This window comes from Blennius ocellaris (genome assembly GCF_963422515.1).
Source record: "Blennius ocellaris genome assembly, chromosome: 5".
Classification (NCBI taxonomy): domain Eukaryota; kingdom Metazoa; phylum Chordata; class Actinopteri; order Blenniiformes; family Blenniidae; genus Blennius; species Blennius ocellaris.
Genome location: NC_137654.1, coordinates 29,570,087 through 29,683,621, shown reverse-complemented (window position 1 = coordinate 29,683,621; position 113,535 = coordinate 29,570,087). Strand labels below are relative to the sequence as shown.

The following is a 113,535-nucleotide window of genomic DNA, read 5'->3' as shown; positions in this document are numbered from 1 at the left end:
CGTACCACGACACCAGACGTCTGCAACCTTTATGACCAGAAGAACCACTTTCAATATTTTTCCACCAAAATAAAATGCATCTGGACTGGAGGGCAAAAAAACATTAAAAAAAAATAAAGCTATACATACAAAAACAGTTGGTATTCATGAAATGTCACAGCTTCAGTGTTGATGTATTATCAGGTCCATCTTTTGCAGCCACATTTTCTTTCCATGGATTATATCCTGCTTTAGCCATTTTATGCATCTTTATTCCTATTTTTTTCTTAAAATTTTTCATTTTCCTGAAAAAAAAAAGCTCTATTTTATTTTCCCATAAATAGTTTTTTGGTATTTTCAGCAATTTTATTTACTTTTAGCAATTCCAACTATTCTGTTGTAGCCGTTTCTATGAGCACATGCCACAAATAAATTCAAAATGAAAACCTTTTAATTTGCATTACATATTCTGAAAGCTTCCATACTTGAGTGTAAACACTGGAGCGAGCAGATTCCCGTTTCAAGTCAGAAATCCCAACATTGAAATAAACCATTCAAACACTAAAACGTACCGCGTCTCTATTTAGTCAAACATTTCTGTGAGATCAGAAGTAAAGCAGCGCGACACCCCATGAATAGAAATGACTTAACGGCTCACCTCGTACATTTAAAAATATTTTAATCAGATAAAACAATTCCAATTATCTCTTAAAAACACACGGAGGCACTTATCTCTGAAGTGTATTTTAAATGACAACCGAATGTTGACTTCATTGAGAAATGTGCTGAAAAAAAAACCAATTTTTTTTTTTCTTATTAAAATACTCTTACACGTTTTGGTTTTTAAAGTTTGATTGAATTATTTGCCCAGTATAAATGTAAAGTTTCTTCGTGTGGACAAACAGTGAAACTTACTGTAACCAGCAGAGGCTAAAAGTAGAAAAAAAAAACCAAACAAACAAACCGCGAAGCATACATTCATAAAAACAAAGATTTTCTTACTTTAAAAAAAACAAACCCATTTCAAGTCACACAGGGTCTTCACATGTGACTGAGCTGCTGGTGTTCACATCTGAAACGTCAACAGACCTCAGTGAAAGTCGCCGGATTGCATCCGGGAGCGATTTGCGTACTGAAGAGCAGCAGCAAGCGATTCTAGCAGGTTATAAAATCCATACAAATATTGCATCAGCCTCCTTTTTGCAGCAAAGCTTAAATTCAAAGCGCGGACCCGGGAGGCATTGCTCCAAATTAAAACGCGATTAAAATAAAAGTAGAAGTGGCCCGTCGACGGCGGCGGGGGGGTTTATTCTATTCCTTGGAGGGACTCGTTTGTCTCCATGTTGGAAAACACGAAGTAGAGGAAGACGGCCAGGACCAGGAAGACGAGGAGCTGCAGCCACGTGGGCACCAGGCCGGACGACTGGGCCGCCGGAGGAGGAGGAGGAGCGGCGGCGGCGGCTCGGGTGGCGTTGGCCGGCGTGGACTGGAGGTACGAGCTGCGGTAGGACGCCGGCGTGTCGTACATGTGAGGACTGGAGGGGAAGCACAGCGAGACGTCAGTCTTGACCCGGGGACCCGTCCACCACTGCGTCTCGGGGGACGAGTCTTCGGTTTTCATGTTTAACAGAAGATTCAATGTTTTGAAAATGACGTTTACATGTTGTCTCTGTCTTTCTGTGTCTGTCTGTCCTTCTTTGTGTATCTGTCTTTCTGTGTGTCTCTGTCTGTCTTTCTGTGTGGGTGTGTCTCTCTGTCTTTCTTTGTGTGTCTGTCTTTCTTTGTGTCTCTTTCTGTCTGTGTCTGTCTCTCTGACTTGTCTTTGTGTGTGTCTCTGTCTGTCTTTCTTTGTGTGTGTCTCTGTCTTTCTGTGTCTCTCTCTGTCTTTCTGTGTCTCTCTCTGTCTGTCTTTCTTTGTGTGTCTCTGTCTTTCTGTGTCTCTTTCTGTCTGTGTCTGTCTCTCTGACTTGTCTTTGTGTGTGTCTCTGTCTTTCTGTGTCTCTTTCTGTCTGTGTCTGTCTCTCTGACTTGTCTTTGTGTGTGTCTCTGTCTGTCTTTCTTTGTGTGTCTCTGTCTTTCTGTGTCTCTTTCTGTCCGTCTCTCTCTCAGACTTATCTTTCTGTGTGTGTCTCTGTCTTTCTGTCCGTGTCTGTCTCTCTGACTTGTCTTTCTGTGCGTGTCTCTGTCCCTCCCTCTCGGTCTCTCTCTTTGTCTTATGATCTGTTAAAAGCTACACATTTATATTTTGCAAAAAAACACATTTCTGTTTTTTTGAGCATCAGTAATGAAACATGTTGCAGGTTTGACCAGGGAACGAGACACTCACTCGTCGACGACGTCCCGTCCTCCTCGGTATTCCGGCCGGGACCTCAGCTGAGACGAGGAGTACGAGGCCGAGTAGGACGCCCTGCCGGGACAAAACGTGACGGTTCACACACGCCGGCTTTTCTACTTCCTGTGGCCGCGGTTGGCGAGGCTGTAACTTACTCCGGCTCGTATTCCGGCTCGTATTCCTTCTCCGACCAGCCGGGTCTCGACCTCACGTTGGTCATCCTGGAGAGACGACACACACACACACACACACACACACACACACCGTCCATCACATGTCGGGTTTATGAAGGACGGGAGGACAGAAATAGTCTGTGGTGAAGGAACCGACCTGTCTCCTCCGCCGACTTCCCCTCTGACCTGCACACAGACAGTTTAAAAGAAAATATCTGAATCTGAACTATAGATAAACTCAAGAATACGAATTTTAAAAAGCCTGCGTGGGATTTCTGGGAAACGGTTTCTCCGAGCCTCCAGTGTATTTGCTGCAGCTCAGATATAATCCTTATATCATCCTCGAGAGGTTCTTACCGGCGTCCTGTAGACGTACGTCACCTCCTCCTCTGAAAGCAAACGCAGACACCCCAACTGTCAAATACTGAATTTGCAAAATAAAAAATCGTCTTCAAGCTAGAAATTCAATACATTTATTACATCGTTTTTTTGGTTCTAGTTGTTGCTATTCAGTAAAAATCTGATCAAAATAGACAAAAAAAACCTAAAGTTCAGCCGAATTCAGTCTCAATTAAAGCTTTTTAGAAATACAATATGCACATGTTTATAACATGTTGTAAGGACATTTAAAAAAAGAAATAAACAATCTCATTGAAATATAAGGATTAGAACAAGAAAGTGATTTGCTCTGAACACACACTGACTGTATTCCATTCATTGTCTCGGGTTACACTTCTGTAGCTTTTGTTGTTTGTTTAAAAGTCTTTCAGGAGAGACACGGAAATAAATATTTTCTTCTACAATTTAGATCAAATCATCAGCTACTTTTATAAAATTCAGTTTTCTGTTTGCTCATGTTTCTGAGCTCAAAGTGTCTCCTCTTAATAATAATAATACATTCTATTTGTATGGCGCTTTTCAAGATAATCATAGACACAGTCTATAGTCTGCACAAATATGTGTCTTGTTTACAAATCTTCCAGTTCAGTCAGTGTGGATCATAGTTGACATTCAAAGGTCATGAAGTGCTGTTTAGTGTTGATTTGACCTCAATGATTGTGGGCCGAGGATCAAACCCTGAGGAGCGCCGAGCCAGTTTTCTGTATTTTAACAGTTATTTTTTGAAGAAAATTCACCACTGTTAAATTTTGGTTCATCAAAAGTAAAACAAATATGATTGAAGTTATGTTCCGTCGAATATTTTGGTAAACTGTCTTTGATTAGGAAGACACTTCTGAGTGACGCTTTTTGTTTTTTTCTTGTAATGTATTTATGTCGGTGGGTTTGTTACATCGAGTACTCAGACCAGAATAAGAGACTAAAACATGAATAATAATAATTAATCAGTGCAGATGTACCTTCTTCTCTGTAGAAGGTCTTGTCAGGAGATGCTTTTCCTCTCTTCCCTTTGGCCATGGCCTCGTTTATCTTCTTCTCATACAGACTTCTCGTGGAATCTGACACACACACACACACACACACACACACACACACACACACACACACACACACACACACACACACACACACACACACACTAATGATGAATAACAGAAATCCCAGGCGCTCTCCGTGTGTGTGTGTGTGTGTGTGTGTGTGTGTGTGTGTGTGTGTGTGTGTGTGTGTGTGTGTGTGTGTCCAGGCCTGATTCAAACGTTCAAACGGCCACTGTGATTCAGTGGAGTGCGCGCGGCCACTCACCGACCACCGGGCCGTGTTTGATCCCGAACTCGTCGAGCAGCTCGCTGATCTCCTGCGCAGATTTCCCGCTCAGTGACATTGTGGGCTCGGTTCGGGATCTCGGAGCGGATAGTTTTTATTGTTTTCTGTTTTGTTTCTTCAGATTTCAGTTAATCTCGCTCCAGAAGAAGCCAGAAAAAGAAAACAGCTCTGACTCCTCCCACTGACTCAAATGCGCTCGTTTTGTTAGAGTGGGTGAGCAGGAGGCTTCGGTTTCCAATGGATAGACGGTAAGCTCCGCCTCGTTGAGTTGAACCAGGTGTTAGAAACAAGCGCATTTTAACTCAAACCGTAGGAATGACGTTGAGGCTTTTCTTCTTCGTTTGCTCCTCTGTTAAATGGTTATTCGCTTCACGTTTGAGCAGCGCCACCATCAGGTTGATTGGTGCACTGCAAACATTTAACATTACTCGTTGAAATGCCTCAATTTTGCCACTCTATATTAAAAAAGCTGAAAAGTAAAGATCTGAACCTTTCAAGTTTCCCGTGGCATGAATATGGAACAAAGTTTACTTTAAAACACTTAATGAATAATGTCCTTCTGCTGAAGTTTTGATTTTTGAACAGTTATTTCTGTGACAAAGACATTGACATTTTTTCCCCCCTGTGTAAATATACTCCCAGGGAGAACAGGACATTTTTATATTTTGAGATGATATAACTAATTTAAACAAATCTTGTAAAGAGGTAAAAAATGGCATAAAAAGCCACCATTCATACTTACAGGTCTATTACATGGTGATGCCCTATTTATCATTAATGCAAAGCTTTCTAAAAAGAGATGGATATTTATTAAGCAGATAACTTCACAGTAAAAACAAAACACTTCAACACATTTGAATGATGAGGATTTTACACAGCATGTAACTATTGCTAAGAAACATATGAAATATTTTTTTTCACTCTCATCTTAAACAAATCAACACGTTTTTAATGATCAAAGCTCGAGCCGCCGCCCTAGAAAATGGAAACCCGGTGAAGCCAGTCGGCTTCGTCCGTGGCCAGCCAGAACATCAGCAGTCCCGCCGCCAACACCAGACTCATCTTTAACATCAGCCTCATCACGCCGAGACACTGCGGCGGCACAGAGGAGCACAGTGAGGTGAAGCACAAGATAAACAAGCAGCTAATATTCAGGAAGAGCGTCAATGGGTACACACCCTGTGTTGTCCTGCACGTGTGTGTGTGCTCCTGACGTTCGGCTCGCCGTCCTGCAGCTGAGCGGTGAGAGGATCACAGTCGGGTTTCTGATGCTGCGTGTTGCCGAGCTGCACCAGTTCCTGTGTGGTTGAAAAAAACAAAAAAGAGCTTTGAAACTTGTGTGTGTGTGCGTGGTATATTTTAGTGCGTGTGTATGTGTGTTCATTTTTACAACAGATGTGTCTGCAGAGCTCTGGTCGTCCTCTCTGTCTGTGGAGCTGCTCAGTGAGTCTACGTCACTGCCGAAAAAAAACCCCAAAACAACCATTAATAATGTGTCTGTTGCTTTAATGAAAGCTAAATGAAGAACTGCTTACCTGTCGGTTTCATAGTGAATGATTTGAGACAGTGACTCCACAGAAAACTGAACTTTTGTCCGCCTCCCTAAGAACACACGCAGATAAAAACTGATCAGCTGGAGCACGTTGACAAATAGCGAAGCTCTTGCGACTTTGTTTGCACCCACCTTCTCTTCCAGTTTCCTCATCGCTGTCGTCATAATAGTCGTAGAAGGCCTTGATTCTCTCCTGCTCTTGTTCCCAGCTCCTCTCCTCTTCGCTTTCATTGTTTCCCCGCTCGCCGACCCCTGAGGTCTCCACTCCAGTGTCGAAGAAGAAGCTGTCATCCAGGGATCCCTGGGAGGACGGGCTTTTGATTTCCTCTCGCGTCACCATTGAGTAGCTGTTGTCGTCGTCGTCGTCGTCGTCGTCTGTGTGACGTCGGTTCACACCTGAAGTGTGTGTTTCGGTCTGGTGTGTATCCTCTGCGGTCAACACAAACTCAGACAGAAGTCCGTCTTGTTTCAAATCGTGTAAATCCCAGCTGAGGAAATCTGCTGGGTTATGGTCGTCTGACATGTAGAACATTGTGCGGCTCCCGTCGTGAAGCCGAGAGTCCTCCGGCTGACTCCTGCCTTCGGGATCCTGATGACCCCAGTTCCCCAACGTCTCCTCACTCCTCCTCCTCCTCCTCACGCTGACGTCATCGTCGTAATCGCTGGAGCTGTAGGAGTCGCTCTCGCTCGTCTCGTCTCCGTCGTCCTCTACAAACTCAACAGCAACCGATTCCTCCTGGATTCCTGCTGCGTTCAGGCTCACCGGCCCGGCAGCAGGATGCACGTCCTCAGTGTCCTCCCGGTTCTCGGTGCTGAGGGACCACGTCACGTCCCTCACATCTCTGTCCAGACACGAGCCACCGTCAGACGGAGCCGCCGGGGCATCGGCCTTGCCGTCACTGTCTTGATCCCTCGCTCCGTCATCGGCGTATTCACAAGAGGAAAAGTCCGAGGGGTAATCTGCAAAGCTCTCCCCTGCCTCCTGATGCTCCTCCCCCGAGAACTCCTTCATTTTCTCCTCGCCTTCTTCACCGTCTCCCTCAGCAATGACATCCTGCAGAGATAAGCAGTGGGCTCCTCGCTCGGCGTGGCCCTCCGGTCCGATCGTCACGCCTTCACTCGCAGGTTCAGGTGAAAACTCTTGCTTATCGGTGTCGCTCTCCTGCTCATCCTCTGCACTGCCGTCACTTCTCACCGCCGTCTCACTCCCGTCCTCTGGGGCTCGTCCAAAATAGGACAGCTCCTCGTCGCTCTCCACTTCACCCGGCTCCTTGTTACTAACTTGAGGGTCTCCAGCGCTCTGCGAGGCGAGAGGTTGTCCTTCTGCAACGACCCCGTCCTCGTTCTCACAGACCTCATCAGCGCAGCGGACTGATACCAACAACTCCCCCGGTTCCTCCACATCCTCCTCTTCTTCATCGCCTCCAGAGGAAGCGCCTTCCTCGTCGGACTCTCCCTCTGCGCTTGTGTAATCCTCCCTGAGACTGACCCCACCGCTTTGGAAATCCTCCTCACGGATCTCGTCGTCGACGTAAACCTTTTCGACCGCGTACGTCTCATCTCCAGCTCCGTCACCAAACAACCCTGCAGCTTCACCAGTGGCTTCCTGGAGCGGAGCTCCGTCTCCTCTTGGCGCTCGACATTGTGCCTCGTCTTCCTCACAGTTTCCATCGAAATTCAAATTCTCAAAGTCCAAATCTTCACCGGCGAATGACGGACCAGAGGTCTCTGTTGCAACAACAATATCTGAATATTACTCTCGTGTGAGAAAAAAAACCCAAAATTGTGTTTAAAAAAACAAAAGCAAAATATGCTTCTTACCTGCGAATGCATCAGTCAGGAGTTCAGTGAAACTTTCCATCCCTGCAGACAAGCCGTCGAGTTCCACTGGAAGTTATCTGAAGATTAATGCCGCTGATGATCTCCAGTCTGAAGAAGGAAGCGAGCAAGAAGCAACGCTCATCTGTTGCTGCACCAAGTGGTTTCCTGTCAACAGACCCAGTCAAAGTTTACACATCGCAGCGACAACATCCACTCAAATCTGCAACAAGAGGCATCTCTAAACGGGGGGAACCTACCTCCCAAAGAAAGACAAACTTGATTACTCCCAAGTCTCCAAACTGTGAATTCACGACAAAGTCTTGTTTGGTTTCTTCTGCTGCTGCACTGACGCACCATCACAACCTCCTCGGATCGTGCTGTGGTGTGGTTTTGGTTTCAGCTGCACCTCCTCTCTGCAGAAACACGTCATCTACGTCTGTGCGTAGAACTCAGGAGAGTGCCATTGAATTTGATTTCTACTGTGTGCAAAATAACACAACAGTTCCACGTGAGTAAATTCTCTTTTTAAGAGGGAGATATACCTGCAGAACAAAAGGTCAAAGGTGGTGACTCTCTGTTGCTCGCCCAGCAGCCTGATCTTATAGCAGCTTCACTAGAAAATAGTCCAAGGTGTCCAGATCCACTTCAGTTCAATTCAACTTTATTTATATAGCACCACATACAACACAGTCATTTCTCGCTTTTAACAGAGAGAAACCCAACAGGTTTGGTTCATTAAATAGAAAAGTCTCAAACCTAAACTTAAAAGTAGATTTAAAACATCACAGTATCTAAAAAAAAACTGGCAGCCAAGTCTTGTTGTTGGCTGCAGCGGCCTACAGCTCGTGGCGCAGGAGGTAGCGATGGTTGGGCTTCATGTCGACCTCCACAGGAAAGTGGTCGCTCACTTCAAGAGCCTGAAGGAAGCATCAAGAGGACAGAATCAAATGAGGTCTGGGATTTTTAAATCCGAGCGTATCGTGACCTGAAGAGTACCTCGGCTTCAGTGAGACGGAGCTCCTCTTTGAAGTTGAACGGCTGGGCGGAGCCGGGTTCGATGCCGGCAATGATCTCCCGTCCGTGCACGATGATCCTGTTTCGGAGCAAAACGGTGAGGCGTGAACCGCTGGCGGGAGCGACGGCAACGCTCACATTTTCCTTTTCGGTGTGCCTCCCCGACCTGTCGTAAGCGCAGCGCGTGCTCTCCCGCACCGTGGTGTCCTCGTCGTCTCCGATGAGCCAGCGGAATCGGGGGTCGCTCCGCAGGCGCACGGCCCTCAGGCCCTTGATGGTGACGTAGCTGCAGGCGGCGTTCAGGTCCCCCAAGATCATCACGTTCTGATGTACGAGTGGAATCAAGCAAAAACGAGGAAGTTCAGTTGCATGAAATCGTTCAGAGGGTACGGCTGAGAAAAAAAGGGGAACCGAGAAGGATTCATTGGAAATGATGAGAGTGTGGTTTCGCCAACCTCCGTCTTCCAGTTCTTATAAATCCATTTGAAGACGGTGTAGAGTTCGTCGATCTCCTTCATGGCTCGTTTGGGGCTGGTGTGCTGTCCAATCAGGATCAAGTCCTTCACCACTGCAAACACACACGCCTTTAATAATCATTTCTATAGAACATGCAGAGACCAGAGGAAATATTTCTCTGTACATCAGCCATGAGCAACTAATCATTCCCAAAGTGGCCACATGTATATCACCACTACAACTGAGTGCTGAGATCTAAGTTGACTTGTCAGGAGGAAGTAGTGCTGACAGGTGTATTTACTTCCTGATCAATATTTCCAGTTAAAGCGGCTCCTAACATTTTTCAAGCTTCTTCTGCCGGTGTGAAGAGTTCCCTGTGGATATTTTAGTGGAGTTTTAGTTAGAAAGTCTTCCTTTGGGCTTTGAGCACGGATATTGGACGACTCGGTATCGGACCGATCGGACCGAGTGTTTTTCCTGAATGGACGGCTCACACATTTTTGTTTCTTTGGGAACTTTTAGTCGAGATGCTGCCGCCGAATTTTAAACTCTCACGTGTGGTGGAGGAGTGGAAGCGGACGATGAAGGGCTCTCTGGAGAAAACGTCCGTGTCATTGGTTCCCTCCCCTCCGAGTTTCGGGTACTGATATTGATCTTTGACCTTCAGCTTGTTGTTCCTGAGGAGAGAGCAGCGGGTGTGAGGATGTGAAACACATTTAAAGGGGTCATATTATGCAGCTTTTCAACACTTTCACATGGTCTTGTTGGTCCAAAAATGTTGTTTTCAAAGTTTATTGATTTTCCTTGATTTTCCCTCCATTAGAATATTGGATCCTAGGAGCTGCATTCAGAATCTGCTGTGTCTGTGTGAGCTGGACTGGCTCCGCCCACACACACGCCCATCTATGGGAAGAGGAGGAAGTACTTCCTCTCGTGGCGCCATGTGCCAGAGCAGAGCTGCCTGATTGTGGGAGGAGTCAAAGGGGGAGGAGCCTACCTTAATTATGATTGGCTAAACCCCCGATGACACTATATAGGGTTTGATTTCTGATTGGCTGGTTGGAGCAACACACTTTTTAAGACAGGACACACTTTCTACACTTCTGGGGCGTCATTTCAGGTATGAAGACGAGTAGTGCTGCTTGAGAAAGTGAATTGAGCATAATATGAGCCCTTTAAAGAGAAGAGTTGACGTACAGCAGGAGCTACCTGTAAATGTAGACGTACTGCTCCTTGTAGCTTGTCCTCCCCAGCCTTTCACTTTCCACATAAGAATAGGAGTTGGACTTATCGAGTCTGCGAATGACAGTGGGAATGAGAACGAAGCCAGAGGAACATGTGTGTTCTGTTCAGAGAACAAGCAGCCGGTACCTGTTGAGATCTTTGACCAAAGCTTGGATCACTTCTCCTTTTGAGTCTCGGACCTCCTGGATTAGACACAAGTCACATCGGGAGAAAATCTTTGGAAGGAATAAAGCGGGGGGGGGGGGGGGGGGGGTGGGGGGGTGACAAACATAAGCGTTTCAGTTTGAGCAGGACTTTCTCTCTGGTTGTGTTGGAACGCCCTCACTGAATACCTTCAGTAAAATCCCCATGACCTTCCTGTTGTTTGCCTTCGATTCACCAAAACTCTGCACGTTGAAGGCGCAGACTTTCAGGGACGACGTCACGACGGCCGTCGCGCACAGGCCGACGACGACGACGACCAGCAGCAGCACCGCCGTCCTCATGTTGTGGAGAAATGTTTGCTCTGCGAGCGAAGGAGAGAGAGTTTGGCAAGATCCCATTTGTCACGTTGCGAAACGTGTGAGAGAAACTCCGGGTCCTCTTACCTTCAGCGAGTCGGTGACGGGGACTGACCTCCGGCCAGCGCAGGTCCATCTCTTCACAGCTCGGCGGGTATTTTGGGGAACATGCAGGTAAACGTGGGTGAAAGACAGAGGCTGCAGATGTGTGTGTGTGTGTGTGTGTGTGAATGGAGCATGGAGAATGGAGCTCTATCTGGAACAGTTAAAACCACTGAATACAAAGAACAATGACTCAGAGAGTTCGGCTCTCGCCGCCACTGTTGTCTCTAAGTTTGAGTGAAATCGGACAAAGGACGCTACCACATTAGTGTAGAACGTCCACGCCTTCCTAAACTAACGGCTTCGGCCTTTTTGTGAACTTTTTCTTTTTTTTTGATCCCTCTGACAGTTCTTGATGTTGCTGGTGAAACGACCTCCAGCTTCATTTGAACTGATCCTGTTTGTTTTAAAAGCTTCGTTAAGACTGACTTTGGTTATTTTATTTCTGTTTCTGTTTTTTGGGGGAAAAAATCATAAATACTTTGCTATTATTTTGAGAGGTTAATTGAAATATTACAACCTATCTCCCTAAAGGAGTTCAGTCTCATTAATAGTAAAAAAAATACTCAGAATTTTCACTTTTTTTAACCTTAAACTTGACCTTTTTTACCATATGTTCCATTTCTACTGCTATTAAATGAATTATTCTAATTTGCATGTTACATTTAAAGTTATACTTGTTATTGTTTACACTACTTCTATTATGCTGTTATACTACAACTATGTCTACTTCCACTACCAGTAGTAATGTATGTATTAATTGTATTTCTTTGCAAAGCGCTATGAAATACCTTGTATCTGAATGGTGCTCTCTATATAAATTTACCTTGTGTATTAATACTTCTACTACCACTATTATTGCTGCTATTACTACAACTAATACTATTCTATTTCCTCTACTGATGCCATTACTACTGCTACAAATAATACTACCACCACCACTACTACAATCTATAATAATATTAATAATGATTCCAAGAAGAAGAAAATCCACTGTCTTATCTGGCTGAATTGTGTTGATTTTTTGAGACTGATCTGTTTTTTCTTATTGTTTCATGGTAATAAAAAAACAACGAAACAAAAAGAAGCTTCTTGCTGAATTAGAACTGACCATTCAGAACTTATGTCAGTGATTTTATCCACTACAGGAGTGAATATTAATCAAAATCCTGACATGTTTTGGGACTTACTGGGGTAGCAACTGAACAGACATTAAATATATCTCCCTGCATCTCTTCACCTCCGACACAAAATTCAGACAAACACGTCAGTCCATTCATGTCACTTTAATATCTCAAAGTTGTGCCGCTGACTGAATGAGCCACTTACAGTATGAAAAACACTTTTTTTTAATTCTTCTAATACGACTTGTTCTGTTAACATTCAGACTCAATTTCATTTTACTCACGCACACCTCCATATGCAAATACAACCCTTCTCACACAACACTTTTAGTTCCACATTAAAAAAAAAAAAAGAATACAAAAATACTAATAATCTACTTTGTACAAAAACACATTTTAAACAAAAGCAACAACTACAAGTAAATATTCGTCATATGGGTTTGAAACAGCCGGGGTGTCTAGAAGAGGCCACTTCCACCAGGTAGCCTTCGACACGAGTCCAGACGTCTGCGTACAAGTCCTCAGCTTGCTCCCTGAAAGGGGGATGACACAGGCACAACATGGCAACCCCAGCTACAGCCAGGAGCAGGAAGGAGAGGAGATACACACTCCACCAGGAGCCACACGGTGTCTGGAGAGAGAGAGAGAGGAGGAGGAGGAGAAGAAGAAGAAGTGTGTGAGAGTCACACTGTGGTGTTTCTGGTGCAGCAGCTCTGACAGACACACTGCAGCAAAGCATCAGTAGAGGTCACAACCACACACGCACACGCACACACACACACACGCACACACACACACACACACACACACACACACACACACACACACACACACACACACACACACACACACACACACACACACACACACACACACACACACAGACTCACTCTTGTCCTGCGGCGGTGGCTGAGCTTCCGGAGTTCCTCTCTGCACTGCGACAGCCGGACCTGGCTGGAGTGACACTCCTGCTTCATCACATCCAGCTCCGTCTGCAGCTCCTCACACTACACACACACACACACACACACACACATACACACACATGCACACGCACACACACACACACACGCACACACACGCACACACACGCACTCACATTTAGAGTACAGTTGCGATTGAGTGCTTCTCCCACAAAAAGTACCTTCATCATGACCTTAAATATTTTACCCTCCTCAACCATTATAGAGTATTTATTGAAATTCCAGCCCTGCGATACTTTAAAACAGTGTATAATACCTGATGTTCCCATTAGACATGATAGAATATGTCGAAGCGCTTTAAAATGACTGGAAATCGCACATATTTTTCAATTTCTCGTTTCAAACATCTGGAGACGTGCCGTTGAGCAGCGCTGTCCTCCTGCATCTCGCACCTGGAAATGACTGAATAAAGGCGTGCGTATGAATCCGAGGACTCGCGTGTACGACGCTCTGCTCGAGCCGGGTTTGTTTATGATGTTTAGGGTTCGAGTGGAAGGAAAGGATACTGCAGAAGGGTTGATGTCACCTCTGCTTGTAAGATGCATGTGAGGTACTGTTAAAAAAAAACTCTCCAGGTCACCTCTGTCTGCTGGAGCTGCAGCTTCTCCTCGGACTGACGGAGCTGCTCCTCCAGCCGAGTGTCTCTCCTCACACTCAGTCGAGGCTCAACTTTCTCTTCCAGCAGAAAGTCCTGCTGGTCCCGGATCTCATCGCCGCCATCTAACGAAAGAGGCATTTCAATGACGTGCAGCTCTCAGCATCTTAAGAGACGTAACGTAAATAAAAGACCTCTGAGTTGCTGGATTTCTTCTCTCAGAGTCTGGTTGTCCTCCTCCAGCAGACACATGTTGTACTGCAGCTCTCGCTTGTCTTGTCTCAGTGACGACAGCTCCTCCTGCAGCTCGTCCTCTCTGGCGCTGGACAGCTGCACGAGACACACTCCCAGGTTTTGACACGAGCTCCTCGGAGTTAATGTGTGCAGGCGGCCGCGGGAGCCCGTACCTCCACTTGGCTGCGCAGCTGCTGTTGCAGCTGCTGGTGGTTGAGGTGTTGGTCCTGCTCGAGTCGGCCCGAGCTCAGCTTGAGCTCCTCGTAACGACTCCGCCACCTCTGGGCCTCGGCCTTCTCTCTCTCTACGGCTTTCTGTGGGTGAACATGAACCTCTGATACAACAAACCGAGATGCCATCCATACCAGACTTCACGAAACTGAATGTGAATGAGCATTTTTATACCAGATTTTTCTCAACAGATTTGTTTTCAAAATGGCTCTTATGTTAAAAAATGTTTTTTTTAAAAGGGTAACACATCAAAAACCACAAAAAAAAGAGAATTTCAAAATGATAAGAAAGTGAAAATGGCTAAAATTACTACAGAAGGGGGGTAAAAAAGATGGAACAGCTTAAAAAGGTGAAATTTAAAAAAAACTTTTCCCACAAATGCTTAAACTAGTTAAATCCAAAAGGACTGAAAAAACTCAAAAATGTAATAAGATGTCCATCAATGCAATGAAAGAAACAGTTCATGTATATCCAGCAAAATGCAACTTTATGTGCTTTGTTACTTTAATTTTAATAGTGAAACATGTTTTGTGGCTTTGGATGAATTTTTATTATTGGAAATTCTTTGTTTTTGTCCTAAAGGTTGCAGATCTCTTGTTCATGGAGTTGCAGGGGGATTAAGGCCTTGATCAGGGACTTAACATGATGATCTGTGGTGTTCATTTAAAAAAAAAAAAAAAAAAAAAAAAGTATGTGTGTGTTGTTTGCGGTTTTGGAACTGCAATGAGAAGTGTGACCTGCAGAGTGTCGGCCCGGCTGAGGGCCTCGGCTTTCTCCCATGTGGCCCTCTGCAGAGCCTCCAGCGCCTTCTCTTCAAACACCAGCCTCTGCTTCTCCGTCTGCAGCGCCAGCTTCTTCATCCCCTCCGGAGGGAACGTCTGCAGGGACACGACACTGCTGGGTTTTTTTTTTTCTTCTTTTTTTTTAAAAATTAGTCAGAAGACGCTCTTTCTGCTGCTCACCTGCAGGCAGACGTGCAGCTGCGCCTCCAGAGCCTTGATCTTCCCCCTCAGCAGATCTTCGCTGAAGCGAGACTGTGTGGGTTAGAGAGCAAACGCAATGAGTCTGGCGCTGAAATGGAAAAATGAATGGCTGCGGCCTCGGACGACAGCGTCGGCATGAGCTGCACTCGCTGAGAGCATGTGTGCAAAATGAGAAATTATTACAGGCATTAAAATCACATTTAATAAGATTTAATGTGCAGTGCAGTATATATGTGTATATATATATATATAAAAACACCTCAAATGCCTAAAACACCAGTTTTTGAAGTGATGGCAGTGGCTGAGTGAGAGCTGATGAGGATATATATTGCATGTATAGCAGACACTGAGAGTCACGTCCTGCCTGTGAGAACGACATCTTGCATGTGCAGCTTCAGATGAGGGCGGAAGCAGGAAGCTTCCAACCGCAGGCGGCTGTCGGCCTTCCTGAAGCTGCAGCTGCAGATACAGTGTGTAACTGCAGGTACAACGACCCTGACAATCTGAACCCCAGAGCAGCAGCCCAAAGCCAGAGACGTTAGTTTAGGCGTGATCGGACGGCGAGACCGTAACCACGCGGCGAGTCTTAGTCTTACGGTCCAGACGGCGTCGGAGGAGTTCATGAGGTGTGACGTGCTCTGCTGCAGCGCCGCGAGCTTCTGCTTCGCCGAGTCCTCTCTCCACAGGGCCTCCTGAGAGACGCAGCACAACAACAAGCGAACACAGTCAACAAAACCCTCGACATTTCAATTTCCGCTGAGCGGCAAAATGTGTATCAGCGAGGCCTCAAGCAGCAGCCCCAATGTGGAAAACCACATGGGATCGTTAATCGTCCAAATTTGCGATAATGCAAGTGATGGAAAACGGTAAAATATAGAGTAACGCCATTAGAGTGGACTTCAGGTGTGCGGATGTAACAGCTGGAGTAGATATTTATTAGTAAACTTCAAATCTGAATAAAGATTGTATCAATGAAAATAAAGTCCAGACGGCCATGAATGAATAAAAAAAACAAATTTTTTATATGAATGACAATCCTGGGATCTCTGAATGATCATAAAATAGATTATTATAAGATATGCATATGAAGAAACTAGAAATACCTGAAGTATTGTGATTTTAGCTGCAAGTCAAAAAGTCTCATAACAGCAGATGAATGAGTGTTGCACAGTCAGTAGTTATTACCCATAGTGCACTTCTTCACACCAAACATCTTCTGAATATCTTAGTGACCAGACTGTGCTCATTTTCTTCAGTGAAGCACAATCAAGTGTCGTGACATAATCAAACGTAATGAAGTTGTGTAACAACGCCGGGGCCGAGCGGTCGGTTACATAACAGGACTAAATCTTTGCTTTTCTAACTGAACTGTCATTCTTAACCAAATCGTTAACTTCAGTTAAACAGTGAAACTCTGCAAGAACCAAACGGTTTGATTTTTTTTACCTCCAGGTAGTCGGCTAATCTCTCAATGTCCTGTCGTGAGAGAAAACAAAGAAGATTAGAAACATTTGAACGTTAAAAACACCAAAGTTTGAGAGGAAATAGAAAAGAAGAGCATGAACACCTCAGATCAAACCTGGAATCTGATCTGACCTGGAAGATGCAGCGGCTTGATACTTACTGATTCTCTGACCAGGACAAATCCGGGCCTGTGGGGAGGAGAAATGATCTTATTAGAGGAAAAGATCGACACTGATCACTGCTGCCTTCAGAGTCAAACCATTTCACCTGGTCGCTTTGTGTTTCCTCTCAGCCTTTCCAGCGGCGCCATGAAGGACGAGGCTGGACTGTGAAGGGGTGTGATTTGTTTTTGGTGGTATTTCTAACAGCATCAACACCGTCTGGCCTCTTTTCTTCCCTGTTCGTGTGTCTGATTGGTGCGTTCATCTTAGAAATATGAATAAACCTGACCCCTGTCCATTATAATGAAATGTGTGTGATTCCGGCCCGTCTGAAGCGGACCGCAGATGAACTCACTCTGTCCGCATGCCGCTGTTCTCCAGGGTCTTCTTCTCAACGCGGACCTGACTCTGCACCCGCGGATTCTGGAAAATGGCTTCCGTTTGGATGCTGACCTTTTGACCTGCGCGACAGAAAATGGAGGAGCTCTTTAAGTGTCCCCGTTCGCCGACGCACGGCAGTGTTTCCTCGGGATTCCTCCTCGCCTCTCTGTTTCCTCGGCCGGCCTTTCACTCGCTGCAGGTTCGACTCCGGCACGTCTCCCTCTGAGGCAGATGCTTGTTTCTTTTCCCGCGATCCTGCCGGGATCGGCTCCGGCGTCTCCTCCTCCGACCGCGACGGCTCCTGAGCAGAGGACGTCCGGATGACTGAAAAGTCTCAACACAACTTCACGCGGTGTTCATTTCGATGTCTCTCACCTGTTTGCTGGTGCCGGGAGCTTCGTCGGCTCCGCCGCCGTTCGGCGTCAGAATCATGGTGGGACGTCCGTTAGCAGCCGGCCTCTTCGCCGCATCTGCCTGCGGCGTCTCCGAACGCCGCTGTCTCATCGCGTCCGGCGGCGGTTTTCTCCCCGACGAGGCGTTTGCGGACTCCGTGGCGCCGGGCCGTGGGCTCAGCGACCTCCTCCTCAGGAACTCCTCCTGCCTCCTCTCCCTCAGCTTGTTCTTTATCTCCCTGGTGTCCAAGTCCCTGGTGGGGCTGCGGCAGGACGTCACGTTGTTTCGGCCTCGCAGGCGCTCGCGTTTCTCTGCCCTGACGTCGGACAGTTGCTCAAAGTGTCTGGCCGGGGAGAGTTGTGGTGCGCCGACGGAGAGGGCGTCCATGGCAGCGCCTCTGCCTGCTGTGCTGCGTCATGCCTGCCACGGGAGAGCGTCGGGAAAATGACTCCACAAACATATTTAGAATGGAAACTGTGGTGTTTCTTGGTTTTTTGGGGGGTTTTTTTTGTCTTCTTTCTGTGATTAATGACTCAAATCCTATCTGAGTGCTTAAAGGCCGAAACACAGAACCAACCGGTGATGTGCATCTTCACATTGTGCTCCAAACACAAGGTTTCAAGAGGTGCCCCCCATCTCCACCCCCCACTCCCCCCCAACCCTTCCAGATTGATTAGTACTGCAAATACACAAGCGGAGCATCCTAACTGTCACGACCATAACTCTGTGTTTCGTGACAAACATGGCTCAGCTCAGCTGTCAGACTCAGATCAGACTCAGATCAGTCTCTGGCGGCGGCCGGCGGAGGCAGTGGGTGTCATAACCTGCAAGATATCGGGGTCACAAACACACCGGCGATAATCAGGGACGAGAGTCCAAACTCACCCGGGGGGTCATGTTGGTGCAGCGGGGAGGAAAAACTCGTGGCCAAACCGTCTGTTCCCTCGCTTTTCTCGGCCAGCCTTCGGTCTGTTCGACATGTGTGTCTCTCTCTCGCTCTCTCTCTCTCTCCGTTGAGCAGAAATTTTACAGGAAGTGCAGAGAAACACAACGTCATATGTTCCTCTATCTCAGCAGCCACACACAGCAAACTGATGCCCAGCACGGGTGGGCCCCGAGATTACAGACTGTGTGTGTGTGTGTGTGTGTCTGTCTTTGAGACGACTGCAGGTTTGTTTCTGTGTGTGCTTTTTTTTTTTTCCGTTGTCTTTTTCACTTTTTTTTGTTACTTCAGATTTTAAACTTGATTATTTAACTCTTTGTGCTTTGTAACAAACTAACTACACTGAGGTCTCATTTATTACTCATAACACCATATGGTCAATAACAGGGATTAGGAATTTAGAATCTAACGGTTTATAACATAACTTGACTCCAAAAGTGACTCAAATGAAAACAAAAACATTGTTTGTTTGTTTTTTATATTGAATCCAGCAACACCCTCATCCTTTGTTTCAAAGAACTTGGAGGGAAAAAAACCTGCTGATTAAGTTCACAATAATCTCTTTGAACAGTTTTAGTCTGGCTTCCATCTTCATCACAGCACAAAAGCAGCCGTCATCAAAATTACACATGAGGAAGAACTAAAAGCCGCTTCACCTTGTTTATTCTAACTCTGACACACTTCGTTCAACATCGATCTCAATGTTTGATGTTTCATGAGTAAACCTGAGAGGTATTTTGGGTTAGGGTTTTGAGTTTTTCATTGTCTTAATATGGTCTTTGAATTTCAGGTCTGAATTCCTAATTCCGCCAAGATTTCTGAAGTCAAGATGAGCGTTGACCTTTAACCTTTCCCTTTTGGGCACAAGACAATCAGTTGTACAGTAAAAAAAAAAGAAGTTTGTTTTCTATTCATATGTTTTTATAGAATAAAATAAATATTTTGTACATGATATTACTATCTTGTATTGTCTGGTTATTGTAGTTTTATATGTTTAGGAAATGTTTCGCGGTGAAATCCGTACTCGTTGTGTCCTTGCTTGCAGCGCCATCTGCTGGCTTGTTCTTAAATTAACAGTCACGCTGGCAGTAATCTCGCGATATTTCAGAAGGACTTCTCGTGTGTCGGCCGTCCTCGCGGCTCTCTCAGAAGGGCACCAAGAGACAGAAGTACCAACAACCCCGCACTTCTCCCTTCAAACATGCTCTCCAGGCTCGTCTTGGTCTCAGGTCTGTATCTAAAGAGTTTTAATTGTCGTGATACGACTATGTCGTGCTGTTATTAACTGACCAGCGGCTGAGAGGAGAGTTTAATGTGCGCGTGAAGCTGAAGGGTAAAAGGAAGGCCGCGTTGAATGAGACATGCTAATGCTAACCGGCTAAAGGTACATACAGGTTATTGCGTGCACAATTGCGTTAACAACTTCGTATAAATCCTTGCAACTGTCATATTTTCTGACATTTACATGTCACTACCGTTGGGTTGCAGTGGCCCGAGTTGAAGCTACCATGGCTAACCGGAGCTATGCACGCCTGCAAATGTCACCTTATTGACAGCTAGCACAGCAGCTTTCTCCTCTTCAAGGTCTGAGTTTAGGGCACAATATATCAGTAGTTTCTTTATTAATGCATATACCTTCTCTTCCTGAAAGACGGCGAAAGTGTTGCCTCACACGTAAAGTAAAGTAAAGACAGCTTTGCTCCAGAGTTTATAGCCAGCTGCAGATTTTGTTGAAGTTGTTTCAACATGTGATTAGCTGATGTACATTTAATTAAAACTTCAGTCAGTTTGATAGTAAAGTCTTGAAATCTGCTCGAACTCTCAGTTCATGAAGGTTACATACGTTAGCAACAATATCAAATTATAAAATGAATACATTTATTCTTAAATGTATGATAATATTGATATTTGGTATCAACTGTTGGACCACACGCTGACATTTTAGGCCTCCAGTTTATGTATTTAGTTGAATATCATCTAATTTAACAGAAACACCTTTACAGAGCTGTGTTAGAATTTGAAGATGGTATTGAGATTATCCTGACAGTTTAAAAACCCCTGAACAATGTGGATCATACTGTTTTTATCTGTGTTCAGGAGAGAATACCATCTTTATTAATGCATATACCTCACGTCCCATCAAGGAAATACAACCATTAAAGTTTAAATTGAAAGGTCATTGTGGCAGTCTTCTACAGGTCAAGATGAAATTGGCCTGAATGTGACCTCTAAATTCAAATGTATTTAACACCCCTGCTTTGACTGTAATATAATGACAATACTTGACATCCTTGCTATTTTAGATAAATATTGGAAATTATTTTAAATCTAATACCGTTATATGAAGCCTTTCCATTGAAGCTGTGTTGGAAGTTGAAGATGGCAAAGAGATCACAAAAATTGGTATAATCATAGTTTAAAGACGTACCCAGATCCTAAACTTCCTACTGTGTACTTGAAGTAGAGGAGAGACTAAAATGTCTCCAGTTAATACTCGAGTTAATACCACACAGCAGAAGCAATTGATCACATTGAAAAGCAACACGACAAGGTTAAAGGAGTACACAATGCCTATTCAGATAAAAAAAAGCTCTTTCAACAGTTTAATCAGAAAACAACTTGTAGATCCTGCTCAAACGCCCTTGAATATTTAGCTATAATTAGAAAATTTCACTTTACCTGTGTTGTGAGATTTACCTGTGTGATTGAGTATGATGCAGACAAATCAGCAACACCTGGAAGCACACGAAAATAACATTTGTTCTCTTGTTTTTCCAGCCAATGCCTTGAAAGGCAGCGGCCCCATCGGAGCTGGGTATGTGTGTTCGGCATGATTACACACTCGGCCAACATGGATGTCAGTGGTGATGTTTTGTTTGTTTTGTTTTTTTTTAAAACTCGGGTCTCTTATCATAACTGTGTCCCACAGGGTCGTCCACGCGTCCCACTCCCTGCACACGTCCTCTCAGAGCCTGGCCCCCGTGCCCCCTCTGCCTGAGAAGGGGGGCAAAGTCCGCCATGGCATCTTCCCAGAGGAGATTTTCCAGCTCCTGTATCCCAAGACTGGAGTCACAGGTCGGTAGTTTAACAGTAGCTACTTTTTTTGTTTTGTTTTTTGTTTTGTATGATGGTCAACTGAGTCAAACGATGTCTCTGTGACTTCAGGCCCCGTTTACATGACATTTCAAGAGAAAAACGCATCAGTTTTTTTTTTCGTCTCAGAAAAGATTCACATTTACGTGGCAACGTTCTGACCATGATGTCCGCTCTGAAAACAAAATAGCGAGCAAACCTGACGCCTGTGCTACGACGCTGGATTTTCTCTTATCGAGAGACCTTCAAGGATTAACCCTGGGTTTCTTTGTACTGCGACGCTCGCTCACTTCTCACCGTGGTAACTTAGGCTCTGGAGCAGGTTCCCTTCTCCACAACATCACAATGAGTGCAAGGGCTCTGCCTTCCGCCCAATCAGATCTCGCGGAAAATGACCCGCCCATTGTTAAATGATGGTGATTGGTGCGCGGGTTCAGCGCTGAGCAGCAGCGGAGAGGGGAAATTAATTTAGAACACTTTTTGACATAATAAAATAAATCCTGGTCACTGAGGCTTTGAAGGATGTTTTTGTTCTTGACTTGTTCAAAATCTGTTTTGCTCCACGAGGGTTGATCTGTCGTAACGAGGTTAATGATGTCACCTGACAGAACTGCAGAAACTTATGGATTTATGGAACGCAGAATGTCGTGGTGGTGATGAATTAATATTCCACCTCAAAACAACTGGGGGGAAATCATAAACTAAAAGAGAGGAAGTTCTGCGCGAGAGGACGAGCTGAGCTGAGCATTTTTCTCTTCTTCTTACAGCACTTTGGGGCAGTGGCTGCTGTTTGTAAATGTGCTCTATAAATAAATTTGACCTTGACCTTGACACGTTTCTGCTGTAATAAACAGTGATCACGGTGCTGTTCGTTTATATTGCCCGATGAATTATTATCTTATAATCTCACTTAGTTATAACAAGTCATGATTCGCTTTGGACGTGTCAACAATGTTGCTTCTATACCGGTGGATGTGTTTTAATTCTTCATAACCTCAGAGAATAACGGCTCCTTCAGTAACCTGTAAACCACTCTGCAGCATTTCTCCCATGTATGATTGGTCAGATGCTGCAAACTCCGCCCCTTTCATGTGAACGCGCACACTTAGGTCTGGGTTGAACCAGCGAGTTCATAACCTGCTTCGTAGTAACGGAAGTTTCGTGTTTTCACTTGAAATCGTTGCCGTGTAAAACGGCCTCTAAGCAAGACGCTTTGCTCTGTTTTATTAAAAACATTCACACAAAAAACAAAACTGTTGTTGCGATTTATGAAAAAGGAATCTTCTCCCTTTCTCTCTCAACAGGACCCTACATGCTGGGCACTGGCCTCGCCGTCTACCTGCTCTCCAAGGAGCTCTACGTCATCAACCACGAGACCTTCGCTGCCGTCGCCATGGGGACCATCTGCATCTACGGCGTCAAGAAATTTGGCCCGAGTGTTGCAGCCTTCGCTGACAAGCTGAACGAAGTGAGCTGGAAAGCGTTAAGACGTGCCGTGGAGAGACCACTGCTTCAAGTGAAACAACGCTGTGAATCACTGACGACTTTAACCCCCTCGCTGTTTTCCAGGACAAGGTGGCCAAGGCTCAGGAGGTGAAGGACTTGGCCGTCAACAGCCTGGCTCAGGCCATCGAGGACGAGAAGAAGGAGCAGTGGAGAGTGGACGGAAGGTCGATGCTTTTTGACGCCAAGAGGGTAAGAAGCACTGAGGTCTGAGCACATGTATAAAGACAGGAACTGCCTGAAAAGGAGACGTCGTCTTTATATTCTGGGCCTGAAGACAAACTGATGTCTTTCGTTGTTTGTCTTCAAAATGCAGCGGATAGTCGAAGATTGATCTGTGTTGATTCACGGGTTTCAGGCTCCAAAATCATTCTTTATTTTTTTCATGTACTGGTAATGAGTAGAAAGTCACAACTGGCTGATCAAAGAAGTTTGCATTTAGAAGAGTGACCAAATAAATTGTAGTTCAAAAGGCGGCCAGCAGAGTTTGACATTTGTCCTTATATTTATGTGCGAAGACGTTTTAGTGCAATTTGTTTTTTCTCTCTATGCACTATATATGTGTATTTTCTCTACACCAGAGAATTTATCTTCGTTTTAGTTTTTTTGTTCGGTGATAGTTGGATCACGTCGTTAGCGGAGCCGGACATTTGTGTCTTGTTGCAGAATTAAGCTTGAGCAAATAAGTGGCCTTCCTGCTGAGGATGGAGCGATTCAACACGATTCATGATGCTCTGGCCATGATTTTTTTTTTTTTTCACTATTAAAAAAAAAAAAAAAAAAAAATTTCCAGACAAATTGTGATGGAAATCTTTATGTTTCTGTTAAATCCAATACTCCATTCCCCCCACCCCCCCAAATTTAACTTGGAGCGAAGCTGTATTTTCTTTGTGAACGATCAATTTAAAATATGGCGAAGTAAAACCAAAAGGCTGAACCTAAACTGCGTCCTCTGGGGCGATACGACAACTCTGGGTTTCCTCTTATCGAAGCCACTTCAAAGACGAACCCTGGGTTTTACTTTGAACCTTTAGACGGCTCTGCATGGGGTCTTTCCACGTATGTGGTCGGCCAGAAGCTGCAAACTCCGCCCCTTTCCGCCCTGATCCTGAAGGCTGAAACTCTGGGTTTAAAATTGTCAGAGTTGCGTCCGGCGCAGCGACTCTTATTGTGAAAAGCCGACTCCTGAACAGTGCCTTTTCGTCACGTTGCTCCCCAGAACAACGTGACCAACCTGCTGGAGATCAACTACAGGGAGAGGCTACACATGGCGACCAGCGAGGTGAAGCGGCGCCTGGACTACCAGCTCGCTCTGCAGGACCTCCACCGCCGCATGGAGCAGGAGCACATGGTGAACTGGGTGGAGAAGAGCGTCGTGGGCAGCATCACCCCCCAGCAGGTGGGCTCGGCTCCTTGTTTCCTGCTGCGGCCGGTTTGTGCGAGTCCATGTTTACCAGGATGAGGCTGGACAAACGTAAGGCAGTAAACGTTGAGTACACTGTTGACTCTAATGGTCGGGCGGTTTATAACTTCCTGCGGGTGTTTGAAGCCGGGCCGGGACCAGAGCAGCCATTCCTCCAGTCTTTTCTGGAGACGACCACCTCCGACGCCTCGAATCCTTCTTCCCACCGACGCTCACGACTGGAGTTGTTGAATCTCCTGTTTTAAAGCTTTCAGTTTAATCCGGGCGACGGCGTCTCACAGCTGCACGCGCTTTTATAAACAGACCGTCGTCGCCGTGACGTTGCCAGGAAGCGCTCAAGCTGCAACTGACTGATAATCTGCAGAGGAGGAGCGCGGTGGTTTAAATCTGATTCTTTCATCGGAGAAAATATTGAACTCAAAGGAATCAGCAGATTGAAACCGTTTCAGACCCAAAAATCTTAATTTAACTCAGAATACGTGACCCAGATAAGCAAGGAAGTTCAATGGTCTCGGTCATTAATGCATGGAAAAGTTTCTAAATAGGATTTTAGGTGAAGATTTGAGACCGAGGACGCGTTTTGACTTTGAGGAAAAACTCCAAACTGTCATGATGTGATGGGAGTTTATGAAAAACACTGCAAAAGAAAGTAAGATCCACTATCCTGGAACGCTGTTACTCCCTCCCTTCGCATTAAAAGTGCTTCCTTATGCTCATGCACCTGTAAACAAATACAGCGGCCCCCGTAGCGCCATGACTCGCTGTCCGGATTCTACTTTTATTTGTCCGTATCGGTAGTTTAAAAGTTGAGACTCTCCTCTGGTGGCATCTGATTAGTCATCAGTCCATACGGATGTCAAGTTTTCTCCATCTTCTTCACATTTATAGTATCGTTCTCTGCATTTGTGCAGTTTCATTACCAAAAACCAGCAACGGCGCCCTCCGGTGGCCCGTCATACTAACTACAGTGTTGTCGGTTTGTGCCGCTGAAGAGTAAACATACTCTTTCTTTTTCTTTTCTTTTAATGGATTAGGTGTTGACTTTAGTTTTCGCTGATCATTTATACTTTGAAAAACTGAAGGGGAAAAAAATAGGTTTATTTGATGATGGTTTGTTTTTCTGAGGTTGTTAAATATTGTCCAGTTGTTGATCAGTGACTCACAGGCTAGCTGCTGTAAAACGTCTGTCCCCGTCCTCCAGCAGCCAGCGCCACAGTGCTGATGTTAGTTTTTTGTTTTCGTGTTTCAGGAGAAGGAGAGCATCGCCAAGTGCATCACAGACCTGAAGGCGTTGGCCAAGACGGCCCAGGCCACAGCCTGAAGTGGCCCCGGCGGCGGAGGAAGCTCCTCCAGGACCCCCGACTCCACGTCCCCCGGACGAGACGCCACCTTTTTTTCTTTGCAGAATAAACTATCCCCTCGTTCACGTCTCTGTCAATAGTTTGGGTGTGTACAGTCTTTACACGTCATCCGACGGTGAAATAAATGATTCTCTTACTCAACGTCGCCTCTTTGTTTTCATTTTAGAGCGTTTTATTTATTTTACGGCCATTTGATTTCCATGACGCGCCGCGCCGGAGTCTTGTCGGGAGTGTTTTCTGTCAGACCTTTGGTCCGCCTGAACCTTTGGACTCATAATGAGGCTCAGACTCGCCGTCCTCGCCACCTCCTTGGATGACGAGTCGCTCCGGCCCCGTTTTCTTCTTTTGTTTTTCCACCCGGCGCACCCGTCAGGCTGCTGCACTTTGATCCTGCTGCTCTCAGTCGGGAGTGGATCAGTGTCCTGTGGCGAAGCTTCGTCCACGAATTTAAAGGACCGGAGGCGATGATTCCTGAGAGGAGCGGACAGGTAGGAGCTGAAATATTACAACAATAAGAGGCTGAAACGGTTTTCCCTGCCAGGTGGTGGAAGGTAAGTATTCGCTTTTGCCAAAAGTGAGTTTGCTTTTAAAGTGTCTGCTTGGTTTTAATATAAACGCTCGGCGTTAAACACAGGATGTAAACTTAACGGCGATCTCGCTGCTATTGAGGAAATGTGTCCAGTCGATGAATTTGCTCAGTTTTTCACATTTTTAAGAAGAATAAAACCATTTGAACGCCATTTATTTAACAGCATCTGTCACTGATTAACTGTATTTGCCCTTAATGCTTTATCATTGTTCGCCTTGAAGTGAAACTTGACCTCATGCTGGATTTTCCGTCATTCAGAATTGAATGATTCCGTAAATGTGTGTGTGTGTGTGTGGGGGGGGGTGCTCAACGTCTGATCGGTGCCATTAATTCACAGCTTACCTACTGAAAGAAAGTGATTATTCTTGTTTTTAGTTATAAACACACAATCTACATTAAGTTTACATATCTTTTAAACATTTCCAATACCTAAACACTTCAATAAAAATCCTGTGCACATTGTAATATTTAATATTTAAAAATTGGTTACTATATACTTTCAACAATAAATGGGGGGGGGGGGGGAAAGGTAAAAACTTCACATTTGTGTGCATTTTAATCATCAAAAAGTTGTTAAACTAGATGGTATCCAGCATTATTCGTGCTGCATTAACAGAATATTTCTATTTTCAGGCGGGACGCCGTTCAGAGAAATATCAAATCACTGCTCTGGTTTCATTAATTGAATGTTTTCATGGTCGGTTCGACAGGATTTAAACCAAATCCTCGCCTCCGGTGGTGTCTTCCAGGTGTGAGCAGCTCCGGGTTTGTGTTTCTCCCTGACGGCGGCCCTCGTCCACCATGTTTGTGAACTCGGGGGCGTTCACCTACTCCCCGGGGTGAGTGAGACCTCCTGGGGTCGGGGGTCGGGGGTCGGGTGTGGCTCCCGACCCGAGTGCGTCGCCCCGCCCTGATAAAACACAAGATTGTGTGACGGTTTTATGACGGGAGTGTCAGCGTCACCCTGTGGCTCTGGTTTCAGAGGTTTCTCCCCTGAGGACTTCCCCCAGAACCGCCGGGCCGCCCAGCAGGACGAGCTGAAGGCGTCGCCGCTGCAGAGGAACGGCATCTTCAGGCCCAGTCAGAGAGTCATCTACAGTACGTCACCCAGGAGAGAGCCTCCTGAAAAATATGACGAGTCTGATGACGCCGTAAAGGATCTTAGTAAATCAGTGATTCCCAGCCTCCACTAAAACTGCTGGATTCAAGCGTTGATGTTGAAAGTGCAGGCAGAGGAAGAGAAGGGTGAATCTGTTGAAGAGAAACGGAGAGAGGAGTGCAGAATGTTCAGCGTTAGTGGCGGAAAACTGAAATTAACTCGTGACACATCGTGTGTAATTAGGTTCCTTCAATTTAATTATTTTTTTGGGGTGCAGGCGGTGGGGGGCGGGGGATTTTTCCAAAGATATTTATTTTTTCTTTTCTTTTCTTTTCATTATTTTTCCTTTTCTTTCTTTTTCTTTTTCTTTTCTTTTCTTTCTTTTTCTTAATTGGTCTTTTCTTTTCTTTGTTTTTCTTTATTTTCTTTTTATTTTATTTTATTTGTTTTTCTTAATTGGTCTTTTCTTTTCTTTTCTTTTCTTTATTTTTCTTTTCTTTCTTTTCTTTTTTGTTTTGTTTCTTTCTTTTTCTTAATTTTTTTTCTTAATTTTTCTTTTCTTTCTTTTTTCTTTTCTTTTTCTTTTTGTTTCTTTCGTTTCATTTTTTTCTTTTCTTTTTCTTTCTTTTTCTTAATTTTTCTTTTCTTTTCTTTATTTTTCTTTATTTTTCTTTTCTTTTCTTTCTTTTTCTTTCTTTTTCTTTTCTTTCTTTTCATTTTCTTTATTTTCTTTTTCTTTTCATTTCTTTCGTTTCTTTTCGTTGTTTTTCTTTATTTTTCTTCTGCATCCTATTTTGCTCTGGTTTTCCTAAATACGTGATAAAGCCGTCTTGTCTGTCTTCGTCCTCAGTGCAGAGGAAGGAATACTCCGAGACGCTGAACAGACCAGCAGAGACCTTTCATGTTCGAGTCGAGGTAAAAGACTTGGACCAGAGTTGATCCCCCCCCCCCCTCATCCCCCCACTCTCATCCTCTCATCTCCGGCTCTGTCCTCGCAGCACCTCTTCACCGGCCAGCTGGACGGACAGGACATGAGGACGCTGGACGACTGCGTGGCCAAGCTGAAGGTCCTGGACTCCAAAGGTCGCCTGTGGCCTCAGGACATGATCCTGGAGGTCCAGGGAGGATTTCTTCTGCTCAGCGACATCGAGACCAGGGTGGGAACCCTCATCCTTCTCATCCCATCATCTGTGACCCGACCTCATCCGTCTCTGACGACCTTGGTCTCTCGTGTCCCGTCTCTCATATCGTTCGTCTCGTGTCTCTCAGCTCATATTACTTATCTCAATACCACATGTTTCTCATCTCATGTTATATTTCTCATCTCATGTCTCTCGTCTCTCGTATCTCTTGTCCCATATCCAATATATGTTATATGATGCATATCTCGTGTCATATTCCTCATCCCCATCTATAATATCTCATTTTGTATTTGTCATCTCATATCGCTCATGGCACAGCTCTCATTTGTCATTTCATATTTCTCATGCCAACTCTCATATGTCATCTCATGCCTCTCATGGCATGCCACTCATATCTCATCTCGTGTTTCACATTTCTCATATCGGTAGTCTCATATCGACTATTTGTCATGTGATCCCCGTCTACTCATATGTCTCCTCTCTCATACCTCACATCTCTCATGTCAAAGTTCTCATGTCATCTCTCATATCGCTAATCTCATATCTAATATAGCTCATATGCTATATCTCTCATCTCAGGTCTCATATTTATCATGTCATATCTCTCTAATCTCTTATTTCTCATCTCATACCTCTCATTGCACATCACTTATATCTCATCTCATGTTTCATATTTCTCATCTCACATCTCGAGTCTCATATCTGCTATCTCACCCTCTACTCATGTCTCCTCTCTTGTATATTCTATCATGTCATAGTTCTCATGTCATATCGCTCATCTCCCGTATCTCTAATCTCATATTTACTATATTTCATATGATATAGCTCACATATCTTTCATCTCATGTCTCATATTTCTCATGCCATACCTCTCGTACCTCTCATACCATAATATCTACCTAATATCTCATCTTGTACCTCTAATCTCATCTCCTAATATCTGATATGTCTCCTCACCAAGGGCGAGCTGGAGGCACTGCCGTTGAGCTCCATCATCCAGACCAAAGCTGTGCTGGACAGCTGCGCCTACAACTCTCTGCTGACGGTGACGGTGCAGCAGCGCAGCAACGTGCAGGTCTTCATGTTCCAGTGTGAGGAGACCGGGGTGAGTCACACACACTCTACACACACTCTACACACACACTCTACACAGTCTATACACACTCTATACACACACTCTACACACACTCTACCCACACTCTACACACACTCTACACACTCTCTACACCAACTCTACACACACGCTACACACTCTACACACTCTACACACACTCTACACACACTCTATACACACTCTATACACACACTACACACACTCTACACACACACTTCCCACTCTATACACACACTCTACACAAACTCTACACACACTCTACACACTCTACACACACTCTACACACACACTCTACACACTCTATACACACTCTATACACACACTCTACACACACTCTACACACACACTTCCCACTCTATACACACACTCTACACAAACTCTAAACACACACTCTACACAGACACTCTACACACACTAAACACTCTATACACACACTCCAGACACACTATACACACACACTCTACACACACAAACTCTATACACAAACTCTATACACAAACTCTACACACACACTCTACACACACGCTACACACACTCTACACACACACTCTACACACTCTATACACACACTCTACACACACTCTACACACACACTTCCCACTCTATACACACACTCTACACAAACTCTAAACACACACTCTACACACACTAAACACTCTATACACACACTCCAGACACACTATACACACACACTCTATACACACTCTACACACACTCTACACACAATCTACACACACACATACACTCTACACACACACTCTACACACACTCTACACACACACATACACTCTACACACACTCTACTCACACTCTACACACACACTCTACACACACACTCTACACACACACTCTGCACACACTCTTCAGTCTGGCGTCACCACTAAATATCTGCTCCTCTCCAACAGGCAGAGCTTGTGAAGAGCGATCTGGACAAGTTGATCAGCAAAGGAGCAAGTCATGTTGAGCCTCGCAGGGAGTCGCCTGACATCAGGTCCACTGTGGGAAGAAAGCGAGGAAAGCAGAGGTTGCAGGGATGGTGCGGTGGCTTCACGACAATCTGTGCGTTTGTGTTTTCAGGAAGAACCTGGAGGACATCATTCGCCAGCAGAGCTTCAGATCTCAGCCGGAGAGGATCCTGCCTCTGGCCGACGAGCCGCAGTGGAGCAGCAGGGAGCCGGGTAGGAGCGGCATCATCCACACCTGGACATTTTCACGAAAACGATAAACTTTTTTTTTTTTTTTTAAATCACAAGATTCATGTTTTGTGGGTTTTTTTTTCATTCAGAATATGCGTCGATTCCTCGGAGCTACACCCCTCAGGACGATCCCGTGATGTATCCGGAGCGCCGCGGCAGCCCAGACGTGTTCGCTGCTCCGGGCAGAGCGGACTCAGAGCGGAACACGGTCCGTCCTGTTATGTAACTCGCCGTGTCGGGGTGAAGTCCGGGGAAAGGGAACGAGGAAAGATAAGGGCTGCGAAACAAGTCAGCCGGCAGGAATGTGCTTGTCAGATTGTGAGGTTGACGTCGTTCAACCGATTCGCACTTCAGTCGGGGAGGGAGAGGAGGTTCCTGGTACTCCAGAGTTTTTCCATCCTGATGGAGTCATGCTCACTCTGAACTCTAAACTCTGAACTCTGAACTCTGAACTCTGAACTCTGAACTCTAAACTCTAAACTCTAAACTCTAAACTCTAAACTCTGAACTCTGAACTCTGAACTCTGAACTCTGAACTCTGAACTCTGAACTCTGAACTCTAAACTCTAAACTCTAAACTCTGAACTCTGAACTCTGAACTCTGAACTCTGAACTCTGAACTCTGAACTCTGAACTCTGAACTCTAAACTCTAAACTCTAAACTCTAAACTCTAAACTCTAAACTCTAAACTCTAAACTCTGAACTCTGAACTCTGAACTCTGAACTCTGAACTCTGAACTCTGAACTCTGAACTCTGAACTCTGAACTCTGAACTCTGAACTCTGAACTCTGAACTCTGAACTCTGAACTCTAAACTCTAAACTCTAAACTCTAAACTCTAAACTCTAAACTCTAAACTCTAAACTCTAAACTCTAAACTCTAAACTCTAAACTCTAAACTCTAAACTCTAAACTCTAAACTCTAAACTCTAAACTCTAAACTCTAAACTCTCAGCTCTCAGCTCTCAGCTCTCAGCTCTCAGCTCTCAGCTCTCAGCTCTCAGCTCTCAGCTCTCAACTCTAGATTTTATCTCCCCCATCTTCTCTCCTCAGGACATTTTAAACCATGTCATAGATGATATTGAGATCTTCATGGCCAAAGTGGCGGCCGCGGGAAACCCGCCGGCTTCTGAAAGTGGAAAGAGCAAGAAGAAAAAGAAGAAGAAGAGATCAAACAAGAGCGGTGATTTCAATTTAAACTCTCACATCCACTCGTGCAACACTCGTCCATGATGTAATGATTGTCAGTGACATAATCGTTTACAGATTTAAAAAAACCCCGACAGTTATCACATTTTTTTATATATAGAAATTAGACTATCAGAATTTTATTGTGTCAGTGGGTCAATTATCATGTTCTAATATTGGCAGGTATGTTATTGGCTGTTGCGAATAAATGAATGGTTTATTTTGTGGTTGTGGAAATGACAAAGAAAAGGAATAGGCTGAAAACCACTGGAAGTATTTCTACTTATCCTGTTCATTCTATTGAGTAAACCTAGAATGTGAGAAAAGTACAAAGAAAAACCCAAAATGACAAAATAATATTAATTAAAATTAGTATTAATAATTCATTATATTCCCTTTCAATCATCATCAGTATGAACTGCAACTCTTAATTACGTTGTTAATTTGCTTAAAATTATATACTTAATTTAATAGATAAAAATACAAGTTGTTATTATAATAATAAAAAATAAAAACAACAACAATACTATTATTATTAACAATAATCACAACAACAACAATAAATTAATATATTACTATTGAGTTATATTTTTGGTGTTATTTTTGTTTGTTTTATTTTTGTTGTTGTTTGTGTATACTGTACATAGAATACTTAAAATATATTTGTAGATTTGTATATCTTTAGAATGGTATTAAGGGACAGACATAATAAGAGTAAATCTTCTTTTCTGCTGCTTTTGTTCAAAATGAAAACTGGAAGTTTATTTTTTCCATTTTTACTTTTGAATGAATTTTTTTTTTTATTATTCTGTTTGGTTTTTTTTTTACAGATTTTTGATAATTTTTTTAATTACCAGTGTAACAGAGATTTATAACTTCCAGAACAAAAACATCTATATTGTATATTCGCTCTCACTTTACTAAAAAAATCAACATTCCTCTTAAAAATCTATTTTTCTTCTCTGAACTTAAAAAACCCTTGAATACAGACAGGAAAGCTTTTTTTTCTGAACGTGATTTATTATTTTTAAATACACAATGTCTGAAAACATGAAAGTGCCAGACCGTATGGTCTCAAAATAACATTATGAATTAATCTGATTGCTCTTTTCTGTAGTTGAATTATCGTGTCTGTAATCATTTCAGCCCACTATAATGTATAACGCTTATTACGTTCTCGGTCGTTACTGCAGGAACTCGTATTGATTAGTTTTCCATCCACAGCTTCCAGTCTGCCACAGTGGGAGGAGTACGCCGCCTGTCTCCAGAAAATCAAATATGGATTTAATCTGCTGGTAAACTCCTCGTCGTGGTGGCGTGAGTGATTCCACCTCACGTTGTCAGGAACTCACGTTGCAATGTTGCAGGGTCACCTGGAGGGGTCGCTGTCCAGCCCCAGTGCTCCCGACTATGTCCACATCTTCTTCACCAGTATAGAACAGGTGAGGGTTTTTTTTTTTTTTTTTAAGTGTTTTTGGTCCATTTCAAAGCTACTTGTACGCGGGAGTCAGTTTCAGTCTACAGAACTTCCAGCTCCACGGCGGGAGACCCTGGTTCTGAGAGAACGTCCGCTTTCCTCTCCAGATCGTCGTCCATTACCCGGCAGACATCCCCCCCTCCGTGGTGACGCCGCTGCTGACCGACTTGGCCGTGGAGCTGCTCGATCGGGTCGTGGGCCCGGAGGAGAACCAGCTCTGGAGGTCTTTGGGAGACTGCTGGAACGTTCCCCGGTAGGGTCTTTCTTTTTTTAACACCCCTTCTGACACTGAGACGACACATTGACCCCTGACCCCTGACGGTCAGAGAGGATGCTGTACTCAGGGGAAAAAATGGGGAAAGAGGGCAGGTTTTTCTTGATTTATCAGTTTTAATGGAATTTATTTTTTCCTACAAACCTGGCAACCCAAAGAGTTTTTGTCATTAGTGTGAATGCAAGGCGTTCACACTCTTAAGATTCTGTTTCTGTTTATTCTGTACGTTTTTCGAATCGCTAAAACTCTGGCAATCTTCACCCGTTCGTCACCATTCAAATATCAAATCGTGCAGCTTTTTTGGCACTTTCCAGCTATGTTCCGGCTTTTTGAAATCTTGTCAACTTTTTAAAATATTTCAACTTTTGTGCCACTTTTTTCCAATGTTAACGGATGGAGAAATTTTTAACTAGCTATAACTTCTTCAAATCTTAACCGATTTCAACCATTCGACTTTTAAACAGTTTCAACTTTTAGTAACTTGTGCAACTTTTTGAAACTTTTTCAACTTTTTGAAACTTTTACAACTGACACTTTTTCAGCTGTTTGACACTTTTTCAACTTTTTGAAACTAGTTCAACTGTTTGACACTTTTTCAACTGTTTGTCACTTTTTCAACTTTTTGAAACAAGTTCAACTTTTTGAAGCTTGTTCAACTTTTTGAAACTAGTTCAACTGTTTGACACTTTTCCAACTGTTTGACACTTTTTCAACTTTTTGAAACAAGTTCAACTTTTTGAAACTTGTTAAACTTTTTGAAGCTTGTTCAACTTTTTGAAACTAGTTCAACTGTTTGACACTTTTCCAACTGTTTGACACTTTTTCAACTTTTTGAAACAAGTTCAACTTTTTGAAACTTGTTAAACTTTTTGAAACTAGTTCAACTTTTTGAAACTTTTGAAACTTGTTAAACTTTTTGAAACTTGTTCAACTTTTTGAAACTTTTTCAACTTTTTCAACTGTTTGACACTTTTTCAACTTTTTGAAACTTTTTTCCAATGTTAACGGATGGAGAAATTTTTAACTAGCTATAACTTCTTCAAATCTTAACCGATTTCAACCATTCGACTTTTAAACTGTTCAACTGTTTCAACTTTTTGAAACTTTTACAACTGACACTTTTTCAGCTGTTTGACACTTTTTCAACTGTTTGTCACTTTTTCAACTGTTTGACACTTTTTCAACTGTTTGACACTTTTTCAACTTTTTGAAACAAGTTCAACTTTTTGAAACTTGTTCAACTTTTTGAAACTAGTTCAACTGTTTGACACTTTTTCAACTTTTTGAAACAAGTTCAACTTTTTGAAACTTGTTCAACTTTTTGAAACTTGTTCAACTTTTTGAAACTTGTTCAACTTTTTGAAACTAGTTCAACTTTTTGAAACTTTTTCAACTTTTTCAACTTTTTGAAACTTGTTCAACTTTTTGAAACTTTTGAAACTTTTTCAACTGTTTGACACTTTTTCAACTGTCACTTTTTCCAACTGTTTGAAACTTTTTCAACTGTCACTTTTTCCAACTGTTTGACACTTTTTCAACTGTTTGTCACTTTTTCCAACTGTTTGACACTTTTTCAACTTTTTGAAACTTGTTCAACTTTTTGAAACTAGTTCAACTGTTTGACACTTTTTCAACTGTTTGTCACTTTTTCCAACTGTTTGACACTTTTTCAACTTTTTGAAACAAGTTCAACTTTTTGAAACTTGTTCAACTTTTTGAAACTAGTTCAACTTTTTGAAACTTTTGAAACTTTTGAAACTTTTTGAAACTTTTGAAACTTTTTCAACTGTTTGACACTTTTAAACTGTTTCAACTTATTGAAACTTTTTCCACTTTTTCCACTTTTTCAAAGCATTCCCATCTACCTGCCGCAGACAGGCAGCAAAAAGCATTACAGTTTGCATTAACGCTATCATGCATTTGCCTTGGGAAATGCAGATCATCTAGTTAATGCTTGATACCTGATCCAGTCTATTTCCACACACCCTCTGGGCGTCGGTCTGTCTGACGACTGCCCCGTTCCTCCTCACAGGTCCCAGTGGCCCGATGCCAACGTCCCGCCTTACATCCCACAGTTCTACGACGGCTGGCAGCCGCCCGCCCCCACATACGCTCCCCCGTCTTCCCCCGGCGGCGCCTTCCCGGGTGACGGCCGCGCGGTCGGAGGGACGCAGTGGCGGCCGGACGAGGTGCGGAGACCGAGGGTAGAATGTCGCGCTCGCTTTGACCGAATGAAATCAACAACAGAGCATCACATCACGTTGTTTTCTCTCTCTCTCTCTCTCCCTCAGCCTGTTCAGAACGGCTCCTGGGATTCACCGACACCGTAAGTGTTTCTGCCCCACGATGAATTTACCTTCTCGACAACCACTCAGGTCTGCGTAGCTGTGTGTGTGTGTGTGTGTGTGTGTGTGTGTGTGTGTGTGTGTGTGTGTGTGTGTGTGTGTGTGTGTGTGTGTGTGTGTGTGTGTGTGTGTGTGTGTGTGTGTGTGTGTGTGTGTGTAAATGTAGTGTTTGTCAATTCAGTTGCTTTTCAAAATATAAGAAAAATATTAAGATACTTTACCATTTAATTGTGTGTGTGTGTGTGTGTGTGTGTGTGTGTGTGTGTGTGTGTGTGTGTCTCCCAGCGAGCCTTATAGCGAGCCTCCCCTCTACATGCGTGCCATGTACGACTTCGTGGCAAGGAACAGCCGTGAGCTGAGCATCATGACGGGAGAGGAGGTGAAGGTGAGACAAAACACACACACACACACACACACACACACACACACACACGCACACACACACGCACACGCACACGCACACGCACACACGCACACGCACACGCACACGCACACACACAGGTTGTTTTTATGTTTTGTTTCTGGTGCAGGTGGTTCAGAAGTCCAAGCAGTGGTGGCTGGTTCAGAACTCCCGCGGGGAGCAAGGCAACGTTCCCCAGAACGTCCTGGAGCCGACGAGGGGCGGCGGACCGCCAGAGGATTTCCCCGTGAGTTCCGCGGCCTCCTCCCCCTCCTCCTCCTCCTCCTCCTGTTTCTCTTGTGATGAAGTCGTTCTGTCTCGTCCTCACAGCGGCAGCCTGGCAGTGGTGTCACCCTGGACATGAAGTCGTCTCCTGCAGAGGTGAAGGCCTGGCTTCGACACCGAGGCTTCTCCAACATGTGAGTGACGCTCGCCATCATCACCTGTTTGTTTTTGTTTTTGGAATTGATTCAGAGTTGCACAAATATCAGTGGAAGTCCAACACTTCCTCTTCCAAAATGAAGATCTATATGCAGGATTTGAGGGGTTTTAGGCGTCACATTTCTCTAGCGTCATTCAGACGCAAGGTACTTTACAAGGAAATACGATGAATAATCTTAATCACCAATGTCTGTGTGAGCTGGACTGGCTCCGCCCCCACACACACGCCCATCTATGGGAAGAGGAGGAAGTACTTCCTCTCATGGTGCCATGTGCCAGAGCAGAGCTGCCTTATTGTGGGAGGAGTTAAAGGGGAGGCGCCTACCTTGATTGTGAATGAGGACAATTATTACTGCTGGAGACCCTTTAGGAAGTGAGTTTTACATATTATGACCTCTTTAAGAGTTAAAAAAAAAACATTAAAATAAGGCAATTAAGAAAGACAACGAATTAGAATAAAGTAAATACTTTAAGACAAATGTAATCAAATAAAGATCTGAGTAAAAGTTCATGTTTTACTCAGGCGCTTGGTTTTCTGTGTTGAGCAGCACGGTGTCCAGCCTGGGAGTCCTGAACGGGAGCCTCCTCCTCGGAATGAACAAAAATGAAATAAAGACCGTGTGCCCGGAGGAAGGAGGAAGAGTCTTCTTCCAGCTTCAGGCTGTTAAATCGACCATCGCAGTAAGTTAAGAAGGTCACGTCACGTCCACACGCAAACTGCAGCACGTCAGTAAACCCTGATTCCGTCTGTTTCCTGCAGCTGGCCAGCGAACCGTCAGGCATGTACAACAGCCGCTACTGAAGCTCGTCCTTCATCTGTGGGATCGACATGTGAAACTCTCCGTTTTGTCTGAATGATACTTTTTAGAGCATAAATTTACTACAATTCCTGATTGTTTCAGGAAACAAAACCCTGCAATTTGGTTGTGTAATCTATCATCAGCAGTCAGACGCTCCAATTTTGCTCTTGAAGTGAATCTATATTTTTGCTTGACAACGAAAGTCTTTGTGCCTGTGATTCAACACATATCCAAAATGATGTCATGAAATACGACTTTTACCTTTTGTGCTCCATTAACTTAAATCCTTTTCTTTTAATTCATGTTTCTGTGCTGCGATTTACTGTAAAGAGAAATACTTGAATAAATCCACAAAATGAACGAGACAAAGTCAAGAGTACAAGATTTACTTTATTTGGTCCAAGAGGGTTTGTTTGTTGTTTTTTGTAATAAACAGTTGAGTAGAACGAGTGTCCACATCTTAACAGTATTTGTTCAAATGATTATTTTTCCCTCCTGCATCAACTTTGTGACTTGCATTATTTGGAATCAGACTCATTCATGTTGAATAAATAACAAACACTGAATAACAAAACTCAGTGGATTCATAACATTTTAAGAACATTTCTTCAAAGGTCACATCTGCTCTTACAAGATATTTAATGCCACATTTTTCAAAACACACAAAAAAGCAGTTGTGTTAGAAATGAAACGTGCTTCTCGACAGTTTCTCAGCCTCCGTGGAAAACAAATTCATTTAAATCTCATTTTTGTGACAAACCAGACCTGTGGCTCAATAAACTTTTCCCATGAGAATATGGCTTCTCACCTGTGTGACTTTTCATGCGATCTGGCATATAGCTTTGTGTCTTGACAACAGTTCCCAACATGCATCGCAAGAATACGGCTTTTCACCCGTGTATGTTCTTAAGTGACGCAAGGAAACACACTTCTGTCGGAAACTTTTCCCACACGTGTCACAAGAATACGGCTTCTCCCCTGTGTGAATGATCATGTGGTGCAAAAATTAATGGTCTCAAAGAAACGTTTCCCACGCGCTGAACAATGAAATCCGTCCATCTCACCTGTGTGAGTTCTCATGTGGCCCAACAAGTGACTGCTCTGACTGAAACGTTTCCCACACGTGTCACAAGGATACGGCCTCTCACCCGTGTGAATTCTCATGTGACGCAACAATTTACTTGGTGCGGTGAAATTTTTACCGCAGATTTTACAAAGGTTTTTCTTCTTCTCAGTGACGGGTCTTAACCTTTCACTTAATTTACATTTCTTACAGACAATTTCACCAGATGTTTCCTCACAGAGAAGCTTTTCACCTTCAGCCTGGTTCTCCGACTCTGGAACCTCGTCCTCATGGTCACCAAGAACTATGCTGAATTCTTTCAGTTCTACATTTCTAGTTGGTTCCGAGTCCACATGTTTTTTCACATGGTGGACTTCTGGTTCTTCTTTGATCTGTGGAGGTTCTGGTGGTTCTTCTTTGATCTGTGGAGGTTCTGGTTCTTGAGGTTCTCCACAGTAGTTTGTTTCCTGTTTAAAGAGCTGCTCCTCCCGACAGTCATGATGCTGTCGGAGCTCTGGAGGGACAAAACAGGAGCAGATTACAGGTTAGTTACATTACTTCTGCACTTCCAGCTTTAAAAACAAAACAAAATAAAACTTCGATTCAAGCAGTGAAGCCTGAGATGGAATGATAATGAAACGTTCTGCTTTTAAATGTTCTCAGGAAATGACTTCGGCCCCCATTTACAACAACAACGAATACGAGTGTATCTGCAAAACTTTCTTCACTGTTGGGGGAGTCCGTTTTCGTGGCACCAGTGTGAGGATCCACTGCGTAATCCGGCTCCCAAGGCGGAAAGTTTATTTCACAGCCGCTATTTCCATCCTGCAGACACTGCCGGAGGCCAGAGAGGCTGTTACTGCGTGTGAGCAACTCTCCCCCTCCCTTCCCCTTCCATCCACTTGTAAACAAACATGGCGACCCGCAGGGGCATGACTCACGGTCAGCATTCTAGTTCTATCGTCAGTAGTTTTATAGTCGGGACTCACCCCTGATAGCATCCGATGTGTCATCAGTCCATACGGATGTCAGGTTCTCTCCATTTTCTTCACGTTTATAGCGTATTGTTCTCTGCACACACGTCTCTGTAGTTTCATTACTAAATCAAGCAACAGCACTCCCCCAGTGGCCCGGCACACTAACTACATCAGTCTCCATGTCGCCGCTGCAGTGTCTAGGTGTTGTCACGTGAAAGGAGGTGAACTGAAATGTGTTTACTAAAGAGTAATGCTGTGCTGTTGCTGTGATGATAATTCCACACCAGAGGGGGCGCTGTGGGGTTGAGTGGCAGCAGAGAGGAGAGAAGAAGACCGAGTGTGTTTGGAGTCACCAGTCTGGTGAATAAAGGTGATTAAAGATTCTAAAAACACAAGAGACACAAATCCTGCTGCAGTCTGCGGTGGATGAACCAAACAGTCCCAACGATGGAGCTCCTCCACCCGTCACATTCATGTGTTCATTCACACGTTTACGCACCAGTTGGACGGTGAATCTCCTCCTCGCACTGGACGACAGTTTGTTCAAACAGGGTGAATATTTCCAGGGCAGCAGCAGCGAGTCGCTGGCTGGTCCAGTCTCTCACAGAGTGGAGGGAATCGTCACGTTCACCATCAGCAACAGTCTCCTCCACCCGACCCTCCTCCTCTTTAATGGCTGGAGCTTCACGTTCCTCCTGCTGCAGACTGGAGCTCGTCTTCTGCTGACCAGCGTGTCGCTGTGGACCCTCTGGAGGGAAACCAGACAAAAGTCACTGGTGTGATGGAGGGGAATGTTTTACACTGATGGATGGATGAGACGGGACAGGCTGCAGGTAAAATACAAACATTCAGAGACAAAGAGTGTGACAGTCGCCGTGTGGTTTAAAAAAAAATAAAAGGAGAAAAACGTGTGGCTGCATCAAAAGCTTCTCTGAGTTCTGAAACGTCAGTGGGAAGTTTCCAGTGTGACCTGGTTCAGGAATATTTATTTTCACAGCAACACTTGAACGCAGCATTATTCTTCCAGCTTTACCTTCATGTCTATTATAAACACGGACCGTAAATGCTGCACTGTTAGCTCAGACTGAGCATCAATAAACCACTTCCTCCATCCACAAACAGCACAAACACCGTTTCCTTCGCTTCTGAGACAGATCGTCTGTTTTAATGCTGAAAGTTTCTGCTTTAATTCACTCCTGTTGTTTCACCTCGAAGCACAACTGCAGCCTCTTGTCTGTCTAAGAGCTTCAAAACAAAAGTCCCGATCCTCCACGAGTCACGTTCATGTGTTCATTCTCACTTTTCCATACCTGCTCTGTGGAACCTGATTCCAGGTTTTCCGCTGATTTGTAGAACTTTCTGCTGGCGGACAACCTCCTCCTGGAACTGGACGATAGTTTGTTGAAACAAGGTGAATATTTCTCCCGCAGCGGCGGCGAGTCGCTCGTTGATAAAGTCTCTCAAAGCCTGAACTGAACTCATTGTTGCTGCAGGAGGTTCAATATTCCCTCTGGGAGACTCGACAACACAACGTAGAATCATTCGAGATTGTTTTTTTCCTTCTTCTTCTTCTTCTTCTTCTTGTTACTCGGCATCTTTTTCTTCTTCGTTGTTTTTTTTAACCGCGATTTGACCGCAACCATTACATGGAGCATTATCGCCCCCTATCGATCAGGAGTGTGACCAGAGCATAACACCTAAATCCTATTTATTAACCCTGTTTGTATGAGGAATGTGACCAGAGGTGTCGAACGGTGGACAACACTGTTATTTATCAATTCTTCTCCTCCTTCCTTTATCAATTCAGCTGCCAGAACTGCCGTTTCTTCATTATAACTTTGACAATTAAATAAAACCTGGACAACTGTCTCTTCAGTTCAACATTGTTCACATAACCCTGTCTCGTGTTTCCCTATTAACTGTACTGTTTGCATTTGTGTGCCCTAACATAATTCTATTACAGCCTGTCTGTTCTTTCCGAGACTTTCCTAATGTGTGCACGAGTTTGGGACATTCAGCTTTCTGGTTGAATTCCAGGAAGACACTGAAGTCAAAGTCAAAGTCAGCTTTATTGTCAAGTGTGCTAATATGAATGACATACAGCATAGATGAAATTTCAGTCCTCTCGGACCCACAGTGCAAAAAGACATGTAACAATAATATTAAAAATAACAATTAAAAAATTTACAAATATATACACCATATAATCATATAAACAGTAAAGTGACAAAGTATTGTATAAAATAGAATTAATGCATGATAAGCAGGAGATGTCGTTGTCGAGCTTTAATTGATGCTCAAGGGCACAAGAGAAGTTATTGAGACTGGCGTGGAATGTTGTGAGACGGAGTCAAAGATGAGGAGTCGGGGTTCCAACGCACACAGGAGCTTTATTTAGGATTGCAAAGGAAACAAGTGAGTTGATGGCGAGTAAGGTCGCTATTCTGAACACAACTCCAACCTCTCTCTCTCTCTCTCTCTCTGTCTCAGTCTTCATCAGTTCATATAGTAACAACAACCACCACAGTACATCATGCAAACCAGAGATGCTCCAATCAGGCTTTCTGCTGCCAATCACCGATACCGATCACATGGATTGGCTGTAAATTTTTACATTTAGCTATGATGAGTGCCACTGGCGAGATGATTTTGAAAAAAAAAAAAAAAAGGAACAATGAAATAACCTTAATTTAGACAAAAGGATGTTTTTACTTTTTCAAGAGAAAAAATACCAAAACTTTGTAAAGAACAAGTGAAAAACACTGAAGATTACCTGCTATCCGTGACACAATCTTTAACGTATTGAAAATATTAAGGCTCTCAAGAGGCTGGATAGTACAAAAGAATCTAGTAAATAAAAGGCGAGCTCCAGCTGGACTTCCTGAATGAGATCTAATGTAGAGTCTTTCATGACTCCGTCTCTTTGTGAGTTTTATAATGGCGCTGCAATGAACTACGTCTAGTAAATCGTGCCTCACATGTTTCGCAAGAATACGGCTTCTCACCCGTGTGAGCTTTAATGTGACATTGCAAGGCAGACAGGTCACTGAAAGTTTTCACACAATTTCCACAAGAATATGGCCTCTCACCTGTGTGAGTTCTCATGTGGCGAAACAAAGTACCGTGCTGTCTGAAACTTTTCCCACACGTTGCACAAGAATAAGGCTTCTCACCTGTGTGGGTTCTCATGTGAACCAACAAAACATTTTGTTTGGAGAAACTTTTCCCAGATGTGTCACAAAAATACGGCCTCTCACCCGTGTGAGTTCTCATGTGGCGCAACAAATTATTGTTCTGAGTGAAACTTTTCCCACACGTTGCACAAGAAAAAGGCTTCTCACCTGTGTGGGTTCTCATGTGAACCAACAAAATATTTTGTTTGGAGAAACTTTTCCCACATGTGTCACAAGAATACGGCTTCTCACCCGTGTGAGTTCTCATGTGGCGTGACAAATTATTGTTCCGACTGAAACTTTTCCCACAAGTGTCACAAGAATATGGCCTCTCACCTGTGTGAGTTGTCATGTGATACAACAAATGACTGTTCCAACTGAAACTTTTCCCACACATGGCACAAGAATAAGGCTTCTCATCTGTGTGGGTTCTCATGTGAACCAACAAAAGACTTTGTTTGGAGAAACTTTTCCCACAAATTGCACAAGAATAAGGCTTCTCACCTGTGTGGGTTCTCATGTGAACCAACAAAATATTTTGTTTGGAGAAACTTTTCCCACATGTGTCACAAGAATATGGCCTCTCATCCGTGTGAGTTCTCATGTGGCGCAAATAACTATTGTTCCAACTGAAACTTTTCCCACACGTTGCACAAGAATAAGGCTTCTCACCTGTGTGGGTTCTCATGTGAACCAACAAAATATTTTGTTTGGAGAAACTTTTCCCACACGTGTCACAAGAATACGGCTTCTCACCCATGTGAGTTCTCATGTGGCGCAACAAATTACTGTTCCGACTGAAACTTTTCCCACACGTTGCACAAGAATACGGCTTCTCACCTGTGTGAGACCTCATGTGACACAATAAAGTACTATGTGCGTTGAAACCTTTACCACAGATTTCACAAAGGATTTTCTTCTTCTCAGTGACGGGTCTTAACTTCTGACTTAATTTACGTTTCTTACAGACAATTTCACCAGATGTTTCCTCACAAAGAAGCTTTTCACCTTCAGCCTGGTTCTCCGACTCTGGAACCTCGTCCTCATGGTCACCAAGAACTATGCTGAATTCTTTCAGTTCTACATTTCTAGTTGGTTCCGAGTCCAGATGTTTAGTCACATGGTGGAGTTCTGGTTCTTCTTTGATCTGTGGAGGTTCTGGTGGTTCTTCTTTGATCTGTGGTTCTGGTTCTCCTGGTTCTTCTTTGATCTGTGGAGGTTCCGGTTCTCCTGGTTCTTCTTTGATCTGTGGAGGTTCTGGTTCTTGAGGTTCTCCACAGTAGTTAGTTTCCTGTTTAAAGAGCTGCTCCTCCCCACAGTCATGATGCTGTCGGAGCTCTGGAGGGACAAAATAGTAGCAGATTACAGGTTAGTTACATTACTTCTACACTTCCAGCTTTAAAAACAAACAAAATAAAACTTACATTCAAGCAGTGAAATTAAACTTTAATTCAAATGTTCTAAGAGAGTGAAGAGTCGTTACATGACGGCTTGATGAGCTTCTTCAGCTGCTGGATTAACAAGAACTTTTCCTCGCTGGTATTTCCACTGATCTTCTCTCACACTGGAACAATATTCTGTTAACTGTTTACCAGGCGGCCTGAGATGGAGTGATAATGAAACATTCTGCTTGTCCTCCACCCGTCACATTCATGTGTTCATTCACACGTTTACGCACCAGTTGGACGGTGAATCTCCTCCTCGCACTGGACGACAGTTTGTTCAAACAGGGTGAATATTTCCAGGGCAGCAGCAGCGAGTCGCTGGCTGGTCCAGTCTCTCACAGAGTGGAGGGAATCGTCACGTTCACCATCAGCAACAGTCTCCTCCACCCGACCCTCCTCCTCTTTAATGGGTGGAGCTTCACGTTCCTCCTGCTGCAGACTGGAGCTCGTCTTCTGCTGACCAGCGTGTCGCTGTGGACCCTCTGGAGGGAAACCAGACAAAAGTCACTGGTGTGATGGAGGGGAATGTTTTACACTGATGGATGGATGAGACGGGACAGGCTGCAGGTAAAATACAAACATTCAGAGACAAAGAGTGTGACGGTCGCCGTGTGGTTTAAAAAATAAAAGGAGAAAAACGTGTGGCTGCATCAAAAGCTTCTCTGAGTTCTGAAACGTCAGTGGGAAGTTTCCAGTGTGACCTGGTTCAGGCTTATTTATTTTCCCAGTAACACCTGAACGCAGCATTATTCTTCCAGCTTTACATTCATGTCTATTATAAACACGGACCGTAAAAGCTGCACAAACCGCATGTTAGCTCAGACTGAGCATCAATGAACCACTTCCTCCATCCACAAACAGCACAAACACCGTTTCCTTCGCTTCTGAGACAGATCCTCTGTTTTAATGCTGAAAGTTTCTGCTTTAATTCACTCCTGTTGTTTCACCTCGAAGCACAACTGCAGCCTCTTGTCTGTCGAAGAGCTTCAAAACAAAAGTCCCGATCCTCCACGAGTCACGTTCATGTGTTCATTCTCACTTTTCCATACCTGCTCTGTGGAACCTGATTCCAGGTTTTCCACTGATTTGTAGAACTTTCTGCTGGCGGACAACCTCCTCCTGGAACTGGACGATAGTTTGTTGAAACAAGGCGAATATTTCTCCCGCAGCGGCGGCGAGTCGCTCGTTGATAAAGTCTCTCAAAGCCTGAACTGAACTCATTGCTGCTGCAGGAGGTTCAATATTTCCTCTGGGAGACTCGACAACACAACGTAGAATCATACGAGATTGTTTTCATCTTCTTCTTCTTCTTCTTCTTCTTCTTCTTGTTACTCGGCATCTTTTTCTTCTTCGTTGTTTTTTTTAACCGCGATTTTCCCGCAACCATTACATGGAGCATTATCGCCCCCTATCGATCAGGAGTGTGACCAGAGTGTAACACCTAAATCCTATTTATTAACCCTGTTTGTATGAGGAATGTGACCAGAGGTGTCGAACGGTGGACAACACTGTTATTTATCAATTCTTCTCCTCCTTCCTTTATCAATTCAGCTGCCAGAACTGCCCTTTCTTCATTATAACTTTGATAATTAAATAAAACATGGACAACTGTCTCTTCAGTTCAACATTGTTCACATAACCCTGCCTCGTGTTTCCCTATTAACTGTACTGTTTACATTTGTGTGCACCAACATGATTCTATTACAGCCTGTCTGTTCTTTCCGAGACTTTCCTAATGTGTGAAGTGGTGATTTCACAGTGTTCATTAAATTAAATAAAAACCCACTCTCCATCTGCCCTGCCACTCTTCCATGATCTTAATCCATATTCCAGATTTCCCCTCGTTTTTTCTCCCCCAAGTGTCATCTCTATTTTCTAGATTCTGCATGTTCCACAACTGTGTCTGACTGTGGAAACAACGGACCTGAGAGTTTTATTACGTTTAATTATTTATTAAACAAAGACATTCTCACCACATGATCATCTCATGCAGGACGGCCGTGCCTCACCAATTTGCGGCTGAGAAAGAGGATGGAACTACACAAACATAGATTTATGAATCAGAGAGGAGGACTCTCCTTTCCTCCTTAAAACAAACAGTATTCAGCTTCATACTGACACCTGCTGGACACAACGAGAACTGCAGGCTCGGAGTCTCAAGTGATATAAAATATCTTTTAGAATGGACTGTCCTGTGATTTTCACAACTATTAATATCAAGATAATAATCTTTGACACTTAAACATGTGATCAAATGTTTTGAATGAGAGACAATGACTGAAATTTCTGATTGGTTGTACATTTTCCAAAAAGAAGCCGGTAATCATTACCAACCGATCACTGTCAGCTCATCCACAAAATCAATTATTAATGATTTTCCACGACTTGTCTGTTTCTGACTGCCTCATTAAAATTGTCTTCCCTGTTTACAGCTCATTAAACACACGGCAGGTAGAATAACTTGGATTTGAGGAATAGAAGAAACGTAATGTGTCATGTGACGTCCTGGTGTGCAACAATAAACATGTTTAGATGAACACCAGAGCATCTTTATTGTATGTTTTAGTCGATTGTTTGAAATAAAACCTTTAGTTTGAGGAATGGATGACATGTTTTGATGTGATCAGTTTCCAGACACATTACACATGTCACAAACAGTTTGGGACATTCAGCTTTCTGGTTAAATTCCAGGACGATACTGAAAAGCATGATTAGCAGGAGATGTTGTTGTCGAGCTTTAATTGATGCTCAAGGGCACAAGAGCAGTTATTGAGACTGATGTGGAATTTTGTGAGACGGAGTCAAAAGATGAGGAGTCGGGGTTCCAACACACACAGGAGCTTTATTTAGGATTGCAAAGGAAATTATAAAGTAAGACAATAAAGTACTGTGCCAACTGAAATGTTTAGGTTTCACAAGACTACGGCTTCTCACCTGTGTGACTTCTCGTGTGACGCGAGAAAGAACCCTTCAGTTGGAAACTTTTCCCACACGTGTCACAAGAATATGGCCTCTCACTTGTGTGAGTTCTCATGTGGATCAACAAAGTACCGTTCCGACTGAAACTTTTCCCACACGTGTTACAAGAATATGGCTTCTCACCTGTGTGAGTTTTCATGTGATGCGAGAAAGAACCCTTCAATTGGAAACTTTTCCCACACGTGTCACAAGAATATGGCCTCTCACTTGTGTGAGTTCTCATGTGGATCAACAAAGTACCGTTCCGACTGAAACTTTTCCCACACGTGTCACAAGAATAAGGCTTCTCACCTGTGTGAGTTTTCATGTGACGCAACATATGACTGTTCCGACTGAATTTCTTCCCACACGTATCACAAGAATACGGCCTCTCACCCGTGTGAGTTTTCATGTGAAGCGAGAAAATACACTTCAGTTGGAAACTTTTCCCACACGTGTCACAAGAATATGGCTTCTCACCTGTGTGAGTTTTCATGTGACGCAACATATGACTGTTCCGACTGAATTTTTTCCCACACGTATCACAAGAATACGGCTTCTCACCTGTGTGAGTTCTCATGTGGATCAACAAATGACTGTTCCGATTGAATTTTTTCCCACACGTGTCACAAGAATACGGCTTCTCACCTGTGTGAGACCTCATGTGACACAATAAAGTATTATCTGCGTTGAAACCTTTACCACAGATTTTACAAAGGATTTTCTTCTTCTCAGTGACGGGTCTTAACTTCTGACTTAATTTACGTTTCTTACAGACAATTTCACCAGATGTTTCCTCACAAAGAAGCTTTTCACCTTCAGCCTGGTTCTCCAACTCAGGAACCTTGTCCACACGGGCACCAAGAACTATGCTGAATTCTTTCAGTTCTACATTTCTAGTTGGTTCCGAGTCCACATGTTTTGTCACATGATGGACTTCAGAGTCATGAGAGAGGAGCTGCTCAGTGTCCGGTTCTTCTTCTGGTTCATTCAGGGAACTTTGCTCCTCAATAGAAGGAACCCTGAAGGAACCACCTTCAACCCTCAGTAGAAGCTGCTCTCCCTCCTGGCTGCTACTGGGTTCCTGCTGCTCCTCAATCTGAGGAGGTTCTGGTTCTTCTTTGATCTGTGGAGGTTCTGGTGGTTCTCCTGGTTCTTCTTTGATCTGTGGAGGAGGTTGTGGTTCTCCTGGTTCTTCTTTGATCTGTGGAGTTTCTGGTTCTACTGGTTCTTCTTTGATCTGTGGAGGTTCTGGTTCTTGAGGTTCTCCACAGTAGTTTGTTTCCTGTTTAAAGAGCTGCTCCTCCCCACAGTCATGATGCTGTCGGAGCTCTGGAGGGACAAAATAGTAGCAGATTACAGGTTAGTTACATTACTTCTACACTTCCAGCTTTAAAAACAAAACAAAATAAAACTTATATTCAAGCAGTGAAATTAAACTTTTATTCAAATGTTCTAAGATAGAGAAGAGTCGTTACATGACGGCTTGATGAGCTTCTTCAGCTGCTGGATTAACAAGAACTTTTTCTCGCTGGCATTTCCACTGATCTTCTCTCATACTGGAACAATATTCTGTTAACTGTTTACCAGGCGGTCTGAGATGGAGTGATAATGAAACATTCTGCTTTTAAATGTTCTCAGGAAACGACTATTCAAAAAACATCAAAAACTTTATTGGGTCCATGTGGCAAAAAAAGTAGAACTAGTTCCATCAACTCTCTTTGACCCTCCAACAGGTGGTCAGAACTATAAATTACATAATATTTTCTCCTTGCAAACACGTCTTGATTCACCAAAGCGAACATAAAATGTCATTAAAAAAAAAAAAACTCATCCGCCATAACGGTGGAGAGCTCCACCAGTCACATTCATGTGTTCATTCAGACCTTTACACACCTGTTTTATGGAACTTGATTCCAGGTTTTCCGCTGATTTGCAGAAGTTTGCGTTGATGATCAATCTCCTCCTCGTACTGGACGATAGTTTGTTGAAATAAGGTGAATATTTCTCCCGCAGCGGCGGCGAGTCGCTCGTTGATAAAGTCTCTCAAAGCCTGAACTGAACTCATTGTTGCTGCAGGAGGTTCAATATTCCCTCTGGGAGACTCGACAACAGGTGGAGTCCTGCGAGATTCAAATGGCCTTCAAAGCTTCTTCTTCTCTCGCTTTTATGGAGGGAAACAAACAACATTCGGCGTCATGCTGACACCTACTGGACAAAGCGGGAACTGCAGGTTACGAGCCTCAATTGAAATAGAAGATCTTTTAGAATGGATTGTCCTGTGATTTGAACAGTTATCAATTTTATCGTCATAATCTTTGACACAAACATGTGATTAAACATTTTGATAGAGAGAAAATGCCTGGAATTACTGATTTTTTGTACATTTTCCAGAAAGAAGCCAGGAATATTTTAGGCAATTGTTACCAACCGATCACTGTCAGCTCATCCACAAAACAGCTATTCGTGATTTTACACGTCTTGTGTGTTTCTGACTGCCTCATTAAAATTGTCTTCCCTGCTAACAGCTCATTAAAGAGACGGCAGGTAGAATAACTTGGATTTGAGGAATAGAAGAAATGTAATGTGTCATGTGACGTCCTGGTGTGCAACAATAAACATGTTTAGATGAACACCAGAGCATCTTTATTGTATGTTTTAGTCGATTGTTTGAAATAAAACCTTTAGTTTGAGGAATGGATGACATGTTTTGATGGATGTGATCAGTTTCCAGACACATTACACATGTCACAGAGTTTGGGACATTCAGCTTTCTGGTTAAATTCCAGGACGATACTGAAAAGCATGATTAGCAGGAGATGTTGTTGTCGAGCTTTAATTGATGCTCAAGGGCACAAGAGCAGTTATTGAGACTGATGTGGAATTTTGTGAGACAGAGTCAAAGATGAGGAGTCGGGGTTCCAACGCACACAGGAGCTTTATTTAGGATTGCAAAGGAAATGATAAAGTAAGACAATAAAGTACTGTGCCAACTGAAATATTGAGGTTTCACAAGACTATGGCTTCTCACCTGTGTGAGTTCTCGTGTGACGTAACAAATTACTGTTATGAGTGAATTTTTTCCCACATGTGTCACAAGAATACGGCCTCTCACCCGTGTGAGTTCTCGTGTGAAGCAAGAAAACACACTTCAGTTGGAAACTTTTCCCACACGTGTCACAAGAATACGACCTCTTACCTGTGTGAGTTGTCATGTGGATCAACAAATGACTGTTCCGACTGAAACTTTTCCCACACGTGTCACAAGAATACGGCTTCTCACCTGTGTGAGACCTCATGTGACGCAATAAAGTACTGTGCGTTGAAACCTTTACCACAGATTTCACAAAGGATTTTCTTCTTCTCAGTGACGGGTCTTAACTTCTGACTTAATTTACGTTTCTTACAGACAATTTCACCAGATGCTTCCTCACAAAGAAGCTTTTCACCTTCAGCCTGGTTCTCCGACTCTGGAACTTCGTCCTCATGGTCACCAAGAACTATGCTGAATTCTTTCAGTTCTACATTTCTAGTTGGTTCCGAGTCCAGATGTTCAGTCACATGGTAGAGTTCTGGTTCTTCTTTGATCTGTGGAGGTTCTGGTGGTGGTTCTTTGATCTGTGGAGGTTCCGGTTCTCCTGGTTCTTCTTTGATCTGTGGTTCTGGTTCTACTGGTTCTTCTTTGATCTGTGGAGGTTCTGGTTCTTGAGGTTCTCCACAGTAGTTAGTTTCCTGTTTAAAGAGCTGCTCCTCCCCACAGTCATGATGCTGTCGGAGCTCTGGAAGGACAAAATAGTAGCAGATTACAGGTTAGTTACATTACTTCTACACTTCCAGCTTTAAAAACAAAACAAAATAAAACGTATATTCAAGCAGTGAAATTAAACTTTTATTCAAATGTTCTAAGATAGTGAAGAGTCATGACGGCTTGATGAGCTTCTTCAGCTGCTGGATTAACAAGAACTTTTTCTCGCTGGTATTTCCACTGATCTTCTCTCATACTGGAACAATATTCTGTTAACTGTTTACCAGGCGGCCTGAGATGGAGTGATAATGAAACATTCTGCTTGTCCTCCACCCGTCACATTCATGTGTTCATTCACACGTTTACGCACCAGTTGGACGGTGAATCTCCTCCTCGCACTGGACGACAGTTTGTTCAAACAGGGTGAATATTTCCAGGGCAGCAGCAGCGAGTCGCTGGCTGGTCCAGTCTCTCACAGAGTGGAGGGAATCGTCACGTTCACCATCAGCAACAGTCTCCTCCACCCGACCCTCCTCCTCTTTAATGGCTGGAGCTTCACTTTCCTCCTGCTGCAGACTGGAGCTCGTCTTCTGCTGACCAGCGTGTCGCTGTGGACCCTCTGGAGGGAAACCAGACAAAAGTCAAGGTGTGATGGAGGGGAATGTTTTACACTGATGGATGGATGAGACGAGACAGGCTGCAGGTAAAATACAAACATTCAGAGACAACGAGTGTGACAGTCGCCGTGTGGTTTAAAAAAAAAATAAAAGGAGAAAAACGTGTGGCTGCATCAAAAGCTTCTCTGAGTTCTGAAACGTCAGTGGGAAGTTTCCAGTGTGACCTGGTGCAGGAATATTTATTTTCACAGCAACACTTGAACGCAGCATTATTATTCCAGCTTTACCTTCACGTCTATTATAAACATGGACCGTAAATGCTGCACTAACCACATGTTAGCTCAGACTGAGCATCAATAAACCATTTCCTCCATTCACAAACAGCACAAACACCGTTTCCTTCGTTTCTGAGACAGATCCTCTGTTTTAATGCTGAAAGTTTCTGCTTTTATTCACTCCTGTTGTTTCACCTCGAAGCACAACTGCAGCCTCTTGTCTGTCTAAGAGCTTCAAAACAAAAGTCCCGATCATGTGTTCATTCTCACTTTTACATACCTGCTCTGTGGAACCTGATTCCAGGTTTTCCGCTGATTTGTAGAACGTTGTGCTGGCGGACAACCTCCTCCTCGTACTGGACGATAGTTTGTTGAAACAAGGTGAATATTTCTCCCGCAGCGGCGGCGAGTCGCTCGTTGATAAAGTCTCTCAAAGCCTGAACTGAACTCATTGTTGCTGCAGGAGGTTCAATATTCCCTCTGGGAGACTCGACAACAGGTGGAGTCCTGCAAAATTCAGATCATAGATATGAACGCCTACTAAAACGTGTGCGAGAGACATGCACGAGCCCAGTTCTCCTCGTGCACGCTCTGTTTACAAGTCACAAGTCGGCATCGCTCACACAAGCCGTAATAACTACTGACGATGCAAATTACAAAACAAACTAATCAACCCTGGAAAGTTACAATATAGACGTAGGTAACTTTTACTGGAAGTGATTTGAAATGGATTTCTCCAAATAGAATGCCAAACTTCACCTGTCGAGTAGAAACTTGGCGACTGAAGCATCAGTGGGAAGCCCAACCTGGGCTTTCAGCGCACGCCATCGTGTGAAAGAATCTCCCAAAAACACTCTGGTCTTGTTTCTCTCTTCCGAAGCCTTTCTCTTCTTCTCATACACTTCGAAGACACTTTTTCTCTTGCGACCCTCTGCCATGTTCAAAGTACCCGGTGAGAACTGCGAGCTAGCTGAAGGCTCACCAAAAACACCGGAAATCGCGCATGCGCAGAAAATGAAAACTAATAGATCCACGCTACCTCGGGACGAGCACGTACGACGGCCTTACGTAATATATCGCCAGAATGATTGACAATTGGGAGGACCAATAGTCTTGATGATCCACCCGAAAAAAGAACATCCTCCTGTACACCTTTAAGATCTGATTCGAACAGCTTCTTCTTCTCACGCTTTTTTGGAGAATAAAACTGCTTCATACTGACACCTGCTGGACACAATGGGAACTGCAGGTTTATCAGGCTCACCAGAAATACATTAAGATATTTTAGAAAGGACCGTCCTGTGATTGTAACTAACAATTTAATGGTCACAATCTTTGACACAAACGTGTGATAAAATGCTTTGAATGGGAGAAAATGCCTGGAATTTGGTTTTAAATTTCCCAGAAGTATGGCAGGAATAATTTTAGCAATTGTTACCAACTGATCAGTCATTGGCTTTCAACATTATTTTTCATGTCTTAGTTGTGTTCACGAGTTTGATTTATTACTACCAATTGTGCGCGTTTACGGAAGCCTGCTTTAAGCAATTTAGCCGGGAATACTCTGAAATACTTCACACTATAGACTCAAACTCATTTTGGCGAGTTTGACAAGCTTTTTTCCTGTCTTTTTGCAGCTTTCAGGTCCATCCAAGAGGACTCAAGTCACAACTTAAAACTCAAACCAAAAGTGGATTCATAAAAACAGTAAAACGTGACAATTTTCATGACTTTGTAAACCAAAACCTTTAATCACAGTATAAACAAACAAAGAAAAAGAAGAAAAGTTGAGGAATAAGGAACACGGGGCCCGGGAAGGCCCAGTGCTCGACGTCCAGCAGGTGTGGAATGGCGCCTCAAAGGTCACCGCTTAACACGGGATGGTCCTCGTCCTCGCTGAACGGTCGGCGCCGCGGCGGGGAGGGGAGACGGCCTACTTGGACCTCTGCCTCATCTTTCTCCTTTTGCGCTTCAGCCTGGGACACAAACACAAAGTCGGTCAGCAGGAAAACACAAAGGCAAAACGTTTGTGAGGCATTTCCGGGAGATTGTTGAATATCTTAACTTTTACCATTGGATATGTATTTGGTGTTAATTCACTTAAAAATGTAAAACTCAGTACGAGGTTCAAATGCACTGTGTGATTTGACCACACCGGCCTTCAGGTACCTTGATGTCAGGTTGAACGAAAAACAACCAACGTGTCTTACATTTTCAGTCAAAATGCATAAAAACAGCAAGTTTTGGCTTTGGGAACTAGACTTACTAGAGAATGTGTGATCAACACATCAAGTTGTTAAGAAAGAAAAGGTGATGAGGACATTTAATGCAGGATTCTATTAAAACTGATCACATTATGACGACTATACGGAAAAACGTGTGGGAAAAACATTTACCTGCGCATGCGCTTCTTTCTCCACTACGGAAAAAAGGACAACATTGATTAAAGCATAAATATTACCGTGAAATGACTTGAATTGACTTGCACGACACAACATTTGCAAATCTATTCGTCCGATCAGCTCCGTCATGTAAAGCCGTGAAGCTAACAAATGTTAGCGTCACTCGAAAGGGAATTTATCCAATTTAAAAAACATGAAATACAGACCTTGGCCCTCATATCGACGAAGGAAGCCTGCAAAGACAAATGTGGTGTTACAGATTGTTCGGATTAATGTCAAAAGGCGAGGATTGGGTTGGATTTCGGTACGGGAAGTCTGTACTCACCGACTGCGAGGAAATCGTTTACACCAAGGACGTCACATTTACGCGACGGCACATTTATCTGGTTGCGTGACGTCATTCAAAAAGCGACGCTCCGTTCAGCATAGGCAATGTAGTTTCACCGTTGGTATCGCGTTTTTGTCATTATTTAGAATTTCTCACTACTGTGAAATGCGGCACGGTAGATCGTCCGCGCATGTTAAAGGCGTTTATTGTTTAAGAATACCCCAAGGAAAATGAGGAATTACTCAAAGTGTAAGTGACACTTGTGTCAAAGGTACGACAATGGCACCAACGTGGAGAATGAAAATATTTTAATAAATCTAATGTGGAATTTAAACAATATATCAATGAACCCGCAGGAGAAATAATTTGATAGGGATTTTGGAAACCAGTGTTGTGATAAACTTTTCCTCCAAGATCTGATATGTATTACAAATAGCATTTTATTTCTTACTTTTTATATTTGCAATGACCGAGAGGAAAGTAGTGCACTGACACTTTAGTATTTTTCTTCCAAAAACCTTTTTTGGGGTCAATATAAGGACGCAAATAATCATTCAAACTAAGAGTTGATCACTTAGATTTAACAAAAACAAAATATAAATTAAGTTACCAACGCCTACAATTCTACTTTACTAGAGTTTGCTTGAATCCATACGTCAAAGGAGTAAAACAATGTTTTGTTTTTTTCCTTCTACTTTTTTTCCTTCTACTCCACGAAGTAGCTTGTTCATGTGGAATTTTTTCCCTGTAAACATGCCTTGAGATAACTGTTGTATATTGTGCTATATAAATAACATTTGATCATTTCTTATACCCGATTCATCCAGATCACAGTTGAATCTATTTAAGCATTACTTGTTGAAATCGCCAAAAAAGAAAAAAAAACGGGGTGCAAAGTTCACCAGTGCATTAAAGGGTAAACATGGAGACACAATCATCCCGGCGGTGAACTTAAGTCACCCGTTAACCTCACGAGCACATCCATGTAGTCTGATCACCGCTCGCTCCATCATTTCATAGTGAGGTGGGGTGTGCAAACCACCGGAGCACGTTTCAACCATCATCTGAACCAGAAACAAACCAACACGGATGATGTCAGGTGGTTTTTTAATGTTTCCAAAAATAGTCTCTGAAACTGGGGTTTGTTTTACAAAAGCATCCATATATTTTACCAGGTATGGAGATCTTATGTAAACACAGACTGTCAGACTCAGCGTGGCATCGCAAGACTTGATGCTGAACCCTTGGCAGGAAACCTTCCACAACCGAGAACAAAGTTGTTGTTTTTTTCTTTTTTAAACTTGTTAAATTACTCAAGCAGTAGGTCCTAAAATGTCCGTTTTAGAAATCGTTAGTCGAGTAATCTACAACAGTTGCCTAGTAGCACACACACAATGAACTAGTGCACAAACCTAAACAGGAGCGGAAGAAATGTGGTAATTAAGGTGAATTCAACAGTAATAAGACTCGTGCTTTTTCCACCTGCTTTATGACACCCGGGGCTCAAATGAGATGTTCCACACTGTCAGAAGGCGTCGGGTTATCTAAACGCCACGCGGTTACACAGACACAGTATTGTGCGTTCGTCGCCCCGGGCCGCTCTGTCAAACTCATTTTATTTTCCACATCTGCCACTACAGCCAATGAATGGGAGGCTGTGGCGGCCATACAAAACAAAAAAAAAGAAGAAATGGCCTCTTTTGTGATGGAATTGTGACCAGTTAGGAATCCAGGGTTGCCTCAAGGAGAGAACAATTTACTAGGTGTGTGTGTGTGTTAAAGGTGGAGTTGTGGAATTTAGGAGCAGCATCATCCCAGACTGACATCAGTTAGATTCAGAGGTATTCACAGCGGTTTTGACCACAAGTGCCTCAGGACAGCCGGGACAGAAGAAAAGATTTGCGACGTCTGTTCTTTGGGTCGTCAGTTGTCGGCCACAATTTATTGGAGGAAAGAAGAATCTATTCTGCAGCTTCGGTCTCCGCCGCCTGTCCCGTGGCGTTCTCCACCGTCTTTGAGGCCTTTTGAGGGAGGAGAGACGGAGGTCAGCGTGCGTGTTGAGAACAATTGTTTTTTTATTTTTTTTATTTTGCTCACAAAGTTTTAAATTACCTGAAAGAAAATCCTGCATTTAATTATACATTATTAATGAAACTCACCACAAACAGACAAAAGTTGAACTATTCCTCATTCAGCTATTCACTTTATGGTTCCTACACATTTTTCTGGCTGCAACTCATGAGCAACCACCAGTTGCCATGGTAACCAGAAGACGTGAATCACTGGCTGCTTTTATTTCTTGTTGATTTTAGAGCAAAAGAAAATAATTGTTCCAATAGATAGGAAAATGAAACACAAGCATATTGTTGTGTCGCCTGTTTGAAAAAGATTTAGGAGGAAGTACACACTTTAATTTTTGTTTACATCACAGCTACTTCCTCAATAACCGCACAAGAGAACAAATTAATCAAACACTTGATGAAATATTGGCAAATACAGATTTCTAAACAGACCATTGAAAGATTGTTTAAAAAAAAAAAATGTAACCAATAAAATCTGTTAAAAATGTGACTCTTACAATGAATCCTCTCCAAAATAATGTTCCTCACATGAAGCATTAGGCGCACATGAAGCGCTTCATGTGGGATGATCGCGAGTGAAAAGCATCACTTATAGTCCCTCCTTCCTCCTTTCCTAGCGTCAGTGTTTCCTCGGCTGAAGGAGGTTCAAAAGGAAGCATTGAGCCTCCTTTTCTTAGCTTATTGAGAATTCAAACGTTACTCATCACTTAACCACTTCTGGGATTAAGGAGAAGTGGGTAGGAAAGGAGATAGGAGGGATGATCCGGACGCACCGTAACACTCAGTCTTGAGCTGAACCTCCCCTTTCGCTGTCGTAACTCACCTTCTTTTTCTTCTTCTTCTGGGTCTTGCGGCTGGCGGAGCTCTGAAGCAAAGCCTTCAGGGAAAAAATAAAAAACAATGACTTCCAGAAATGCAAAGTCGGCTAAAAGCAGTTATAGAGTTGACAGAACGAGTCCAGTCCCTCCACCGTACCTTCAGGTCTGCGTCCTCCACCTCGTGCTCAGACTTGTACAGTTCGGGCTCGAAAAGGCTGTTTGTGATTCGCAGAGGTCCGTTGGCCATGAGCAGCACGGTGAACTTGAACTGGGCCACGAATTCACCTGGACGAGGAGAGGGGGCGACGTCAGCGACACGAATCGCAAGAAGAGGGTCGGCGGAGGGGGGGGGGGTTAAATGTGGATGAATGAAAGGCCGGGCTTCACGCCCCTCTCACCTTCCTTCTCGTGCAGCACGCTGAACGGCTGCAGCAGCTCATGTTTGGCACATTCCACCACACCCAGCCTGGCCTTGGCTTCATCCTCAAAAGCTCTGAAGAGACGAGGAAGGAGAAAAACAAGTTCCCAATCTTAACTTGAATTTTTACCATAAACTTTAGGTGCACGACCAGATTAAAGAGCGGAGGGACCCTCGGACGATGAGAAAATGAGAAGCTACCTCAGAGTGAAGGGCATGGCGTCGAAGCGCCTCTCCACCTCGCTGAAGAACGCCCGGGACGTCTTCATCTTCAGGCCGTACACCTTGCTGGGCTCCCGCTTGTAAACCGTGGTCCTCTGACCGCCGTCCTTGGCCTGAGTCACACACCGAACACACAGAACCGTCAACCTGCGGGATTCTTCTTCTTCTTTTTTTTCCCCTCCCCCTCCCGCAAAAAGAAAAAAAGGAGCAGGATCGTGTCGACGCGTCTCACCTTCCCCTCCCCGGTGCTGATCAGCACATCCACGGCGTACACCTCGTGCACTTCGAACTCCGCCTTCTCGTGGTCTTTTCTGTAAAAAAAAAAAACAATAATATGATGACGGGGGAGGGTCATAAGAGGGGGGGGAGGAGCACAGCGGTGAGCGATGGGATGATGCCAACTCACTTCTGCTGGTCCGTTGGGTTTTGGATGATGGTTTTCTCCCCGTCGATCACGTGCTGCTTGAGCTGATGGGACAGCATGCCTGCGCACACGGAAGCAGTAAAATGAAGCGGAGCGAGTCAGAAACGACACTACGGGTCGGCGGCGGGACAAACGCACCCTCGATCGGAGAGCACTTGAACGACTTTGCGATCTTGTTCCAGGCGTCCGTGACCTGCGAGTTCTGGCAGGAGGAGAGACGCACACGTGAGCGGATGCGACGCCATCCAGCTGCTGGAGGAGGCGGCGGCGGCTTACCTGGTTTCCGGGCTTCACGAGCCGGAGAGCCGCTTCGGCACAGAGGTGAGCCGCCTTGATGACGTCGGCCTTCCGTCCGGTCAGCGGGTTTTCCTGCAGAGACGGACGAGACAGTTGAAGACGGACAAAGGACGCGTGAGGCTGTATCATCAGCCAACTGACCCCTGTTGTTATAATTAAAATGATCTGAACAAGCTCCAGATGTACCAAAATAATTTAATGCATCCTAAATGCTGTATTAAGTTGCAGCGTTTGGAATTGAATTAATGAGGAATTGTTCAAAAATTCTCAGAGGCTTTCTAACTTTCCTGTTAAGAGTCATAAATGGGATGCTTGAATTTTAAACACAAAGGTCAAGTCCGGGGATGAAAAGCTGCACGGAAAAGTTTTCCCATTATAAAAGCATTTCTCTTAGTGACCGTCTTTTCCTCCCACGACTAAGAACCCAGCTACGCTTCAGGCGAGAATTCTCCGGGACGCTGTGGGTGTGACTGGAGCCAAACAGCATTTATAGACACGACAAAAGTTGAAACGGAAGCTTCAACCTTCAGGATTTCAACGCTGTGAAGTACGAACCCGACCCTGCCTGGATTCACTGCGATCACTTCAACTTTCAGTGCCCGATAAAAGTTTCTGGCGAAGGTTAAAGCAGCCCATGTGATTACCGCGACGCGAAGACATACCTTGGTCACTCCAACAACGAAGCTGTGAGCCACATTTGAGATGAAGCCGTCGACATGCACGCCCAGATCGCTGCAGAGGAGAGAAACCATGAGGCAAACGGAGCTTTCACGGATTTAAAACCACATCCTCTTAGGCCACGTTCGCACTGTGGAGGTTTAGATCCGATCGGGCAGAATTGGGACGCCCGTCTCATCGCAGATGATTGAAGGGGCACATCAGAAAGTGGACTGGATTTGATTTGGGGCACTTCCACCACACAGTGCGAACGTTTCAGAGGCCAGACAGGAGGAGCAGCAGCTCACATTTTGACGAGGTCGCCGTCCTTCAGGACCACGTCGGGGTCGCTCTTCAAAGGAGAGTAATGGCAGACGCAGTTGTTCACTGACACACAAGTAGGGAAAGCGATACCTGTGAGAGAAAGAGAGCGAGTGAGAGAGAGGTAGGAGGTGGTGCTGAGTCAGCGACGGCGACTGATGAAACGTGTGGAGAAAGAAAGCGAGGACTCACCTTTCTTCATGTCTTTTTCCTTCTTGAAGATTTTCCCAGTTTCGGCCGCGATGAAGGCGTCTCCCTTTTGACAGAGGCTGAGCGCCGATGTTCCGACTGCGGCCGCTGCCACCACCGTCTTTAGGGCCTCTGGGGGGGGCGAGATAGGAAGCCCCAGGGAGGGCAATACCACAGGTCAGGGGCAAAAAAAAAACTATCAAAATCAACTGTGGCGAGTTGTTTATCGAAGGCTTCAAAATTGCAGAATTATATATACTACACTAATAATACTTATTATTTTAATTCATGGATTAACGAAGACTGGGCTGAGATGAGGAGCCGTCATATATAGGCTCCACGTCTCTTTAAATAAAAAGATAAAAATATATACAATAGATCTGTAAAAAGTAAGCATTAGACGATCAACAGAGCTGAATTAGACAGTCCAACTGTTTTGAACACGCTTCTTGTAATTCCTGCAACTTCAGTGATTATATTTATTCATCTTTAAAGGCAAACACATTGTTTATAGGTGGAAATTACAACAGATTATCTGCATTTTAAGTTTTATGCAAGGCTACATATTCCAACATAAGGCCTGTAGATTGTAAGTAATTGAAATGATAATGACGAGCTATGAATTGTATTTGAGGCAACATGTAAAGTGTTTATAAGATGCTGATATGCACGTGTGGCCTTTCCTAGCATCTAATAATCGAAATACTCACAGTTGAGCTTTATGAGAGGTAGTTTATGGTAATAGATGTCGACATATAGGTGGTATATAAACATACTATTATTAGGTTATATCAGATGTCACCTAACTTCGTTGAGCAGGTTCCCTCGTACTACTACAATCATGACCTTAACTCACACCACGATCGGGCGTCTTTTCTTCACGTAAACGTGCGCGATCGTTTTATTTGCGCAGGTGTTCAGAGGCTGCAGGTGAACGTTTAATAAAACCCTCCTCAGATTAACACGGACACGCGTTGCCTTTCACTCCCACACTTTGTCATTGTTATCTGTTAGCGCTCCGCTGCTAACGCCTGCTAGTTAGCCTGCTAGCTCACCGGGGCTAACCGTCACAGCGACGTGGCCATTCACGCGCAGCAACCACCACGAGGAGGGTTTCTACCGGAGTATTTGCGACGTCCGCGTTGTGTCGGCGTCAAATTTAGGGCCTCCTTTGCGCCGGGAGCCGGCTCCGGTGGCCCCGCTGCGGCACATGGCACGGCAGCTGCCCGGGGAGGACTAGCCGCTGCTGCTAGCTGTACGCCACACGGCTCCCGCACACTTCCACCGAGACGAGGCGCGTTTTAAGACTCACGGTTCGCGATCTCCGCGCCCATCTTGTACTTCGTGACCACAAGGTCGTCGGCGATGGTCTGCTCCTGCGTCTCGTCATCTCCGGACATGTTGGCAGTGTGTCGGCGAACTCTATGTAACTTTTTTTTTTTTACCCCGGCGGGTGTCAGTCAGTCACAGGATGAACCACGCTGCTCTGAGAACCACCGGCCCACCCGACTCTGCCCGACTCCGCCCGAGTACCGCCGACTCCGCCCGAGTCCGGCCGGCACGCGCCGAGCGGCATCGACCGAAGACACGCGCCAAGATAGTTCACTCCTCTGCCGTCTGTGCTCCCAATGGTGTGGGGCTAGTTATTTCCAGAAAAAAAAAAAATGGCAGAAAAATAATAAAAAAAATTAAACAGCCTCATAGTATCGTAATCCATCATCAGTGTTGTAATCAAGACCATCTTTTTTCTCACTCAACATTTGTCTCTCTCGAATTTGAGGTGCAACAACCCTAAAGCATTAGTTTTTATTCTCACTAAGTCGTTCGTTTATTCTTTATTCCGGTTCATGAAATTCATTTTACTCTGTCAGCTTAAGCTTTAAAACGTTTCCAATACATTGATCATAAATATAATTCTCATTCTGGTCCAGGATAAACACTCAGTGATGATTGTATCTCAAAATGCCTCTTGTCTTCCCATCGTTTATGAAAATTAAGTTTTTATTGAATGTCAAAATGATTAACAAGCGGAAATAATCTGAAAACTTTGCAACTTTTAATACAAGCTGAAAACGTTGTGGTTTTTGGTCACATCGCACGAGCTTTGCGTCCGTTACGTTATCGGACTCAAAGTTGAGTTTAAACGAAACCGGAAGTGCGCTGAGGTCTTCCTCTCACATGTTTTTTCATCTTTGATCTGCTCGTCTCCAAATCGCGCGCGATCGATCGTCCATGGTGCGTTACGTCACTCGACGTTTCTTTTATAGTAAACCAGTAAAAAAAAAGAAAAGAAAAAGACAATTCACACCAAAACATCACCGTTCCTCAACATACACCGATTTTTTATTGTTTAAATTCAAAAACAAAATTCAAAATAATTGTAAAATAAAACTGCTCTACACAGATTACACATTTGATTGGATATTTCTGAAATAATGAGACAAATGTAAGTAATATTCATTGTTAACAGAAACCGTACATAAAACAAATGGTACATAACTATTTTTACTCCACAGCCTTAACAATGAAACATTCACATTATGCCAAACATGCTTTATCAACACACTATATTGCATGACGGACCTAAAATAACCTTCAGTGTATCGCAGTTCATCGCATCACAGTTTGTTGATATATATTCATTTACCATATAAAACAACTGAACAAAAACCAATGATGATCTTATTTAATTTTGTTCTCTTAGAAGCTCTTCATTAAAAAAAATATATAAAAGGTGAGAAATCTTAAAAGTTTCCAAGAGAAAGTGCCTCTTCATGGCAGTCTTTCTCCCAATCCACATTATTAGGTGTGTACAGCATCTGGTTTGAGAAAGAGCCTGCTGTGCCAGTAGTCCGGGTTGTCAAACGATGTGCTGCTGCCAAGCTCCCCCACGCCAGCGCACACCTTGATGTATTCCCTGATCCCCGAACACCTGCCACCGCTCGTCTCCTCGGCACCGGCCCTCCCCTTCGCCGGGAGGTTCTGATACTCTGCGAGCTCCCACCCGCTGGGTTCTGCTCCAAATCTGGCCATCTCCTCGTACTCCTCCATCTTCTCTCCCGCAGCTGTTGGCACATCTGGCCCGGGTATGACCGCGCTGCTCGGATCCCCCCGGTGAGCGGCTTGTTTGTTTGTGTTGTGGCGCTTTTGGTTTTCTTCCTCCTCCTCCTCCTCCGTGAGCTCCTTCTCATCCACCGCTCCTGTCTGGCCCGTTTCTTCTGTCCGCGCCACACTCTTTCCAGATGTTGGACTCCCACGTCTCTCCGCTGCCGGTTTGTCCCCCTCTGTGGAGTCGGATCGCCTGATGTCCATGTATTCATACCTGCCAATCCCCCGGGACGCCTCCCCGCAGTCGTCCACAGCTTTCATCTCTCTGGTAAAGTCTCTGGTGGGCGGAAGTCTTTCCGTGGAGCCTCTTTGCTCTGCCGCGGTTCCGTCAGAGGCCTCATGTGCCGATAGAGGATCTTCCCCCTGTGACGAGGCACTGCTGCTGGAGCAGGGCGGAGCTCCGCTCTCCGTGTTCATGATTTGATACTCCTGCGTGGGAATAATCACCTTGAGAAACAGATTATTCTTGAGTCTCGAGCTCCTTCGAGCAGAATGAGAGATTCTGGAGGCTGTGGGGAGAAGATTAGAGAGTTAGTTCAACAGAAGTCGTCAGGAGGCTCGGAGGAGTACCGCCTCACTGACGTACCTCTCTCAGGTGTACCGGGAGACCCCGGCAGGACGTAGCCATAGTGATCCACCTCCTCCTCCTCCTCCTCGGCCTCCGTCGTCCACACCTTGTACGAGGACGGACTCGAGGCCGTGGAAAGCTTTCTGTGTCGGCCGACGGGAGCGCGGTGGCCGCTCCTCTCCGAGCCGAACCTGGCCCGATGGAGGCTGCCGGTTCGTAGACCATCCCCGTCCAGCTCTGCCTCCCTGCCACCCACCCTGACCTCTGACCTCTCCGGCAGCGTACGCACCGAGCTCAGGCGAGACCTGTGAAACCACAGCTGAGACGAAGAAACAAAATGACGCTTTAAATGGGTCATCTCCTGCAGCTTTTCAACACTTTCACGTTGGTCTTGTTGGTCTAAAAGCATCTTAGTCACAGTTTATTGCACCAAATCCCAAATGAAACCTGGTTTCATTGGACTCTTTTAAAAAGTTGCTTAGTGGCTTGGAGACAGACGCATCTGTATGCAGATGTTTTAAATAACAGACTAAATTCTAATTTGTGGGCAATTTTTTGAAATGTGCATGTTTTTTAAAATGTATTTTTCTTATATGTTTTATGACTTTTATATGCCTGTTTTATTAGAAAATTTAATGCACTGCTGTATGTATTGGCCAGGACACTCTTGAAAAAGACACATTTAATCTCAACAAGGTTTTTATGGTAAAATAATAAAAAATAGAATTAGAATATTGGATCAGAGGAGCTGCATGCAGAATCTGCTGTGTCTGTGTGAGCTGGACTGGCTCCGCCCACACACGCCCATCTATGGGAAGAGGAAGGAAGTATTTCCTCTTGTGGCGCCATGTGCCAGAGAAGAGCTGCCTGATTGTGGGAGGAGTCAAAGGGGGGGGGGGGGGGGGGGCTACCTTGATTGTGATTGGCTAAACCCCCAATTACACTATATAGGGTTTGATTTCTGATTGGCTGGTTGGAGCAACACACTTTTTAAAACCTGGAACAAACCGGGGAGAGAGAGGACAGACTTTCTTCACTTCTGGGGTGTCGTTCCTGGTATGGAGATGATTAGTACGGCTGGAAAACTATTAGAAAGTGAATTTTGCATAATATGAGCTCTTTAACCATCCAAATAAATCGTCATGAAGTGTTTTCCTACATGAGATAATGAGGTACTTGCAGCAGTGGTTTGTAATATTGATTTCAGGGCAGCTATTGGCAAAATGTCCCAGTAATCCTGATTAAAGTGAAGCTCTTAAGCTAGACCACTCAGGGATGAGCTTTATAGGGGGTCAGTGTGTATCTGCATGTATTTCTTTGTGTTACCTGTCGTAAGCTGTCTGCAGGGCTCGGGGTCATCGGCAGGTATCCGACCGGTCCGCCCTGAGATGAACCGCTCTGTAAACAAGAAAGCAAACACCCTCTGCACCTACGGATCCATTTATCCATCTATCAAGCGCAGAACATATTTCCTTACTCTGTAGGAGTTAATGCGCGAACGAGACAAACTCCAGGACGGAGAGTGCTGCAGCGGCGGCGTCGCCAAGCCAGCCTCCAGCTCGTCCTCGTCTTGGTCTTCCAACTCCGCATCCAGGAGTCCTCGCTCCGATTCCCGACGGTGGATTTCACCTGGGGTGGCCTCTCCTCCGTCCACCTGCAGAACGACAGGAAGGTTCTCATGTCTTCGCTCAGAGTCGACGACGACGGCGATGTGGCGGGCTCACGTTGATGACGAGATATCTGGGCGGGTCTCGAGCCATGCGAGTGAAGTCGCTGGCCAGCTCTTTGAAGGTCGGCCTTATGTTTTCATCGATCATCCAGCCTGAACGGATGAACGGAACAACATCGTAGGTCAGGGGCTGAGCAACATAACGGAAAATCCATCCCAATGTCATCCCCGCACGAGAAGGAGTTCGGACGAACATTTGACCATGACCATGTAGACGTCGATGGTGCAGATGTGTGGCTGCGAGAGACGCTCGCCCTTCTCCAGCAGACTCGGGACCTCCTGCGGCTGCACGGACGCGTACGGCTCCGCCCCGAAAGACATCATCTCCCACACCGTCACCCCTGCACACGGGAGGACACGGCTCACCGACGTCTCCGGGACAGGCAGAGTCGATTTGCCGTCACCGAGACCCTGGCAGAACCTCCTACCGTAACTCCAAACGTCACTCTGATGCGTGAATCTTCGGAACAAGATGCTTTCCAGTGCCATCCACTTAATGGGCGTCTGGTTGAGGAATAAACGTGCAGGAAAACTTTAAGATATATGAAAACAAAACCCAACAAATAAAAAAAAACAAAAAACAACCCCGTTGGATCTGAAGCAGAGTGAGCGGCAACAACCTTGGTGTCTGTGTAGACGTATTTCTTGTCGTCGGGATAAAGCAGGTCTGCGACGCCGTAGTCAGAAATCTGCACCTGGTAGTCGTTTTTCAGCAAGACGTTGCGGGCGGCCAGGTTCCTGTGGACCATGCAGTGCTCCTCCAGATAGTACATGCCCTGAGACGAAGACAAGTTCACGTCCCGTCCGACAGCTCATTAGATGTAAAAAAAAGAAAAGAAAGAAGTTGCACTCACTTTAGCGATCTGCACACACCAGTTGAGCAGGCGCTGAGGGTCCAGGCTGTCTTTGCGCTGCCTGATGTGGTCCAGTAAGGACCCCTGTGAGCTGAGCTGGGTCACCAGCTGCAGGCCGCTGCCGGGGCAGATGCCCAGCAGCCTGACGACGTACGGGTGGTCCAGGCTGCCCATGGAGAGCATGTGCTGCACAGAATGAAGAAAGACCAACCTATTAAAAAAAAAATCTACCGATGTGAAGTCGAGACGTTGCTTCATCCGACTCACATCAGTGACCTCAGTGAAGGTCTGCCGACCCGAACAATCCAGGATGGTCTTAATGGCCACAGGGATCTTTACCGTCTCGCCTTCTGGAGTCCAAAATCCCTGAAACATGAAAGAAGCGTGCGTCTCAACACATTTTGTTTGAGAGTAGCCGCAGGCACAGGAATCGGGGGGGGGGGGGGGTTATCCAGAAACTCGCCTTGTGCACTGAGCCGAAAACACCCAAACCCAGAGCTTTGATCTTCTTCAGCTCCGAGGGCCTCAAAATGCGAGCGTGAGCCTTGGTGCCTTTCTCTCCCGGACCCAGAGGCTCGAAGCTCTGGAAGACGCAGAGGGCGGGCGATGAGAACGAGAAGGATCAGCAGAGTCAGCTGATGTGTGAAGCCTCACCTCGCCGCTCTCCAGGTACCGCCTCATGGCTCGCTTTTGACGGATGGCGAGGCCTCGGTGGTAGAGCAGGCCCAGGAAGAACAACGCCAGGCAGAAGATCAGGGCGGCCGGGACTCCCAGAGCGATTCCTGTGATCTGACCACTGCAGGAAGGAGCAGAGCAACACAGAGACTGATGACTGACGGCGTCAAATATCAACTACACCCTCAGATGCAAGAATAATATAAGAACAAGAGGAGGAGGGCATGTCCTGATGGGTACATTGGTACATTACTATTCCATGGTCTCAAATTGCTAGTTCATGGGGTCAAATCCAAAATTGCATTTTTTTTGTCTCAAATTACTATGTTGTCACTCCAAATTATTATTTTGAGGCCTCAAATTACAATTTTGTGGCCAATAAATAGTATTTATTGGCTTCAAATTACTATTTTGTGGCAATAATTAGTATTTCGTGGTCTCAAATTATTATGTCGTAAATATGAAAAGCTTCATTTTAATATTTCATGTCCAAGAAATAGTATTTATTGACATTACTATTTCGTGGACTCAAACTACTGTTTCATGGCCAGGAAATACTGTTTTGTGGCCTTAAATTAGAGACCCAAATATTGGTAAAAAGAATAAAACTTCAATGTAGTGCTTCTTGTTCTCCAGCAGGTGGAGATACTCACCTGCTCACTGCCAGTCTGGCTGTCTTTATGCAGTCATTTTTTCCTGGGCCAGAGCAGCTAAACAACACAAACACGTATATGACATAAAGCTTCACGGTAAAAGCATGACAGGACATGGAAACAACTGTTTAAAAACAAACAAAACAACATATTTCTGCTCACCCCTGAGTGCAGTTGTGGTGACACGGTTCACAGTGACCGTCCCTGTTGGGATATTTGAAGATCAGCCTTTTCTGTCCATCGTTGACGCCGCTGGGACAAGAGGACATGCAGTAAGGTCCATCCTGCAGGTTTAAACAGGACACACACTCATCTGCACCCTGGCAAACAAAGAAAAGGAAAGGGAGAAAAACGTGACATGAGATAATGACGAAAATGTCAAAAATGGAAGTTTGAAGCTGTAGATCTTTAAAAAGAAGATATACATCACATTTCTTTGAAGAGATTGGATCATCAGTCTTAAAATCCTCTATTAATAATGGAATTTGGTATTTTCTTTGTTTTCCTACTATAAAAAGGACAATTTCTAGTATTGCAAACTATTTAGATTTCCAGTAGCAGTTAAAGACTAATATGTACACTTTTAAATACATTTAGTTTCACATGATGAAAATATAAGCATAAGAGGAATGTAAAAACAAATAAATTTTTTTGAAAAAAATCAATTCAAGTACTGGTTTAATGATGACAAAGACGTCAAGTGAATTAAATAATGTCGTCACGTTTGGTTGGGTGTTTCTAACATTGTTGTGAATGGCAGCTCTGATCCACAGAAAACAAAGCAAATACTTACTCTATTTTTTAAAAACAATTACATTAAATGCACTTCGGAGGATGTGGGTTTTTTTTAAAAAAGGAAAGGAAGATAAAGGGTGAACAAATGTCCTCTTGCACTTCAGAGTTTCCCTACAATTACAACCCTTTATCAGAAATACTTAAAATTTCAGGCAATTTTTACATTCATCTTCATTCAGTTTTGAGGTTGAATAATATCACTATGTGTAATTCCACAAGTCAGCACTAGAAGTGGGCAGTTCGGTAACAAAAATGTCTCTGTGTTAAATAAATAATTGGATTTCTTGACTGTACCCCCCAAAAAATGACGAAAAATTATGTAAGAGACTAAAAGTTTTGTCGCCTCACAGCAATATGTCCCCGGTTCCATTCCTGTTTTGATCCTTACCATGTCACGTTTGCATTTTCTCTTCGCGCGCGCGCGCGTGTGTGTGTGTGTGTGTGTGTGTGTGTGTGTCTCTCTCAAGGACTCTCCTGTCCAGGATGTCATCCGGGAATATTTGTACTCTTTTGCCAACTCAGCAGTTTTAGAACAACCAATACAGGTAATGAATTCATGTGAGTGCGACAGGTTGTGATTACCGCTCCGCTGCAGCTGAGTTTGCTCCTCTGAGCTTTACACTCGGGGTGACACGACACACACTCGCCCTCGGGGCTGGCGAATTCCCTGGGAAATCTGTGGTTGGGGAAACAAACCCAATTTAACACATAAGAGGAACTCGAACAACGCGAGTTCAAATACGTTTAAGCGCTCACCCGGTGTGAAAGTTACAGCCGGCCACACACGTGCCATTTCTGCTGTAGTTCCTGCAGGACAGGCACTGGTCGGACCCGGGGCCCCAGCAGCCCGAGTCCGAACACAACGGGTCACAAACGTGGCCTCCAGCAACTGGACGTCGGAGGAGAGAAACGGCGTTTTACTCAAACCGGTGGGGAGGGAAAAAAATGGTGAAGAGTGAGATGTTCTGGCGTGTGTGTGTGTGTGTGCGCAGGCAGTCTGAAGTGACGGATTGTTTTGACCGCGGCCTCAGCTGGCCGCCATCACAGAGGTGTTTGTGTCTGCGTTGGCCTCACCGCAGTCCGCCAATGGCCTGTTGTTGCTGAGGTTGTTGACTCGGACCCTGCGACCTCTGAACAGCTGCGTCCAGTTCACCGTGTGGTGGAAACAGAGGTTGGCATTCTGACTGATGTAGACGCTGCCGTCGCTGATTTCGCGGAGCGAGCGCAGGCCCAGCGACGTGAGGGAGGGGATGCGCATCACCATCAGGGAGAAGCGCCTTCGCTCGGGCGACACAGACACACGGTCACAATCGGCGACAAAACAAACAAAAGTTAAACAAATACAAACGTGCCAGAGGTGTGTGTGTGTGTGGACTGCCAGCCGGGAGTTTGAAACCCCTGCCTCGTAGTTTTTTCTAACCTACTGACTTGCTTGAAAAGTAGTTTTTATTCCTAAAACACTTTATGCATCCTTTATATAATCTATGCACAGAGCTCCGGACTTGACATCGGAAATAAATATTGGCCACAAATTCTGATTTCTTAGAGGTGAAATTAGTATTTTGTGGCCATGAAATGTGAAGAAGTCATGACACACTCATACACACATGTAGACACGCCGCTTATCGCCCTTACTTGTACAGCGACCTCCCCTGAATGGTCGTCAGACTTGAAAACACGGACAGGTCATTCAGCTCTTTGGGCCACGACTGAATGTTTAGAATATCTGAGAATATAACACAGTGAGAATGTTAAAAAAAAACAACACAATTTCAACATTCATAATTTACATCACTTTGCAAGCTGAAAAACTGTAAATCATTGCGCAAAGCATTGTTTTCATCTGGATTTATGAGTGAATCGGCAGACTTTAAATGTCGTGAATCAGTTTATTACACAGAAAACTGTTCAGTAGCCAAGAGCGTCATTGAGAGGCTCAATACACCACCTTGTGGTGTTAGCTTGTATTGCAACTTATGCCGTGACATAACAGAGGCAGCTTTGAAATGACAAATTTAAATGAAAATGAATACATTTTCTAAAACAAACAACACAACAAGCATAGCTCATTATTATTACTACAATATCAACAAACTTAATCACAAACAAACCTGTTATTTCCCTGACGGTGCGGAAGACGTCCAGCTTTTTAGCGTCGAGCGGCGGGATATTTTTGTAGTCGTCTCTGAAAACGAATAAACACACTAAGTGTGCTGACTCTCAAGTCGTGTGCGATTTTTTATTTTTTATTTTTTTTTTCAACCCCGGAACAGAAAATGTACCCAAGAATCCCAGTGACCAGGAAGTGCAGGCTGCCCTGGATCTTGGTGCAGTTGACGAAGCTGTCGATGTTGCTGGAGTCGACGGTCTGTCGGTGCTCGGCGCCGGTCCCTTCACACACTGCAACAACCACCAAGAGGAGTCATTTCCGCAGTGATTCTGTCACTGAATCCAGTTGAAACTCAAATGGAGATTCTTGTGGCGCGAACCTTTGGGGCAGAGTCCACTGCAGGGCTCGCACTGCCTCTGACCGTCCCGCTCCACTTCCATCTTGTGCAGGGGACAGACGCTCACGCAGGAGCTGCCGTCCACCACGAAATGAGCTGCGAGCGGGAAGAGAAGGAGCAACGGGCAGGAAACATGTTTAAGGGGAAAAAAGTCACATTTGTTATTGGGCCTACAGCAACAAGTCAACAAGCCAAATGAAACAAGGGGACAGACTCACTGGGACACTGAGAGACGCAGATTGAGCCGTACTGGTATTTGGCGTTTGGGTTCGTCTCCATTTGAAAGGTCTGCTTGTTGTAGATCAGCGTCTGAGGACACTGGGGGACACAGGCTCCGGAGTCGTTGAAATGACGACACGCCTTCAAAACACAAAATTACATTCGATGTCACAGAGGCGTCCGTCCAGTCTGAGCTAACGCTGAGGTGCAGGGGAGCAAACTGATGAAAGGTACTTCACAAATAAGAGCCATAAAGAGCAAAGAATGGCATTAAAACACTGTACATAAGCAGCTGCTTGTTTAAATAGAAGATAGAAAAAAGAGATTCAAAGATTCAAACATACAGCTCCAATCTCAGTAAATTAAAAAAAATAAATCACTTTTTGAAAAACGTCTTGAAGGCACATAATAATAATAATAATAATAATAATAATAATAATAATAATAATAATAATAATAATAATAATAATAATAATAACAACAATAATAATAAATAAATAGATTTTTAGTCATCATAAAAAAATAGAAATAGCGAGCGGCCACCGGTGCATTGATAGGCTAGATTCGAAAATATTAAAATTCAATGTACATAGAAAGCAAGACTATATTTTAAGATTACAAACCAAGATATATACCATACAATCAAATTGATAATAATAATAGTAACAATAATAATAATAATAATAATAATAATAATAATAATAATAATAATAATAACGACCTATCCACATAATAACAGAATGTGAGTTTCTCAAAATGGTTTAGAAGGAAGTAGACATGTGCAACCTGTGGCAGTCTGCATTTTTAATAATTTTTTAGGCATTTTAAGAATCCTAATTCTTAACATCATCAGATTTTCCCAATTCCAGCACACAACACTACTTCGGTCCACACTGTAATATCTCAAAAGTTCAGATGATACTATATTTTATACAGGCTTTTTGATTTACTGATAAGATATATATGTTTAGGATCATCCGCATTTTTATTGGAGTTCCCGTGGGAAAATAAGAAACCATCCACTGACGAAGCACTTACAAAGCAGTCCACATCCCGAGGGCCTCGGCATCCCGCCGCACACTCGATGTGACAGCAGCCTCTGGGGCTCGTCCCAAAGCAGCGGCCGTTACACTGCGGGGCGCACACCGTCTTCGTCACTGAGACACACAGGAGACACCGGCAGAGCTCGTGTAAGTGTGGCATGTCTCTTTCTGTGTGCACATCTTCATCGCCGCGAGTCTGACAGGAGGGGATGGCGGGGAAACGAGGAGGACTCAAATAAAACACTCGGTACTCACAGATCTGACACTGTTTCTCGTTTGGCCCCCAGCAATAACCTCCGCAGGATTTATGACAGGGACCTGAGAGAGCAGAGGAGGCAGAACAGCCACCAGGGTGCGTGAGGGAAAACGCACAAATCGTTTGAGGCGTGTGAAACGGGAGGATTCAGACGGCAACCTCTCTCGCCGTTGTGCTGGATGTCGATCGGAGCGCCGCCGTCCCTGATGATGTCCTGCCAGAAGATCCACGGGCCGTAGGTCAGGTACTTATTGTTGATAATCTGCACTCCTCCCTCCAGAATTTCTGTGAGGAAATAAAGACAAGACAATATCAAACATCACTGTTAAACACATTTTAGTTCAGGGGCCACACTCTAGCGCCATAATAACCTTTAAATTTCAACTTTTTCTTTGTTGAGGCGCAGAGTGCACGTGATGAAAATGTCACAAAACCAGATAATTACAACTGAAAATGATAACAATCTCAACACAAAGTCAATTTTAACGAAACCTTCTGGTGCAAAATACAGTAAAATATCCAGAAAACTTCTCCTATAGCTGTTGCATTATGGGTATCTTTACAAACTGCCCCCCTCCTCCCACCCTTGGAAGCCCTTTGGTTTAAAAATCTTCATGATGTGCTTGATTGGCGCCTCTTTGGGGCCAGTTTTGGCCCACGGGCCTTATGTTTGTCACCCATGGTTTAGTATCTCTGCCCACAACAACGCCTTATAAATCATATAAATTAAGCTGATCACTAATGTAGAGAACTTAAAAGGCCAAATCATCCTTGTACTTTGTTTTATTTATGACGAAATGTTTCAAGAAAAGAATTTGCCTTTGACTTCGGAATGACTGAAAATCCCTTAAATTTACTTGGTTCTCCGGTGAACTTGGCCCGTATTTATGTTTACGTCATGAAAAGCTTCCAAGCTGTTTGATTTTAGGGTCCTGCTATTACACATTTCAAGCTCACTGAGAGAAAACATTGTGATTTAGTGGCATCGAGCTGATATTAGCGATTCCTGTATTTTTCCTGCTTTGACAAGTCAAACTGTGGTTCAGCTACATCGTAAGGATTTTAAACAACCTGATGTTTTCGGGGGGGGGGGGGGATTATGAGAGAGGAAAGACTAAAATTGAATCCATGAACGTTTTGCAATAAATCAACCAACTGCAGGTTTTCCTTCTCCTCTAAAAGGCGTTGAGGAACAACTCTCAATGAGCTGCAGCTGAAAAAAAAAAGAAAAAAAAGGGATCTACTCTAAATGTTTTCTTTATTATGTCTTCCTCGGCTTTCAAAGGAATGAATAACTGCACATTTCTGCCGCCAGTATTTCATCTCCCATTAACCTGTCAGATTGGTGAGGCCCAGCTGCCGCAGCCCGTTGGAGCCGTCCTTGGGGTAGTTAAAGAAAACCGAGAGGGCGAAGCGTCTCTCGTACAGGCTGCTTCCTCTGACGACCCGGAGCTGCCCCAGGGGGATTTCCTGGACGTGGTTCATGGCGATGAGGACGTAGCCCGTCACCTCGCGGATTGTCTGCGCGGGGGGAGGAGGAGGAGGAGGAGGGAAAGAGGGTGACCCGCAGATGTGAGAGCCAAGAAAACAGTGTGATGGTTGAAGACGGCCGAGGGGGTTTACCTTCAAGAAGGAGAAGTCCCAGTTGCTCTCTATCTGAGTGATTTCCAGGTTCCCCATCACGATTTCACAGCCGTCGTATCGGTCCCTGATCAGGTTGTACTGATTCTCCTGCGAGCCGGTGGAGCTCAGACCGTTCTGTGTACCGGGACACACCTCTGAAACGAGAATAGAATAGAACAGGTTTGCATGTTTTCCAAGTCCCTTAAACAAACTTCACGTTGTCAGTTACAGTGCTTGTAGTGAGATCTTTGTCTAAGAGGTCTTATAAAGCAGTGTAAAGTTAAATTACAGGGTCAAAATTATAATCAGGTGACACTAATAGTCAAGAATCTTTATACTGAAATATTCTGCATGAAAAGGTAGAAAAAAAAAGTAAAATACTTGGATATTAGAACATTTTAACTGTAATATAACTTTAATATGGCAAACATCCTTATGTGCCTCTTATATGTGTCATCAAATCATACATACTCCATCATTTATATCTTTAAAAAGAGAGATCGTATAGTTTTCTGTTTGGTTTGGCAAAAATCTAGACGTTTTCATCATGTATATGTAGTGCCACAAAATTATTTCTTAAAAAAGTTTAAACTTAAAGGTTATTATGCCACTGTTTTTCCAGTCCGGCCACCTCAAGAGGAAACTGGTCTGCTTGTGGCCCCTGAACTAAAAATGTGGTTTAGTCTAGTCTTTTTTGGACTCTGATAGAAAAACACAAGTGCCACACAAAAAGGACTCATAGAATCATTGAGCCTATATTGGTTATATGCATTTTATTTACGAAGTTCTCACGTTCAACCCAAGTTTGGATTTCCAGTTTGAAGCATCAGTTGGGTGACGTAACGTGGAGGAACGAGACGTTTTCACACACAAGGGGTGGCTAAATATACCAGTAGTCCATCTCTCAACGTGAAATACTGTACTCTGTGTGGATTACATTGGGAGGAATGTGCAAGTGTCCTGATAAGGTCACATGCTCAGGGGGAATTCGTTCACCCCTGCTTGCATTGTGTCTGCGGTATTTATGGACTTGGTGAGTCTCTCTGACGTGTGCTGGCGGCAGAATGTGACGTGAAGCCGGTCCGGGCCTGCGGCTGGTGGAGTGGAGGCCGAGGGGGTCGAGGGAGAAGAGGGAGAAGAGGGAGAAGAGAGAGAAGAGAGAGAAGAAGGAGAAGAGGGGCTTCTCCCAGACAAAGTGCCTCATTGTGACAAAGCTATAAATGTGGACAGTGTGTCTCGCTGACTGAGGAGTGATGCAGTGACAGACAGTGCTCCTGTGTGTGTGTGTGTGTGTGTGTGTGTGTGTGTGTGTGTGTGTGTGTGTGTGTGTGTGTGTGTGTGTGTGTGTGTGTGTGTGTGTGTGTGTGTGTGTGTGTGCGTGCGTGTTTCTCTGAGATCATACCAGAAGACAATGAGCCGTGTGTGAGTTGGACTTTTTTTTTTTTCTGGCAGCGAGACGGGAAATATCGTGAACGGAAGGAGTCGTACACACCACCAGCTCCGACCGACCGACCGACAAAAACTGCAGCTCGGACCCTCCACCCACAACCCCGACACACCTGCAACGCCAGTCTCACTCTACGTCTGTGTCGCTCGGATGAACCTGACGCTTCCAGCTGCAGGGATTCCGCTGAGGCGACGACTCCTTAGTGTCTTTAAGAGACGTTGCCAGATTTGCGCTATTGGAATCTGATTGTACGAACAAACAACATTCCAATGCATTCTCCTATTCATGCATTCTTCTTTTCTCTCTTGCAAATCCACTGGTGTTAAACAGAATTTAAGCAAATCTAAAAGCGGAACCATTTGCAGAACCAACACACAAGCTAAGCTTTTCCATATAATATAATAAACATTGAGCCAACTATAGAAAATGAAGACTTGCTCTGAGCAAATGAGGCATTTCCTCTCTTGTCTCACGTGTAGTAATGACCCTTCCCTTTTACGGTAATTACATATTTTATAGACATTATGAATAGTTCAACCAGTTCAGAACTAAGGCGTTTATCCATTAAAACTCTTGCATAAATGCAAAAAATACTGCAAATGATGGCAAAAGCTGCACAAGTAACCTCAAAACGCCCTTGAAACATCAGAAAACCATGGAAGACGTACGAGTTACAAACTCCACTAAATCCCTTAAAGAATGCAAAAAAGGTTCGCTGAGATAAAGCAGCGCCATCCTCTGCAGTTCTTCACATACATGATGCAGTAAATCTCATCAGCATCAAAGAAAATTCCAAGTGTTGATGTATGAGTGCAGGACAGAAGCTTTACATTAAAGGAATAACAGCTGTGCAATTAGAACCTAAGAACTAGAGTGTTTACACACTGCAAACCATCCGCATCGACATGCAAAACACAAGTGAATCGCACGTTATGAACAGTATAGGATCTGATGAATATTTACCAACAGGTGAAATCAAACCCCCCCCCCCCCATTAGACCTGGAGTGGAATATTTCCGTACCTTCATGTGTTTGGTTCGACCCGGTTTGCAGCGTCCAGGACAAACACAAGCACAGCAGTAAAACTCCCCGACGGTCCATGATGACGGAGATCCTGTTTACCCAGATTTGAGCATATCACACGAGTTCAGGTTGTCTTCTGAACAAAAACAAGGCAGAATCACAAAGTATGATTTAAAAAAAAAAAAAAAAAAGGAATAATAAAAGATCCACAAATTATGATAAGTTCCAGAGTTTTGAGAGAAAGATTCAACGTGTAAGACAAACGCAGCTTGTCTCAAACCTAAGTGGAAATCGCTCCACTGAGAAAAGAGCAAGTTGCATGTTATTCTGATGCTGGGATTTCCCTCCCTGAGGGAGGCACGTGATTGGCCAGCAGCTTGATTTATTCACCAATCAGAAGTCGGTCCGTCATTTTTTTTTTTCTCCTTTCACTCTGAGCTGCAGCCTCAGTGAGAGACACACTTTATAAGATCCTGCAGGATTAATGTGTGATATTCAAAAGAAACACAGATCCGACAGTGGTTAATCTGATCGGATGATTTATTATAAACTTAAAAGATTATAAAAAAAAAAAAGAAACATGCAGACTGAAGTGTCACACATGCATACAGTGACAGCTAATAGCTGCTTCAGATGTAAATTGCTGTGCACCAGAGGGAAGAGTGCCTCTGCAGTTGTTCTGCCTTCAGCTGCTGCATGTGGAAGCAGTGCTGCGCTCTGCCAGTCTGCAGCCGCGGCTCTGAGTGGCCGTACTGTTCCCCCCTGTAAAGAGCAGTATTGTCCCCCGCAGCCCCGTCAACTGGTTAATCACCTCTTTGATGCGTGCGGAGCGGCCTGTCACAATGGCGCACATTGTCAGGCGGGCAAGTGACTTCTGAACGCAAAACAAGAACTTGCTTAATTTGAAGGAAAATGGCCCCGGAGCAGGAAAGATTCCTCAGCAGGGAGCTGACAGTGAAAGTGGGTTTTCTCCCACTAATGGATGAATCTCGGTAAACGCTTCTGACAGATGTACTGCTAACCTCATGTTTTCAACGAGGGACTCAAACAGCCGAACAATTCACAGCTTGTTCGTATAAGAGACTTATTTGGGAAGTTTTGCAGGCATTTTAAATGATGGGATTTCCGATAAGCGTGAATAAACCAAAATGCAGAAAGAGTGAATCGTGTCCTACCGTGACCAGGTTGAGTTGACGATTCATCATTTCTTTTAATTGTGTATCAGCCCGAAAAGTGAATTTAAACTCAAAAAAATTCTCTCCTCGGTATGTAGTGGAGTTCGATTCTTGTTTTTTTGCGGTTGAATTTGCACATTATACGTATGTACAAGGGTTTGGAGGCATATCCCACCTTTTTATACAATCAATTGAGATCAGCTCCAGCCTTTTGAACTTTAAGACATTTAGAAGACGGATGAGGGATGAAACTGTCTCCTCCCTGAAGTTTTCCGTCCAGCAGGAGGAGACAGAGTCTGACGAACAGCTTCAGGATCTCATCGCTGCTTCAGAGGCAGTGAAAAGTGGAAGCAGTGTTTACACAAATAGGATATGGACTTTTTTCCCCCCAAACATATGCAATTATTGAGTTCAGATTTTATTTATTTTTTAATAGAAATGATTGCATTTCATTCTAATAATCAAATACGGATGGATTAAATCTTTGCAAAAAAAAAAAAAAAAAACGAGCCATTGAATCAAAAGAATTATTACTGATGTGTTGCGATATAAAGTGTATTTAGGTTATTATTGTTATTGTCTGTTTCTTGTCCAGTATAAAATGCACAAAGTTGGAGTCGCAAGACAAAAAAAACCCAACGCATTTTGGCAATCATTTCCAGACGTCTTTCAGTAAAGGTCTGGAGACTTTCCCCAGTTTCTGCAGAGTCTGGCACTTTGACGACGCCACCATGGTGTCAGCCTCAGTGTCAGCCCCGGTGGCCCTGTCCCTTCCAAGGCGAGCTTGTGAGGGGTGCCTGCTGTGGCCTTTTTGCAGTTGCCACTCCCTTCAGAGATTGATGAATTGATTGTGGGGCTGCTGCCAGTGTGTCTGTGCCCTGGGCGAAGGTGTCCCGGTTACGGGTGGGAATCCCAGCTATGGCATCCGCCCTGGGGCTACTATTGTGGCCGTCCTGCAGGGGGCCCTGGGGGCTGGTGGCCCTGGGAGCAGCTCCGACTCACATACTGCTGTCACACCCTTGGAGACACAGCAGCACTCTCCGCTGAGCGGACCTCTGATTGGCTCTGAGGAGTGCAGCAATTGCACAGGGAAACTACCTGATTGTGCCAAACTTCGCCTGATGACAGCAGTTAGGAGAGGACAAGACCAACAAGTACATATCCACCCAATTGACCCGTTCCCCACTTGGTCATCAATAGAAGTCCTTTCATAATCTAATTCAATTTTGATTTGGTAACCGGTGTGATCGTTGGCCTCCTTAAATCTCATATCTTCATTATAAAGAATAATTCACACCAGCGTTGGTTTTGACAGCACATCACGCCGGCTGTAGGGATGGAAATATAATTTTGCTTGGGATGAGTCTCATTTTAACATGTGCGACATTACAAGCAACTGGGGAATAAAGAAAAAAAAAATATTTTGCACCGAGTTTCAACATGGGCTCAGAACCTATATGCACACACCAAAAAACTAAAAAACACGTGTTCATCTCTCACAAAGCGGACATAGATCAAAGAGTGAGTTTATTTTCCTGACTTTAAATATTGGCTGCACGCTCTCCGGTGACTCTTGTTTGGCTTTTCCTGCTCATGCAGGAGGAATTTCTGATTGGGGACACATGCATTCTGACACCAGCAGCCATGAAAGCCGCCCGCAGCACATCGCTGAGACTAAATATGTGGTTCTCGGATATTTTGCATCAAACACTTTGCATTTGGGCCGAATGTGGCGAGGTGGTCAGTCCCGGGCAAACAGACAGTTGTTTGAAATCTGCACCACTTGCAGATGACTTTTTTTTTTCTCCCCCTCTCTTTGCACCAGTTCGGCCTCGAAAGCATCTGCAACCTTTCTCCCAAGGAGCCCGCAGAGTTCTTTACAACCTGGCACAACGACAGCAAACACTTCAGCAGAAAAGGACTGAGAGGACACTAAATGTCAGAGTTTAATTAACACATCTTTCCCCTTTTCAGGCCTTGACAGGTTCCAATCATTTGCACCTTGGTTTGAATCTTTGTGGAGGATTGGTGCGGTTTGACAATTTGGTTTTGCACATGGCTAGAAGGACAAACAATAAGAAGTGGGACCGGTTGCATTGTGGTGTAGTTTTCTAGAGTTTGCATGTTCTCTCTGCATTGGACCACAAATATGCCCTTTTTTAGGCTGTTGACTCTAAATTGTTCATATATGTGAATAAGTAAGTCTGGGTTTCCTCCTGCCGTGTTCCAGCTCGCTAATGACTGTCAGTCATATTTAAATCATGTTTAACATGTAATGTCGCTACTCTCTGAGCCCCACAGCTCGTTAACATGTCGGAGGGCGGACTTACGTGATGCACCTGAACGCATCACTCAAAGCTGACAGCTACTAAGGGGCTTTTTAACTTTTCAACTGCACAGCCTATTTGTTTTCAGAAATACATTTCTCTCAACTGTTTCAGCAATAAAAGAGAAGGTTTGTGTCCAAATTGTGATGTTGGTCCGTTTTTAACTGCAGGAGCTGACGGCTGTCTGGGCAAACAGGGGGCGGAGCCACAAGACCATATCTGAGCCGGTACTCGGTGCACACCTGTTGAGATTGCGCCCTGGACAGCTGCTCGCTTTGCCCATAGCAAAATCTGCCACCGATTAATTCTATACACATTTCAGTTCAGGGCAAACATAGCGCCCAAATTGACTGGACCACAACAACCTTTAAATTCAACCACATCCATTACGACTACAAATTACTACAATCTCAACATAAAGTAAATATTAACGAAACTTTGAAGCCAAATACATTAAAATGTCCAAAATAACTCCTATAAACCCAACCAGACAGAGTGGCTATGAGGCTAATGCTAGTTTATCTTTACTGACGGCATCAGTGACATCTCAGCTCTGGTCTCTGTTGAGTTGTGTCCACCATTAAGGAATGCGATAGATTTGAGTCTCTTGCTGGTTGATTTTTGCCCACAGGTCTTGTGTTTGACGCTGCTGGTATAAACGCTGACTTTAGATGCAAAATGCAATATAACATCCACTGACACAACGAAAGAAATGAGAACGGCGAAGCAAGCTTATGTTTGTTTTTTGGGATTTTTTATTGATCAATGTAGTACCAGGAATAATTAAATCATTTACCACCTCTGCACCTGATTGTGTCGCTTTCATTTCCTCCTCTTGATAATACTCCTCGAGCTAAACAAGGAAATACTTTTTTTTTATGCTAACACATTTGTCAGTTGGAATGTTGTGCAGCCCTGGTTTCTCTTCGGATGCGAGTTAAAAGTCTGCCAGTCGTCACGGAACGAAGGACGTTTAGCCACAACGGTGTCGCAGGTCAGAGGCGAGACAGTCCTACATACAAACCTGTTAATCAAAGAGAAATCAACCATTTGGCGAAATAAGGCCACGAAAACAAAGTTCACACCAAACCGAACATGATAAGAGGGCATGTCACGCACACACACACAAGCTGCTGCCAGGTATCTGCCAACACACTGACCCCCCCCCCGATATCTACAGGTGTATTAACAGCACTTCATTTTTAACCATGGTATACTCTTCTCATTACATAAACATATATACAGCTGCGCCGACATAGAAAAAAGCATGCTCTTTGCATATTAGAAGGTTGTTCGGTAAACTTTACACCAAATCCATGACATTTATTAGTACAGCATTGTTCCAACCAGCAGCAGTGAGTTCGACTAACAAATATAGTCCGAGGAATACAGGCTATTATAATTCACTTTTATTACAGCTCTTGTACAGTATTAACATGCCTCATGAAGCAGTATTACTATCATCCGCTCTCCTAGTTTTGGAAGTTATGAAAACTCATAAAGACATCTGCCAAAACCTGTGTGCAAATTAAAATGGAAAAAAAAAAAAAAAAAAAAGGGCACAAAAAAACCAGCGAAAGAAAACACTCCGATCACACACACACCAGAAATAACGGACGTTACATCTTATACAACAATGACGCATCTCGAGTTATGTGGTGTAACATGATACACAGAGATTTTGGTTGAGACACAAGGAACACGTATGACGTCACCGCCAGTCGGCGGACGATTAAACCAGGTCGACAAGCAATGCGACTTTCTTCCGACGCGCGGCGGCGGGAGCAGCGGCCGCTCGCACAAACGGACCTATAAAATAAACATTCAGAACCGTGTCGGCTCTCTAATATTTGCCCACGGCATGCTGTGCGGGAGGCCGCGGAGCCGCCACGGTGCGCCCGACCTGTCGCCAGTGTCAGTTTAGACGTCGCGCCTCGCCGATGCCAGACAAATTGTTTTAAACCTTGAGGGCCAGGCGAGTCGACTGAGAACAAAATCTTTATTTACAGCACGCGCCGGTGCTGGGACGTCTCCATGCAGACTGGGAAGCGGCAATGTACAGTCGATATTGGAGCTTCTATTCTTTTCTTTTTTTTCTTTCTCCGAGCTGCCATAGCATTGCAATGAGCCAATAAATAAAGCCATGAATAAATAAATAAATGTTGCAAAAAAAAAAAAAAAAAGAATTATTTAGAACTATTCCCGACGTCAGCAGAAGTTTTACTTAACAAAAAATAAATTAAATGAACAAAGAAATAAATGTACATTTAAATAAAATCCAGTGTGTGAACTGAGCTCTCACCAGCAAACGTTGGTAAGAGTATATATATATATATATATATATATATATATATATATATATATAAATTTCAAACAATGCGATAGTAATCTGATATAGTAATAGCACTCCCACCATACTATTAGGACATTCTTTATGAATTACATCAAGTTCATAGTATTTGAAGGGCGGCTGCTTTGCCACCATGAGATAAGATTCATTATATTTTCCGAACAAATTAAGATAAAGACTGCAGAGCAGGGGGGGGGGGGGGGGGGGATCCATATACGTTTACATTAACATCATACCATCCCAATATTTAAGCGATTAGTTTATACAATGTGAAGTATTGAAGGTCAACTTTGACACCAGTTGGATTTGTAAATAATTAAAATGCTCACCACAGATCCAAACAGAAAAAAAAAAAGAAAAAAAAAGAGGAATCAAAGTGAGGGGATGAAGTAGAAGTATCTGGGAGGGTGGGGTGAAAGCCGGTGAGAGTCACCCCCCCCCCCCCCCCCCCCGGGGAGCTTTTCAGCATTTCCTCTCTATGTAAACACAACGGATCCACTTTCACCTCTACCTGGCGCTGGCACCCAGGCTCTTCCCCGCTGGGCCGCCCGGGGCCCTTCACTTCTTGTTCTTCAGCTGGTTGGCCAGCCAGTCCAGGCCCTCGTAGAGGCCGTCCCCGCTGGTGGCGCAGGTGGCCTGGATGTACCAGTTGCGGTGGCGTAGGGAGTGCAGGCCCAGCTTGTCCGTGATCTCCGCAGCGTTCATGGCGTTGGGCAGGTCCTGAAGAGCAAAAAAAAAAAAAAAAAACATCAAGTCGGGAGACTTCTGACGGCGAGGAAGCTCGGTGCGTGTAGAGAGGACGTCCGTACCTGTTTGTTGGCGAAGACGAGGAGGACGGCGTCCCGCAGCTCGTCCTCGGCCAGCATCCTCATCAGCTCCTCCCGGGCTTCGTTCACCCGCTCGCGATCATTGCTGTCCACCACGAAGATCAGACCTGGACATGGAGCAACAGTTCAATAACAATAATCCTGAAGCAGTGACTCATCCACGCTGCTCGTTCGGAAGGAGAGTGGAACTGCGAAGGGCCGTTGTGATTTTGTGGCGCGCCTGTGTCAAAGAGCAGCTGCTGCCCTTTGTCTGTGCTTCACTGATGTTTAATTTTACTTTTGTCGTCACAAATGCCAAGGTGTGAACTCGCTGTGACATCGCAATGCTAAAAATAACACGTATTGTTAAAACTTTGCTTCAGTCGGTGTCCGGGATGACTCAGGTCGCGATAATTGGCGCCTGAAGGTAAAGGACATCGTGTGAAGCATTAGTCACATTCGACCCTCGGGGAGGAAAACACGCTCTGCCTGGTGGGTCGTCTCCAACATGGCGGCTCCATCCTCACTCACCCTGGGTGTTCTGGAAGTAATGTCTCCACAGGGGACGGATCTTGTCCTGGCCACCCACGTCCCACACGGTGAAGCTGATGTTCTTGTACTCCACCGTCTCCACATTAAAACCTTCATCATATGCAAAAAAAAAAAAAAAGACAAGACAATCAGCTGCATGAAAGTGAGAGACGCATGTTGATTGATTCTCTCCTCACGGACCGATCGTGGGGATGGTGGTGACGATCTCCCCGAGCTTCAGCTTGTACAGGATGGTGGTTTTCCCCGCGGCGTCCAGCCCCACCATGAGAATCCTCATCTCCTTCTTGCCTATCAGGCTCTTCAGCAGATTCCCGAAGATGTTTCCCATGGTTGACCGGCGGCTCTCGCTATGACTGCGGCAGAGAGAGGCCGTGTTCTATACATGGCAACAAAGCGGCCCGAAAAACAAACTGCGAACCACATTTGAGAAGTCAAAAAAAACCACACGCAGGAAAGAAAAAAAAAAAAAACCCTGCGGCGAGACGGCAGCGCTTCAAAAGCCAGTCTCAACATTACCACCTCGTTACGGCTGGGAGCCACCTCACAGGGAAGCCCGTAAAAGCGCACTTCACACCTCGGCAAGCGGCCGACCTGACTCGGAAGGCTGTGACAGCTCACTGGGAGAGCAGGCCGCCAGTGCCGGATCCCTGCTCCCGTGGATCATCTTTCATGTGGTGCTGAGCGACCAAATCGCCCCCCCCCCCCTCGAACGCCGTCCACAGGCAAATGTTTTGCCACAATCAGTTCATTTCACATTCGGTGCAAACACGACCGGCCAGAACGGATGGGAGCGGAGGAGGAGGAAATGCGAATTTACTTCAACTTGTGCTGACATTTTCTACCCATCATGCTTTGGGGGTTGCACAGGATTAATGGGGAGGGGGGGGGCAAAAAAATGCACCAAAAATCTTTTGCAGTAGAGCATCACTCTTCCCCTCCCTCTTAAAATAAATTAAATAAATAAATAAACATGCATTTTATTATTTGAATGTGTAAGAAAGGCTGTCACTGCATCCACTGATTCCCTCTATGGGATGTGCGGCTGCAGCTGCAGCTGCCGCACATCTGTCATAACGAGGGGAAGGAGACTGATGCTGCAGTCCGACCACCCGGACCTCACAACACCACGATCACCTGCATTTCAGCTGGACTTTCCCGTTTGACAAGCAGCTGATGCATTTATTCGGAAAAAAAAAAAAAAAAAAAAAAACAACCACAAAAAAACAAACAAAAATCTGCACGCTGTGATCGTCTCGTAGTCACGACAGAAAGCGCACCAGCCGGCCTCGTGTCGTCGCTCACAGGCCGTTCATTCGTCCCAAAGGGTTTTGTTTTTTTTGTTTTTTTTCAACGCAACGGATCCGCGCGCAGACCCGCCGAATTCGGCTTCAACACCCGCATGCATCGTCGAGGATTTTCACCATTTGACATCTCGTTCACACTCACCCAGTGCGCGGCAGGCAGGACACCAGCTGGATCCGGAGAAAGGAGGACTGCACGCAAAGTCTCGCGATGCGTCGCGGCTGGCAGGGCTGCGTGTTCTCGCGAGATCAGGAGGGCCAGAGCCTCCTCGGTCACTTGTATTAAATAAAAAAAATAAAAAGCCTTGCAGAGACTTTTTGTAAAATTGCCTCTATGCATCATCACATCCAGAGCTTTCTTTGGTACACCAATTATTTGCTTTTTAAAAATTATTAAATCATAAATTATGTGGCTTCATTTCCAAAAAGTAATGCACGTAAAATACAATCAAATTCTGTTGGCAGGCTCTGACAGTAGCAGCATGACAGTGACAGTGGGAATCTTAGAGGTAATTGTGTGAAGGAGAATTGATGAGTCATCCAAATCTTTCTTATTAGGACTTCTTCCGTGTCGCGCTGCATCTCCAGCAATCTTTAGCCGATTCGAACCATCAAAGTATCAAAACCTGCAGCTTGTTCATGAGATGAGTGTTACGCTGGGTGCTTTTTCATTACTTTAACCGTTTCTGAATAAATCACACAAAAAAAACCTTTGGATCAAGCAGTACAGCGAAGGAAGATCCCCTTTGAGCTCAGCGTCTCCATGGCAACAGACGCTGAACTCCACTGATCTGCTCTGATCTCAGCTCTGCAGACACCATGGAGCCACCGAGCTCAAAGGAGATCAGCTATATTCAGTCTTCAGCATTCGCACTGGCATTGCTGCAGCCGCACAGTGTGAAATTGTTTATTTATGGAAAAACTTTTTTTTTTTTTTTTTTTTTAGGTTTAAGGACGGTGGGAGGAAACCAGAGTACCTGGAGGAGAACATGCAAACTCCACACTGTATTTGAACCTGGACCTTTGCTGTGAGGTGAAAGAGCTCGCCACTGCACCGCCGTGCAACCCAAGTGTAAGCTGATGAATTTAACGCATCTGGTTTAAATAATTAAAAAAACAATTACCTATAAAGTTTTGTCATTTGTTTTAACTTTGACACATTCTCAGCTTTAAATCTCGAATGAAATACGCTGTTATGGGAAACCGACAAGACAAAACAATATTGGATGTAACAGTGAGTCTGCAGGGAAACATGCTTGAATAATTAACACAGGAATCATCTTAATGAATAAGTAAATGGAAGTGTGTAATAGGATGCCAGGTGATGCTTCCAGGCTCCAGCCTCTGTGTAGATAATGAGGTGACAGGAGGCCACAAAACCTCGACCGAATCAATATTTGAGCAGGTTTAAGCTTGAGTACTGATTTAAAAACAACAACAAAAAAGTATTGATGGTGGAAATTCATTCAGAAATGAGGAAGTAATGGATTTTCTTTTTTTTCTCTCCTCAAAGCATTTTGGGGTTTTTCCCATCTATGTCTAAAAAAACCAACCAAAAAAAAAATCCCCAACCAGGTGTGATCAGGCAACGCGCCCCCGAAACCACAAGTGAATCCAACTTTTGCCTCGTTTCTTTCCTTCCTCTCTGTTCTGTGTCATTCGGTGGGTCCGGTAATAGATGTGTTTATCAATTCAGCGGCGAAGGCATTGGAATATAGAAGGGAGCAGATGTTTGCAGCTGCAGACCAGATTATGGGGGTGGAGTGGATGGCGGGGGGGGGGGTTGCGTTTGTGTGTGCGCGGGGAGTTCGGCGAGGGTTACAGGGGGGGTTACGGCGTGGTTGCAGCAGAGGGTAGGGTGGGGAGTTATGACTTAAAGGAGCCTTTCCCCTCTGAAGTGTATGCCAGCGCGCACCCCAGCAAACACAATCACAAGTCTGGTTGGTTCTGCTCGCTGAACTAATGAGGGCCTGCACGTTGAGGGCAGGGGCTTTGATGTCCTGGGTAGCTGGCTCCTTGTGTTTTCTCTCCCGCTCTCCTTCCCGGCCTGACCCACATCAAAAAAAAAAATGAAAAGGGGGAGTTGAGAAGCAGATGTTTTGAGGCATGTATTTATACAGAGTACACTTTATTCACCCCCTTTCTCCATGACCCATTTGTCCTGCGCTTCATGCACCTCTCCCGTACGTAAGGATCTCCCTCGCCATCTTTATATCCAACTAAACACACTAAATCGCCTTACTTTATACATATAATCATCCTGTCAATCAAAGTGGGTAACTTTTATCTCCACTAACTTCCTCTCTCTTGCCTGCCTCTCTTTAATTTCAGCCCAGTCTGGATGTCATTACTTTTGGGGGGGGGTGGGGGGGGGGTGTCGATGTGTTGCTATGCATGTGTCCTGTGTCTGCAGCGATGAGGTTGGGGGGGGGGGGGGGGGGGATGTGAAAAAGAGAGGAAAGAGAGAGAGACTGAGAGCACTCCCAGGCTGTCCACCAACCTCTGTCTCACACATGGGGAGAAACAGTGACAGGAAATTCCCTCTTGCAGCAGCTCCAGGGTGAAACGATAAAAGAATGAAGAAATGCAAACCAGAAATCCAGTCCCTTATCATTCCATACGGCTCGCCGTCTCCTCTTCACTCCTGCAGCAGGCTGCCATTCCTCAGAGGTCGAAACCAAAGTCCATACAAACAACAACCTAATTGGCATTAAAACCCAATGTAGCGGGGCATGTTTTCCCAGCGCGCAGAGCGCGCAGACAGTTTAGATTAGCCGAGATATCCGGGAATGCTGCGATCGTAAATTAAGTCAAGTGATGACACTGGTGTTTTGCTCAATGCGCCGGCGTGCATGTTTCTGATTCCCTCCCGTGTCTAGGATTTCTACAAACAGTCACACCGAAATGCACGGATGTAAATATCTGCGAGTGCGTGTTTATATTTGTGTAGTCTGTCGCCCAGGTAACGGGGATGCAGCGTCTCAGCGGCACGTGGTTCACAAAGTCCCCTCCGTGGCTGTGGGCCGCGGATGCGGATGATCCTCCCCGACGCTCACACGGCAAAGGCTGGTCTGATCACCCCCACTCGCTGCTCTCTTGATGCTCCGCTCCAGTAATAAAAGTCATACTTTAAGGAAACAATATCCTGCAGCCATAAAAAGTCCTTCTCCCAGCATGACGCGGCCATAAAAAAAAAAAAAAAAGGCTCTCACCTCCCAAATCTGTACTGCATGGAGCTTAACCCCCATTTACACAGCAACAGAAACACACACACACACACACACACACACACACACACACACACACACACACACACACACACACACACACACACACACACACACACACACACACACACACACACACACACACACAGCATCATTTCGAGACTAAAGTAGGTCCATCTCTCACTTTGACATGTCGTACATGTGGGAAGAATCTAAAGACTGCTCAGGCTTGATGGGAAGGACGAGGGCAAGCACATAAGATCAAGAGCTCAGTCAGGATTTCATAGCAAAGTGTCACACATCACATTACAGTTATACCAAGAGGAAGCATATTTCTGGCATTATGTTGGTATGAAATCATAAAAGGAAAAGAAGAAAAAAAAAAACGTGACCACAAGCAACCGTTCTCACATGTAAATACAATCGGTACATTATATAAATAAATATGAATGATTAGTTGTTCAGTGTAACAAATAAAACGACTGAAACTGTTTCCAAAAGCATTTCTGTATCAACTTTCTCATCGTGACTTTTATGAGTATACAAACTTTGATAAGCTTATAAAAGTCCTGCGTGTGCGATTTGTCCTGTTACTGGGAGAGAGTCTCTCCATCGAATGCGTCAGTCCTTCAAAAAAAAAAAAAAAATGCAGTCTTCTTAAATTAGTAGAAGCTTTAACTTGAAAGAGACCAACAGATACAGGTGCAAAAATATACAAACAGGATAACATGTTTGTTGTACTGCAATGAGACTGTCTAACAGTGCGGGTTCACTATCCTCAGCCTCTGGGCCGCAATCAAAACAACCGGCTCTAATACAAATATAATATTATTAATAACACATTTACAAATATACATGTGCACATTAAGATACACAGCTACTGTACAGTAAGGTGAGTCATCATGGAGAGACGGGACTAGAAATGTTTCGTGGAATAGAAAAGAAGGGGTACACGCCGCTTTCTTCATGGCTGGGAGGCCGGCGTCTAAACAGGCCGTGGCAAGACAAATGACATGAGTCACCTCGTCAATCTCTGACTTGGCATTTTGAGAATAACAGCGGCTACAAAGAGAAAATAGATCCCAGATGATAGACTGAGAAAAGGAAAGGGGCGGATAAACAGATTTTGTGGAACAGTTGCACAAGAAGCCAAACAAAAGCACGAGGGGGGGGGGGGCACAATGCGAGTGGGTGAAAAGGAAAGGGTTGGCCATCTTGAGTCCTGGATGGCTCAAAGCAGCCGACTGGGGATCTACTTGCACACGTTGACCCACTCCGTGAGGCGACACTCTTCGCACAGCACGTAGCAACACCAGTGGAATCGGCAGTTGCAGCGCTCGCTGCGCGTCTGTTTCAGGATGTTGTGGCCGCGGCCGCAGCACAGCGAGCCGCAGCCGTCCGTGCCGTGGCTGGTTTTGTTGCAGATGCGTCCCTGCGTGCCCGGGGAGTCCGTGGAGGGGTCGTGCTCGCAGAAGTCGGGAGACTTCTCGAAGTACACCAGCTCCCTGGACATGCTTCGACGACGCCCCCCGCCGAGCCCTCCGGAGTTTCCGCCGGCGCTATTCTCCATCCGGGGGTTGAAAACTCCATTGTTTTTGTTCTGAGAGTTGACGAAGATGGCCGACAGGAACTTCTCTTTCAGCAGGGAGCCAACAAGGCGGAACTCTGGAGACACGTGCCAGCAGGTTTTGAACTGACAGCTCCCCGAGGTGCCGTGGCATTTGCACTTCCTCGTCATGTTGTCCGTCACTATCTGTGCAGAGAAAGACGAATCAAGTTAAAACAAGCGCGACAACGACGACCGTTGATAATGACGTAGGCGGGGAGGGCTGACACCAAGTGGCCAAGCACGTCATTCACCTGCCGACCCACGCGGTTGTTGTGCATCCTCATGCGAGCGTGGATGTCTCGAGGTGAGCCGCGGGAGTCCAGCCAGTCTCTGGAGAAACGGTCCCCAAACCGCACGTCGTGACTGCAGCCGCCCCATTCCCAGGTGTCTTGCATGGAACTCAGCTCGTCGGGCGAAGGCTTGAGCGGGCCGGAGGGGTGGGCAGAACGCAGGTTAGCGGGCAGGTTACCGCGGTGGCCGTTTAGCTCCGAGGGCAACGACCGCGTGACGTCCATGCCGACCCCGCCCTTCTGGAGGGTCTGCAGCTGCAGCTGTGTAAGCTTCAGCCGGATCTTGTCATCGTCCTGGCGTCGCTTGCCCTCGCAGCCACACCCCCGCAGTTTGCCCATGCTGCAGGCCGAGGCCACAGAGTGAGCCACACCCGCTGCCAGCAGGGCCAGCGAGAAGGCACTCTCGCGAAAACCTGGGAACAGGAGGAACACTCTCAAGTGGCCGAAAAAAATGATCATTATCGGAGCTTTAAATATGACATTTGTGTACCAAACATTATCTACACGATCCTCCCATCAACCACAGCTCACAAATTGACCGACTTCATTCTCGCTGGGCTGAGACGCTCACCCCTTTTGAGGATGGTGCTGTGGTGGGGCAGCTTGTCAAGGCCCTCCAGCGAGGAGCAGTTCCAGCGCTGGTCCCGGAGCTGGTGCTGGCATTCATGGATGGCCACCTGGATGCCCTGCAGAGCAGACGCTGTCACGTCAGGGTTGCGCACACACATCCGCATTTGTCGTTTACTGAGGCCTGCCAGCCTCAGGCAGACAGAGTTGGGGGTAAGCACTGGATCTCCTGCCACCTTCAGGCTGAGGATATCATTACACAGCACCCTGGGGGGGGGGGGGGGGGGGGGGGGGGGGGGGGTAGAGAGAGATAGAGACAGAGAGAGAGAGAGCTGGTTGGTGGGGGGCGTCATCAGAGCTGGACAGAAGTTTTTTTTTTTTTCTCACATCCAGAGAAGTTTGTTGTATTAATTTGCAACACTTAACAAATGATGAAAAGTACAAAATCAGAGTTTGTAAGAAGACGAAAGATTTGCTCATTTTGAAAATACATGTAAAAGTATGTATCACTCCTCTGACCACTTTCCCTAAAGTTAGTAAATATAATTCTGAACAAATATGTGGATGAGAATGATCAGATCTAAAAAGCAAAACGAATTTTCTACAGTAAACGAAAACGGAAAGATTCTAGCTGACTTGTCATACATACTTTATCAGAGGTTTGAAAAAAAAAAAAAGAAGGAAAAAGGTGATTCGGATGATTTAATATTTCACGAAATTAGTCTAAAAAGTCAGATGCATATGTTTCAGTTTTGAAATAAAATCCCTTCAAATGATATTACAGAATAACTTCCCTCCACTACTCCAGACTGATCCCGTGCAGCCGCAAACCCGCGTGAAACATCAACTCTCCTGGCGCCTCTCAAGTGCACTTACGTTAACGCAGGTGACATAAGTGCTGCTGCCAAAATCAGGAATTGGTCCCAGCGGAGTTTGTGTGATAGCTCCATTTGGTTGAGCGTGTTTCGCGACGTGACATTAAAACACAGGTGATAGTGTCCAGGTCTGAAAGAGAATATGAAAAAAAAAATGCAGAAGAGTCCAGTATTATCGATGCACCGCCAAACGACTGCGCGAGTGAAGACGGAGGACAAGAGGAGCTCGGGGGCGAGGGTAAACGGGAGAGGGGGGGGTGGGGGGTGTGGGGGGGATGAAGGGGAGGGGAGTAGATGCCTCTACAGGCGACTGTTTGCAAAAATATTGGCCAATGTGAAAGTTGGATCACCAGTTGATCGTTTTATTATTTGAGAACGCGGTCATTTGTCCAAGCGTAAAATGACGTCTCCAAACTTTTTACGCACGAGGATTCTCTGAACGCTGCAGCTTGGCGCGCTCAGGTTTAATGGGGAATCTGAAACACTGCTCCACCAGAACATATTCCCATGTATAAACAACAATGTATTTGTTTGTCATGATTGCTTGTTGCTCAACAATAAGGTGGAGTGTGAAATAATCCGACAGGGTTGGTTGTTTTTTTTGTTTTTTTCCATCTTCGGAAAGTGGCACAAAGACGCGCTCAGAAAAGATGAAATATGGAAAATCCAAAAAGATTTTGTTCATAAGGGAGTGAGATATTTTAAATAATGAATGGGGGAGGGGAGGGCTTCTGGTTCCACTGTACGACAGGGAGGCAGCAGCAGGCAGGCGGCTCTGCTAACAGACCCTCCAACAATACTGTTTTTAGTCATGTGCTCCCCCTTCCTCCCACCTTCATCAGAGCGGCTGTTCCTCATTGTTGTATTGGAAACAATTTCACTCTGTCAGTATGCTTCTTTCCCCCAACTTTAGATTTATTTACATAAAATGTGTGGCAGATGGGATTTCTGACAGTGAGCCATCACTTGTTCTGACCAAAAAAAATTGCAAATCATAGAAGTTCGTTATGTTTGACAATATTTTCGAAAACATGAATTTGTTTGTTTTCTGAAAACATTTTATATATCAAAAAAAGGGCCATCTCGATCATGTTTTATTGTAAATTCTTAGTACATACATGTTCGTGAAATAAATTAAGTCAGTGTTGATCTTTAATGTCGAAATGAGGTCGAAACTGAGGCGTTAATATTGCCACTGGGAGCGAAAGGTGGATGTGTGCTACTTTCATAAAATTAAGTTAAAACCCCCCTCGAACACGGTTCGCTTAGTGACACCAATTCATCTAATCTCCTTCCATTGCCTAAGCTGCAGCAATGAAAAGTGCATTAGCATTCTGCCTTGGTGTGTATATCTAAGTGGCTTAAAAAGTGATTTGAAGTTGATTTGTATATAAAAGGCCCCCCTTTATCCGGATTGAAGCTCTAATCTGCTCGGTGTCGCATGACTGCTCCAGGAAACCCGTTTGAGCACCTTCACATAAGACAGGAGTATCAACGTATAGGGATGGCTGTCATTAAAGCTTTTTACAAAAGCCCACTTCCTTTTACTGTCATCTGAGAGAGAGAGAGAGAGAGAGAGAGAGCGAGAGAGAGAGAGCGAGAGAGAGAGAGAGAGAGATTATTCAACCCACGGCCGCTGCAGTGACTAATGTGGAACATGCAAATTAGCAGATAAATGTAACATAATGAAACATTCCCCCGTGAGCCAATGCGCAGAAGTTTGGGGACATTTAAGCTCGCTCCTCGTCTGAGGTTTGATGGAGATGCCACAAAGTGGCTCAAGCTGTGATTACACTGGGCTGCACTGCATCGAGGGAGGTCTGCAAGCCAGATGTTAGGGCTGGTTTTTATCCTTACTCGTCCCCCTCTCTCTTTTTTTTTTCTTCCCCTGATTCATCATACATCAAAACTTCTGATTGGAGACCATATTTCATTTCTCCGGAGTTTGCAAAAAAAAAAAATTAAGTAGCCCAGCAGGAAGTGTGAGTTAGGACAACCTAACGCTTTATTATTGCCTCTCCCTCTCTCTCCCTCTTTCTCTCTCTCTGCGTTCATGTTTCGTTGCGCGTGTGCGCGTCATGGACTATAAAAGGCGCTGATGATAGTTTCATTGCAGTTCACATAATTTCAAAATGCGCCCACAAAGGATAAACCTTTAGACAAATACTATTAATTTAATGTGAAAATTGTGTGTTTTAGAGGTTTTTCTCTGAGGGGGGGTGGGAGGGGGGGGGGACGGGTGGAAGCTCACTTCCAGCAGAGGCCTTAGTCACTGTGCATTTGGAGAGCGCATTTGGAGAGAGGAGGAGATGCGGTTAGGGAGTAGGCTAATCCAACCGCCGGGTAAAAAGGGCAGCTTCAGATGGCTCATATTCCGCTGTAACTGTATTGTACCGTGACACCAGCTTTACGCAGCGACGGAGCAGCAGAGCGGGCGCACCCACAGCATCTGTACCAACACACCACCGCTCCGGGGGCACTTCACTGTCTCTGTCTCTCTCTGTCTCTCTGCAAGACTGGATGCGGAAGCGAAACGCGCGGCCAGTGGGAAAATACTCTGAAGCGCACACTTTTACAGGGGATCAATGCTGTGATGACCGTGAGATTCCACAAGTAATATGCGCAACACTGTGGACTGCCCGATTTTTTTTTCTTCCTCTCTTCCTTTCTCTTTTCTGCTCAGTTGTGTTTCCTTATTCATTGTGCGCCCTATGAAGAGCATTAACTATCCCTCCCTCCAATCCTATTGAAAAGCCTGCGAAAAAAAACAGAGGGAGATGAGAGCAGCAAATCCCTTTTTTATTCCCCTCGTAGCGCTCAATAAGAGAAGAATGTGTTGCCTATCAGTCACCGAGGGGATCAAGTCTTCGGGATGGTCCCACGCGTTCAATGCGCCGTGCAAAGCATCACTGAGAGAGACAGAGTGAAGAGGACAGCAGCAGCAGCAGCAGCAGCAGCAGCAGCAGCATCCTGTCTGGACACTTCACGTCATTTAGCAACCTGTCGCCACTCAAGATCCATTGAAGTCAATTAGGGCGACCAGCTCCTCTCACCTTCCAAGTCCCTCTCATCAGCCTGGCGTGGTGAGTAAACACATCAGGAGATCATTAGAATGATAGTATTACAAGAGTTTAGGTATAAATTAAGGCAATCTGAATGTCTGGACATTTTTTTTTTTTTTTTTCGTTTTAAGCAATGGATTGTTTTTAAAATTTATGATAAAACTTGCATGAGACAAATAACTGGCGGATGCACTTAGAATCATATTGCACTTCTGCGTGCGTAAAATGGTGACTCAAAGTGTGACTTTTATTTATTTATTTACTTATTTTCTTGCCAAAAGCGCGTGACATTTTCCTTCCTGGCAGTTGACCTGGAGTGACGATGAGGAGTCTGGCGCTGCTGTTGGGGGTGAAAGCCGCCTGCATCCTGCTGGTGTCCTCGCTCTCTGGCACAGGGGCCGTCAACAACAGCGGCCGGTGGTGGTGAGTGCGTGGAGCCCGAGCGGATGGAGCCGAGCGCGCGCGCACCGCATGTGACGACGCACTGATTCAGCTTATCAGCATCCATCCAAGCTCAACTCAAAACCTTTCAAACGCCTATTATTTGGGGAAAGACCCTGCACTGCTTTCAGCACAGAGTTTTTATTATTATTATTATTATTAGCTGACCACATTTCATGCATGCATGCTCGAAATAATGTGTTAGTTTTGGATCCGTTTACAACTCCTGTTCAAAAAAAAAAAAAGAAAAGAAAAAAAAGCAGCCATATTTAGGTTTGTGAGATTTCAGCTGTCGTTTCCAGGCTGCTCCACACAAGCTCAACAACCAATTAAATTTTCTATTTTTTGGGGGTTCAAACTTTAATTTATTGCTCTTTTAGTGAAATCAGCTGCAGCAGACTATTAAACAATAAACTAGTTCTTTTCGGGGGGCTAATAATTACAGTTTCACCTTTTATTTGCGGTAGATTTAATTTACTTTTACTCCCGACTCCGCCTCGACTTTTTGGGTAATGCGGTTTGAACACAGGACAACATTTTTCAGTCCAACGTGGGATAAATTAAATATGAATTTATGCCATAAGCTGCAGGGAAACCTATACGAGGTTTAATCCAGGGTCGTGTTGATCTAATGCTGTACATTCCCTTGTCTATACAGCAACCTCAAACAAAAACAAGCCAAAAGCATGATATTTTGATATGAAGAAAATATGAAAAGAAAATCGTAGAGTTCAACATGCTGTCCTGCATGTTTAAAAATCCATAAACTGTGGGCTGGGTTTGTTGAGGTAATGATTTAACGAAAGATTTTTGCGGTGCGTCTGGTTGGACAGTATTTGCGCACAACGGCAGTGCGTTTTACAAATATTTAAAAATGTCAGCTAAAGTCCAGAAAAATAGCTCGAATAGAAAACAAAACGACACCGTTCTGTATTGGATGAATGAAAACATCCAAAAGATGAGGGTTTTTTTTTTCTCTTCTTCTTTCTCCTTATTAATGTTCCCAGGCCGCACCGCACCGCACCACTGTCTGGGTCAGCATTTAAACAGGCCAGCGCTCGCTCTCTTCTCCGGATGATAATGTTTACCAGGAGACACAGCCATTACACTCCACGTGGTTTTGAAAGGGGGGGAAAAAAAAAGGTTGACACAGAAATCTCACAGAAAAATGCCCAGAAGTAGAAAGTGGAAGTGGAAATTATACAGGCTGTGTCCTCAAACACTTAAAGTAAGCTGCTGAAAACCGTGACCGCCAAATGGATGCATTAAAATCCACTTAACTCAAATCTGTATTTTCACTGAAGAAGCAGGTGCCATGTTTGGCACAAGCTACAACTACAGTCAGATAAACTAAATTCTAAATAATAATATCTTAACTTTTTTTATTTTAAGGAAATTAGAAACATGTTTAGAGTATATGGAGGCTGATTGTCTTGTGATTTGTCACATTTTTTGATGAGATTCAATGTTGGTCAACAAGAAAAGAGATTTCAACATCTGAAGGGAATTTCCCAAATGTGCCAACCACATCTCATTGTGTATTTCTACTGTGTATTCTAAGATGACAGATCAACCTGAGCTGTACATTCAGCAAAAGAAGAAGCGTATGTGTTCTAATTACGAACCTGACAGGTAGTTGTGCCAGATCCAAATAAAGGATTTAAAATACATTTAATGCTCCCTGCCAAGCCTGAAACATTTAATGTGATTTAGAGACTTAATTTCTATGTTACTGTAGTAAATTAAAGAAAAAGCTGTCGCTTTTAGCGGGATGCCAGGAGATATCAGTTTAGGATGAACATGCAAGGAGCTGCCAGCCCCTCTTGACTCTTGATTTCCCTTGTCCTGTCGTGCCAGGGGCATTGTCAATGTGGCCTCCTCGTCCAACCTCCTCACCAATTCCAAGAACGTGCAGTTGGTCCTGGACCCGAGCCTGGCCCTCCTGAGTCGACGCCAGCGTCGCCTGATTCGGCAGAATCCTGGCATCTTGCACGCCATCGCCGCTGGGCTGCACACCGCCATAAAGGAGTGCAAATGGCAGTTCCGCAACCGCCGCTGGAACTGCCCGACCACCCACAGCCCGGCAGTATTTGGCAAAATCGTCAATCGTGGTGAGCGTCTCTTGTGCTTCTCATCGGGAAAAATTTAGACGATCGTTGCCAAGATATAATGGAATCTCTTGTCTACACTTAAAAGCTTTTGTCTGCAAATAATTCACAATTTCTTGGCAAAAAATTGGTTTTCGGGTAAATCCAAGACAACAGAGTTTGGATCGGTGTCTGATGGGAAGTTTTCATGTTCTCACTTCAGGTTGCCGAGAGACGGCGTTTGTGTTTGCCATTACCAGCGCGGGAGTGACCCATGCTGTGGCTCGCTCCTGCTCAGAAGGGGCCATTGAGTCGTGCACATGCGATTATCGTCGCCGAGGCCCCGGGGGGCCAGACTGGCACTGGGGGGGCTGCAGTGACAATGTGGATTTTGGCCGGATGTTCAGCCGTGAGTTCGTGGACTCCAGCGAGAGGGGAAGAGATCTGCGCTACCTCACCAACTTACACAATAACGAGGCCGGCAGAATGGTGAGGCTTCCGCATCTAAAACCCGCCGCGACGATCGTCCGAGGGCGACGTTCCGGCTCTTGAAATTTAACCCGAGGCTCGTGTTCTCCCTCCCCGCAGACGGTGTCTTCAGAGATGCGTCAGGAGTGCAAGTGCCACGGCATGTCGGGCTCCTGCACCGTACGCACCTGTTGGATGCGCCTGCCCAGCTTCCGCACGGTCGGCGACTTCCTCAAGGACCGATTCGACGGCGCGTCCCGCGTGGTTTACGCCAACAAGGGCAGCAACCGGGCCTCCCACCGAGCCGACCCCCGCCACCTGGAGCCCGAGAACCCGGCTCACAAACCCCCGTCCGGGATGGACCTCGTCTACTTTGAGAAATCACCAAACTTCTGCTCCTACAACGGCAAGACCGGCACTCTGGGCACCGCCGGGCGGACGTGCAACAGCTCGTCTCCGGGCCTGGACGGATGTGAGCTGCTTTGCTGTGGACGAGGCTTTAAGACCCGGACGGAGAGCGTGACCGAGCGCTGCCACTGCACCTTCCACTGGTGCTGCCACGTCAGCTGCCTGAACTGTACCAGCGCACGGACGTCGTACCAGTGTCTATGATCAGTGGTGAACACTTGAGGTGCGTGCAAGGAGCAGGGAAGAGCTCCTCAGCAGAGCAGGTAGTTTACTGAGGAGGCCGGGAGTTGGTTTGAGACGTTAGAAAAGCTTTGAGGCAGGTGAACCGATACAGGGAAATTTCTGGCACAAACCTTCAATCAGTCAGGAGAAAAAGCACAAATATGTGAACAGGGTATAGAGGGAGGATATATATATATATATATATATATATATATATATATATATATATATATATATATATATATATATATATGCTTGCTCTTTGCCTTTAATGCTTAACATTATGAAATATTTAACATTATGAAATATTTAAATGACAGCCATCCACGTTGACTGAAAAGCAGTTACCTCCCTCCGATGTTTACACTGTGGATAAATGAGGTAGAGGGACAAATGGAGGTGTAGGAAAAGGGATTGCTGTAACGAGGTGGTGCTATAGACCTCTTCTCCCCCCACTGAGGACACAAACTGGACGCAATGTTTCGCAGATGTTCCTGCGGCCGAGGAGCCACAAACATGTTCTCTCATAAACTGGTCAGGACCTCGAACAAGAATGAGGTTATTTAACAGAAAAGTGTTGTTGTTTTTTTTCAAATTTCTTTTTATTTTCTTCAGCTGGAATTTGGCCTGTGTCACATGCAATGGTGTTCAGTTTATCTCCTGGATGGACTCGACGTGTGGATAACAGCACAACCGCTTATGAATTACTCACCACGTTCGCCCGTTCTGTTTAGATTTCTCCACAATTGAATGCACCTCAGGCCCGATCTGCCGCCCTGACTTACCGCAGGGCGGCCCTGGAGCTACGTGACGAGGAAAGGATCCGGCGCTCGCCAAGGAAAACAGAAGCTGAGTGGTCGGCTCTCGCTGAGGCAATGTGATCTGAATGTATGATCAATACACTGAATATATTATGGCTTGACTTAGCAAAACAGAGGGTCAATATTAAAGAAAACAACAATGAACTGTGACGATCAATGTCACGAAACAATACTCTAAATTCTCATGTGGAGGGGTGAACTAGTCCCACATTTAAAGTAGGCAAATGGTTTATTACTTCAAGGTAGGTTGTAAGAAAAAAGAAAAACTTTTTTTTTTTTTTTTTAATATGAACAACACAGCTTCTGTAGAAAAAAAACAAAACATACTGTACATCAGCTAAGAGAACCAAAATGTTGTAAATATTAAAATATCTGAATATATTTATGAATAAATTGTAAGTTTGCTCAATGATTTACATGCCTGGCAGTGGCTGGAGAATATGCTATCACTCGAGGAGATTCTGGGTTTTATACCATTTCGGTGTAAAGTAGCTGGCAGTAAACAGACTTTTTTTTTGACTAGAAACAGAAAATTATTACTTTTCTTTGCTTTGTTTAATGTAAAAAAAAAAAACACTTGGTCATGCACTGAATCTTGTCTTCTTAGTGTAAATATGAAATATTTATTTCTGAGGATTTTATACTGTCATAGAGAGATGCGAGAGATTTTAGATTTTAATCAAAAGATTTAGGCTTTGGTTTGGTTTTGTACTGTATGATAGAACAATAAAGTCTATATTTTCAATTAAGCTGCCCTCCTGAATGTGTCAAAAGATGCTATTATGTCTGTTGTCGCTTCTGGTGTTTGAGAGAGTTTTGACAGGGAACCAAGTGGACATATAAGCCTATCCCTGGGTGTCCTTTGCTTAATCCTATTACCGCCACCAAAGCAGAGCCTTTCTCCAGCTCACAAAACATCCCCGCATCTGTGCTACCAACCACAGAGACAGACCCCGCTTATCCGGCCGCAAACCTTATTTCATACAGTGTACGGGGTTTACTGCGCGGAGTGTTGTTTTTATTTTTTTTTGCGTCCATTTGCTTAATGTCTGCACGAAATAAAGAAAAACAAAATGATGAAATATAATTAAAACCCCGGAGTCTGGCTCAGTCGCCTTGGCGGCCCGACCGACCACAGGAGTCTGGAACGCTCCGCACTCTCTGGCCCAAACGCAGCACGGCAGCAGGGAGGGGTCACTCAAGATGAACCACGGGCGGCGGCAAAAGAGACAGACGAGAACGTTTTTCTGAATCGTTCGTGACGCTACAGTGTGAAACCGCAGAGTCATAATCGACTTCTTGGCCCCCCCGATGCAGGAAACCACGGCGAGGTGTTCCGCAATAATAAAAAAAAAGGGGCAACATCTCACAGAAAGCTGAGAGATTAATGCTGTGGATTTGGTAGGGGTGGGGTTGGGAGGGGGGATTAGGTGGATGCACAAAACAAATAAGAGGAAACTGAATGGAAGCACTGCAAAATAGAAGATTCAATTAAAAGCAGATATGTGAAATGTAGAAATCTGCGCTGATGGTGAATTAACACATATGATTTCTTATTAAAACGCGAGTATTTGGTCTTTTAGCGCCGGAGAAGAAGGATACGGGCAAAAAACATTGGGACAAATCTGCCAGAAACGAGGAATAGTCGGCAATCATGGGCAGCAGAAAGAAACAAAAGAGAAAGTGGGGATATAAAAAAAAAAAAAAAAAAAAGAGGGAAGGGAGAGTTCAGATCCCAGGCTTGAGAGTGAGGTGGGAGAGGAGGTAGAGAGAGAGAGAGAGAGAGAGAGAGAGGAGGGGGTGCTGCCTGTGGGAGTGCCGAGGAGTCAGTGATAATTAGCTCAATTAGTGACAAAGGCAGTGTAATAAATACCGACTTAGTGTCTGGGTCCCTGCTGGCCTCTCCCTGCGCGGCCTGCGATGTGGCCCTGGCCTGACGGACAATTCATTAAACTGACAAAATACCCCACCGTCCAGGCGTGACGCAGCGAGTTAGCCCCCTACAGGCCCGGCTCATTGTTCTAATTGTCTGGGCTGGAGTCACTTTGTGGCCGCCTCCTCTTTCACCCACCCCGCCTTCGCACTCTGCCTTCAGAAAGCCCGTGGAGTTAATGCCCCTACCTTACTCTGCAAGTAGGTGATCGGCAGGTTGGGAGGGGGGGGGGGGGGGGGAACAAAAAAAAAACAGTAAGAGTTCCTTGGGGTGGGGCTGCTGGGTGGGGGGAGGCAGTGGGATTAGCGAATGGAGGTTGCCTGGGAGTGCTGGGAGCAGCACTGATCGGAATGTAGGAGAGATGAGTCCAGAAGCTCGGATGCGGGACAAAGCGAGAGTTAATAAGGAAAGATTGAAGGGGCTGGCGACAATGGGCCGCCACCCGAGTCGAGATGAAATTGCTTCCGAGGATTATTGGGAGAAGGGTGTGAGCGTCGTAGGGTTTTTTTTTTTTTTTTTTTTTTCCTTCTTCTTTTTTTGTGTGTGTGTGTGTGAGTACGAGTCGGGTTTGAGCTGCACTGTGTGTGTTTGTGTGAGCGGCGACAGGGGGAGCGCTGGATTGATGGCTGCCCCTCCGGTTGGGGAGCGAGGGACTGACCGAGGCTAACCGGCTGTTCCCACAGTCTGTTCTGCTGCAGCCACCTTTGACACACGGGGCTGCCAGGCGGCAAGCAGGCAGCCATGGTGAGAAGGGCACAAACAAAAACAACAAAAAAAAGTGGCTCTCTGTGGAAGGCCGGCGGAGGAGCACGGGCTGGGGTTTAGGGTGTGATGAAAGAAAGGAGAAGAAAAAAAAAAGAGAAGAAGAATGAGGACGAGCAGGAAAGAGTGACAGGAGGGATAAAAATAAAAAATAAACAGAGATGGTACGAAAGCCACGGTTGAGACTCGGTTGAGTCGAGTTTCATTGTGGGTTTGGATCCTCCCTGCTACCGTTTGGCCAATATTTCAAGATAATAACGCGAAGACGTCCATTTGCAGAGACTTTATGTACCGTATCACATTGTTAGTGTCTTTCTTCTTTGGCAGCGAAGCTCCTGGTGAAATTCCCCCGTCACAACAAGCCCGGCTTCCATTTTAAACAAACAAACAAAAAAATTAAATACGCAAATGTACTGGGATGAAACAAGAACGAAAGTGGTTCCGACTTGGCCGCACCGTCGCCCTCGCCACGATCGAGCAAACCGCCCCGCCGTCACACGGCGACGGGAGCGCGGCAGCTTTCTTATTAAAACTCCGGCGAAATCGTGCCTGTTGGGTGGAGTTGGCTCTCCTTTCAAGGGCGTAGGGCACAGAGTCCCGGCTGGGGTTTGGGTCACTGGTGCTGAATGACAGGCTGCCTACAATGGTGGCGATGGACAATGGTGCGAGGCATGGGTTCTGGCTCACGGTACTCATCTGATGTTTATTTATTTATTTATTTTTGGGTTGACCCAACATTTGATTGTAATCCTCGTACAGAGCAACGAGCCAAGCTTCAATTATACCGGAGGCATTGTAATGACTGGAACACGTAAACGATCACAAGCATGTGTTCGGTGCCATAAAGTGATAAAGATCTACATTTACACACTTCATTCCACTAAACTTCACCTGTAGTTACAGGAAGTCAATTTTGTGGGTCGGTTAGTGTCAATGTTTGTTCAGAAATGTGTGTGTGTGAAGTTCTATCTTTGTGTGTGTGTGTGTGTGTGTGGGTGTGCGGATGGCAGCTGGGAGGCAGACACGGTCCAGGAGAGTTTGTCCCCTAGCAACTGACCTTTTCGGCAGATGGCAGTTCCAGAGAAACAGCCACCCAGCATCACAATGGCCGTGGCCTCCTAACATCTCCATCACTTCATCATCTACCAGCCTGTCACGCCGAGAGAGAGAGAGAGAGAGAGAGAGAGAGAGAGAGAGAGAGAGAGAGGAAGCTTTATGAGCCATCCCATACATGATGGAGGATCCAAACGCTCCGCCGTCATCAATCCCGGGACATTCCTAAACATCGGCCCGCTGCCCTCGTCCCGGGGCGAGACGAGGAGAGACGCTCGCCGCCTTCCGCAAACCTACAGACACTCTCAAACCGCCGTTTTCCGTTGTTGGGTTGTTGTTTTTTTTTTTATGCACGTAGTGAATCAGGGGCGGGAATGTGGAGCGACCGCTCGACCACGGCGAGCAATCAGCGTGATGTCTGTGGTCGGGCCCGGTGCCCCGGCGAGGAGGGACGGTGTGTGTGTGTGTGTGTGTGGTAAGAGGGTGTTGATAACTCCAAATATATTGTCACCTTATGGAGCATGATTCATGTTTGCGCACGCACACACACACACACACACACACACACACACACACACACACACACACACACACACACACACACACACACACACACACACACACACACACACACACACACACACACACACACACACACACACACACACACACTTTCATTTCCTGCACTTACTCTAAACTCGACCATAACCGCTGCTCCTCTCAACCGTCACCGTGACGCGACTTGTCACATTTCTCCGCCTACTAATGAGCGTTTTCTTCACGGGGACTCGATTTCCGTCGCAAAGGCAGAGACAGACACAAAACAAACAAACAGAAAAAAAAAAAACCCCTCCAGACTGTCTCGTCTCGACGGCCTCCTCCTCCTCCCTCTCGGCTCATCCTTCGCCGACGGTAAATACCCCCTCTTCGCCGCGAGTCCGCGGAGATAAACGCATCATCTCCGTGAAACCTCGCCTCAAACTAATCTCCTCTTTGAGAAAAAAAATAAGTAAATAAATAAATAAAAGGTCTCCGGCTCGTCGCACGCTCCGAGACATGAGATCTGGTAGATTGGCGAGAACAATTATCCGCCGTGAAAAAGTACAAACTCCCTCGTTTACACATCTGTGAGTGGTTAACCTGGCCCGGCCAGACCAGTGGCAACAAACAGACAAAGTGCCATGTCAGAGCGCGTTCCGACGGAAAAACCGTGCGTCACGGCGCGACTTCAGACCACGATAAATCCTCCAAGCAGATGATACGCTAGCAAGTACTGTAAGACCTCCTGTAAACAGAGCCGTAATGACAGGGGGGGTAGGGGGGGGGGGGGGGGGGGGGGGAGAAATGCTGGGCAAGGGCAACCAACGGTGGAGTGTGTTTACAGACATCTGACAATGTATGGGTACGGCACAGCAACAGTTCAGCTCCGAAATCCGAGCACAAACTGCGGCGGGATCCACGTGACACATCATGAGCCGGAGCATAATTTCACCTGTCAGCGAGGATGAAGTCTGCGTTTGTTCAAATCAAACTGGCTGTATTGAACGCTCACACTTCTACTCGTCCTGATGTGAAACCGTCTAATAGTGAGTGTGAAGAACTGCTGTTATTTTTTTTAAATTCTCTGTAGAACAATGTCCAGAGGAGGCGGAAACTGTATTTAGAGCAGTCGTTTTCCATTATAGCCTTCAACTTTTCCCTTTAATAAGAACGAGATGATTGTTGGCTGATTTGTTGCTTGTTGTCAACGTTATCTGGCCATTTCTTTAAGTCTGGTTACTCAGTTTAAGAGACAGACAACTCCCACACTTAAAAAAAGAAAATACTTAAGATAAATGAATTAGATCAAGGTCAAACGGAAGGTAACAAAATATTGTGCTTCTAAATGCATAAATAAAACTAAACGCTTCAATATAACAATTGAAGCGTTTAGTAAGTTGGTCCAAGTATTTTCTTTTTTCAGTTAAACACTCACAATCACACAAATAAATCAATAATATTAATTATCCTCTGAAGCAGGTGTGTCAAACACATTTTAGAGTGTTTGACAACAAAATTTCAGCTCAAGTGGGTCGGACAGGTAAAAAAAAGCACCTTAATAAATTTTTAATTAAAAGGGCTCATAGTCTGCAAAACTCACTTCCTAAAGGTTCTCCAGCAGTAAAAATCGTCCCCAGACCTGGAACGACGCCCCCGAAGTGAAGAAAGTGTGTCCTCTCTCTCCCCGGCTTGTTCCAGGTTTTAAAAAGTGTGTTGCTCCAAGCAGCCAATCAGAACTCAAACCCTATATTGTGTCATCGGGGGTTTTAGCCAATCACAATCAAGGTAGGCCCCTCCCCCTTTTGACTCCTCCCACAATCAGGCAGCTCTGCTCTGGCACATGGCGCCACGAGAGGAAGTACTTCCTCCATCTTCCCATAGATGGGCGTGTGTGTGGGGGCGGAGCCAGTCCAGCTCACACAGACACAGCAGATTCTGAATGCAGCTCCTACGATCCAGAATTCTAATAGAGGAAGATCAAAGAAACTTTAAATACAACATCTTTCAACCAACAAGAACATGTGAAAGTGTTGAAAAGCTGCATAATATGACCCCTTTGAAGTTCTTCTTTGTTGCAGAGTATAAATGATAGAAAATGTCTATATTCTCACAAAACCAATTACAAACTCAAACTACTACAATGTCAACATAGAGCCAATTTGTAGCATCACTGATATCTCAGCTCGGGTCTCAGTGTTGTGTTACGTTTGCTACTCCGGGGAAATCTGTGAAAAACATCAATGTTTTCTTTGACATTTCTACCACGTGCTTGTTGTTCTGATGGACCAGGTCGCGGCCTGTCCGGGGGCCGGTTCTGGCCCACGGGCCTTATGTTTGACGCCCCTGCTGTAAAGCACGCTTTTGCACCGTGGAAGAATAAACCCGAGTATCTGGAGAGAGCATTCAAACTCCACAAAGCCGTGAGAAAATTCCTCTCATGTTAAAGTAGAATTAAAACTGACATTTAATGAGAGAGAGAGAGAAAAAAATAGGCGACGGTTATTTCTGTTGTGACTGCATTATTGGTACTTTTCAGCAATCCACATCTAAAATTGAGAATTTGAGGGGTCACATGTGCTGCATATGTCATCATTACAAATCACAGGCAGGTCGAAATTCCTCTAACTACACCCCCCCCACCCACCACCCACCACCCACCAATCTCCTCCCTTTAACGGGAAAGATGAGTCGGGTAGTGATGCTCCCTCGACCACAACACGCCACCTCTTGCAGCTCCGCCGCGGCCGCTGGGAACTCTCCGAAGGCACGCGGCAATCGTGCGCAATCTGGTACCGCTGCTGGAAACAAAAGGAGAAATGCGCAAGTTTTTTGGTTTTAATTACAGGCTGTGTTTTACAGCGACGGCGGGCGAGGGCTCAGCACTGACACAGCAGCGGAGGAATGTTTATTTGCTGCAGTTTAGGGGCTGAGCGGCTTGCAGGAACTGTGACACATTCCTGTGTCACTGGCTCCGACTCCTTTGCAGACACACTTTTCCCATCGACCACCCCCCCCCCCCCCCCCCCCCCCTGCATGTTACTTCACAGCTCCGCGGACGCACACAAGGCTACTTCCCCTCGTACACAAAATGTGGCACCTCTGGACTGTGCCGATGTGTGTGTGTGTGTGTGTGTGTGTGTGTGTGTGTGTGTGTGTGTGACCCAACAGTGTGCTGAACACACCTCTCCATCATTCCCTCTGCAGTCCGATCCATTATCCGCAGCATCTGGCAGCCAAAGCCTGTAAAGAAGACATTTCTCTTGGCAAGTGTTTTTTGTTTAGTTTTTTTTTTTTTTAAAGGCAGTGACACAGGGGACAGCCAACCACAGGAGCCACACATCTTCCAATCGACATGCACACTGAGAAACTGCTTGCATAAGAGAACCGCCCTGGTCTCCGTCTCTCAAAACATTTTTCTTTCCGTGTCCCACTCACTCTTCTATAGACACAGTCTCCCACCCTCCCTTGTCTCTCTGCAGTATACCCACCAAGGCTTTGAGGCCTAATCACTTCCAGAGCAATCCCCCCCCAAAAAGAAATCCTCCCGCAATCCTTCCAATACATTTTACACCCTGAAAAAAAAACAAAAACGATGTAGTATTATTTTATATCTGTGTGTAGTACAAGGACTGTTTAATTTCGTGATATTAAACACAGCGCGTGTCCGACGCTGACGGCGTCCAGAGAGTGAGGTAAACACCGGCAAAATGTCGTCGGTTTGGGTTAAAACGGTCTCTTAACACACGAGCCGAAGACAACGCCAAGAATGTAGCCGCACTCCGAATGCACCTGACCGTGTCCTCGCCTGACACTTTGCAGCTGAGTGATCGACTCGTCCTTTGCGGAGCCCACGCGGCACAGTAAGTGCATTAGTCGATGCCATTAGCCTCTCGCAGGCCATTTGCGTAGCGCCCCGGCGGGCCGTGTGGGAAAACGTCTTAGTTTTAACGTGGCCGCATGTGGCAGCGGATCGTCTTTCCCACAAATGGGCGTGCAAGTCGGACGCAACGATCGTTTTGATGCCGATACCAGCAAATACATCTGTCGAGCAGCCAAAGTGCCTCAATCATAATTTAAGAGTTTAAGCAAACGATTTCAATCTTGCCTTCATCGGCGAGGTGACGTATCTGGTATGTTAGTTTAAAGAGAAGGAATTAAAGACTGAGAAAATCCCACCTGCGCTCTAAAGCCAAACGGCTGCTCTGAACACAACACATTAAGCAGTGGTGAGATGTTTAAGCCCAGAACACACTTGGTTTCCATTGGACAATTATACTAACTAATGAGCTCTCCTCACATGCAATGGGAAAGCAGTGAACTACTTGTAAATGAACAACAGATATATAATGTGCATCAGTGTATTTTCCCACAGATCCCACCCAAAACACTTTCCACAACTATTTGGCCTTGAATGTCTGAGCCTTCAGACAAGCGCCGAGGGCAAACTGCAAACATTAAAGAGTCGTTGTAAAAGACTGCCATCTGGCGGCTGAACAGCAGAATTACACATCTAATAAACGTCCATGTTATTATTAACGAATCACTTTTAATTTGATTAATCATCCCCCTGAAATCTTTTCAAAGCTGTTCGTACTCAAACATTAATTAAAATATCAATTGGACACAAGTAATAATCGCAAAAGTGATTGTTGTTTGTGTAACATTTTATGATTTAATTAATTGGCTGAAAGCAAATAGAGCTAAAACTCCGTTATGTTCTGTGTTAATATCGTGTTCGAATGTAAAAGTGATGAAGCACAATGTGTGTAAAAGTACCTGAAACTGTGACGAGGCTCCGGAAAGTTCAGCCATTTTTACTGGTTCTGGACGGAAGTACTACTTCCTTCCTGTGAGTCTTAAATGAGCATTCTTATTATATTTATTATATTTAAGGGGAAAAATAGAGCTTGTTTTTCGCTTCATATTTGTATTTTCTTTCAGTCAATTAATAAATTCTGTATAAAATTTCAGTTTTTCGCAGTTTATCAGTGGAGCAACATTAAACACATACACTATGATTTAATAAATAAATAAAATTAACACCAAAAAAAGGAGCAGTCTTGCATTGCAGTGAATAAATTCTCAGTTTGAGATGGGATTTGCAGACTTTTACTCGGTGATATCTGTGTGATTTATGTGCATTAACACTTTAGATGTGAAAAATCTGATCACATAGTAGAACAAAATAATTTTCCATGTTATATCAATGCCTCAGTGATATTTCTTTTCGGATTGAAACTGTTTGCTTTTGCCTTCATCCGAATGGTGATGTGAGAAAATACACATATCAGAGTAAGACGTAATACTCTGTAGAGACAAATAGGTTTTATATAGATGACATTTTTGAGAGTTCAATAAAATAAGGCATCATTGAATGCGTTTTACTAAATTAATTTTAAGAGATGAGCAGCAAATGACAACCACATCATTATTAAAAATTGCTTCAACTGAGATGAAAATCTGAGGACGTCATTGGGAAATCACAAAACAAAACATTCACATCAGTCACATCACATCATATTTACATGTATCATCAGTAATCCTTTTAGTTTTAAAGGTTATGTCATGTTAAGACAGTAAAAGTCCAGTTTGAACACTCAGGTGTTTCTTATATATTTTAAATATTCTTCTTACTTTGGTGTGAAATTTTACGACCAATATGAAAAGAAAAATCAATTTGAAATAAGCTGCAAATTTTCAGTCATTTAATGAAGTCGAACAGGTCCACAATGTGCACATAAGCAATTCGAATTAAATTAATAATTGAGGTTTATCTTCATGATGAGTAGAAATGAGGGGCGAGATTTGTTCAAACTGTTGCTGCTTCAAACTTTTTCACAATAAATTACAAAAAATAAATAAATAAATACAATTTAAAGGAAAGTTAATGAGGTGTGGATGCGTTCATAGTCAAACTCCGGAGGATCACTTTTACAATAAATGCAACTTTATTGACAGTAAAAAGTCTTGAGAATATCGAGGGGCACGCATCTGTAACTGCAAGAACATCTCAGAAAGCAACATGACCTTTTGAAATAATGAGGCAGTTGTACATCTTTAACTTTGAGGTAAAGTGTTTTGTCATGTTACATCATTCACAAAATATTTTTTTTTTGTATAACATTAAATCCACACAAGGAGACAAAAAAAAAACAAAGAAAAGAAAACAAAGAAAGATCCCATGCCTCATTTTCACTTCTTGAAATTACTTCACATTTAAAAAAAAAAACTAAAAGAAAACTTAAATAAAATTCACAATTCAGGTTAAAAGCAGAAAATAAAATGACAAGCACACATGCTATATTCCATTCACACACACATTTCTCTACTTTATCAAACCAAGTGCATTTTTATTAGATTACTTTTTTTTTCTCAAACGGTTTCAAGTACATTTTGCCCGCTAGTAAAGGAAATCAAGTTAAACTATGAAGCAGCAAACCCACGATAACAAGTAAGAATACTGAGTTTGGTCTCATTCGTGTTCCCAATATTAACATGATCAGATAACTCACCGTACTGTAGCAATAAGGTATTTGGGTGCTATAAAGAAGCAGGAGGTAACATTTCATGGACTTTGAGGAATATGCTGGATAAGATTTGGAATATAGCTGATTAAATACACCAAGGCAGAAAAAACAAACGACACTAAATAGATCATCACAAGTGATAACTGAACGGATTTAAACTGATTTGCTGCTGATTGAATTTTAAATAATTTAACTCACATTATGGAAATCGTTTTTTTTTTTTTATCTCAGTGCCAGACCCAGAAAATAACAGGTTTTTTTTGGTGTTTTTTTTTTTTTTTTTGTCGAACTGATATTTAAATTCTCAGTCACACACACATTGCAGCAAACTTTTGAGTGCAGAGCCGGTGCGACGCCGTGGGACTCGGGAGGAGGCAGGGCTCCGTCAGAGGATCACTTGTCGTGACAATGCCATATCAGTGCAGTAGAACAATCACAGAAATAAAAAATAAAACTGTAAAGCCATCAAGTGCAGACGTTCATATATAAGCAGGGAACCTAAAAAAAAAAAGTGCATTCCCAGTAAGGTATAGCACCCTGGGCCATCTCAGACAGGCTCTTTAATGTACACGACACGGCTCACAGTCTGATCTGCACCAGTATTCTAAGGCTCGCTTTAAAAATCCCAAATCCTATTTGATATTTGAGCCCTGAACTCCCATTTCAAGCTCAGGAGTTTCTTCTTTTTTTTTTTTTTTTCAAGTTTTTCACTTCCTCTATGGTCTCACTTTGTCCTGAATGCTCTCTCTCTCTCTCTCTCTCTCTCTCTCTCTCTCTCTCTCCAGTGTTGACTCCACACACGCCATTAAAAACCGCGCTGTAAACAATGTGTATCCCCACAACGGTGCACCACTGTGGGAGTTAAGGCAATCCGTTTCTGTGCTCCGTCCGCGACAAAACGCTCCTCCCAAAATCCAGAGGCACAAGAAGCTCTCAGTGCATATTAAAGTCACCGAGCACACAAAACGCCCAGCTCTCGGTGCACGCCAAAGCAACACGCTTCTCCGGATGTACGCGCCATCGCTTTCACCGTCCGCATGTGCACACGATCCCCTAAAAGTGCTGACTACGTAAAATCACTTAGGAAAAGATGGCTCGTCGAGATTTCTCAGCACCAGCTCCCCACTCCCATTCTTATCGTATTATAATTTTTTTTTTTTTTTCTAAGTAAAGAGGAATTTCTTCCCCCCCCCAAAGAAGGCACTTTCGAAGCAAAACCGGTAGTTTCGCTTAAAAAAAGAAAACAAAAAAAACAACGATTTGATAGAGGGAGCGCAATCAATCATAGAATGTAATTTGCCTCCACTAAACGTCGACTTGGCCGCAGTGAAGGTATTTCTCGCTGGCTTCTCCCGTCTCGGCGTGATAAATATTCTCAGAATAAAAATTGCGGATTCTCTTTTGACTCCTATCCTTGTACTCGTGGAATTTAAAGCAACTGATCTGGTGCAGAACAAACGTGAGCCCCGCCACCATCCCCCCCCCCCTCCTCAGCCCACCTGGTGCTCGCCGCGGCTGATGTGAGAGGAGAACTCGTAGCGGTCCTGGCTGCGGTGGCCGCAGATGTTGCACTCGAACGGCTGGCGGAAGCCGTGGCAGCCCATGTGGATGGTGAACATGACGTGGTCCAGAAAGAGGATGCGGCAGTGCCGGCAGTGGAAGGAGCGCACGGCCCGGCCCTCCCTGTCCAGCACCTGCACCGTGTCCCTGGAGGTGAGGGGCGACACGGGGCTCCTCTTGGCCGCCATGGCGGTGGCGGCGGCGGCGGCGGCGGCGGGCGCAGGACACGCCCTCTCCCACTCGGGGTCCAAGTCTTTGGCCTGGCCGGGGCTGGAAGTCGGGTGGCCGCGCGGCAGCGCCGGGATTTGGTAGTGGAGGTGGTGGTTGCTGGAGGTACTGGTCGGGGCGGCGGCCCTTGTGCTCTGCTCTTCCGCTGTGCTCTCGGTGTCCGTCGAGTCGGGGCAGCCGTTGGGTGAGGTGTTATGGCTGTGTGCTGAGGGCTGATGGTCGCGGCCTTCGCCCGCCTCTCGCCCGGCCAGGCCGCCGCCGCCGCCGCCCACGCCGCCGTGGCCCCGGGGGCCCTGAGGAGTGGCGTTGCTGTTGAGGGAGCCCATGACCGTGCGGAGCTCCGACAGGAAGGCAGGGTGGAGCTGAGACAGCGCCGGCGACCCGCGGCTGTCGCCTTTGCTCCGGGCGCAGTGGAGACGTGAGCCGACCGACTCGCCGGCCGAGCGGGAGCCGGCGAGGTCGCCTTCTTTCTCGGAGCCGGAGGACAATTCGTAAGGTGCTTCCGGTGGGTCAAGGTGCATGTGCTTTTCACCTGTCGGTGTCAAACCCCCCCCCCCCCCCAAAAAAAAATAAAAAAACACATTCCAGCTTTGTACACGACACAGGTCTGACCGTCTCGTCATCTCATTCCATCAAACTCACCTAAAAACTTCTGTGGCGTGGACCTCTTTCGTTTGGTGATGCTGATAGACAGTCGGTCCACAAAGTGAATTTTGTTGTTGGATGGCTGAGGTGCAGGCTTTGTAATCGTCTCCATCTTCACTGACTCTTCGCCTGAAAGCCAAACAATCCGGTGAGGCGTCGAGTAAAGTGAACAAACACGGGACGCGGGGCGTTTTGTGCGACGGGGTTACCCTGGCTCGTCTGCGTGTTGACGACCGTCGGAGGGTCCAGGGTCTTCAGGTAACTGTGACAGCGCTCCAGGTGTTCCTCCAATGTGCTCTGCTGTTTGTAGCTTCGGCTGCAGTAGCTGCACTTGAAAGGCTTTCCTACAGTCGGAGAGGAAACTGCAATCCAAGAAGAAGAAGAAGAATTTAATTGATTTCAGGCTAAAATCACCTCCCAGTGAAACACATCTGAAGTTTCAGACAAACGGTAGGGTTTAAGAGATTTTAATCGAGAGGAGTGGGTTTCCCCTTCGCTTGAAAATTCCTGAAACTGATCGGTGTGGCCGTCACAGACTGAAGACAAGACGCCCAGCGATTCACCGCAACGCTCCACCCGAGTAAGCCGTCGGAAAGAGTGACGTCAAATCGTCTTTTCTGAGAAAAACGAACCCCCGAGGTGCCGTCAAGACCGACCGGGGCTTACCGTACCAACGCTGTAGCACGAACACCTGGCGAACGTGTGCTGAGAAAATTGAAAACACAACAGGATTTCCTGCTTCGACTTACTGTTAAATGTCATTATGTTGTGTTTTACAGAAGCAAGAAACCGATTTCCCCTCGTCTTCAAGAGGCAGAGGAAACGGACCTTTCTAATGAAGCCCAAGTCTCTCACATTCACCTGTTGTTTGTTTCACAGATTCGTCTTCTCACTTCACTAAATATCCTGAACGCGTCAAAAAACAGGCCCAGGTGTGACTGTGGCAGCCTCATCG

General features: G+C 44.8%; 14 protein-coding genes and 2 long non-coding RNA genes across 16 annotated transcripts in view; 3 read left to right on the top strand and 13 right to left on the bottom strand.

The window, feature by feature from the left end:
• Positions 1–801: 801 nt before the first annotated feature.
• LOC308130009 (uncharacterized protein) lies at positions 802–4,338 on the bottom strand. The gene is made up of 7 exons (XM_080496177.1): positions 4,186–4,338; positions 3,843–3,941; positions 2,842–2,873; positions 2,642–2,670; positions 2,467–2,532; positions 2,306–2,386; positions 802–1,514 (listed from the first exon to the last, which is right to left on the bottom strand). The coding sequence occupies exons 1-7, from the start codon at positions 4,262–4,264 to the stop codon at positions 1,286–1,288; spliced, it is 615 nt and encodes a 204-aa protein (XP_080352303.1). The 5' UTR covers positions 4,265–4,338; the 3' UTR covers positions 802–1,285.
• An 824-nt stretch (positions 4,339–5,162) lies between these two features.
• Positions 5,163–7,619, bottom strand: LOC308130579 (uncharacterized protein; the record flags this gene model as incomplete). Its single annotated transcript, XM_080496982.1, has 6 exons — positions 5,163–5,298; positions 5,385–5,504; positions 5,597–5,663; positions 5,742–5,808; positions 5,891–7,486; positions 7,580–7,619. 6 exons carry the CDS (start codon positions 7,617–7,619, stop codon positions 5,182–5,184), a joined length of 2,007 nt encoding a protein of 668 aa, XP_080353108.1. The 3' UTR covers positions 5,163–5,181.
• Positions 7,620–8,415: 796 nt separating this feature from the next.
• dnase1l1l (deoxyribonuclease I-like 1-like) lies at positions 8,416–10,779 on the bottom strand (the record flags this gene model as incomplete). The annotated part of the gene is made up of 8 exons (XM_080496981.1): positions 8,416–8,496; positions 8,576–8,672; positions 8,760–8,917; positions 9,049–9,161; positions 9,605–9,726; positions 10,259–10,345; positions 10,421–10,509; positions 10,627–10,779. The coding sequence occupies 8 exons, from the start codon at positions 10,777–10,779 to the stop codon at positions 8,416–8,418; spliced, it is 900 nt and encodes a 299-aa protein (XP_080353107.1).
• Positions 10,780–12,222: 1,443 nt separating this feature from the next.
• On the bottom strand, positions 12,223–18,442 carry traf3ip3 (TRAF3 interacting protein 3). The gene is made up of 14 exons (XM_080496143.1): positions 18,331–18,442; positions 17,428–17,865; positions 17,215–17,353; positions 17,027–17,132; positions 16,671–16,698; positions 16,493–16,522; positions 15,643–15,738; positions 15,026–15,097; positions 14,801–14,941; positions 14,006–14,146; positions 13,793–13,928; positions 13,584–13,723; positions 12,911–13,027; positions 12,223–12,651 (listed from the first exon to the last, which is right to left on the bottom strand). The coding sequence occupies exons 2-14, from the start codon at positions 17,830–17,832 to the stop codon at positions 12,451–12,453; spliced, it is 1,752 nt and encodes a 583-aa protein (XP_080352269.1). The 5' UTR covers positions 17,833–17,865; positions 18,331–18,442; the 3' UTR covers positions 12,223–12,450.
• A 1,052-nt stretch (positions 18,443–19,494) lies between these two features.
• On the top strand, positions 19,495–25,909 carry atp5pb (ATP synthase peripheral stalk-membrane subunit b). The gene is made up of 7 exons (XM_080497522.1): positions 19,495–19,617; positions 21,167–21,203; positions 21,318–21,463; positions 22,786–22,949; positions 23,051–23,176; positions 24,204–24,383; positions 25,657–25,909. The coding sequence occupies exons 1-7, from the start codon at positions 19,590–19,592 to the stop codon at positions 25,726–25,728; spliced, it is 753 nt and encodes a 250-aa protein (XP_080353648.1). The 5' UTR covers positions 19,495–19,589; the 3' UTR covers positions 25,729–25,909.
• Positions 25,910–27,158: 1,249 nt separating this feature from the next.
• Positions 27,159–37,900, top strand: eps8l3b (EPS8 signaling adaptor L3b; the record flags this gene model as incomplete). The annotated part of the gene is made up of 19 exons (XM_080496979.1): positions 27,159–27,196; positions 27,340–27,455; positions 28,307–28,371; positions 28,455–28,613; positions 29,560–29,703; positions 30,618–30,748; positions 30,790–30,890; positions 30,998–31,116; positions 31,963–32,092; positions 33,322–33,392; positions 33,465–33,539; positions 33,682–33,827; positions 35,881–36,052; positions 36,140–36,174; positions 36,479–36,578; positions 36,724–36,840; positions 36,924–37,012; positions 37,583–37,715; positions 37,795–37,900. The coding sequence occupies 19 exons, from the start codon at positions 27,159–27,161 to the stop codon at positions 37,834–37,836; spliced, it is 1,983 nt and encodes a 660-aa protein (XP_080353105.1). The 3' UTR covers positions 37,837–37,900.
• A 399-nt stretch (positions 37,901–38,299) lies between these two features.
• Positions 38,300–41,406, bottom strand: LOC308130632 (uncharacterized protein). Its single transcript, XM_080497045.1, has 3 exons — positions 41,185–41,406; positions 40,374–40,622; positions 38,300–39,411 (listed from the first exon to the last, which is right to left on the bottom strand). The coding sequence occupies exons 1-3, from the start codon at positions 41,354–41,356 to the stop codon at positions 38,825–38,827; spliced, it is 1,008 nt and encodes a 335-aa protein (XP_080353171.1). The 5' UTR covers positions 41,357–41,406; the 3' UTR covers positions 38,300–38,824.
• A 2,813-nt stretch (positions 41,407–44,219) lies between these two features.
• LOC308130634 lies at positions 44,220–45,726 on the bottom strand. Its single transcript, XR_013936636.1, has 3 exons — positions 45,542–45,726; positions 44,726–44,974; positions 44,220–44,385 (listed from the first exon to the last, which is right to left on the bottom strand). It is a non-coding gene; the product is annotated as an uncharacterized lncRNA (long non-coding RNA).
• A 4,912-nt stretch (positions 45,727–50,638) lies between these two features.
• LOC308129979 (uncharacterized protein) lies at positions 50,639–52,943 on the bottom strand. Its single transcript, XM_080496134.1, has 4 exons — positions 52,847–52,943; positions 52,368–52,594; positions 51,566–51,814; positions 50,639–51,229 (listed from the first exon to the last, which is right to left on the bottom strand). Exons 2-4 carry the CDS (start codon positions 52,537–52,539, stop codon positions 50,730–50,732), a joined length of 921 nt encoding a protein of 306 aa, XP_080352260.1. The 5' UTR covers positions 52,540–52,594; positions 52,847–52,943; the 3' UTR covers positions 50,639–50,729.
• An 865-nt stretch (positions 52,944–53,808) lies between these two features.
• On the bottom strand, positions 53,809–54,859 carry LOC308130780. The gene is made up of 4 exons (XR_013936640.1): positions 54,815–54,859; positions 54,696–54,722; positions 54,484–54,506; positions 53,809–54,063 (listed from the first exon to the last, which is right to left on the bottom strand). It is a non-coding gene; the product is annotated as an uncharacterized lncRNA (long non-coding RNA).
• A 1,048-nt stretch (positions 54,860–55,907) lies between these two features.
• LOC308130890 (proliferation-associated protein 2G4-like) lies at positions 55,908–61,776 on the bottom strand. The gene is made up of 13 exons (XM_080497400.1): positions 61,557–61,776; positions 60,248–60,376; positions 60,043–60,148; positions 59,740–59,809; positions 59,057–59,149; positions 58,919–58,982; positions 58,763–58,841; positions 58,589–58,667; positions 58,336–58,469; positions 58,115–58,209; positions 57,874–58,001; positions 57,722–57,775; positions 55,908–56,838 (listed from the first exon to the last, which is right to left on the bottom strand). Exons 1-13 carry the CDS (start codon positions 61,642–61,644, stop codon positions 56,779–56,781), a joined length of 1,179 nt encoding a protein of 392 aa, XP_080353526.1. The 5' UTR covers positions 61,645–61,776; the 3' UTR covers positions 55,908–56,778.
• Positions 61,777–62,569: 793 nt separating this feature from the next.
• On the bottom strand, positions 62,570–76,866 carry erbb3b (erb-b2 receptor tyrosine kinase 3b). The gene is made up of 28 exons (XM_080496145.1): positions 76,744–76,866; positions 74,275–74,429; positions 73,986–74,172; positions 72,811–72,936; positions 72,651–72,713; positions 72,391–72,509; positions 71,352–71,493; positions 71,116–71,229; positions 70,909–71,026; positions 70,738–70,811; positions 70,262–70,352; positions 69,701–69,903; positions 69,383–69,515; positions 69,209–69,302; positions 67,994–68,151; positions 67,832–67,888; positions 67,158–67,299; positions 66,967–67,086; positions 66,771–66,869; positions 66,504–66,689; positions 66,270–66,425; positions 66,078–66,153; positions 65,844–65,990; positions 65,645–65,742; positions 65,398–65,574; positions 65,247–65,318; positions 63,939–64,239; positions 62,570–63,861 (listed from the first exon to the last, which is right to left on the bottom strand). Exons 1-28 carry the CDS (start codon positions 76,820–76,822, stop codon positions 63,047–63,049), a joined length of 4,302 nt encoding a protein of 1,433 aa, XP_080352271.1. The 5' UTR covers positions 76,823–76,866; the 3' UTR covers positions 62,570–63,046.
• Positions 76,867–83,154: 6,288 nt separating this feature from the next.
• Positions 83,155–85,419, bottom strand: arf3a (ADP-ribosylation factor 3a; the record flags this gene model as incomplete). The annotated part of the gene is made up of 5 exons (XM_080497180.1): positions 85,401–85,419; positions 84,135–84,307; positions 83,934–84,044; positions 83,406–83,530; positions 83,155–83,316 (listed from the first exon to the last, which is right to left on the bottom strand). Exons 2-5 carry the CDS (start codon positions 84,280–84,282, stop codon positions 83,155–83,157), a joined length of 546 nt encoding a protein of 181 aa, XP_080353306.1. The 5' UTR covers positions 84,283–84,307; positions 85,401–85,419.
• A 4,315-nt stretch (positions 85,420–89,734) lies between these two features.
• wnt10b (wingless-type MMTV integration site family, member 10b) lies at positions 89,735–91,898 on the bottom strand (the record flags this gene model as incomplete). Its single annotated transcript, XM_080497315.1, has 4 exons — positions 89,735–90,235; positions 90,343–90,794; positions 90,953–91,215; positions 91,825–91,898. The coding sequence occupies 4 exons, from the start codon at positions 91,896–91,898 to the stop codon at positions 89,735–89,737; spliced, it is 1,290 nt and encodes a 429-aa protein (XP_080353441.1).
• Positions 91,899–94,809: 2,911 nt separating this feature from the next.
• Positions 94,810–98,493, top strand: wnt1 (wingless-type MMTV integration site family, member 1; the record flags this gene model as incomplete). The annotated part of the gene is made up of 5 exons (XM_080496517.1): positions 94,810–94,906; positions 95,192–95,308; positions 97,184–97,437; positions 97,637–97,902; positions 98,002–98,493. The coding sequence occupies exons 2-5, from the start codon at positions 95,208–95,210 to the stop codon at positions 98,491–98,493; spliced, it is 1,113 nt and encodes a 370-aa protein (XP_080352643.1). The 5' UTR covers positions 94,810–94,906; positions 95,192–95,207.
• A 13,144-nt stretch (positions 98,494–111,637) lies between these two features.
• Positions 111,638–113,535, bottom strand: part of ikzf4 (IKAROS family zinc finger 4) — a gene marked incomplete at its 3' end in the record, with an annotated part of 2,901 nt that continues 1,003 nt past the window's right edge. Inside the window, exons 4-6 of the mRNA XM_080496978.1 lie at positions 112,790–112,942; positions 112,578–112,709; positions 111,638–112,467 (exon numbers count right to left, since the gene is read on the bottom strand). Coding sequence (XP_080353104.1) covers positions 111,638–112,467; positions 112,578–112,709; positions 112,790–112,942 — 1,115 coding nt within the window. The remainder of the gene's footprint in view (positions 112,468–112,577; positions 112,710–112,789; positions 112,943–113,535) is intronic.

Bases quoted from the DNA above. Each gene is read 5' to 3' on its own strand.
- LOC308130009 (XM_080496177.1), bottom strand. From the start codon at position 4,264: ATGTCACTGAGCGGGAAATCTGCGCAGGAGATCAGCGAGCTGCTCGAC. The intron at 2,533-2,641 runs GTCGGTTCCTTC...TCGTCTCTCCAG, and splicing joins GAAGTCGGCGGAGGAGACAG to GATGACCAACGTGAGGTCGA. The intron at 1,515-2,305 runs GTGAGTGTCTCG...CTTCCCCTCCAG, and splicing joins GGACGGGACGTCGTCGACGA to TCCTCACATGTACGACACGC.
- traf3ip3 (XM_080496143.1), bottom strand. From the start codon at position 17,832: ATGGACGCCCTCTCCGTCGGCGCACCACAACTCTCCCCGGCCAGACAC. The intron at 14,942-15,025 runs GTGAGCAGCAGA...GTGTCCCTGCAG, and splicing joins AGCTGCACGTCTGCCTGCAG to ACGTTCCCTCCGGAGGGGAT. The intron at 13,028-13,583 runs GTGACCTGGAGA...GTGTGTGTGTAG, and splicing joins TGCAGCTCCAGCAGACAGAG to TGTGAGGAGCTGCAGACGGA.
- atp5pb (XM_080497522.1), top strand. From the start codon at position 19,590: ATGCTCTCCAGGCTCGTCTTGGTCTCAG. The intron at 19,618-21,166 runs GTCTGTATCTAA...TTGTTTTTCCAG, and splicing joins CAGGCTCGTCTTGGTCTCAG to CCAATGCCTTGAAAGGCAGC. The intron at 24,384-25,656 runs GTGGGCTCGGCT...TTCGTGTTTCAG, and splicing joins GCAGCATCACCCCCCAGCAG to GAGAAGGAGAGCATCGCCAA.
- LOC308130632 (XM_080497045.1), bottom strand. From the start codon at position 41,356: ATGAGTTCAGTTCAGGCTTTGAGAGACTTTATCAACGAGCGACTCGCC. The intron at 40,623-41,184 runs GTATGGAAAAGT...GTTTCCCTCCAG, and splicing joins AATCAGGTTCCACAGAGCAG to AGGGTCCACAGCGACACGCT. The intron at 39,412-40,373 runs GTGCGTAAACGT...TTGTCCCTCCAG, and splicing joins GGAGATTCACCGTCCAACTG to AGCTCCGACAGCATCATGAC.
- LOC308129979 (XM_080496134.1), bottom strand. From the start codon at position 52,539: ATGAGTTCAGTTCAGGCTTTGAGAGACTTTATCAACGAGCGACTCGCC. The intron at 51,815-52,367 runs GTATGTAAAAGT...GTTTCCCTCCAG, and splicing joins AATCAGGTTCCACAGAGCAG to AGGGTCCACAGCGACACGCT. The intron at 51,230-51,565 runs GTGCGTAAACGT...TTGTCCTTCCAG, and splicing joins GGAGATTCACCGTCCAACTG to AGCTCCGACAGCATCATGAC.
- LOC308130890 (XM_080497400.1), bottom strand. From the start codon at position 61,644: ATGTCCGGAGATGACGAGACGCAGGAGCAGACCATCGCCGACGACCTT. The intron at 59,810-60,042 runs GTGAGCTGCTGC...TCTCCTCTGCAG, and splicing joins GACGGCGACCTCGTCAAAAT to CGATCTGGGCGTGCATGTCG. The intron at 58,002-58,114 runs GTGAGAGGGGCG...CTCCTCGTCCAG, and splicing joins CGTGCTGCACGAGAAGGAAG to GTGAATTCGTGGCCCAGTTC.
- erbb3b (XM_080496145.1), bottom strand. From the start codon at position 76,822: ATGGACCGTCGGGGAGTTTTACTGCTGTGCTTGTGTTTGTCCTGGACG. The intron at 72,510-72,650 runs GTGAGTACCGAG...TGTGTGTCTCAG, and splicing joins CGAGAAACAGTGTCAGATCT to TGACGAAGACGGTGTGCGCC. The intron at 69,904-70,261 runs GTAAGGGCGATA...GCCCGAGCGAAG, and splicing joins CAGGGGAGGTCGCTGTACAA to GCGCTTCTCCCTGATGGTGA.